Source organism: Urocitellus parryii, chromosome 4 (assembly GCF_045843805.1).
Source record: "Urocitellus parryii isolate mUroPar1 chromosome 4, mUroPar1.hap1, whole genome shotgun sequence".
NCBI classification, from domain to species: domain Eukaryota; kingdom Metazoa; phylum Chordata; class Mammalia; order Rodentia; family Sciuridae; genus Urocitellus; species Urocitellus parryii.
Window position 1 is genome coordinate 109,477,734 of NC_135534.1, and position 144,179 is coordinate 109,621,912.

Here is a 144,179-nt window from a genome sequence, read left to right on the forward strand (position 1 = left end):
TGCTTTCTATTATTGAGGTGGCAAATGTATTAAAGCATCCTTGCCTCTTTGAAGACTGTTCCTCAAATCTACTTGTGATTTTAGTGCTATTTTAATAAGAATATAATTTCCTACATTCCTTTACTTTTCTTTGAAACCTTTTTTGATATAGTGAAAAATTCTGCACCTATACAAATGTCCATCTTAATGAAGTGTTATAAAATGAACATCTATGTAACCACCATCAAGGTCAGGAAATACAATCATTTTTTTAAAAAATTCATTTTTTAGTTGTACACAGTGCCTTTATTTTATTTATTTTTACGTGGTGCTGAGGATAGAACCCAGGGCCTCACACTGCTAGGTGACTGCTGTACCACTGAGCCACAACTCCAACCCAGGAAATACCATCTTGAAAGTACTCTTTCCTGTGGTCCTCACCTTACCTGCCACAATCCTAATTTTATGGGAATCCCTACTTGGCTTTTTTCCTCCCATAGTTTTCTCCACTGAGTGGGATCTATAAACATAGTACAGTTTGATTTAGCCTGCCTTTAATTTTCATATAAAAATAATCAGAACATATTTTTTCTGAGTTTTAATTATTGCTCAATATTCAACTTTTAAGATACCTCCATGTTGTTACACATTTCAATCTTCGTTCTTTGTTGTTATATTTCATTCCTTTTCACTACTACATTGTATGCCTGTGAATGGAATATTACAATTCAATGAACCATTCTGTTGTTAAGGATTGCTTCAGTTTTCTCCAGTTTGGATGCATATCCCAAGACACACTTCTTCAGAGTAAATGCCTGAAAGTGAAATTGCTGGATCCTAAGGTATACATACCCCAGTTAAGGCCAAACTATTTTCCAAAGCGGTTGTGCCAGTTCATATTTCCCCCAGCAATAAATGGGGGTTCTGTGTCTTACGCCGACCTTAATTAACACCTGGCACTCAAACTTTTTAACTTATGTCTGTCTGGTGAGTTCTGTCTCCGGTATAATTTTAAATTTGCCTCTTCAGATTATTAATGAATTAAGCACCCTTTCCAATAAACAGCAGGTATTTATTGGTTGTCTGTTTCTTTTTTTCTTCTTTTCTTTAAATATCCATTGCTGTCACTGACTCATTCATTAATGGGGGTCCTTTTCTTCCCGGTGGTCGGAGCTCTTCGGGTGTCCCCAAGGTTTCATTTGCAACACTGCCTCCTTTCCTTTGCCCTGCAGTATGGGAAGGTCAGGGTGGCGGGACCACAGCTCGGCAACCCGTAGCCCGGGTCGCCGTTTGCAGCCGCCCCCGCCCGGGGCAGGGCTGCAGCTGCGTTCGGGAGCGCGCGGCGCGGGCGGGGGCTGTGTTGGCCGCGGTCTCCAGGCAGCGCGGCGGGCGGGGGCCAGAGCCCCGCGGGAGCCGCCAGCGGCGGCGCGGAAGATGCGGGGCCGAGGTCGCGGCCACCGAGGAGCGCCCGGCCAGCGACGGGCGGCTGCCTCCTGGAGCGAGGTGGGCGGCGCGCCGGGGAGGGGAGGGACAGGCTGGCGGGGGAGGGCTGCAGGAAGGCACCAAGCGACCCGGGTGCGGGCGGGCGAACCCAGGCCGGCGCGAGGAGCCTCGGGGCCTGGGGACCAGGAACCAAAGACCAGGGGGTCACAACACCGAGAGGCTCCCCGCAGCCTGTCCTCGGCCAGTGGAGGCCGGCCAGGGCACCTGACCTTCAAACGCCCCCTGTGGCGTTTTTGGTCCTGTTCCCCAGAAACAGACACAGGGAGAAAATCCAAACTTCCCTTCTGGGCTGCTTCCAGGCCTGCCCCAGACTGGGCAACTTTTTCTTTGTCATTCATCTGTAGAAGGAAATTAGTGTGTCCCAGAACTAGTGGACTAGACCCAGGCCGTGAAGGAACCCTTAGACAGCTGGCATTTCTTAGTCCCTAGATACCAGGGCATATGTCCCCCTATTTCTGGTTTACTTAGAGGAATTTTGACTGGCCAGTCACCCTCTCTTGGTCAGAAATTTTAGTGGCACAACGTTTTTCATTTCGTGGTATTAGAGAGCCACATTCAGTTAAATGTCAAACGCCCACTTATTGATTTGTTCAAGTTGTGAGCTTTTCCTTTTGTATAATCCCGTGCTTTTGTAAGATCAGGTCTCCAGAACACCCAGCTTTTGTTAGTTTATTACTGTTAATGACAGGAAATCCTGGCCTCTCACTTAAGAATAGAAAGAACTGAATTATTTTATGAAAGCACAATTTAAAATTGAACTATAATGATTATTTTAAGCTTGTTCTTTGAGGTCCCAATACTGTGATCTTAACTCCTACAGTAAAACCAATGTTTTTAAAACAAACTTTTAAATACATTAGTATCTGCTGGATTTGCTGCTTTTTACAAACACCCTACAAAGTAACGATCTGCTTATCATTATTAAAATAATATGGCAGAATTAACTATATTTTTTAAAGTAAGAGACTATATAGCAAACTAGTTTATACAATTAGGCAATGATGTTAGTCTACCAACAGGGGGAACTTTGAGTTAAACAGAAAATTACTTCACGCGTATTTAAATATGAACATTATCTTTTGTCTGTTATGTTTGTTAAGACACTTTCCTCCAAGGAGTTGCTGTTCCATGGAAGTCTTAGCAACAAAGTCAACATAATAAGTAACCCTAGAATAGGAATAAGGTGGATAAGGTTATGTTATTTAATTAAAATTAGGATTTGCCAGAAGAACATAAGCAAGCCAATAAAATAAATTTTACAGTAATCTCTAGTGGTGAAGATTTTTATTATGTGACTTACAGGAAAAAAAATGGCATAAAGGCAGTAAGATACAAGATCAACCAAAATAGAAATGCTAGATAAAGATGAAAGGAAGCACAATCCAAAAACATCATCTCCTTTCAATCCTATATGAACTCAAAGCACCCTTTCCATAAACCATCTCATGGGTCACATAAGAGCCCTTTGAGACAGTGAGGGTTCACTTGGAATCACACTCTAGGCAAGCTGGATGGGACTCCAACTAATTCCTAGCAGTCATTCAGTTCAGTCTCCTACCCACCCAACTGTCATCCCCAGGATAGCATCCCTTTCATATCGGTGACTTCCAGCCTCTGCTTGTTGGCTCAGTGGAAGGATCAGAAAGGCTCCCAAATATTTTGTCAAATAGTTTTTATTATTATTATTATTATTATTATTATTATTATATTGTTTAATACTGAGCTGAGTTTGATTTCCTTATAAGCACCTAAATTATATATTTCTCTCTAGTGGCAGCCAGGATATCAAATGGTCTTTTCCAAATGATATAGCTGGCCAAAATAGATCTAGGAACAAAACCATCCCTCCAACTATGGAAACCATACTTTTCTTTCTCCTTTCTGTATTTTCCAAAAGGTAGACTCTGAACCTGTTTTACTCTACCCATGAATACTGCTGAACAGGATAAGTTGATGCCTGGGCCATTTGAAAGAAGGTACTGTCCATAATGAAATAAAGTACCATCAAGGTACTGTCCATAATTAACTATTGGCTTTGTGCTGGCTTGTCTGTAGCAAGCCCTTGGAAGCTGGAAAAGGGAATCTGCTTTTAAGCAACCATTTGATTTCCTCAGTGAAACAGCATTCGATTACTTGGGCTGTTTATGAGCTCTAAATCAGATGTTTTTGTAAGAGAGGAAACACAATTGTTTTTCCAATAGCTATTGCTACATACAAAAGCCTGCAGATAATATAACAAGGTTCTCTTACTTGTTGAAATTTTTTATAAATATTGACATTAAGGAGTTTTCAGTAGTCATAAAGTAACATAAATATAAATTTTTTAGGTAATGATTTTGCAAACCAGAACTTACCAGCCAACTGTTCCTATCAAGACTATCTCCTGTTGATTTCTTAATTTTTCAAAATGAATAAGAATAAACTAATTCCCAAGCTTTCCATTCAATCTCCTGTCGGTCATACCAACTTAAATGTCCAGTCCTCAAACCCACTCCGTAAGAAAGAAGACTTAAATCTGATTTCAGAAGACTCCTTGGAATCAGATTCAGAAAGCCTCACTCAAGAGTTCGAGTCCCAGTCTGAACTTGAGGACCAAATCCAGGATGTAGATGTGGAGCCTGACAGCCTAGAGGGCAGTCCTCAGAGGGAAAGCTTGAGTGAAACAGAAGAGGAAGCAAGCAGAAAAGTAGCTCAGATGGCCATCCAAGGAGACCTCCCGGTCCAGGATAATGACATGAATAACAGGTAAGGAGTTGGCTTGTATATAGTCATAAATAATCCTGTACCAGTAAGGACAGGCTCACCTGGCACACACCTTGTAATGTATGTGAGACAGGTCTCTAAGCAGCTAAGGACAGCATGGCTCCTTGGGTTTTGTCACATTGATTTGTTTTTTAAATTAAAATAATGGGTATTTTAAAAGGGCATTTGCATTTGTTATATTCCTTATTTTTTATCCATATTCCAAGTGTCTCCACTGCTATGACCTCACCTTAGAGAAATCTTGGTATAAAAAAAAAGTATGTATGTGAAGTCTAATGGTCTTAATTTGGTCTAAGTGTGCTGTTTAGTGTCACATTTGAAGTAAGCTTACTTAATTTCTACAACCTGCTTGTTCTCATCTGTTAATTGATCTAGACTGCTTGTCTCACAGGATTGCTATGAATGTCAATAAAATACAAATAATTGGTGGTAGAATCCTATCTGGCCCCTTTTTTCATAGCTAATAGAGGCTGATCTCCTGGGGCCTGAATGATCACATACAGATTTCATCTAATAATCAGTACTTATGGGTTTTAACTATGTGCTATGAGCTACTAAAAAAAATGTAAGGGAATAAAAATAATCCATTTTAATGAAGCTGTAAATTATATGATTACAGCTTCATTATAGAAGAAGTTATTAAGAAGGGAGTTTTACCCATTTGATTCAAATGTATGATATGTCAAGATCATTGTATTGTCATGTGCAACTAATTAAAAAAATTTTAAAAAATAAGGAGTTTTAGTGTAGTGGACAAGTTCATAGAATATAAAGCAGACCACTTAGGTTCAAATACTGGTTCTGCCACTTACTAGCTATACAGTGTTGGTCAAGTCCATTTAATGTTTTTGTGCCTCAGTTTCCTCATCAGTAAAAAGGGCATAATAACAATAGTTGCAGAGTTATGAAGCTAAAATAATATATGCAAAGTGTTGATAACAGTGAATAGCTCTTTGTAAATCATATTACATTGATTTTTAAAAAAATTTTTTAGTTATCAATGGACCATTATTTTAAATATGTGGTGTTGAGAATTGAACCCAGTGCCTCACAATGCTAGGCAAGCACTCTACTACTGAACCACAACTCCAGGCCTATATTGATTTTGTTTTTAAATGAGGTGTCAAATATGTTAAGTAAAGTTGATTAAAAGGCCTAGAACTTGGGCATCATTTTGAAATCAAGATTTGGATAGAAGTTCACAATTAGAATGACATATTTGTGGCACATTAGGGAGTCTATGGGCGTTACACCTAATTTGCATGGGAAAATTGTTTGAGTAGGAATCTGAAAATAGGGGCTTTAAAAAGCACCTCTAACTGCAAGACAAATTTACAGGTCATTGAGTGTAACTACTCCACACCAGAGAACTCAAAGGATTTGTCCTAGGGGTATAGTCATGGTAAGGACTCCAGTGGGAGCCAAAATTGGATGCCAGTCCTAAGTCATTTTCTTCCTTTTTTACTTCCCCTCCTCTTCTTTTTACTGGGGATATCAAGTTAAATGAATCTCATATGCATCTTAGGGGATCTCCAGATACACAGGAAGGGAAAAATGATGCCACAGAGGTGTTCCAGGATGATTTTAGTGAGACAGAACGCTTGATTGGGACTGGATTGGGTCAGCCAGGAGAAAAGAGGACAGGTTCTTAGGGAGGGCAGTGAGATGAAGCAGTGGTCAAGGAAGTTATTCTACATGCTGCTGCATCTTAAATTAAAGAATAAAGACTCAATGGGCAGAGAGGCTATCAGAGGGTAATGAGACTGTCACAATAATGATGCCACCTTTTGAAGGCCCATCTGTAGTTTCACTCAGCTCTTCACTGTGACCTTGCAGGGAAGGTGCTGAGAGCGTCATTTTCCAGAGAGGAAAAGTGAGGCCAACGGAGATGAAATAGCTGGTCTAAGGGCATAGTGCTCTAATGGAGGACTTGTTTTGTTACTAATATCAATTTTTGTAATTATGAGAAACTTTTAGCCTACAGAAAAGTACAGGGAAAAAGATGACGTAACCCTGATTGCCATATTTGTTTAAATTCTTCAAGTCATAAAACATTGCAGATAGTTTCCTTTACCCCTTCTCAAATCCATTCCCCTATCATCCTCCTCAGAGATAACCCAAAATGCATTTATGTGGGTTTGCACTGTTCTTTCAATATTCTATTCATTTCTTTCGTAGACAATCTATAATCAATAGATATATTTGTATTGTATTGTATTTTTCTCCCTGTTTGTTCAGTCAGCATCGTTGTCTTAACATTTTATCATTATCTTTTTTAGCTGAGGACTTTGGTCATTCATTTTGAAACTTCTGAATAAGTTTTGCTGTGTGCACATACAACTGACCCTTACCCGTTGAAGAGAATTTAGGTTGTTTTCAGTTTTCTTATTTAACATAATATTCTGTACACATCCTTGTGTCTCTTTGGGTAGATGTGCAAGAATTTCCTCACAGTATCTGCAAGTCTTCAGTCCTCACAGTTACCTAGTCTTTCTAACTTTTGCCACTCTGACAGGTTATAAAATTCTTTTTATAGATTTCAGCTACTTTTCCTGATGACTTGTCAGCATGTTTTTAGCCACAAGAGATCAATTCAGACACTCTTTGGCATCGGTTTATTTCATTCAACTAAATGTTATAAGTATTGAGTATTTTCCTATATTTTTAGATGTAATTTATATGTAATTTTTTCATGCTACTCAGTATTTCAGTATCTAGAGGTGCCATGGTATAATTATCTGATCACACATGGGACATGAGATGTTCTCAGGTTTTTTTTGTTTGTTTGTTTGTTTTTGTACCAGGGATTGAACTCAGGGGCACCAACCACTGAGTCACATCCCCAATCCTATTTTATATTTTATTTAGAGACAGGGTCTCACTGAGGTGCTAAGTGCCTTGCCATTGCTGAGGCTGGCTTTGAACTATCTCAGTCTCCCAAGACACTGGGATTACAAGTGTGTGCCACCGTGCCCAGCTCAGGGTTTTGGTATTTTTTAAACAATATTTTAATTGAAAGGTATATGAATAATTGATAGAGCTTGGTTCAGCTTAGATATGGATATTAGGAACAAGAAAAGTCAGAGTAAATTTAATAACAATAGCTGGCATTTCAGAATGCTAAACATAAGCCCATCACTGTGCAAAACTCGTTTTACATGTATTACCTCATTTAAATCCTATGGCAGCCCTGATAGGTAGATACTGTAATGATCACACTTTGAGGTTGTAAATGAGTGTCAAGAAGTTATATTATTACCCATTCATGCATTTAGTGAGTATTGGAGCAGAAAGCTGAGGCATTCTCACTCGGTCCTAAGCCATGTTTTTATCATGGCTCTAAACTAAGACATTCAGAGTCTCTTAGATAGTAAATGGTATAGTTTTATTTACAGAAATGAGGGCATCAGAAAGGAAAAATCTTTTCCCTTGTACAAAGTGTCCTTGTCTGTACTTTTAAGATAAAAAACAAACAAACAAACAAAAAGGCAAGAATCCATTAAGTGACCTTCTTCTCTCCCAATTTTTCAGTTTTTCCTTCTTTTTTTCTGATGCTGAGGGACCTGACTTTAACCCTGTTTTCTTTTTTAACCAAAAGGCAATTTAAATACTACTTAATATATTTTAAGTAATAAAGAATAATGCTTACAAAAAATCAAAATTATGGTTAGATTTTTAGTATTTTGATTCAGAGTTCCTTAAACAAAATGCTGTTTTGCTCAGATTGACTTGCCTTGGAAATGGTGAGTGATAGACTATAACCTTGGGGCATAATTAGAAATGGGTTATAACTCTGTAATTGTCAGAACATAGTTCATTCATTGAACATATGAGGACCAGTTTCACAATGTAAAGGAAAACAGACCTGAGGCAGTTGAGTAAATAGTACTTCAAAAATGTTACTCAGGGACACTTTAGTTATTGATTCCTCTCTCTGCCTCACATTAGTCTTAGAAATCTTTCCTAGATGTATTTTTGCTCATATTTGAGTTCATAACATACACAATTTGAAATTCAAGTAGACTTCATTTCTATAAGGTAGGTAGCATTCTGGGAATTGTAGTTCAAAAAATTAGTCAAACCCTGCCTTAAACCAAAGCAAATCTCTTTTTTCTTCTTGCTTTTATAATGAATAATTTTGAAAGCTGCCTGGCAAATCACTTAGCCCTACCCTTGTGTTTTGATGTTACTAGAATCTTCTCAAAGCAATTACTCTCTTGTATCTCACCAATGTCAAGCATAGTTCAGTGTATATGGATTAGAGAAAACCTTTTACTTAATAGAAATTGGAGCAATATTGACTGTAGTGAATGAATCAAGACTGGAGAGAGGATCTTCATGTGACAGTCCTTAAACCCCACTCCAGAACAAGCCTTATGACACTCAGCACTCATGAAGAAAGAGATCAATGTAATGCCTAGAGCATTAGAAATAACCTCTTAAGTCAGGGAGCTTTCTGAAGTCTTATATTTTTAAAAAAATCAGAAAACAGCAAGTACCCAGTATATGTATAAAATAAGGTCTTGCTTACAGTAATACTTTTATAATTACAACTATTTATGGAACTATTTAATTTGTATATACTATCTAATTATCTTTTAAAGATCCCCTTACATAGGCTTTATTTATTTATTTGGTGCTGGGGATTGAACCCAGGGCCTTGTCATGTAAGGTGCATACTCTACCACTGAGCAACCCCCACAACCCATAAGCATTATCTTTCTCGTTTTGTAGATAAGGCTCTAAGACTTTTTTGTAGGTGTATATAGTTGATAAGTGGCATAACTAGACATTGAATTAAACTCTCTCCTAACTCCAAAGCCTAAGCCTTTAATTATGAATATCTGACTAGATAATAATGGATTGAGCTGATGAAGGATTCTGCCTTAATATCTAGCAAAAATTAAAGAGAGAACAATTCCAGTACAGAATAAACTGAGGCCAGAGTTAATATGAATGTAAAATTTAAATGTTAGTAAAGTAATAAAACTTTTTAAAGAATGCTGTGCCCTCAGAATAAATAAACATTAATTGTATTTTACCTTGGGCAGTGTGTCACAGTAGCCTTATACTTCATCATCTTCTCTGGGAAACAGACTGCTTCTATTCGTTGAGCTCTGCATTTTCCTCTCTCATTACCTGGGAACCACAGCATCCACAAAGGGCTATATCCTGTCTAATAAACCACTTGTGTTAGAAATTAACAGGAGGCAAATAGGCACAATGAAGAATTACTAGTTAAACTGAATATTCTGAATTGTCTGCAAGTTAAAAAGGACCGTTAACTTGCAGTCTGCATCTTCATTGTGTTGTGGTATATAATTTTTCCTCTCCATTGTTTTAATATGTGATGTTTCTGGCTAATAATGTGAGAATCATGAGAAGTACTAAGTGATGAGTTCTGCAGCCTGAAGACCAAAACAGATACTGGTGGATAAAGGAAGACCTGGTGAAAACCAAAACAGTATTCTCATTTTGTCCCAGATTTCTCAAGCTGTTCTGTCGAACTCTTTGGAAATATTTAAGCTGAGGCTGGAATACTGTCTATTACTGTTTTAATAGATGTTTTGCAATGATTGGGAGTGTAAAGCAGACATTTAAGGCTGGTTCTAGTATTCTAGGACTATAGAGAACATTCCAGAAGCCTCCAGGACTCACTTTCATTCCTGTTGATACCTAGCAACATCCATCATGTTGATTTCTATTGTCTTTAATTCGGTAGATTTTCAACTTAAGGCATTGGTTGGCCAACCTCCTTCAATACATTACACTGCGTACCAGTGTAATGTTCCAGGGGTTTCCACACGGTATTTGAGGAATAGCTACTTGCATTTTAGTTTTTATTTCAGATGACGTGGAAATAGATTTATCAGAGAAGTGAGGTTATAGGTATTATTGTCATAGGTATTAGTTATTTCTATTTTAGTTTTATTCATTTACTCACAAACCATGCTTTAGTTAAGCCCTGATGTGCTTCTCAGAGCAGGCACCGTGCCACCGTGACAGCTGAGCAGTCACAGAAGGAAGTAAAGTGTGTGCTTGGGCATGAATCCTGTCTATTAAAGACAGAGTCCCCGCCAGAAATGCTAAAGCCATGGTGACTCCTGGGGTTTGTTGCCCTCAGAGACAGCCACGAGTTTCTTTCTTGTTTATTTCAAAACTAGAATGCATTGTCGTGTTAAAATAAGCAAATAGGTCGAAACCTCACAACATGCATTTAAATTTATGTTACCTACAATCCTGCAAGTCTTTTGAGAGATTCAAAGAGATTGTAACCAAGTTACTAAAGGGATAGTTTAATTTATGACCTTTTCTATCTGCATTACTTTTCCCTTCCTGATAAGTTCCCAAATATAGAAAAGTTTGCTTAGTATATTTTAATGTATATAATTTGATTAGTATGGATATCTATGGAACTTCGATTAGTATATTTTACTGTATGGAATGTAAACTAATTTTTCCCCCAGTATTTATAACATCATAGAGTTATTTGCATGACAGGCCCAATCCAACTAATAAAAGGGTGGATTCTTAGAGCATATAGGGCCCATAAAGGTCAGCCTGTTCCCTGTTGTACAAAGGAGAAACCTGAGACCTAGAGGGGTAAGGAGATGCCCTCAAGTTCATATTGCTGGTCACTAACAAAGCAGCACAAGAACTCAGGTCCATTGCTTTTCCCATGATATCACAGTAAAATTCCAGTGCTCTCAGTCTGACATTTAAAATATAAGAAACTCTATCTAAAGGACATATAAGCACCTAGAAATTTTATAAATCTAGGTCTCTACCCTCTTAGCCATTGCTTTGGAGAATGAAAGGAACACCGGAGCCTCCATGGAAAATGTCTGCCACTAGCATTGTGGACTCACTGACTTAGAGGAATTGTGTCTCTAAATACTGTGTCATACAGCATTTCCCTTGTGAAGATGCAGCCTTGGCTTCACGTAACTTAATAGAAAGAGGCACTAGAATTTTACATTGCTATTACTAAAATGTCCTCTTTAGATCATTTTTTTAAATTCATAGACTGTCCTCGAATAAAAATTGGTACTAATAAGAACTTGGGATAAATATTTGGTTGATTTTTAGCCACAAATATTTTGTTGAAGAAAAAGGGGGACTTTGGTTGGAATTACAAATTATATAATTACTGTAAACAGAATTCACTAACAATTCAGCCCCTTCACTTTAGTGTGTTTCTGTAGACAGTCTTTGGTCTTTATTTCATAAAACCATCTTTTTTTTTTTAAGTCAAAAAGTGCCTTCATTCAGTGAAATTTTTTAGATTGCAAATAACCTGCACAAAAACATTTCAGTATATTTGTGGAACCATTTTATTTCCTACTTGGATGTAGCTCAGTAGTAGAGAATTTAGCTGGCCTACTCATACTCATGGCCCTCCGGTTGATCCCCAGCACCACAAAAAGGAAAAAAAAAAAAAAACTTACAGACTTGCAAAAGTGAATTTTTAATCTTTTGGATTTATTTCATTCTATTTACTTCAAAGCCATTGATGAGAAGATTAAGATGAGCATAGAATTCGGAAATCCTTGGAAACAATTGTTATTTTTATAGTTCCTTAAAGAAGCATTAAAAACTTTACACTTAAACAAAAATTGAATTTACTGCTCATATGCATAAAAGATTTAATGGCATATAAATTGGGAATAATTGTTCTGTTTAAAAGGATTAAATTAAAACTAAATCAATAATAACATGTGCAGTTTCAATTTAACTGCCTACTTAAAATAAAGTGGCAAATAAATAACAGCTAAATGATTAATAGCAATGCTTTTATTCACCTCCTCAACAGGCAAAATGGCCAGTTATTGAATATTTTATTGTGAGTGCAAAGGATGTTAATTGTACTAGAAACATGCTCTAATTTTAGTAATTTTTTGATTGAATACAAAACTGAATATGAAGCTCTTCATTAAATGGAGTCTTGATTTTATTTTGTTTGAAGTTATCGCAGCGAGTACTCAAATATGGTCCATTAAAGCCAGCAAATATCCTGGCGCATACATGTGAGCCCGCCCCCGCCCCCTTCTCTGCATCCATTTCTAACCAGGCCTCTGAAGTGGAGACCCGGCATCTGTTGTCTGAGCCATAACAAAAGAGTTGTGTACTCATTGTCTGTGTAACCTTTCTACCAAATGAGGAGGAAAGGGGTGCATGTTTTGTGCGTGGATGATTACTGATGAAAGGGTACTTCACACTCATTTTGTCCCAGTGTGTTGACCTGGACCACAAAACACAATGGGACTTCTCAGCACACAAGCTCAGTACAATGGGGTTCTTTAGTATCATGTTCTGTTTCAACCATTACATTTGTTTCTGTGAAGCATTACAGCTTTCTGTGCTTATAATTTTGTAAAACATTACCTCCTGTTGTTTCAACATATGTTTTCCATCTAGAAAGGGAGAAGAAGAGGTTTAAGATAGTCATTGCAGGTGTAAACAATGTGGCTAAAGCTTTCATATAAGTCACATGTTCCAGTGCTATCCTTGCTTGTACATGTTTTTAGAGTTTCTTTTCCAAAACACTTGTTCAAAAACATGTATCTCAACCAGGTTTGTTTCCAAACCCTCTGTATTTTCCATGTTCTGCTTAAAACATTAGTCTTCTATAGCATGTGATATTGCTTCTATAGCCACTTGAGAAAGGAAATCTATTGAGGTTAGAGACTACAACTTTTTTGAAAATTCTAAAATAATTTAATTCTCCCAGTTTCATCTTCATCACCTTTCAGCAGCTGTCAAAATGTTTTGCCTCTTGGAAACACTGACATTTCTCAATCCCAAGTCCTAAATTATGATTCAGACATTCTCCACAGTGCCTAAGTCACAACTAAAAAAATGGATTTTTAAAGATGGGTGTTAATTTTTTCAGGCTACTAGTGTGACACTTATAGCATCACAAGATAGCTTTGTTCCCTGGAAATACCTGAAGCCTTGGGGAGAGAAGGATCCCTGGAGATCCATCAGCAGGAAGCACAGTACACAACAACAAAGCCATGCTATGGTGTCTGAATGTCACCCAGCAAGCAGAGACAAGTAACAGCTCACTGACAGGTGCTTTCATAGCTAGCCCTTACTGACTGTGACTCAGTGCAAACACAGAAGTTAATTAAATAACTTTCTCATGTTCACATAGCAACTGGTGACACCAGGAATTCAGTGTAGGCAGCTGATTCTAGGACGATTGTCCTTTGACACTCTGCTGAACCATTTCTCAGAACCACAATATTCCATGTCATCATTCATAGAAACAAGGCACCATGATCATTGCATGTGATTGAGGAAAGTCTTTAGCCATGTCTGTAGACATAATGCCATTTTCTGCTGATACTGGTAAAATATAATAACTAGTCTCAGTATATTAATTTTGGTGTAACTGCAGATGAGAAAATCAGAAATCCATTTCCTTCAACTGTTGAAAGTTACTGTTAGTCAGCTTTCTATCACTGTGACAAAATACCTGACATAAACAACTTATAAGAAGGAAAGATTTATTGTGATTCATACTTTTAGAGGCTTCAGTTCAGTCATTTGGCCCTGTTGCTTTGGCTCTGTGGAGGGACAGTGCCTCATGGCAGGAGCACGCAGTGGAGGATCCCTGTTCATATCATGACAGCCAGGAAGCAGAGAGAGAGACGAAGGAGCAGGGTCCCAATATCCCCTTCTAGAGCACACACCCAGTGACCTAACTTCCTTCCTCTAGGCCACACCTCTTAGAGGTTCCACCGCCTTCCAATAATGTCACAGGCTGGCAACCAAGCCTTCACCCTGTGGGCCTTTGAGAGACACTTTAAATTCACACTATGGCAATTACTTATTGAAAAAATAGTGGGCATTACTCAGTTATTGATTATCTTGTCAGTCTATCATAGAATTATAGAACAATGGATTTGGAATGGACTTGAGATATCATCTAGCAATTGAATCTAGAAATAGGAGGTTAACATTTTCAGTGACAAACAAGGTTATTTCCTCCTATTTTATTTTTATTTATTATTATTGTTGTTGTTATAGTGCTACAGATGGAACCCAAGCCCTCATGCATACTAAGCAAATGTTCTACCAGTGAGCTCTGTAGCCAGCCTTGTCTTCCTATTGGAAATACTTACAGCATCCTGTTTAAATCTTTCCTCATTCATTACAGTTGGTGCATAAACCCTGTCCTCCTCACTGAAGGGGAGGATCCATCAGCCTGCTTCTCTTTTATGTACTGCTTTATCTTTTGTGCCTAACATTCTTCCTATACACAGGGAGGTCCTCCACAGATATATATTACTGGCCTACTGAGCAATTCTCTGACTCACCCAAGGCAGACACTGCACCAAGTTTGCTTCACGCCCACCTATGGGAAATGCTGTGGCATCCATTGCTACTTAATGGACAAGAGCCAGGAACCAGAGCAGACTGACAGGGTCTGTATCCTGGCTCTACCACTCCTTTGCTCTGTGGCCTTGGGAGACTTAGGAAAGCTCTATCAGCCTTAGTTTCTTCATCAATTAAATGAGGATAATAATAATAGTACTATACTTCCCTCAAGTTGTTCTAAGGCAAAAATTAGAGATTTACTGCAAGCATTCCTTGAGATCAACATACAATGTAATGTACTGTCTTTCTACATCCCACTACCTACTGAGTGGCAGAACAGTGATGCCCAGGGTTGTCACCTTGAGAGGTAGACATCTTTGTTCTAAGCAGTGAAAACTAGAGGACTGGTATATACCAGAAACTCAATGCTTTGGTTGTCCAGAAATGTTTTCTAAAATCTCTTCTCTCCAACTAAACTTACAAATCAATTTATGGAGCCCAGATGCTTTCATAGAGTTTGCAAAGTCATTCAATACCCAACCTCTGCTTGACCTTGAGCTGTGATCTTCGGCCGTCCTTCCCAATACCCTCCACTTTATTCATTTAGAAATTGTTCTTGGAAAACACCAGATTCTCTCTCCCCTCCATTCCTTTTTACATTTGTTCCCCTCAGCTTAGCACATGCTTCTTTAGCCTTAGGTCTCAGCAGTGCCATCGCTTCCTCCTGAAAGTTCTCCCCAATTTCCTGAGACCTGATGGCCCCATGCCTCTCATCAGAGCAGACATCCCTCCACATTGTAAGCTGCTTGATAGCTTGTCTCTACCCACTCCGGTCTGTGAATCCAGCACTGTGCCATTTACCTCCATATCCCCTGGCTTAGCAAGTGCTTAGTAAGTAAGTATTTACTGAATTCATGAGTTTCCTAATGAATAAAGAGTAGAGTCAAATTCAGTTTTTCCTTTCATTATAGTATGGACATGGGCAAACAGCACATTTCTTTATTAAAATTTTTTTATTCACCTGAAGATAATAATTGAGCTTTCTTCTGTACCTAAATGACCACAGTTGAGAGCCTCTTTGGAGGTTCTAGCAGGGTTCATATATCCCTGACAAAAGAACTGGCCTCCTCTAGTGGGAAGGTCATCCTCTTCAGTGGAGCACATGCATTGGAAGGGCTATACCTGGAGTGGTGAGAAAGGAAGGGGACACCTACTTGGCCAGCCAGTTTGGCCGAATCAACCTTGCCAATCAGTGGAGTGTCAGGTGTTACAGCCAGATCACCCTCACATCTGCTAAACAGCCACAGACGAACTTTGTGTTTTGCTCAGTGCAAGATAAGTTCTAAAGTCATTCACTAATTTGGCCCAATGCAAGAAGCTCCTGCATGTTTAGATTCTAATTTATTACTATTGGTTTTAAAAAATAAATATGTAATGCTTATTTGTGCTGACTAGAGTATTTTTAGAGATGCAATTATTTATTCTAGAATTCTTATGTCTGTGGCATGGTGCAACATACTGGGGCAGAAACAAGAAAAGGAAAATAACCAATAGGCCTTGCTGCCCTGATCTTCCCCTAGGTGAGGAGACAAGTTTATCAGAAATAAGAACCAACACAGAGCCCTGTAAAAGACACTGTTGATCCTTATGCATTCTTAAGAAATAAACAAAACAAAATGAATATAACTTCTCAGAGACTGGCTCCAAGATGACATGAATTGGCAACTGACACATAAGAGGTAGGGGCACATCCAGAACTTGAGCCACCAGTGTCTGGTACAAGTCCAGTTTGGGCTCTGCTGGACCATTCCATTGTCCGTGTGCCTGTGCCAACTCTTAAATATCCAGGTGACAGGCCAGGCCATTTAGAAACACTACGAGTTCATAGGGATGGCACCCAGGAAAAACCACCCCTTCAAAGCCTGGGGGCAGGTTATCCTGTAATGCTCAGGACATAGTGGGACACAGTTTGACATCCCATTTCCTGATGAATGGATCATTCCCTCTCAAACATTTTGCTAGAGGACTATTTCAAAAAGTTTTCCATCCTAATATGCAAACCAAAAAATTCAAAGTGACAATTTAGCAAGACATGGGAATTTTGGCTTTTCCTTCAATTTTTGCTTTCCACCAAATCAAAGTTCACATTAAGAAGAGTAAATTAGTATTAGGGGGACCATTAGTTTGTTTACCCAGCATAAAATTACATCCTCTGTAAACGGGAATATCAAATAGCATAAAAAGCTGGAGTGATTTACATTTTCTTTTTGATTACAGGATTGCATCCACTGTACTCAAGGAAGGAAAATCTCTCCCATTTAGCTTTTGAAGATCAAAGAGGCCATTAAATATGCCATATTACCAGCATTTTTTTTTCTTTTTTGGTTAAGACTAGAGGATACTTTACAAATTGAGATTGTCATGGAGAAAAGGGAGGACTTTATTTGGGGTCATCTACACGCATTAAGAACTAGTTCTTCCCACTGGCAGGACCTTATGCTTAACCTTTCATTCAGATAGGGCCATCCTATAGCATCAAGTACACACTGACATGTCTGTTGAGTTTTGTGGGCACAGACCTGACAAGCAAGAGACTATGAACCTTTCAGTGAGTCGCATTCTGATTCTAAGCTATGGTGATCTTTCTATAATACATTTGATAAAATCCACAATATGATATGGAAAGCAAAATTACTGAGAAGAAGGATAAACCTACATAGATATTAAATTGAGATAAATTCTGGCTTTCCTCCCAAAGGGAGGAGGCTAAGACAAATGATGTCTAGGCTACAATCCATATTTCCCTTCCTAGATGAATAGCCAAATGTGTGCATTACCAGCTAAATTATGATTTTATCTTTACTAGCTGAAATACTGAATCATCTTTGTGTATATAAGTGAGTGTTCTCTGAACAATAGTGATTCATTGCTTAATGTGGAAGACATTTTGTTTTCAGGCATTTAGAATTGTCTTCCATTTTTATTCCATATTTCAATGAAATTGAGTAATTAAGACCTTTTTGTGCTTATGTGTAGTGCATGGTTCTAATCTGAGCCTGAGGTACATCTTTAGCATATACACAGTAAGAAGGAAATTAGAGGAGAAAGATTGAGATTAATTTCAAATGAAATGATCAACTGAATACAGTGAGTGAATTATCTGGACTAAGGACTTGCCATTTCTTTTCTGCTTTGGGCAGCCAACAACCTATAAAAGACAAATACTCAGACCTCCGCTATGACCCAAATTGGAAGAACAAGAAGGAAGAAGGGCAGTTGTTGAGGGTGGAAGCATTGCCAGAGTCTGCAGCCAGTTCTTCAGAAAATCTGCCCTTGGATCCACTCTACCCTTCCAAGGAGACTTCAATGGAACTCTCAGAGGGAAAAGGCAAACAGAGAAAGAGCTCTCAGAGCGAAACTTCCTTACTTGGAAGTGAATTTTTAAGCCCAAACTATGAGAGTGGTGCCCAACACAAAGAGCCATTTTCAGAGCTAAGCAGTAGTGATATGGAGGAGAAGTCAAGCAAACTCTCTCAGTACCTGAAGAGTTCAAGTTCACATAGCGAGGTTTTCCTGCCAGGATCACATGGCCCTCGGAGAAGGAAGTCCAAGCAATATTTTGTGGAAAAAAACAAGCTGACTTTGGGATTACCCTCTCCTAAAACAGACTCGTATCTTCAACTTCACAACAGAAAAAGGGGGGAAACTCACCCAGAGCAGGTACGTAGTAGCTACTTAAGCTTCTCTTCTGGAAACACTAAACTGGAATTTGCATTTGTTTTCAGTGGCTGGCTATACCTGCTTTGGGGATGATGAGGTCATTGTACCAACTTGGGGGTTAACAAACCTTCCATACTACATTCTGTATGCTGCCCATGCTCCTAGAGTGAGGGGACTTATTCTGCAGATTCTTAAAAACAAAACAAAGCCCTCAGTGGTTTATAGACTAGGGGAGTGGTTCTCAGCTTTGGCTTCACATAGGAATCACCTGGAGTACTTTCAAAATACTGAGTCCTAGGCTAACAACTGAAATCCTAATGAAATTCACCTGGACAGTACTGCTCTAGCACTCCCTATGTTTAGCCAAGACTGAGAATCGCTAGTCTAAGAGCAGTGGCTTCCAAATACTAGCATATATCAGAGTCATCTGGGAGACTTGATAAAGCAGATTGCTGCTGTGTCACATAGGATAACCAATGTTGACAACAATTAAGTAAATATTTCAAAATAGATAGTAGAGAGGATTTTGAATGTCCCTGCTATAGTTTGGATCAGAAATGTCCTTCAAAGGCCCCAAATGCTTAGTCTCCAGCTTAGCTTTATTGGGAGAGAGTGGAAACTAGGCGGGGTCTAGTGGGAGGTATCCTAGTAACAAGGGGACATATCCTTTAAAAGAACAGTCCCTGCCCTTTTCTCTTTGTCTCTGTTGCCTCCTGTCTACCATGAGAAGAGCAACTTTGTTCTATCATATGCCCTATGTCATGCTGTGCTTCTCAAAAGCAACAGGGTTGATCAATCATGGACTGAAACCTCAGAAACTGTGAGCCAAAATAAGTTTGTCTTCATTATAAGTTGATTATCTCAGGTATTTTGTTACAGCAACAGAAAACTGACTAACACTGTTTCCAATATAAAGAAATGATAAATATCAGAGCGATACCAGTTACCCTTAACTGAATATTACACATCATACCTGTACAAGATCATTAACTTCAGCTTTATTTGTTTTGTTTTGTTTTTACATTTATTTTATTTGTATATTTTTATGTGGTGCCAGGGATCGAACTCAGTGCCTCATGCATGCTAAGCAAGTGCTCTGCCCACTGAGCCAGGCCACAACCCTCAGCTTTATTTGTAACAGCAAAAGATTGGAAGTCATCCAAAGTATCTGTCAATTGGAAAGTAGTTAAGTAACTTATGGTATATCCACACAAAAAAAGTATACTCTAGCTGTCAAAAAAAATGAGATTATCTTCCATCAACTCTTATAAGTAATTTAACAAGATTTGTTATTAAGAAAAATTCAAGGTGTAGAACAGTGTGTGCAGTATTTTTCCCACATTTTTTGTTAGTGCAACATAGTTGTACATATTGATGAGATTTGTTTTACATATTTATACATGCACACAGTATAACAATATAATTTGGCCAATACCACTCTCCAGCATATGTACAATATTTTAAAATTAGAGAAGAAAAATATATGTCTATTTGCTTGACATTTATAACAACTTGTTGAAGACTATATAAGTAGATGGTTAAGTGCAATGAGTCGAGTGGGACTGCCTGGGAACACAGCTTTTCAATATATAACTTTCAAATCACTTATTTTTCAACCATATCTATGTGCAAACTTTTAAAAATTAAATAGAAAAATAACAGTAAAAATGAGGAAAGAAGCTTTTACAATACACACTTTTGTAGTAACCCAAATAGCATCACATCCCCTGACTGCATTGGGTCGACCCATCTTGCATTTTTGATTATACACCAGGGCTCCAAACACAACTGCTGACGTTTAAATTCAGTTGTTCAAGTCTTTTTGCTCTTTTTATAGATCTCTTGATTATACACTAAAATGCACTTTGATGCTAATAACTATAATAAAAATGAATAAATAAAATGCACTTTGAATACACGATAAGATCTCCAGCACACAATGTGTGAGGCAAGGAACTGAGATGAAAAGCTACACACACTAGAGGGCACCTGAGCATCATGGTCAGGCAATAACTGCTGGTGAATATTCAGTGCTTGCTTTTATTCATGATTTGTTCAGTAGCCAAAAGTTATTTGTCTGAAACTCATTAGTATCTGAGTCAATTTGTGACCTACCATTAAAGGAAATTGTGTTTTGAAAAATGAACTACCCTTCTATCTTGATTCTAATATGACTTTGAAGATGAAGGTGAAATTTAGTATGGGTTTAGAAGAGATGTAAGTGCTTTATGCATGTTATTTGGCTCTTTCCTAGTAATTTCTTGGAAATTACAGATATTTTACAAATGTTAATATAGAAAGGTTATTCAATCACCTATAGTCTTCAAGACAATATAAAGCCATAAATAGAATTCGTTATCCAGATCCACTATCCATTCTGCAGATCAACACACCTTTGTGGCTGTTACTAAGACAGCAGGTCAGTCAGTCATCAAATATTTTCTGAGCACAAGCTACGTGCTAGGTTCTCTTCTCAGTGCTAGGGATGTTACAGAAAATATAGCATGCAGCCGTCCTGACAGGAACTTACATTTCAGTCATGTGACATAAGAAACGTGTAATCAAATAATTTCAGTTATCGCTCACACCTCCAAGGAGCCTGAGTAAACGTTATTTAATAAGCAATGTGTGGAGTATAACCTGGGATAATTAGCTAGGTGCTTGGGGAGGGTTTTTCTGTGGACACCTCATTCAAGTTGAGATGTGGAAGGAGGAGAAATGGAAAAGCATGCAAGGTCTGAGAAGAGCTGTGCTTTGCCCCACTGAGGCCATAGGGAGCATTCTCACATAGCGAGCAACCCAACTATGTGGGAGTAAAAGTAAAACCAAAACAAAAGTACTGGTTGGCAGGGCTGGGGTTGTGGCTCAGTGGTAAAGTGGTTGCCTAGCATACATGAGGCACTGGGTTTGATTCTCAGCACCATATACAAATATTAAAAAATGAAGATCCATCAACAACTAAAAAATATCTTTTAAAAAAAGTTCTGGTTGGGGTATCAGAAATCAAGGATTAAATTCTAGGTTCTCAGACTGTCCCTTACTAGATATTTGAACAAGAAACTCTATAAACCTGACCTTCCTCATTTATTGCAAGGCGTCAGTTTCTTCCTTGGATGACCATTTGAAGAATCTATACACAGCAGACCCTCACTGAATGGAATCTACCTCTACCACTAGGCATTCCTTAGGCATGAGAAAGAAAAAGAACCTATCTAGTGCATAGGACCTTCTAAAAGAAAAAGAACCTACCCAGTGCACAGGTCCTTCTAAACAGCTTTTTCTTTTTTCAGGCTACAGAACCTCAAAATAAGAGTTATATATCTTCAAATAGAACAAAGACAAAATGTGCCTTTTGTCCAAAAAAAAAAAAAGTGGGGGGGGAGAGATAACATCTGTATTTTCCAGTAGCCCATCCAATGGTGTGACTCCTCAAAAACTGTCCTCAAAGGGGATCTGTCTGGGCACACCTCCCACTTGCTGTGCTATCTCCTGAGGGTCCCCAATCAATCAAACGCTGTCTCATAGATTACAGAACTCTATGATCTCATAGCCAACTAATTGGCATATTTCTTTGCTGATTCCTCAGGTACAGTTTCATATATTGATCCTTCATGATAAATTACTTCTGAATAACTTCTATTTATCTAGTGTCTAGTACATTGGTTTGAAGTATGGTTTTCTATCTTAATTCTTTCAACACTTGCCCCTCCCTTCTGGATTCTCCTCTGCCTTCCCAGAGCTCATCTTGGGTACGAATCTGATGGTATCTATATACTGCTTAATGTGACTTGCTGTTATCTTCAAGATAAAATTTAAACTCTCAGAGTGGTAAAAAGGCACTTTATGACCCAGCCACACCTACCTTTTTTCTTTTCTCTCTCTCTCTCTCTCTTTCTCTCTCTCTCTCTCTCTCTTTTGGTAGCTTCATGGTTTATTTTTTAAAATCACCCTGTAACTCTTAAGTCATAGTGCTGACTTAACACGTACTTTTTTTTTTTAACACGTACTTATTGAATCAGTTTTTAGGAAAATAGGATAGAAGCATTATATTCAGGGAATTCTTTTCTTTCCGTTCTGTCTAGGAAAGATATTATATAGTTACTTCAATGTTGATTTTTAAAAATAATTCTTGGCTCTTATGAAAGATAACTATGGTTTAGCGAGGAAAATTCACTGGATTCAGAATTCAAGAAACTAGATGTGAGTGCTGGTTAGCCTCATCCTTTGTCCCTCCCTCCCTTGCATCCTGTGATCCAGCCATTCTCTGGTAGCTCACAGTTCCCTGCCTTGTTTGCTTGGGAAAACCTTACATTCCTTTTGAGATTAATCTCAAATGTCTCTGCCTTTATGGAGACTTTGAATATACCCTCCCTTGCAACTGAGCATCAACCACAGAACCCACAACACCACACTGCACAGTTTCCTGTGGGTGTTTGTATATCTTTATATGAGCTCCCTAAAGTCATGGCCCAATTGATCTCTGACTCCCCAGAGGTTGACATATAGTAGTCACTATTTAAATAGTTAATGAAGAAATGTAATTTTTAAATACCTCTTCCTTGATTCAAAATTTTTAATGTTTTTAAAATGAAAAAAAAAAAAAGACTAACATGTGCTTGTGTTGTTGAAATCAAAAGACCCGATTCAAACCCCATTATTGTTGGAGCCATTTGTTACCTTTGGCAAATCACAAAATCTTGCTAAGCCTTATTTTTCTTCATTGACATGAACTTACAAATGTTTGCTTTCTACTACAGATTCAGAATTATTGGGATGATCAAATGAGAAACTGTATATGGAAGCTTTTTACAATCACATAGCCCTACATAAATATAAGTTGCATTTATTATTGAACATTTGGTTTGAATTTACAGTCTCTTACTGGATAAGATTACTACTTAAGTGATATATTGCACTTCTTTCCCAATTCATTCTGAATTTAGTAGAACCTTGGGTTGTCCACAAGGCCTTACCTTTATTTAAATTGGGATCATTTTGGTGATTGTATTTGGTTAGAAACATAAAGCTCCTTTTTTATAGAAATCTTATTTTGGTAGTGCATTTGAGTTCCACCTCTCCTGTTACACTTGTAAAAAATGATTCTTCTCCAGAGCAGGAACTCTGTAGATGTTTGCAGATTGATAGATTTTCTTATTTTGCCCTGTGTGGCACCACAAGAGCACTTACTTAGGGAAGTATAATTTCAATTGAACTTTATGGTTTTTTTCAATAAAGACATTTCTTAAGGCATCTTTCTTGTGTGTGCTATTCAGCACTTAGTTGCTTAAACTACCAATTTGTATGATCTATAGAGTGACACTTCATTAATTCCACATTACTGAGGAGGGATCCATAAAAAGAAAACTTCCCATGTAACTAAAGCATGCCCTTTTGAAAATTGGAAATTTAACATAATTATTCATTTTTAAGGTTTAATCATTTTTAAGCTTCCAAAGTGTACCTGGTATACCTAATAATTCCGAGCTGTCTTACACAGGGCATATTGCACTGTCCTGTAGTGAAGTCAGAAGCTGTGGTGATGCAAATGATTCTTTGCTTCTTAAATAACCCAGCCTGCCATGAGTCCATGGCCACTTTATGGTGTTGTCAGTGTATCTGTTCTTAAGGAGCTTTTGACCCTGTGGGGAGCAAACATGTAAACAGTCAGTACCAAGTGAAAACTGCTATACAGGTTGAGAACCCCTAGTCCAAAAATTCAAAGTCTGAAATGCTCCAAAATCCAAAACTTTTTGAGCACTGACAAGATGCTGCAGGTAGAAAATTCCATATTTCATGTGATGTGTCAGAGTCAAAATGCAGGTGCACTAAAAAGGTTGCATAAAATTACCTTTAGGCCATGTGTATAACGATATGGAAAACATAAATAAATTTATGAAAAACGTAAGGAACTCAGAAAACAAAGTGCCCATCTCTGTCCAGGGAAATCAGAGGACTTCCCAGAAGAGACAATCATGGAACTGATTCTTTGAAAAGAAGTAAATGTTAATAATGGAGGTAGCAGGGCTGGGGTTATGGCTCAGTGGTAGAGCGCCTGCCTGGCATGTGTGAGTCACTAGGTTTGATCCTCAGCACCACACAAAAATAAATAAATAAAGCTATTGTGTCCATCTACAATTACAAATAATAATAATAATAATAATAATAGAGGTAGCAGTAGAGGAACTACAGGTAAAGGGACCACGTGTAGTGGTATAAAGTTGTGAAAGAGCACTATTTAATTGGAAAACTGCCAGTACCTCAGGAAACTCTGTACTGCTATTCTGAAACTAGTAGCTGCTTAATTAAATCAAATAAATTGGTCAGAGAAGACATGGGGAATGTTAACAATATACCTTAACTATTGCATTTTCACATAAACTATATAAGAACACATTGAATTCCTTTTTTTTTTTTTTTTTTTTTTTTTGGTACCAGGGATTCAACCCAGGTACCAGGTACCAGGTACTTAATCACTAAGCCACCTCCCAAGTCCTTTTGCTTTTTGAGACAGGGTCTCACTAAGTTGCTTAGGGCTTCACTAAATTGCTAAGACTGGCTTTGAACTTGCCATCCTCCTGCCTCAGCCTCCTAAGCCACTGGGATTACAGGTGTATGCCACTGTGCCTGATGAGTTCCCATTTTCTTTGTATCAGTTTGAGAACATCTATGTCTTCCAGATTTGATTTCTCAAAAGCAAAGAACAAATTTAGGAAGCCTTTAGAAACAATGCAAAAGCATAGTCTCTTTGGATTTTTATGAATATTTCCCCTAATCTTTTACTTGTTTTCCTTCCTACATTTTATTTTGCCATTTATTTTTATTGGGTCATTCTAGATCATTTAACTTATTTTTCACGAAAATCACACCTCTGTGTTCACATTCAGATTTCTCCAGATTACCTAATTTTTACATACAGCAAGCATAATAGGAACACATAGGTTGGGAACAAATGTAAGACTCCTGGCAAATGGACGACTCAACTAGTGGAAGCAGAAGTTCCAAGGTAACCTTAAGGAGCCCACGACCATGAGCATCTAGCCATGGGTACTGGTTGGGATAGTACCAAGAAAGATGGAAAAGTCCCTAATTCAATGAGTTAGTTAAGGAGAAAGTAGATACTGCTGAGGCTGATTGCGAGAATGGGGATGCAGGTATTTAGGGTAGAGAAATTGGTGCCTTTCACATAGATCCTTGTATGTCATTTAAAGGAAAAGCTTTCAAAATGAGATCCCAAGGCCAACAGCACCAATGCCACCTGGGAATTTATTAGCAGCACAAATTCTTGGCCCCATTCCAGACATCCTGAATCAGAAACTCAGGGTGAGGCCCAGCGATGTGTGTTTTAACAAGTTTTCCAAGTGATTCTAATAAAAACTTAAGCTTTAGAACCACCATACTCAAGAGTTAATCCTTGCCTCTGATGATATGGAATCATTGAAGGATTTTAGTAAGGGAGAAATTTGAATACAGTGGGTAAGCTGTGCAGTAAATGATTTTTTTCTTTAAGTCTGTACCTTGACCATCATACTACATATTCTTCAGGAGGGTTCAAATTAATAGTTATCAACCTTGCTAAAAGTTACATGGGATATTTCTAAAAATCTGTTTGGCATTCTTGAAATGGCCGATTATTTCATTCTCTTAATATGTATTTATTGAAAGCTTATTTTATATATATCTCAAGCATTGACATGGTGCCTGGGGTCTATTACTGAATAAAACAGACCAAAGTCTTAGCCCTTGTGAAGCTAACTTCTGTTGGGAGGAGATGGGCAATAGATGAAATAGATAAATTGTGTATTAGTAGGAAGTAAGGAGAAAATGAAACAGAACTGGTAAGGATTACTGAAGTGGGGGAAAATTACAATTTAAATAAGTTATGAGGCAAGGTGTCCCTGAGAGGGTATAAAGGAGGTGAGAGAATATTCCATCAAGTAGGTAAAGCAGTTCCTGAAAGAGGAGACCAAAAATGCAGAGTAGAGAAGCTGAAAGACTAATGCGCCTGGGGTTCAATGAGCAAGGGGAAGAAGAACGGAAGACCAGGTCTCTATTGCCACCTTATTTTATTGACAGTTCACTGCCAGGATTTAATATAAATCACAAATCTAACAAGATAAAAATAAGTAGCTATACAGTTGTCTGGAGTATCTGTGGAGAACTGGTTCCAGAACCTCTCACAGATAGCAAAATTTGAAAACGTTAAAATCCCATAAATAAAATAGTGTGTATTTGCATACAACCTTCACTTATTCTCACATATACTTCAAATCATCTTTACATTAATTATGATACTTAATGGAATGTAAATAGTTTAGACTGTTATTCAGGGAATAATAACAAGAAAAAAAATCTGTACATGTTCAATATGGACCTAATTTCTGCCCCCCAATATTTTAAGTCCCCGGTTGATTGGATCCTGGGCTGTGGAATCTGTGTATGTGCACAGCCAATTATATGAATTCTGATGAAGGTGGAAAGTTCAGTGAGCAATGTGTGTTGAACTTGTCTTCCAGTCCTATTTATCAAGCATCTAATGACCAGGAATATCCAGAGCCACCAGGTGGCACGGGTAAGCAGCTCCCTTGGAGCTGTACAGCGTGGCCGTCCTGCCTTCATGGAATTTCAAGTCCAGAAAGGAAATCCAACATGGATACCAGGGTGACACTTGTTACAAAGGGAAAAGTGTAGGGCTCAAGGCCACATGCTTGGTGCACCTATGCAGCTTCCTCTGGGATCAGGGAAGACTCCCTAGAAGAATCTACATTTCAGCCAGAGAAAGAATGGTGAATAGGGTGGTTCAGAATAAGTGAAGTAAAGGAAATTTCCAAACGAAGAATGGTGTGTGTGTAGACCCAGAGATGGTGGTGCGTGTGGCCCTTGGGCACAACTGAGAGGCAGCGGAGCAGGAGAGAGAAGAGGGTAGATGGGAGCCCGAGGCCACCTGGCCTTGTACACCAGTAAAGATTCGGGACATGAGAAAGAATTGGAGTGTTTTTAAGCAGGTGACTGACAATTAATTTAGGGGTTTTAAAACTCAAATATCTTACACTGAAAACAAATGTAAAAAATAATATAACCAATGATTTTAGTGTCATCAAATTCTTGTTGAGTATGCACAGGCTAAACACATCAGGAATATTCTATAGGAATGGAGAAAGGGGCCAAAGCAGAGCCCAAATATTTCATGTGTGTTGTCAGTAAATAACTAAATAATCCTAATCCCTCAAGAATTAAAGCATCCGTGCTAAAATCAGAGAGGCAGCCTGATAAATGGGAGAGTGCTTGTGTCACGGTGCTTCTGCCTGTTTTACGGATCACATATAAATACAGGTGGCAGCAGTGCCGACATTGGCAGGCATAAACTGAAAAGTAGCAAAATATTTTAGAAATAGGGCAGAGAAATAAATACTTGAGGTCACTCATTAGCCAGGTTAATAAAGAAATGCTCCCCGAATCTGATGATAGTGCCCAAAGAGAAGAATTACATAACGGATGTGTTGGAATGATGGTAAGCAAATACCACACTAAAAAATCAGACACCTGGGCGTATTTAATTTGGACACATGCTAACTGTCAATACAGTGCCTTCAAGGAATGAGCATAACAAAGAACCTAATAAATTAATGTGGGGCTCCTCGCTTTATGTAAATGTAAGATCAATAGTAAAAAACAGAATATAAAGGGGAAGAAGGGGCAAAACCTCCAGTGACAGCAGAACTTAATGTGGTTACTGATGCTTGTTTCAGTGTGTGTCTATGCAGATCACTAATTCACATACAGCTCCTGGTAAAGCATTAAATTTGTTTTCTGTGGCATGGTCTGATTCTCTAAGAACCTGAAGAGTTTCTTTGAGAGAGAAGTAGCAGCCCAGTCTAGCTCAGCTGTACTCAATCTCAGTTGCTTCCCTACCTACAAACCCTCACTTCAAAGCAAGGAACATAATGTACAATTTTTTAATGGCTCTAGACCCAGGCACTCAGACTCTCTGCTCTGCGCCTTACCTCAGTGTAAACACCTAATCAAGATTGCCTGCGCTTCAACAATAGCAGCCAAATGCAATTCGAGAACCACAAGCCTTTGAAGTCCTCCCTGCAAAGGCCGGTTTTCTAGTCTGGGATAATGACATGCCATGATTGCTGTCTTTGTTGTATCTTTTCAGTAGAGAAGCAATTATAGGCCCCAATTTAACAGAATAGACATTACACAGCTTATGATGCTCAAAATGCAATTTCATTTGATCATTTTCTCGATTTGATTGGTATTAATAGAATGGTTCACAAAAAAAAAAAAAAAATAGCTGGCAGAGGTTGTGTCCCATTCCACTTTCAAAGAGATAATGTAGAAGTATTCTTTACTTGCCCGGTGAGTCTCGCTGGGGTGATTCAGCCACTGAGTTCCACCAAAAGAGCCTGTGGAAGGGAATATTGCACATCCTTCCTTCTCTGGGAAAGGAAGCAGCAGACTCTGTGTTTTTAACATGTAAACTTTTCATCAGAACCACATCAGAGAGCCCATCATTGTCTATAGAGCAATTAAATATCCCAGTGATAGGCTGAAAGAACTAAACCCAAGTCCCCTTTATTTCTTAGGCATTTACACAAATCGGTGAATTGGCATCCTAGTGACAGATCTGTGGAACTGTTCAGCTTCTTGCTCACAGCCTCCAGAGATAGTTCGCAGACTGCCACTTGAGGTTGGAGAAGGATTACTTTCTCACCTACTTAGTCAGCCTGCTTAGATTTTTTTTTACTCTCTTGACCTTCATTTCTCTCCAGGACACAGTTGATTTTTCTTTCTTAAATGAGTGAGCTTTCTATTTAACATTGTGGTAACTAATGGATCAAAACCTTTGTAAAAGCACCAGCAAATGTTGTAAAAACTAACCTTTTCCTGTCATTGGGTATTTCTGAACTAGCACTGTGAGAAGGACCAAGATGGAAACTTAAGAAATGGTACCTGACCTTGAGAGGCAGCATTTATTGTCCTAAACTTTTTGTTTCAGTGCAAATTAAACTTTTTCTTGATGTGAGGTTTCCCATTTGCAGAGGAAGTTAATCACTGAAACCAATACTTACATATAAATGGTAAATAGATAAAGGATGGTGATGGTGTAGATTTTTAAATACCGAAAGGTTGATAAAAAGTGGGAAGAATAAGAAGAAAACATTTTACTTTCACTTTTAATCAGAATTTCATGACCAAATAGTACATTTTTGTGGCCTATTTTAGGAATGAAAATTCAAGGAAAAACTATTTTTTCCCCACTTTCAGATCTACCGTTAAGCTTCTAAGCATCCACAGCGCCGAGTCACCTTACCTATTTACAGCGTGTATGTAAGTACAGTAATTGTGATAGCTATTTAATAGTAGAGAGAGTTTAAGGACAGATAAGGTGACACTCCGAAGAAATAAGATGTCCCTTGTGCCACAGAGGCCACATAGAGTGGTCAGGAATGAGATTATCTTCATTGACAAATATTTACTTTGATTTAATATTTAACAAATATTTTTTACCTCTTTCTTTATTGATTGCTGTACTCTGTAAGCATGAGGTGAAAGTAAGCTGTAGGGAGGAAATTTGAACACAAGGCTGACAGACTCCACACCCCATGCTCTTTCCAGTCTCACTGCTGGCCACTTGTCACGCTAGGCAGTCCAGCAGAGGAAATGTAACAGAAAAGCGTCAAAGCATGGAGCCAAACTTAAGGATTAATTAATTACCTCAGTCCAGAAAAGCAGAGACTTGACAGCATTTACAGGCAAAGAACCAGAAAATGGCCACTCTGTGCTTCTCCAAAGAACAGAGGGACAGAAAATACGGGAAGATGTGTTTCTGCTTGTGTAAGGAAGAGCCGGCGTTTGGGTTGCTCAGTGATGGGTTTGGGTTGCACAGTGAATACTGTGTTCATCTTGAATGAAGCAGAGGTCCCTTTCTCTTCCTCAACCCATGGTTGGTTGATCTTTAAACATGTCCTAGTCATGAAAAGTGGGTAATGCCCTCCAGGAGATAAGGCATGTATTGAGGCAGAAAGTGGATGACATCTACCAGGGTTGGTGCGGTGGCCTGTGTCTATAGTCCCAGCTATTCAGGCAGCTGAAGCGGAAGGATCATTTTGAGCCCATGAGTTCAAGACCAGCCTGGGCAACACAGAAAGGCCTCATCTCAAAAAAAGAAAGAAAAGGAAAAAGTTTGCTTTCTGAACTATATTCTTGATGGCTAGAATTTATAAACACAAAGCCTTTTTTCTTATTTTAAAATAAGTAGCCAATGGAGGCAACAAAGGGCCCATCATTGAATAATTTGGGATCCGAAACCCCATGTGTCTGTTATTCCTAAGTCTGACTGCAAATTAGACAAATTTTCAGACCACTTCTTACTTTTTAAAATAACACATAGGGAACTTTAGAAATACACTGCTAACTGGAGCAACCCCCCAAAACTTCCAGGTTAACTGGCTTGTGGGGGGACTAGGGCATTAGTAATTTTTAAACACTCCCTTGGTTTTCCTAATATCTAACTAAAGTTGACTTTAGAGACCACTGATCCACATCATTCAAATTCACTAAGTGGCAGAAGTACAAATTCTGCAGGTCTGGGAGGATATCTCTAATGAGTAAGTTAGCAAGTAATGCAAGTAAATGCAAGCTCTGGAATTAGGTAACCTGGCTGTTCTCCTTACTAGTTGTTGGTCCTGGGCTATTTATTCAATCTCTCTGTACCTTAGTTTACTAATTTTCAAAAATTAGAGTAATAATAGTACATACCTGCCAGGGATGATGGTACACACCTGTAATCCTAGCAACTCAGGAGGCTGAGTCAGGAGGGTCTCAAGTAATAGGCTAGCCTGGGCAAACTAGCAAGTCCCCATCTCAAAATAAACAATAAAAATTAGTGGGTATGCATGGCACTTGCTGTTGAGAGCCACAGCCAAAGGGGCCCCAGCAAACTTCCAGCTGCCAGCAAACTTCCAGCTGCCGGCTGATGATTGGCTCACAGTGGACCCAGCAACATCTAGCTGATTGGCTCCTCTGCAGTGATGTTCATTGGGCTGTTTCCCCGCCCTTCAGACTGCAAAGCTGATGATTGGCTCACAGCGGCCCCAGCAACATCTAGCTGATTGGCTCCTCTGCAGTGATGTTCATTGGGCTGTTTCCCTGCCCTTTCAGACCACGGAGCTGCTCATTGGGGGACTTCTTTGGCTCCGCCCATGCGACCCAGCCAATCGGCCTCAAGAGCAGGAGGATTGTGGGAGGTGGTGAGGCTTGTGTGGGTGAGAGGCTTGTGGGCAGCGGGTGGTGGCAGTTGGGCTCTGAGGGTTTTTCCTGAGGAGCTGTTTTGTTTTGCGTGTGTGTGTGTGTGTGTGTGTGTGTGTGTGTGTGTGTGGTTCAAAAAATAAAGTTCGTTTCTTTTGACAAATGGCTCCTGAATCGTGCCCAGCCAGACTGCGGCACTTGCCTAGCATGTATAGAGCCCCCTGGGTTCAATCCCCAGTACCACAAAAATAATAATTATAGTACTTGTCTGATAAGGTTGTTAACAAGGATTAAATACATCCTATGTTAAAGGCTTAGGACAACTGCTGCCATACCATGAGCATTCTGTTGTTATGTTAGATATTGTTATTTCTATTGCTGTTGTCATCATTTTGGGAGTACAGATGTCCTGACAAAATTTTTGATAGTGCAAAAGTATAAGCTTACAGCTATTCTGTATTTTACTTTCAGTACAGTATTCCAAAAATTAGAAGAGATATACCAAAAATTACATGAGATGTTCAACCCTTTATTGTAACATGGGCTTTGTTAGGTGATTTCACTCATCTGTAGGCTAATGTAAGTGTTCTGAGCATACTTAGAGGTAGATGAAACTGAACTCTGATGTTCAGTAGGTGAGGTACATTAAATGCATTTTCAATTTATGACAGCTTTTCAGAACACAACCCCATTGTAAGTCAAGGAGCATCTGTGTAGTATTATTTCATCACAGTTCTGTTGATATGATCAAATGTTCCTTGCCAGTACCCTCTTCATGTATCTAGTCTAAAATTGGGTTTCCTGAGTATGCATGGCGTTTAAAGTAAAGGAGTAGTTTGACCTCAGAATACCAGTTTTCCCTCAATGCCTGCAAGAGAAAACATTTCCCTCAATGCCTGCAAGATTATTCCCATTTTTCTTGGGAATTATCCAGGTCCCTGAAAACTACAGAGGAATCATTGAAATTAACTGAAAATAAAAAATCCAGCCCTGTCAGACCCTTCTAGAATGCACAGACGTGCGTCTCTTGACTCTAGACTAAAATGAACCCAGTTAACATGCTATGTATGTTTTACCCTCTCAGATCTACTACCCCATCAGAGTAACTGGCAAGACATCTGTTCAGAATGCCAAAGAGATGGAAAATGCTGCCATCGATCCTGAGGACAAGTGGCATCAAAGAGCACAACAGTTAAAGGTTACTAACTAGGTTGCATGTTAAGTGTGTTTCATGTGATACTGCTGAATATAAGTCATGCTTGTCACTGAGTTCTTGGGGGGATTTATTTTTTGCCTGAGAATAGTTAGTTCACCACCATCCTTTATGGGGGAGACTGATGAGCCATTGGTTGGTCAGGCAGCCACCCCTACCTGTTTTACCAAAGGTTCTTTTTCTGAGATGATCATCCTATCACTCTTTAAACAGAGCTAAAGCTCTCACAGAAGGAAGTGCAGGGGGAAATGCAGAAAAATCAGGAAATCATAGTTCCAAAGTGTTGTCCAGTTCTGTGCTACCCCTTTATCTGGTTCCTTTGGGAGTTGGAAGTCACCCATTATCCCTAGGTGACTGGGTGCATGGGAGTCTTCAGAGCCTTATAAACCCTCTTTCGAAGAATGTGAAAGCTTACCAGCTGGTAATTTATCATGTGGACAACTTTTTAGGCCATGGGTTTTGTTGTCAGTGTGCTATGTCACTAACAGACCAAATATGTTTGTGACTGTCCACAATGTCAGAATTCATTGAATAACAATTCACAGGCTGCACCACTCTCATCAGTGGCAGTTCACTGAATATTTGTGGGTCACCTGGTAGTCATAAGCCAGTCAATCACAGATTCTTTTTTTCCAGCCAATTCCAATTATAGATAATTTCTAATATCTATAACAACCAAGTCATATATATATATATATATATATATATATATATATATATATATATATATATATGTTATGAAAAGGACTAGAAAGGATTAAGGCAGACACAGGCATTTAGAAGGCTGAACTAAGGGCAAAGAAAACATTGTTTATTCCCAAAGAGTCACTGTAGGTGGTCAGATAAGATTACAAACCAGCCAGAGAACTTGTTCAGGGTGCAGAGCTGTCAAAACACAGAAGCCTACTCAGATGGACAGCAGTTTCACAGTGTCAGCTTGGGATGTCAGCTTCTAGTGGGACTTGCATGGTCATCCCAAGCAGGAGAAACCACACTGTGCTAAAGTCCAAGGACAGAGATTCAGAGGTTGTTGCTGTGGCAGTTTTCTTGGGCAAGGCTCATGACAAGCGACTAGGTGAAGGGATCAGGGTGCACCATTCTCAGGGTGCTCCTCCTTTTATGGGTGTCAAGGGAGGGCATTGCATCATCTAGTGATCTGGTGTGTCCAATAGGCTTGTTTTTCCAATGAGTTTTATATGCCCATGCATCCATGTGCTGCTGACTAATTTGATAAGATCACAGGTGGTCATTCTCATTAGCATGAATTTATCAGTTTATGCCTTATCAGTTTATGCTAGGCAGGTGGTGGCTATTCACTTTTGCAAACAAGGTATAGAATCATTCCACCTCAGCACTTAAACTCAAAATGGAGTAGCTTTTATGGCAAACTATTGCTTTACAAAACAGAGTAGCAAAGGTTTTGGCACAGCCTGAAAACTGCTCCTGTACATCATGGAGTAACTCAGAGCAGGGCACACCTCTGCTTTGAATCCATAAATGTGATTTGGGGGAAGATTTTTTTTTGCAGTTTTCCACACTGACTATTTCTTTAGAATAAACAGAAAAAGCAGTAGCAGCTGTTTTTTTTTTTTTTTTCCTGAGCCAGCTTATGGAATTATGTGGAGTCACTGTTGGATCAGGTTTTATCCCCAATTAAGAAGGGATGAGCCCTTTGAAATCATGAAGCCTATAAAGCATATCAACATCATCAGATAAAACTATGTATGTAGTAATGGTAATAATAAAGATAATAAAGTTCATCCCAGCCTCAAAGAAGTTAGAAAAGAGGAGCAGCCTAAGTCATGTCTTTTTCTCCCTGTGGTCTCCAAGCTGTTCTTAAAGATGTGAATCAACCCATCAAATAGTCAGTCAAACAATAGGTTTCCTAGAGCTTTCTGAAAACTGATGCCAGGGGGCCATACCCAGAAGTTGAGAGCTTGGGGACTGACTGTCTCCTGCAGTGAAATGGGGGTCTGTGGATCTACCCAACAGCCTGATAGAGAGCCAGCCAAGGGAGCATGACCAGCAGGATCCAGGAAACCAAGGCAGCACAAAAGGCATGTCCTGCATTATTGGCAGTGGACTAGGTCAGAGATTTCTGGTCCTTGACCTGTCATTTACTGGATGTATAATTTGGGGGCAAAACTCAACTTTCACTGGAAGCCTTGTTTTTTTCATTGTGAAATGAAGAGTTGGAATAAATGACCTTTATGGTCCATTCCAGCTACAAAATGCTATGATTCTGAGACCACTGATTTCTAGTTATTTAAATTATTATAGAAAACATTTTTGAAGTATTGAAGAATATTACAACACATAGCTTTCATAATTGTCACTAGGGAAAATGGTAGGATTCTCTGCCAACAATCAAATCATTTAGGTAAAATGAGAGTGCTTGAATCATGGTACAACTCTAGACAGAGGCAGGAAAAAGCTTTGTGTGGAAGCCTGTCGGAAGAAAGCCAGACAACGCTTTCTGTTCTCGGTGTACACTATGATTAATATGTTCACGACCTACTCTTGGACGAAGACAAAGTAGAGCAAAATGTCGAAAGATTGTTAGAAATAAAATGACGGTGACACAGAGTGGCCCAAGGGAAGTTGCCCTTTCTGCATTTAGAAAGGTCTGTTACAGCACTCTGCATCTTGCATGCTGGCTGGCCTTTCTCTTTCCTCTTCGACTATCCAAGTTCAGTGCCTTCGTTTTTGTCCTCCCTCAAATGTCCTTCAAGGCCTCCCAGCTCCCCTACCCACTCCTCAGCCCACCTTGGCTCCTCTGGAGCTTGTTGTCTATACTGCTTACTCAGGGTGTTCATGCTTGCCATGTCTTGTACCTGTTGCCTGCTTTCTTTTACCTACCATACTAGAAGCTTCTTATTTTCTGAGTTTATTTTGTCTTTTTTCAGGGGAACGGAGTGGGGGGAGGGACTGCAGATCAAACCCAGGGTTTGGGGCATGCAAGGCAAGTAATTTACCACTGAGCTACATCCCAGCCCTAGAAGCTCCTTAAAGGTTAGGATTATATATCTTCCTTTGTGTCCCCTATGACAAGGCTTCCTCCAAAGCTGTACTCAATAAAAATTTACTAATTGATTAGTTAAAAAAATTGATTAGTAAAAAACTAAAAGACACATTTAAAGGTCACTAAGTGCATCTCCAAGTGAAAATGGGCCTCTTTAAATGTTTTTATTAAAAGATGGCTTTCAGAGAATCTACAGATCCTTCAGTAAACTCCCCCTAACAATGAATGACTACTAAGAATATATCAAAATATTTCACACAGGTATCTATTGAGTACCTGTTATATTCTAGGCACTATGGAATAAGTAGATTTTTTAAATTTTTATTTTTAGTTATACATGACAGTAGAATGTATTTTGACAGAATATTCATACATAAAGTATAGCTTATTTAGGTTCCCACTCTTATGGTCATACACGATGTGGAGTTACCCTGGTGGTTTATATAAATACAAGGCTAGGAAAGCTATGTCCAATTAATCTGTCTTTCCTATTCTCATCCCCCTCCTTTCTCTTCATTTCCCTTTCTCTACTCCAGTGGATTTCTATTATTCCCATCCCCAACTTCCCTTGTTTTGGGTTAGCATTCACAAATCAGACAGAATGTTTAGCCTTTGTTTTTTGTGAATTGGCTTATTTCACTTAGCATGATATTCTTCATTCCCATCTATTCACTGGCAAATCCACAATTTCATTCTTCTTTATGGCTGAGTAATATTCTATTGTGTATATATACCACATTTTTTTTTATTCATTCATCCATTGAAGGACACTTAGGATGTTTCTGTAGTTTGGCTATTGTGAATTGAGCTGCTGTAAACATGGATGTGGTTGTATCACTGTAGTACACCAATTTTAAGATCTTTGGGTATAGACCGAGGGAGTGAGATAACTGGGTCAAATAGTGGTTCTATTCCAAGTTTCCTAAGGAGTCTCAATACTGCTTTCCATAGTGGTTGTACCAATTTGCAGTTCCACCAGCAGTGTATAAGAGTACCTTTTGCCCCACATCATTGCCCACATTTACTGTTATTTGTTTTCTTTATAACTGCCATTTCGGCTGGAATGAGATGGAATCTCAGTGTAGTTTTAATTTGCATTTCTCAAATTATTAGAGATGTTGAACGTTTTTTATATTCTTTTGACCATATTTCTTCTACTGTGAAATATTTGTTCAGTTCCTTTGCCCATTTATTGATTGGGTTATTTATTTTTCTGGTGTTAGGTTTTTTTGAGTTCTTTGTATATCCTGGAAATTAATGCCTTATCTGAGTTACTGGTGGCGAAGATTTTCTCCCACTCTGTAGGATCTCTATACATGTTCTTGATTGTTTCCTTTGCTGTGAAGAAGCTTTTCAGTTTGATACCATCCCATTTATTGATTCTTGATTTTATTTCTTGTGCTTTAGGATTCTTGTTGAGAAATTTGGTTCCCAAGCTGACATGTTGGAGAGTTGGACCTACTTTTTATTCTAGTAAGTGCAGGGTCTCTGGTCTAATACTTAGGTCTTTGATCAAGTTACAGTTAAGTTTGTGCAGGGTGAGATATAGGGGTTCAGTGTCACTTTATTACATACAGATTTCCAGTTTTCCCAGCACCATTTATTGAAGAGGCTATCTTTTCTCCACTGTATGTTTATGGTGCCTTTGTCTAGGAAGGGATAACTGTATTTGTGTGGGTGTGTCTCTGTGTCTTCTATTCTGTTTCATTGGTCTTCATGTCTGTTTTCACACTAAGGATTGCTTTGGTTATTCTGAGGGTATTTTTCCAAATGAATTTCATGATTGCTTTTTTTATTTCCATGAATAACATCATTGGGATCTTTATAGGAATTACATTAAATCTTTATAGCGCTTTGGTAGTATGGCCATTTTGATAATATTGGTTCTGCCTGAGATAGGTGGTTTTAAAACCAACCAAATAACAAATTTAAAAACAAAAAAACTCTTCAAAAAAATAAATAATTAAAACATAAGGAAAGATACTTTTTCTAAATATCTCCTCCCCTCTAGGCATCCAGAACTTTAGTGGGCATCCTGTCATGTAATCATCAGAGTACTAATATATAATAGTAATAATATGCAAGTAAATACAAAAATGCAGTGAAACTAAAAGAGCACCTAATTTTGCCCTAAAAGGACTGAGGAACCTCCCCAGAAATGACAGCATCTGAGCTGTCCCAGAAGGATGCAGCGCAGGGCACCAGGTGTGAAGGTGAAGAGGTGGGAGAGAAGATAGTAAGATATGTGCTAAGAATTCCAGACACTTCAGTCACTAAAGGAGAGAGGACAAGGGAGGAGAGTTGTGTGAGGTGGGGCTGGACAGGTTAGCAGGAGCCAGATTGTAAATGGCTTTTATGTCCACCAAAACTGTCAGATTTTTATTGGGTGGACAGGAGGTAGCCATTGGCAAATTTTGAGCAGGCTAATGACAAAATCAGGCTTGTGTGTTAGAAAAATCACTTTGTTGTCTGAGGAACAGATTGAAAGGGGATAAGACTAGAGAGAGAGCAAAGCCAGGAAGATGGCTTTTGCTGTGTTTTCTGCAAGATGTGGAATGGTGGTCACACTTGCTCTGTGTTTGTCATCCACTCCACGCGCAGTTAGTTAGCTTTCTGTGTGGTGGTGGGATCCTACTCTACCCACTCGACTGAACTTCTTTGGAGGTCAGGGTGGCACCTAATTCCTCAGCCCCTGCACAGAAGTGGTGAGGAAGTAGAATCCATTGCTTAAACAGAAGGTAAGAGCGTCATCAGGGGGTGTCTGTATGTGTGATCTGTGGTACCAGAACCACTGAGGAGGAGAGGAGGGATTGGGGCACTGGAGACAAAGGGGGGGGGGGCATGAGGACAGGATGGTGGCTAGTGTTGAATTTGGTGATGCTGACAGGAAAAAGGACATGTGATCTGGTTGTAGAAGTCAGGAGGACATCTGAGTTAGCCATGTCCACTTGCATCAGGAGCTTTTTCTGATGGATTGAAGCTATAGGGATTGCTGAGATGACCCAGAAATTGTGTGGAGTCAGAGAAGAGTGTGGAGAACAAGAAGGGGCCCCATAGTAAAATGTTAAGGGCAGGCAGTGGTAGAGGAAGAAGATAGGAGGTCAGAGTCTCAGAAGGGTTTGCCATAGAGGAGGAAAGCTAAGTAGATAAAACAGAATCAGGGAACCTGAGACATGAAATTCAAAAAAGAGGAATCAGTGAACAGAATTCAACACTGCAAAGACAAGTTTAAAAAGTGTCATGGAAGGTGCATCGTATGTGTAATTCATGCAAGGCTCAGATGATTCAGGGGAAAAAAAACAGCAGTTATGCAAACAACAATAATGTAAGTTGTATGTCTGTGTGTTTTCTAAATTTGGAGTGACACATAGAATGATTAACTGCAGCAAAATATTAAAATTCATGAATCTGGGTAAGGATCTTTGAGTTTTCTGTGCTTTCCTGGCAATCTTTCTGTAGGTTTCAAATAACTTCATAGTAGAAGGGTAATGCCAAAGGGCTCAGCCACTAAGAGGGCAGTGGCAGCCTATGCAGAGCTGTTTCTGTGAGTGGTATGAACATAGAGATTGAATGCTCTGCTGTGGGGTGCAGAGGTCCCCAGTGACAGTTGGTCTGGAGACCAGCACAGCCTACGCTGTCAAGACGCTTGGCTCTGAGTTCAAGAATAGTTTAATCAGAGAATGGGTCTCTGTGAGCTTCCTTTTACTTTTTCAGAGGAAAGATTAAACACATTTATATGCTGAAAAGAATAAGAAACTAGAGATAGGGTGAGGAAAGACAGAAGACATGCCTGAGACTTAAGTCCATGTGTTTTCTCTTTTAAAATACTGCAAGTAGGGCTGGGGTTGCAGCTCAGTGGTAGAGCACTTAGCACGCTCAACATCCTGGGATCAATCAGCAGTTCTGAAAAAAAAAAAAAGGAAAAATATTTTTTCTAAATATCTCCTTCTCTCTAGGCATTCAGAACTTTAGTGGTCATACAGTCATGTAATCATCATAGTATAATAATATGCAAGTAAATACAAAAATAAAGTGAAACTAAAAGAGCACCTAATTTTGCCCTAAGAGGACTGAGGAGTCTCCCCAGAAATGACAGCATCTGGGCTGTCCCAGAAGAGGCAGCACAGGGCACAAAAATTTATCTGCATATATTGCAAAAGAACAATCATCATTTTTTATGTGAGATTCTTGTACATGCCTGAAATCTTTACTTCAAGCCAAGTAATCCCTTATCATTTCACTTTTACACCTAGGTCTTATTGTCCCAGAATCATTCTGTTCTTTCCTGGGAATCCTTTTTTTTTTTTTTTTTCAGTACTGGGAAATGAACTAGGGTTGCTCTAACCATGTTCTGTACATCCCCAGCCCAGTTTTATTTTTTTTTTTGAGGAAGGGTCTCACTCAGTCACCAAAGCCGACCTAAAACTTGCAATCCTCCTGCCTCAGCCTCCCTGAGGCTGGGATTACAGGCATGTGCCACTGCACCCGGTTTCTCCTGTGAGTCGTCATGGGATTTGCAAGCCCCATTTCAGTGGTGTGCCCAGACTGAACGTGGCACTTAGCTCATGACCCATGCCAGGTAATAAAAGGAAGCACTCTCCCACTGGCAGAAGATACTTTCCAGCTGTCTTAGTTTGGTCTACTATTTAAAAACCATAGACAGCATTTTATAAACAACAGAAATTTATTTCTTGCAGTTTGGGAGGCTAGAAAGTCCAAGGTCAAGAGCCATCAGGTTCGTCTGGTAAGGGCTTCCTGGTTCATCTATGGGTCCCTTTTTGCAGTGTTCATATTTGGCAGAAAAGGTTGAAAGAACTCCCTTGGGCCTCTTTCACAAGGGCTCTGATCCCATCAGGAAGGCACTGCCCTCAAAACACAGTAAACTTCCAAAAGGCCCCATTTTTAATGCCATCACTTTGGCAGTTAAGATTTAACATGAATTTTGGGGGAGACACAGACATTCAAACCATAATACCAGGTGATAAATATGTTGTCAGGAGAAAGAACAGAAAGTTTCCCAACTAGGTAAAGCATTCACAAGGCTGAAATAGGATGTTTTATTTCTTGCCATTCTAAAATAACTCAGCTGCAAATAAGGAAAAGTATGAAAGGCCAGGCGCAGTGGCGCATGCCTGTAATCCCAGCAGCACAGGAGGCTGAGGCAGGAGCATCTCAAGTTCAAAGCCAGACTAAGCAATTTAGTGAGGCCCTAAGCAACTTAGCAAAGACCCTGTCTTAAAATAAAAAATAAAAAGATCTGGGTACGCGTGGCTCAGTGGTGAAGCACCCCTGAGTTAAATCCCCAGTACCAGGAAAAAAAAAAAAGCCTGTAGGACCATTCAAAGAGCTGTGATTTCAGTTTTGCCTCCAGCACTTCCAACAGATCTTTGTCAGGGGACCTGGGTAGGGTGGTAAACACCTATAATTCCAGTAACTCGTGAGGCATAGGGAGAAGGATTGAAAGTTTGAGGCCAGCCCAGACAATTTCGAACGTGTCTCAAAATAAAATTTAAAAGGTCTAGGGATACAGTTCAGTGGTAGAGCCCTTGCCTAGCATGCATGAGGTCCTAGTTTAATCGCATCCTAATTATAGGAGGGAAAAAAGTAAAGTTGGAATAGAACAAACTAAAAGGGACATGTTAACAGAGCTGCACTGAAAAAATAGCAGATCATTCTTCAGAAAGAAGAAAAATAATGTGAGGTGGAAACACTAATATAGGAGGAATAAAGTGCAGGAAGCATAAGTATATTGATAAATAAAACAAAAGATTGTGTTGCAAACCAATAGAAGCAAAACCATGGAGATTTAAAATATATGAACTGTTAACATGCACTACAAAAATAAGACAAAAAGTGAGATAGAATAAGAGGAAATAACAGTATTCTTGGGGAATTGGTTAAAGTAACAATTTGTATTAAATTATAATGAGCAAATGGAAAAAATAGTTCTATGCTTCTTCCATGCATCTGAACAGAGTTCCTTCTTACTGACAATGAAAATTAGAGCCAATTAATATCTGTGCTCATAATTTTCTTAATATTATCAGATGGAATTTTTAACTCAAGCTTCAGGGATTTGAGTCTTATTGTTAATGAACACAGCAGAAAAACAGAACACTGTGGGGGTTTCTGTACCCCGAGCTGATCTAGGAGCTCAGGTACAACTCTCAGGACTCTAGGGCTGAGACAAGGTGACCCAGAGCTGGAGTGGCTTTTGTGTTAAAGCAGATAGACTTTCTGGTCAGGATAAGAGCATACATTCTCCTTTCTACTTTGGACGGACATGGCTTTCACAGGATTGGGGGCAAACTTCCCTCAGATGGTGCAGTATGAACAAACACTAATGACTAAGGATGGGTCTTACCAAGAAATTATCCTCCCAGCATTAGGCATCAAGATTTCCCAGTGCTAACCCTCTGTGTGTGCTGTGAAAACCCACTGCCATTAAGCAGTTATTCTGAGTGCATATAGGATGTACCGATTGCAAATGTTGGTAACAAAAGAACCCCAGTGAGAGTAGGATGAAATAGGGGATCTCAGTGCTGATGGAGATTAAATAGCCTGAGAATGGCTTTGTGTATTAACGTCAGGGAGCTCAGGTCCTGCCACCTAAAGAGTGACACCTGATGCCTCAATTGTAGGGTAATAAATCTTGAGTAAACTGCAGATCTCAAGTAGGCTGTTTGCAAGGTGAGAGAAATCATATCAATCCCATAAATGTCTTCATTTCTGGAGACTGAAATACCATCTCTGAGCACTTATATTTACTTGAACAGAGGATTTAACACTTGAGACAACTGAAGTTTCATAAAATGAGGAGTCCTTGGCCTTGTTGACAAAGCACCCTGTGAAGAGTGTGATTGTGATCCAAGTCATTAGCAGCAAAGGTAACGACATGATTAAAGTCAAAGTCAAGTGACAGTCCAGGATTCGGGACCTCGTAGCCCAGAAATGAAATATCTGATAGGTTTTTTCCTTGGTGGGGATGGGGAGGGAAGACTGGGAGATTTACAGTCAGATGGTAACAGAAAAAGAGTTCCTAGTCACTTATTTCTCTAGTGAGCTAAAGGCTGAACAAACATTGAAAAGAATGACATTATCAACATCAATTAGTATTTAGAGATCATAGCAGAGCGAGGGCTGTCCTGACCTTCATAAACTGCAATGACAGCAATGAAAAGAGCAGTGTGTTTCACAAATACACCCATAAGACTGTAAAACAGCAGTTTTCTTCTGGAGCCAGGGCAAGGAAGGACGCTCTTGGGTTGTGTATTCAGAGCCTTTTTGCCCATATTTCCCCATGCAGCTTAATATGCTTCATGGAAGAAAGAATGCTTACTTACCCAAACATAGGAGCAAGTTTTTTTTCTTTTTATGGAACACCATGGGTAAAAATTAAAAGCTTATAGTAACTAATCAGCATATAACCAATTCCCCCAGAAAGCTCAAATTCCAAAGAGAATATTCTAAATTTTTAATTGGAAGTCATTCTTACTTAAAAATCAGTATAACAATAGTACATATTACTGTTTTAAATTTATCTTAATCTTATCATTATACTGTGATTTCATTAGAAATTAAACACTACTTAATATTATAAAGGAACAGGATGAGTCTTAGGGGCCGTATCAGAAAGGTGAAATAAGAAAAGAACCCTTAGCACAATAATATTTTCATTCTTCTGTAGTAAACTGAAACAGTTTGAACAAAAAGCATGCTTTACTCATTTCAGTATGTTTTCTTCTTCAGTGATCTAATTAATTATTTCATTTTTCAATTAATATTGTATAGATCTAGGACACAGAGTTTTTTTTTAAATATGTGTATTTAGAAAGGGAGAAATAAGTTGCAATTGTATGACACATTGATGCATATGGTCATCTTATTGTTTTCAGTAAGCATTTAATCATTCCTTCCAAAGACCTCTTAACTCAGCCAATTTTTCACAAAGTAATGAGTGCTCTATTCCTTGGGAAATATTCCTAAATGGATGTAGCACAGTATAGTTGCATAGTGTATCTATTATACTGGGAGTACATTTTGTTGTTACCAGGCTTTGAAAAGCATAAAGACTATTCTGAAATTGAAATCTTTCCCCCCAGATGTTTGATTGCCTAAGTACAGGCTATATTAAGGAACAGAAGCAAAACAACCCTTGTGGTTTCACAGATGCCCTATCACAGCTCAGACTCTTTTATAATCTTCTGAATAAAATCTAATTTGTTTCATCTGGTGAAGAGGTCATTTCTAGCTTCTGACCTGTTTGAGAAAGAAAAGCTGATAATCCAGTGTTTCGCATTAAACTTGAATTTGGTTAATAAAACATATCACTCATGTTTTTCCAGTTAGGATTTCTGAAATATTCATTTAGTTAAAATAAGCTTGCCTATTTTGATGTAGATTTCTATTCTTTTCCTGCATAACTCTTTAGCAGTAAAGCTTCTTCCCACCCCACACCTGATTTTGGTAACACTTCCCATTTGTCTTTAATACAAAGCCCATTCTAAGTTCTTGATCTCTTTCTAGGCTCATAATCTAATTTTTTTTTTCTGAAAGAATCACTCCGGTTTATCTCTAGTTGCCTGAAGTTAGGAAAGGACCCTCTGTACTCTTTTATCTGTTTTCAATTTCATGGTCACCTTCTCAGAAGTCTCAATTTCTATTGGGCATGGTGGCATACACCTGTAATCCCAGCAGCTCAGAAGGCTGAGGCAGGAGGATAACAGTTTCAAAGCCAGGTTCAGCAACTTAGCAAGACCTTAAGCAACTTAGCAAGACCCTGTCTCAAAATAAAAAAATAAAAAGGTCTGGGATTGTGGATCAGTGGTTAAGCAACCCTGAGTTCAATCCCTGGTACAAAAAAATAAATCGAAGTCTCAATTCCCAGTTAAAAACACTAATTTAAAATGTGTAAAGAGTGCCAATCTTATAATTTTACATTAATTGACAACATCTTTTTAGATTTACCAGGAGCACTGGTCTCAATATGAAGGTACAAAATCAAGCAATCTACCAAGAAGTCAATCCTCTGAAATAGCCAGCAGCCAGCAACCATCCAAAAGACCAGCCAAGCCCAAAGCTCGGAGACAGCATAAACGCCAGATTGGCCTCAAGTCTTTCATGGTCAGTCAAGGAAACCAGAATGACATTCCAAGACAGCAACAAAACCAAAATCAGCCTATAGATGCTTCAGTAAAGCATGGATCAACTGTGCTCACAAACGCCTCTAACAATGATTTACAAGACTCGAGAGCATTTAGGAACCAGGATCCCAAAGTGACCTCCAATATATTTGCTCCACCAAAGCAGGCTTTTGACAGGGTATTATATAAAAACTCTACTGGATATCACTCAATGCTGAATATCAATAAAGAAAGGGGACAATGCAGAGATGAAGAGGAGAGAAGATTTCCATATCAGCAGCTACCCATCTACACTCTTTCTGATTCAGATTTGAACAACCTTAACGAACTTTCTAAGAGACAAGTGTTCCTGAGCCAGAAAGAGTCTCAGTCTGTTTATGACATGAATGTTCAAAGATCGACTGAAAAGAGGAAGCAACCAAAACAGCCTTTTACAGAGACAAAATATAGGAACTTAGAAATGTTATGGTAAGAATTCTCTATTCTTGAGTGGTTTCCTAGAGGAGATATAAGAGGCTTCTGGAGAAAGACAGGAGAGGGAGAGGGAGATGGATGGGGGAGTCCCTGGGAATAGTCAGGTGAGAAAGGAAAATTCACATAACAGCTTCCCTGACACTAATTCCTGCCCAGTGCTGTCCACTTTTGATCTATTTCTTTTCCTCTTCCTTATCTCCTCTACTTTTTTCACTCTACTTAAACTAGAATTTGGAAGGAGGGGAAAAAGACACAGGGTCTCAGTCGAAACAAATCAGTATGTTTTAAAGGATATAAATAATATTTGGAGAAAACCAAATTATCTCCAGAACTCTAATGGCCTTTCCTAAGAAAAAAATCTAGGGCTGGGGATGTGGCTCAAGTGGTATCGCGCTCGCCTGGCATGTGTGCGGCCCGGGTTCGATCCTCAGCACCACATACCAACAAAAATGTTGTGTCCGCCGAGAACTAAAAAAAATAAATATTAAAAATTCTCTCTCTCTCTCTCTCTCTCTCTCTCTCTCTCTCTCTCTCTCTCTCCCCCCTCTCTCACTCTCTCTTAAAAAAAAAAAAAGAAAAAAAGAAAAAAATCTAAAACAGAAAAGGGAGCTGGGGATGTGGCTCAAGCGGTAGCGCGCTCACCTGGCATGCATGCGGCCCGGGTTCAATCCTCAGCACCACATACAAATAAAGATGTTGTGTCCAGATGTTGTGTCCGCCAAAAACTAAAAAATAAATATTAAAAAATAAATAAATAAAATAAAACAGAAAAGGTATGCACAAAAATACCACCGTTTATAGAAAACAACCTAAAAGTACAATAGTGGGGAAATGTTTAGGTAAATTTGATATTTAATATCATAATTTAAAATTTTGGTTAAGAGGCAATGTTCCTATAAAAAGAAATTAATAAGGTATAAAATTATGCCTAAGGAGTAAAAGCTCTATTGGGTTAAAATGTTCACAGAAGAAAAATGTTCCAAAATGTCAATAGTGGTCATCTCTGGCAAGAAAGATTGCGGTTGTTTTAATTTCTCCTTTATATTTTGTGAAATTGTACAAGTACCCTACAATGTAGATGAATTACTTCTATAGGCAGGAAAAGGAAGGTTTTTTTTTAAGACACTCTAGGAGCCCTTTCTTGATATTCTTTAATCAAATATGTTTTCTGTATACCTGACATGGACTGAATATAAAGCTAAAATGCTGTAGAAAGTACAAAAGAAGTTTTATGCATGAGGCACTCTCAAGGAGCTTACTTTCAAAATAAGGGGACAATTTTATATATCTGAATTAATCAGAGGACATTTAAGTGCTACACTTGATGACATGAAATGTATGTTTAATAATCCAAGTTAGCTTTCTGGAAGAGACAGCATACTTCTCATTTTTCTCTAGCTTCAGAAGGATTGCTTCTGACATTTTTTGTGTGAAAAATAATATTTAGGTTTTGGTAAATAGGAAACTAGAAAACTCCTCTCTATTCCATTCTTGATTTTCTTTGCAAAGAATTTTTATCATAAGTAGTATTCATCAGTTGAAAAATATTCTCCAATAATCCTTTAATGTAATGAAATGTATTAATAGATTTTCTAATGTTACACTATCCTTTTGTTTCTGAGGTTAACTTGACATAATGTACTTTTAATAAGTTGCTTGATTAGATTTGCTAGCACTTTGTTTGGGATTTAACATTCACTGCATGAAGTAAGATTGGCTATAATTTTCCTATCTGCCATGAGCCTTGCTGTGTTATCAAGGTTATGCCAGCCTTATGAAATGAGTTAAGAACTATGCCCTCTTTGTACGTCTGAGTTATATATACACTTATATGCAGTTGGGATGGTCTATTACTTGAAGGTTTGATAGAACTTTCCTGTACAACTACTGGGAACATGGGTGTTTTTTTATTTGGTTTTGTTTTTGTGATTGTTGGCTGTGGGCAGATTTTAGACTCCTGATTCATTTACTAGAATGACTAAAAGTCTTTACAAGCTTTACGTTTCTTCTTTGATCATCTGATAAATATACTTTCTAAAAAAAAAAATCTACTTTTATGAAGTTTAAAATGTCCTGTCATATCCTCAGTGTGTGGTGACTTGGGGCATGCTTGGGCTGTTTTGAGCTTTTCTAGATCTCATGGTGCAATCCTGCACTTGTGGGCTCAACTGTACTTCTCCTAGTTCCTGTGTGAGACCAAGTACACCTGGAAATTCATCAGGCCTATCCTCTTCTGACAACTATGAAAGGTGGTTTTCCCCCTATTTTTATTTTTAGCCCTTTTGAAATGTATGTCCACGTATAGTGAAGCACAGTGTGTGAGTTCAGCAACAGAGCTTGGGTGCCTTACTGAATTGTTGTGCAGTTGAATACGGAAAGGAAGTGGAACATAGTCCTCAGGAGACAAAGGAGAATGCCAAAGGAGAATATTGGTGCATCTTCAACACACCCAGGGGCAGGAGAGGGGGTATTGTTTTACTTCATTAACTTTTAAATTCAAACATTATATCAGAATACATTTTAAGGCATTTAAAAATTAAAAACCAGTCAAATAAAAAATGTACTGGCATAAAGCTCTTTATAGTATTTACATAACTTTCATATTATTCAACCTTTTAAATCTTTAATCATGTCTTTTTATTTCCAGTACTACTCCTTTCTTGTTTTTTTTTTTAATTTATTTTTAAGTTTTCGGTGGACCCAACATCTTTATTTTATTTTTATATGGTGCTGAGGATCAAACCCAGCGCCCCACACATGCCAGGCGAGCGCGCTATTACTTGAGCCACATCCCCAGCCCTGTTTTTTACATTAACTTTTCAACCAAGATGGTGCATGCACATATACTAAAAAGTCAGGTGGCACTTAGTCAGTTGGCAATCTACTGCTTTCGCTCCCTAGTGATCCCCTCCACAGTGCTTGGCTATGAATAATATTTATATTGGTATAATAATGAAAATCCTCAATATTAGTAACCCCTTTTGACTTTTATTGTTTCCTCTAGTATTTGCCACTATTCTCAGTTATATTTATTTATTGTTATATTTTTCTACTTCAATTTCAGCTATTTTGATTGATTTTATTGATTTCTATTCTGATAGATGAGGACTGAGCTTCCTGACATCACCTTCATTATGTGCTTCCCTTCAACCATTCTGCAGTAATGGGAGTTACACTGCAATTTTTGGTTAGATCAATATTCAGTGTTTTGTTATTATGCCAATGCATCTATAATGCATGATCTGGTGTTGGTCTATGACTATGTCTCATTTTAAAATTTTTTTCCAAAAAGTTCATAATTGCCTTGACTTGTTTGTTTGCTTTGGCTTACTTTCATTTGTACATGTGGCTCATTGTTCCCACACTTTCCTAGTCTCTCAATACAAATGTTCACAGATGCAAATACATTAGATTCTTTCTTCTATCTTGGACATAGCCTTTTATAACACACCTTTAAATTCTTCATCTTGCTAGACTTGCTACAAAACTGTTTGAAGAATTCCCTTTGACTTTCCTTTTGGTCAGAATCCCTTTTTCAAGATTGCAGATTTTCCTCGTTTTGCTTGAGTACATCCTCTGATATTTTCTTCCTATTAGAAACATGGTGTGATGACAACATGGTGTGATGACAACATGGTGTGATGACAATAGGGTGACAAGCGGTTCTCAGCATGCCAGTGTCCTGCGCGGCACTTCCTTTCCCCATGGCCATCCTCTGCCCGTGTTGTCCTTGCAGAACCTCTCTTCACTTCATCATGGGGATGCCCTTTATTTTTCTCCACTGTTGACCCTCCTATTTTCTCCATCTACTCTCTTTCCCTTTCTTAGCTTCCTCTCTCATTCTGGTAGAGAACATCCTCTACTGCTTAGGAGGTATGATTGATATTGACTGTGTTCTGCCCTTGCTCCTAATAGCTGGCAGGGTGTTGTAGAATTCTAGATTGAAAATCATTTCCCCCTTACAATCGTCTTCTTGCTTCCGGTGTTGTTATATATGACCTGTCTATTTTTTCTTTGGAAGCTGTAGGATCTTCTCTCTTTCTCCATAAAATGAGAATTCATAATAACATGCCTTGGTTTAGGTCTATTTTCATAGATTGTTCTGGGCCTTTCAGCCTGGATACATGTGTCTTTTCAGTCTGGAAAATGTCTTGAATCCTCTTGTGGGTCACTCCTTCCAGCTCTCTTCTTTCCTGTTATTCACAGGTGTTTTTCCAGGACTGTTCATATGATATTCTTGACTCTCTTGTTCATTTCTTATTTATTTTGCTCTACTTTCTGTGAAAGTTCCTCAATTCTTGCTTCCAGCCTTCCTATGCTCTTGTTACTGGAGGAAGGATCTTTTGGCATAGAAACAGTAGAGAAGAGACCAAGCTGAATATTGCAAACACACACAAGCAGAGTTTTTTAATGTGGCTTCACCTGAAAGGAAACAGCACTGATAGACAGGGAACCAAGCTGCTCTATGAATAAAGGGAGATGAAAGCTTCTTATTGATTTTCTGGGGTGGGCCAAAGACCAGTAATTTTCCACTAGCCAGGGACATAGTTTCTCTTTGCATGAGATTTGGACCACATGGTAACGGTCAACTTGTCCCAGGAACTTCTGAGTTATTCTTGGAGCTGGTGTCATCATCCTATGTGCAAACATCCTGGTACTGTGGTTCAATCTTGGCCTTATGACAAGTTGAAGGACTTTAGGTCCTTTGGATGCTGCAGCTGGTGAAAGGGTGGGGCAGAAGAAAAATCATACCAGCTCCAGTGAGCAATGTTTGCATGCAGAGGTGAGTAGAATCTGACCAAAGGGTTAAGATAGCAAAGAGGACAAACACAATACAAAGACAGAGATGCCAAGCCATTTCATCAGATTCCACTCATCCATGCAACATCTATAGGCCCAAGTGAAGGGTGAGTATTTTCAGCAAAAGTGGTCTTTAGGTCCTGGAAAGTAACCAGGGCCACCATTACCATCATAACCCACATGTCCAAGGTGTTACCTTCAACAAAGCTAGAGGGAAGCTAATAATGTATTATCCATTTGTGTGACCTCCAAAAGTACTGACTTTTAAGTTGAAAAAGAAAAGTGAAGTGGGAGGGTTTGTTTAGGTTTATCCCCATTTCTCAGTGTGCTGTGCAGATTGAGAAGGGTAGTTGCTTCACTGTACAGAAAAGGGAGAAAATCTGGAGGGGTGCCTGCTTCTTAAACAGACTTTCAACCAATTCCTATTTAAATAACTCTCACATAGACTTTCACCATCAATGGCACTCGTAGTTTATGAGTCTTTCAAAGATTCTTTGATATTTTCAATACTTGCTTTTTGGCCAAAGTTTCTCCTTTGTTTGAAAAGAAGATATTTTCTGCAGTTCTATGGCACATCGTTCTGTATACATTCATTTACCACTTAACAGTGGGGATATGTTCTGAGAAATCTTTTTATTCTATCTTTTCACAGACATTGAAGTGTCCTGACACAAACTAAAATGACTATGCTGTCACTAGGTGACATAATCTTCTGGGACTACCTCTTTACATGTAGTTTGTTGTTGATCAATACCTTGTTATGCAGCACATGACTGTAATTTAAATTAGGGAAAGCTTGTTACATATGTTATTAAAATCTTCTGAAGCCTGATTAGGTTTCCATGATTGATATATTAGTTTCTGACCCTGGTAAATTGGCATTTCCCTATATTTGGCTGTAGAGGCACATGCCTACGATCCCAACAACTTGGGATGTTCCTTTCAGGAGGAGCACAAGTCTGGGCAACTTAAAGAGCCCCTGTCCCTAAACAACAACAACCAAAGGACTGGAGACACAGATCAATAGTAGAGTGCTTACTTAGAATGTGTGAGAGCTTGGGGGTTCAATCCCCAGTGCTTAAAAAAAAAAGAATTGTTAATGTCACCTCATAATTCTATTAGTTTCATTTTATATATTTTGAAGTTTTATGATCAGGTACATGCAGGTTAATAATTATATATTTTCCTGGTGAATTCTTCTTTTAATCATGATGTAATGAATATTTTTATTTCCAATAATTCTATTTGATTAAAGTTTATGTTGGCTGATATTAATATAGCTTCATTCACTTTCTTATGATTAGTATTGAATCTAGTACATTTTTTCTATCATATTTAAAATTTTCAGTATGGTTCTATCTTAAGCCTTTCTTTTAAAAAACAGTGTGTTGTTGTAATTTGTTTCTTTTTTTTTTTTAAAGAGAGAGTGAGAGGGAGGGAGAGAGAGAGAGAGAGAATTTTTAATATTTTATTTTTTAATTCCTGGTGGACACAACATCTTTGTTTGTATGTGGTGCTGAGGATCGAACCCGGGCCGCACGCATGCCAGGCGAGCGCGCTACCACTTGAGCCACATCCCCAGCCCCATGTAATTTGTTTCTTTATTTAATCATAAACTCACTTGTATCTAGTGACTTTAAACTGCTTACATTTATCGTGGTACTCATACAGGTGGATCTGTTTCTACCACCTTAATTTGACCACTCTAGTTACCCTACATTCGCCATGCTTCTTTTTACTTTTTTTCTTTTATTAAACTTAGAGAGTTCTCTTTGTTACTTTTTTCTTCTACTTATTTGCAGATACTCTTGTGGCAGGTGAGGGTGGGTATTGGGGGTGGCTACTGGGGATGGAAACCGGGAGTACTCTACCACTGAGTTATATCCCCCAGGCCTTTTTATTTTATTTCAAGACAGGATCTCACTAGGTTGCCCAGACTGGTCTCTAGCTCACTATCCTCCTGCCTAGGCCTCCAGAGTCACTGGGATTACAGGCATGTACCACCGCACCCAACACTCTATTCTATTAACACACACACACACAACTTACATATTTAACTAGCCTCATGTTAAATCAATATTTATGCTCTTTTCTAGACATGTTCAGGGTTATTACATTAAAAATACAATCTCCTTTCTTGTCTACATACTGCTTAGTCTAGCAACTTGTCCAGTTCTTTATATCTCAAAAATTAGTCATTGTTTTTATTATTGTAGAGAGTAAATGGTATTTTAGAGTTAACGAAATTGTTTATTAATTTCTTTGCCTCACATTCTTTCATTTTATTCTATTTTCTTTCTCAGAAGTTGTTTCAGCAAGTGTATGTCACTGAGATTTACCTGAAATTCCTTTCTCTTACAATCTTGAATTATAGTTTAACCTGATAAAGAATTCAACTTTTTAAAAGCATTATTTTTTTGTCTATTGGTTTCTGTGTTGCCTTGAAAAGTCTTTTGTCAATGTAATTATCATTCTTTTTGTTTTTTACTTTCTCTTGTTGGCTTTTATTTTTTTATTTTTTTAATAAGTGGGTTTAGAACTTTATTTTTTTTAAGAGAGAGAGAATTTTTTAATATTTATTTTTTAGTTTTTCGGCAGATACAACATCTTTGTATGTGGTGCTAAGGATCGAACCCGGGCCGCACGCATGCCAGGCAAGCGCGCTATCACTTGAGCCACATCCCCAGCCCTCTTGTTGGCTTTTAAACCTCTTCTTTGTTTTTAGTGTTTAGAAGTTTCACTATGATGTACATAGGAATGAAATTTTTAGTTCTACTTGAATCCCTTCTGTGATTCCTAAATCTGAGGATCATCTCTTTTCATAAATTTTGAAAAAATGATTACCCATTTTCCTATCAATACTGTGTCTCCCAAATTGGCTCTGCTTCCTTTTCCAGGAACACCAGGTAGATATGTATTAAATTCTTTGATTCTAGGCTTTGTGTGTTTTAACTCTGTTTCTTATTTTACCTGTTGTGTTTCTGCTTCTTTCTGAGAAATTTCCTCAGGTAGGTTTTCCAGTGCAATAATTTCCTTTTCAACTATGTCCAGTATGCTTTCTTAATTTTTCTGTTGGATTTTAAAATTAAATAATGGTATTTTTCATGTCTGGAATTTCTACTTGGTTATGAGTAAAACCTCCCTGTTCTTTGTTCAAAATAAGTTTTTAAAAATATATTTCTCAGAATTTTGATTTCTTCTTTCATGTTTCCAATCATTTTATACATACTTTATGAATGCTATCTAACATATTCTATTATCTAAAGCTTGCAGAAGTCTACTACTACTATTTGTGTGTGTGTGTGTATGTCTGCTAACCCTCACACTTGGTAGATGATCATTTCCCTTTATGTACTAGGATTTTACATGATGAACTTATGTTCACATTGGCCCCAAATCTCACATATCCTGTACCAGTATTGAGTATTAAAACTGACGCCCTTAAACCCAAACAGCCCACAAAGAAAGCCATAGCTTTAGCTCATCCAAAATCTGCTCTGACTTTAGTTCATTTTTGGTTTTCCTCCCTGGAGATTTCCTTCCTCTCATACAAATTCAACTGTATACATAAAGGATATTGATTTCATTTAATCCAACATTTCTTGGTATTTTTGAAGTGGGAAACTCTTCGACTTCTCAAAATGATACACTTCTATTCTGAATGCACTAAGTGAAAGTTCTAAGCAGAGTTAGAATATCCTATGGAAAGGGAAGATTTTTAAGATAAGAAATTAATACATTAATGAGTGAATTAGCTCAAATTAATTCATTTGAGTTGAGGAGTGATAAATACACCAAGTTAATGGCTCATAAGAACTTTACTGTTAGCGGTCTTATGTATTCAAGTTTTAGTCACAACTGTGTATTCTTTTCCAAAGGAAATTCCATCCTTCCTCGGACAGCCAACCTGTCAGAGCTTCCCCAGATTCACGGCTCACTCAGATAATGGAGCAGCATCAGCAAGCCTTGGTGCAGCTGACCGACGTGCAGCCCAGTAAAGGGTCTACTTCTAGCATCGTGCTCCCCCCCATCTCATCAAGGGTAGAAAGCGAATCCCAGCTCAGTCCAGAGAGAAGCCAAAGAAACCAAATGAAAATTATCCGTAGCAATTCTGAAGGCTATCTGTTTCAACTGGAAAAAGGGAAAAAACACAGGAAAAGGAACAGCATTAAGGTGAGAAGGCACTGGTTATTACCCAGGAACTTTTTAATTTTGATAATACTGATGCACCTGTTTTTTTGTCCCCATGAATCATAGCCCTGGAATAGGGATGGTTATTACTGAACTGCTGCCACAACCAGGTGACCCAAGGTCCCAGGAATGTCACTCCTCTAGCCTGTGTTACTCCCTGGAATTTCCCTCCCTTCTTTCTAGAAGTTGTTGCCAGGGATGCCCATTCCCACCCCTGTTTCAGGTCATCTCAGGGAAGGGGTCTGCATTTACAGAGAGGCAATGATCTTCTTTTTATCCCCAGATTAAATACCACGTCTTCTAAAAAGCTTTCCCATCCTAACCCCTATTCTAAACTGAGTCTTCATACATTTTCATTTCTGAATAGAAGAAAAAGTAGGATTGAAGGGGTAAAAGCCCCTGTTGCCATGCATTTCCCCCACCACCGCATACTAGCTTCTTGCCCCTGATCTCACCTCACCCAGCTTCTGCAGTGAAGTACCTAGGCTGGTCAATGACTGAACTTTCCTCCAAAATGTTAAGTGCTATTTGCAGAATTCTTTGTCTACAATAAGATTTGCCATTACTAGCACCTTTGTGCACTTAAATCTTTTTATGTCCTATTTATTTCTCTACTGTTTAAAGCAATAAAAACACCTCAGGAAAGATGACCTGGTTCTAGGGTCAAATAGTGTATTAGTTTGTTATTTATTACTGTAACAAAATACCTGAGGCAGCCTACTTTATTTTACAAAAACAGGTTTATTTAGCTCACAATTCTGGAAGCTCAAGGGCATGGCACCAGTATCAGCTTGGCTGTGGTGAGGGCCTTGTGACAGAAGTCTGTGCAAAAGGGAGAAGTCATATCATAAGGCAGGAAGCCAGAGAGCGATTCAGGGGTCAGGATCACTTTTGTAACAATTCACTCTCATAAGAACTAACTCAGGCTCCCACAGAACTACCTGACTTCCTTCTGAGGGCAGACCCCACAATGACCCAACAACCTCCCTCTAGATTTCCACCTCTTAAAGATCATAACGCCTCCCAACACTTCCATACTAAGGACTGGGACTCAAAATGAGCCCTTGCTGGCACCCTCAACCCATATCTAGTCATAACAGATAGTAAAGAAACAGCTGGAAAATACATTTTGATTTACAGGTCAACTGGCAAAGGCCTGGTTGGAAATAATAGGCCTGTGAGGAGTCTGGTTTCCTGGGAGCAAACTGCATGGAGAGTTGAGTGCAGGGGATTTGTTGAGGGTGCCCTCAGGAACCACCTTGTAAGGGAGCACAGAAGCAAGACTGGGCAGAGGGAGGGAGTAGGCAGTGGCATAGCTGTGACAGAAGCCTCAGGCAAGGTTCTATAGACTCTGAAGTCAGGATGGTTGTTCAAAGGCAGGGGACCCAGACTTTCGCTCCCCTTCATCAACCAGACATTGACTAGTGTCCACCCTGAGGAAGGCTTGTGTCTTTGGGCACAGCAGCTCCATTTGGCTGCAGGCAGTGCTTAGGGAGAGACTCAACTGTGAGCCATCAGTAGACAGCATGCCCAGCAGCTGGGCCACTGAGTGCTCCAGTCCAGAAGGGTATCCACTCTAGGTCCGTTTTGGTGGGGGGGGGGGCGTTAAGAAAACAATTCCTTAATTTAATTAAATATATAATTATTAAATCCTGCTAGAAACTGTGGCAGGTGATGGAATGTAAAAGACATATGAGCCGTGGCCCTCCCCCAGAAGCAGCTTTGCATCTGGGAAAGATAGTCATGTAAATGGTAAATAAGTATCAAAAGGAGCACCAAGGGACACAAAGAGTATACATGTCCTGACCTGCAGCTCAAACCATGCTCTGGGGATAATTGCAAGCCGAGTCTTACAAGATGTCAAGAGCTGGCACAGAAGAAAGACTAAAGAGAATTTCACGGGGGAAAGACTCCACAGTGTCACAGCTCCTTGGGCTGTAACAGCATGGCGCATGTCAGGAAGGTAGAGGCACTTCACGTTGCTGTGACTGAAGCTGAGAAGCACGGGGTGTGGAGAGATGCAGGCAGAGACTTAGGGGCAAGTCTTAGAGGATTCTGTTGTTCATTCAAAGAAGGTCCTTATTCTGTAGACCAGAGTGGGACCATTGAGGAACCTTAAGCACGGTCAGATTTGTATTGTACAAAAAATCTCTCAGGTTATGGTGCATAGGGCAGCTGTAAGATGTACAGAGAAGTTACAGGATTTTGAAGTCAACAGAGCTATGAGGTGGACTTCTCCGAGAAAAAGAAAAGGAGTGGTCTCGAAGAGAAAAAGGGGATGCTGGTTGAAAGTGAACAGCAGTCATATTATTAGAGAAGAAGGGGAGGATGGCTTGGTACTGGGGGATGACCCAGCTCACACCTGCAGCTCCTGCCTTGCAGCCTCTCTGTTCTCCATCCAGGTCTTCAGCTCACTCACAGCACTAGGGTGCTCAGCCCAGCTCCTTCACACACCCACACTCGGAGGTTCTTCAAACGCCCTGTCTTAGCTCTATCTCCCCACATCCTCTGCTTTCTGGGGTCCACAGTCCCTGCCCAGGCACGGAGCTGGAGAATCCCCAGTTTGAAGCTAGTTTGAAGTTAGGAGAATCCCCAGTTACACTATAAATAAGGAGACATGTGTTTTTGGCACTGCAGTCACTCTTTTCCCACAGAAATGTCATTGCTCAGTAGTTAGGTTCAAAGGTACAATTAGTACTGTGTTCAGTTATTCCTATGGTTTTTTAGACCAGACTAGGAAGCTGGACATCATCTATGGGGAAAAGCATTTAGAGGGTTGGAACCAAAACACAGTGAAGGTGAAGGTAGCCTGTTTCCTCCAGAGCCATAGATTACCAGGGCCTAAAGTGCAGCTCAAACACTCTACCTCAGCAGACTGCTTTCCCTGTCCGTTCAAAGTCCAGCTTCAGGCTGTTGTTGAAGATGCATTTTTAAACTCAGTTCTCAGTGAGAGAACTTAGTGGCAGTCATAGACTTAGTCATTGCCAAATTCTGTCTCAGCCCTGTTACCTAATATCCCTGGGATTCAGGCAAGTGACTCATTTACTTGAACCCCCAATTCCTCATATACATATCAGAATTACTTTTTCTTTTAGTAGATTTGGAGGGGTTAAGTAAAATAGTATATTAAAATTTATTTCCTAGCAAAGAATAGATATCAGCCAAATGTTAGTTTCTTTTTTCTTCCTCCTTCTCTAATTTGAATTCATGTTTTACTGAGAAAAGGTAGAAGTACCACCTTGGTGACAGTGTGCATCATCAGAAATCTAAGAGCATGGTAAGGTAGGAAAGAGGAAGGAGGATTTCCAGTTATTGCTTCCCAAACACTCTTTCCAACTGGGAAAATCCCTCCCTTCCTACTTTCTGTCCAGAATTTTACAGACCCTATGTATCCATTTTTTTCAGTCAACACCTTCAGCCTGCATCTGACAAATACACAGAAGCTCTCTTTGTGCTTTAAGCTATCCCAGAAACTAAAATGACTTAGAACTGAGCTGTTTGTATAGGACAGCAGGTAGCCAGGGCACCAGACAGGAGGAATCATTATCCAGGTCATGCCCATTTATTAGTCACATCAAATCTCGTGGTTTCCAAGGGAATCACCCTGAATCATATTAAAAATTTGAGGATTTGTAAAGATAATAGGCCCAAGCCCCCTCCTTCTTCTGGCAGATCGGTTGTGGCTGACTTGTGCATACCAGCCATTGTCCCCACCATTCAACACAGACCTCAGCCACCAAGAGATTAACATTGTGCAAAGGATGACAAACAGTATAAAAATATACGTGCGGTGTTACAGCCCACCACAAAATAACTGCTTACAGCGGTCTCCGGCAGCTGACTGTTGAGCTGCAGTAATTAACTCATGAGTTTGTTGTCACAGACAATCTGGGCATTGCTGCTTAACTGCTTCAAAGAAGAGGTTTATTTGGATTAAGTTTAGCAACCACAGAGCAAATTTCCTTCACTTGCTGTTACCGAGTATTTGAGGCATTGTCTTTTGTCCTGTTTTTCAGTAACTTTCTCACACTTACACATCCAAGGAATTTTCTGAAGAATAACCCTGCAGTGTCCCTCACAGCAGGTATCTTTCAGAGTTAAAACAAGTCCTCATGGAACAGTCAATGTCATTCTCAATTCAGGCTCAGTGTATTCTGAGTTTTCAGTAAAAAAAAAAAAAAAAAAAAAAAAAAAAAAAAAAAAACTCTGGTCTGGCTTGAGAAGTATTACAATTAATTACTGGTAGAAACCTTCCATCAGAAAAGCCCTTTGCCACTATCTGCTGAAGCCACACAGTTCGAGGGATAGGGCAGGAGTGGGCCCAAGTCAGCTGTGTGTCTTATGCAAAGACTAGCTGCAGTCAAGGGTTTGTTGAGAGCATGCCTGTATTTTCTAATTTGTCCCCCTATGTTCAGAGACTTAATGGGGTTATCAGTGCTGGATGATGATGATGATGATGATGTTGATTATTTTGGCATTGTGCTACTATGACCTTTTAGTCTTGTAAAAGCCAAGGAGAGGTAAATCAAAGTGAATTCTGGGGATTATTTTCTATAACAGACTTTTGAAGAGACAGAAAGTAGATTAGTGGTTGCCTAGGAGTAGAGGGGGAGGGGATAGGGAGTGAGTGCTGTTGGGTACAAGAGTTTCTCTTTAAGGTGATGAAACTGTTCTAAAATTGGATTGTGGTGATGTTTCACACATCTTGGTGAACAAACTAAAAACCATTGAATTGTACAACTTCAAATGGGTGAATTTTGTGGTATGTGAATTATTTCTCAATAAAGCTGTTAAAAAAGACTTAGATGAAGAGAGATCAAACAGAATCACAGTGCTGAGAACCAGTTCAAGATTACTTGCGCCAAACTGAAGCAAATCCAGGATTTTCATTGCCAGTCACCCAGAACAAGCTTCGCTAGGAGGAGCCACCGTGGTCCCTTGAGAATTGTTCCTTTGCTAAGGGCACTTGGTCCTGTAAAGGGATCCACGGCACTGGGGGATGACCCGTTTGGGCCACACGCTCTCCCTCCATGTGATATGTATGTGCAGTGCTGGGCACTGGTTTTCTCTGCTAACTAAGATGTTATTTGAGGTGATGGTTAGAACTGTGGCTGGAGGTCAGTGAGCAATTATTCATGCTTCACAATGTGTCTTTTGTGAGTCAGTGGAATGATTAAAAGTTAAGCTGCTTCAGACTAAGGATGAGATTTCTGGGCACTGATCATTTCTTTCTCATCATCTTTGGACAAATTGGATTTATGACTTGGAGATGAGTGGGATTTTTTCCTCTTCCTTTTCATTATTGGTTGACTCTGGCAAATAGTGATTTAGTGATTACAAAACAATGATGCAGAGGGCATATGTGAGAAGAACAAATTCACAGATGCAAGTATATTAATTTTCTGAGTTCACTCACCTATTAAAAAATTACCAAAAGTTTTTAAGTGTAATAATACCCATTATAATCAAGGTTTTGACAAAAACAGCTATCTTACTACTCCATTGCTAATGGAAATGCTACCCATGGCCTTAAACATGTTCATTTTATCTTAATAATTACAATTATATTAATTTACTCAAAGAAATAGAGTATCCCACAAACCTCAGGGCACTATAAATGTTCAGTGTCTAGAGAAATAGTTAACCAATTAACTATAACTAGACTGTAGAATATTATGCCTAAAAGTCACATTTTTGAAGACCATTTAGTGGAAAATACAGTGTATTGCTGAAATGCTTAAAGAAAAAGTAACAATTTTATTTTACTTTATTTTGGTACTAGGGATTGAGCCTAGAAGCACTTTACCATTGAGATACATCCCCAGCCCTTTTTTAAATATTTTTTTCCAGACAGGGTCTCCCTACGTTGTGAAGGCTGGTCCTGAACTTGCAATCCTCCTGCCTCAGCCTCCTGAGTCACTGGGATTATTGAACACCACCACACCCAGCACGTGTGGACAATTTCATAAAAGTACAGAAGGATAAAATGGACAGGAAGCAGCCATAGTGGTTTTGCTTGGGAGTGGCTTCTCTTAAAGAAGATTTATGATTTTGAAATGTCCTTTCAACACTGGTTGAAAATATCTTTTTAAAAATTGCATCTCTACTGCACATATACAGACTTTGTTTTCTTGTCATTCCCTAAACCATACATATAACAGGTCTATACCTAGCATTTACATTGTGTTAGGTATTATAAGCAAACTTAGAAATGAAAGTACACAAGAGGACATATATAGGTTATATCCAAACACTCTACCACCTCATATAAGATACTTGAGTATCCTTGGATTTTCTTATCTGTGAAATGTTCTGGAACTGTCCCCACTTGGATAATGAAGCACAACCATATTTGGTGTTTGAGTCTCTAAAATGGGAGGTGGTGATGAAGAAGCTAATCAAAATGCTGCCTGGGGTGAACACTAGATCACTGTGAGTAGGACACCTTTTTATAATGGTTGGTACCACAAGTTTACATCAGTTTCTTCTTAAGATTGTCGACTTTTATGGAGAAATTATATCTCATATGGTGAAATGTTTTTCTGGCATTTTAACTATCTTTTCCAAATTCTATTTTAGAAAAGGGCTCACTAGATAAATTGTCTATCGTAGGATTTCATGTCATAATCAATAGAAACATCCAAGTTTTGTGAAGATGCTGTGCCTGATACTGACATCATGCCCAGTCAGCACAGAACATGTCCTCTTTGAGATGGTTATTTTTTTCTCCATTCCAAGCACAAATTTATATGAACCTAAAATCATCCCTGTCATACAAACCATCTCTTTGGTATTGTTTTTCCTGCCCCTCCCAGAAAGGAAACCAAATTAATTAATGAACTGAAAAATAAAAGGATTTGGTTTCCCCCACAAGGGGAAGTAGCAAATCTAAACTTCAGTGTTGAAAGCTGCAGTTTGGGAGAATATCTTCATCTGCCCTGTGGTCCAGAGAACACTGGGGCTTTTCCTGCCTACCATTGTGCTCAGAATCTAATAATTGCCCGACTCTGTTGCTCAGTCCTCTCGGGTGTGTAATACTAATAGGAGTTACAATGTAAAATTCTGTGTGTCCTTCAAAATATCCAAAATCATACTGACTGAACAGAATGAATTTCTAAGTGGTCCTCGACAAGACTCTTAAATGCTAACTTTCTTTTGAGTATTATGAATTGATTATAGTTGGTTTTTTCCTTAAAACTATCTTTTTTTCCCCAACAATCAATAGTAAAATTTTAAAGTTTCTACTTTCTTTGCTTCTCTTCTACCTTATCCATAACATGCAGTACTGTAAATTCATTGAACAGGTTCCCTCTTTTTTGAAGCGATGTGCTCATCTGATGTGCTTAGATTGCCTCGTCCAGGGAAGTCATTTGGCTTAGCAAACTGCCCAAGACTTGACAGCATAGGAACAGCAGCAGTGGCAAAGCAGTAAAGTATATGTTGTCTTAAAAACATTAATAGCAAACAACAACCAGACACAGTGGCACACACCTGTTATCGCAGCAACTCAGGAGGCTGAGACAGGAGGACTGCAGGCTTGAGGCCAGCCTCAGCAACTTTGTAAGACCCTATCTCAAAATCAAAAGCAAAAAGGGGTATAGTAAAGTGCCAGATGTGAAGTGCTCCTGGGTCTATCCCCAGTATCAAAATAATAACAACAAGCTTGAAATATTTATTTATGATTTTCAGAATTTTAGTTTTCTTTATTATAAAAGTGGATAAGTCATAACATGTTAGCTAACCAGCTACAAATTCCCTAAGAGACTATTACCAACTTACTACCATTAAAATGGAAAAAGTTACCAAGAAATGTTCCCATCCACACAGGCGTCTATTCTTCCCTTTCCTTCTTCCCTTATGTGCCTATCATTGCTGAGAAGAGCCCAGGTTCTTAAAAGAAACTGTTTCTGTGTTGTTTTTAGAGTTCCAAGCTGAAAGGTTATCAAAAAAGAGATGTGAAGCTTGGAGGCCTGGGACCTGACTTGGAATCTGTCAGAGAAAAAGTGAGTGAGTTGTACTTAAGTTTTTTTCAGGCCTGACTCCACCCATCTGTCTTTTCACCAAACTGCATCGAGATGATCCCCAGAATCGAGCCCCTATGCAATGCCTGACATTGAATACAGACCCTTCAGAAACAGCCCGGGTAATGAAAGAGAAGCCCAGACACACTTTTTACTATCATATGAAAACACTACTCACCCAGCATTGTTTTATGCACCCCTGCCCTTCAGTTTGTTTGGAAGGTCTGCACAGAGAAGCAGGACACATGCATGTATGGGAAAGGGAATGTTTGTGTTATATGGTTGTTGGTCTTTCCAGAAAGAGTTATCTGGATAATTTTGAAAAGTGGCTACAGAGAAGACACTTAGGTACAACTTCCCTGGCCCCTGAGAAGTGCATCCATTTTATTCTCTTTTCTCTAGTGAAAGGAGATCTTCATTTAATGTGCTTTAACTGCAGTTGCACTCAGGCATAAAAAGAGAGTATAGTTCAAAGTTGGAAGCAAAAATGAAAATAAATTGGGTAAATGCAACAAAGAAGGGACTGAATGTGATTTAGCCTCTGTTAAGGGAACACTGAGTGAGCTATCGCAGTGATGTTCCTCATCACAGAGGCTCTCTAGGAGAAACATTAGCTTAACCAGGTCACTGCCATCACCTTGCATGTGGCAATCCCATGTCTCCTGTGCTGCCAATTGAATATGCCCAGCTCACTTAAACTAGTGTCACTCTAAATAGAGAGCATAGAGGGTCATCAGGATCTGTGATTCATCACAACCCTGTCTCTCTGAACAGATGCAAAAATTAATACAGCAAAAAGAATATGCAAAACAAGTACAGGAATACAACATGAAGACACTGTCTGTTCTGTCCAAACCACAAACAGCAAAAACTGAAAATAAATCAGCCATTCCTCGGCAGAAGGTAAGAAATTCTCATCAAGACATTTATTTTTTTCAATCCAAATTAAAAGGAAGCTTTTGTTACTTTTTTTAAAACAATATTTATTTTTCAGTTATAGTTGAACACAATACCTTCATTTTATTTAATCGAACCCAGGGCCTTGCACGTGCAAGTCAAGTGCTCTACCACTGAGCCACAACCCCAGCCCATGTAATTTGGCGCACAAGATGCATTTTAGCAGCTGCCATTCCTGCAACTGCCCATCATCTGTAGATATTGATGTGATAGCAATAAAGTCTATGCATGTGTACACACGCGCGCACGCACACACACACACAAATGTGTATGCACTCACACTCAGTGCTGTAAAGTTAACCTTTTTATTTTCCTAAAGTTCATTGTCTCCACATCTTTCCTTCCAAGTATAGTATTTGAAGTTTGTCACACATAAAAATTAATAAGGTGATTTCTTAGAAGAAACTTGGAATCCTAATTGTTAGTTTCATTCTCTATTATTAAAATAAGCTCCAAAGGAATTAGTGTCTCTTAATTCTCATGTGTCAAAGAAAAATCCTTCATTGTTTTTTTCACGTTCATTTTCCTACACTCTTCTATATGGATTGTAATATACAGGTTCCTCTAAGGAGAAAAAATGATTTCAAGAAATACAGAATGTTCTCCCTCTCAGATGTCATCCAACCAGGAATCGTGGTTTGAGTAAATTGTGCTGTGGAGTCACAGAGCTCCCCAGGACAGGTCTGTACCTCAGTTGATGGGCCCCTTCCCAGGAAGGACAGGCACCCTTTGCAAGAGAGCCAAGTGATCTTGTGCAGCCTCCAGGAATGTGGACTTCCTGTTCTCTTTCACAGACCAGGGTATTTTCTATTTTTGCCTTCTTCCTCAGACCTTGAAGACCTCAGTCCTCTCGACTGAGTTTCCATGGTGCCACTTCTTTTTTCTCCAATCTGTCATATTTTCATGAAGAGCTTCAAGGCAACAAATCTATAATTAGAAATTCCTGTATATTTCACCCACATACATGAGAAGTATGAACTTTTTTCTGTGTTTTAGAATGTTTTCCCCCCTCATAGGACCTATTCTTTCACATTTCAGCATGAACTCTAATTAAAATACAAAAGTGATACAAAGTCAGATTTACAAATCATATTTAGTAGTCTCATTTTTATCATAACACTGGTCAGAACTGACAGCACTGAAAAAAAAGACTGCATTTTTCCCAGCATCTAGATTTCTATAGATATAGTAAAGAAAAAAAAATCATTCTCTAATGCTTTTCAGAGTTCTAAGAATCTAGGAATAAGAATAATGGGTCTAACAAAGGAGGCTCAGTTTTACATCAGCTATAGTGATATCTTTAGTCTCAAGCTATAACTAGTCCTCCTTAGGTACAAAATTCTGATAATATATCCCTACCAGAAGCTAGATTTTAATAAGATTGCCAGAGACTAAGTAGATCCAACACATGAGAGACCTATTTTCAAACCCTTGACACTCAGTTTTGTGAAGAAAACTTCCAGAAGACACAATAGCTGTATGCATCATTATCCAACTTTTCCCCCACACTATAATGTTTTATTGATTGATTCATTGATTCTAATTTGTTATATATGACAGCAGAATGCATTTCAATTCATAGTACACAACAGAGTACAATTTTTCATGTTTCTGGTTGTACACAAAGTAGAGTCATACCATGCACGACTTCATACAGTACTAGAGAAAGCAATCAAGAAATGCATCTGGAAAAATAAGAGATCCAGAATAGCCAAAGCAATCCTTAGCAAGAAGAGTGAAGCAGGTGGCATCACTATACCAGATCTTAAACTATACTACAGAGCAATAGTAACAAAAACAGCATGGTATCGGCACCAAAAGAGACTTATAGACCAATGGTGCAGAATACAGGACACAGAAACAAACCCACATAAATACATTTATCTCATACTAGACAAAAGGCGCCAAAAACATATATTGGAAAAAAAGATAGCCTCTTCAACAAATGGGAGAACTGGAAATCCATATGCAACAAAATGAAATTAAACCCCTATCTCTCACCTGCCGTAGTCTGGCTGGGCAAAATAACGGGGGGGGGGGGGGGGGGGCGCAGGGAGAATGACAAGGAACTTGTGAAGGTTGATACAGCAGGAGCTGCTTTATTACGGGACAGAGAAGTATATATACCCAACTAATTACACACAGCTTAACTTAATTAACATAAACTAGATACAGCAGTCAACCAATAAGGAATTCTCATCATCTTAATGATTACACATAGCTTAACTTAATTAACATAAACTAGATACAGCAGTCAGTCATTAAGGAATCTCCACATCTCAAGGGCTCCCTGGCGTTACTTCACAAACCACTCCCTCTGGCAAAGTGCCAGGCGCCATCTTGACTTGTCTGTGACCCTCAACACTCACCATGCACAAAACTCAAAGTGTAAAGTGGATCAAGGACCTAGGAATTAGAATAGAGACCCTGCACCTAATAGAAGAAAAAGTAGGCCCAAATCTCTATCGTGTCAGATTAGGCCCTGACTTCCTTAACTCATAGCTTAAGAAATAAAATCAAGAATCAATAAATGGGATGGATTCAAACTAAAAAAGCTTCTTCTCAGCAAAAGAAACAATCAGTGAGGTGAATAGAGAGCCTACATTTGGGGAATCAATATCCTAGAGATTAGTGTTCTATCTGACTTGCATGAGGCAAAAAAATGATTTTTTTTGCCACATGCAAATCAGAACACTAATCTCTAGGATATATAAAGAACTCAAAAATCTTTAACACCAAAAAATCCAATCAATAAATGGGCTAAGGAAATGAACAGACACTTCATAAAAGAAGAGATACACCTGATCAACAAATACATGAAAAAATGGTCAACATCTCTAGCAATTAGAGAAATGCAAATCAAAACTACTCTTAAGATTTCATGTCACTCCAGTCAGAATGGCAGCTGTTACAAACAATAATAAGTGTTGGTGAGGATGTGGGGAAAAAGGCACACTCATACATTGTTGGTGGGACTGCAAACTGGTGCAACCAACCTGGAAAGCAGTATGGAGATTCCTTGAAAAACTTGGAATAGAACCACCACTTGACCCAGCTATCCCACTCCTCGGTTTATGCCCATACCATAATGATTTGTGGCTAATTTATTTTGTTTAAACTGGGTGTTTAAACTTGCCTTGTTTGTGTTTTCCATTTGATTTCGATTTCCACCCATATTGTGGCAATCATCTCTACTTATGTTATAAATAAACATTTCATAAAACTGCCTTCAATTTAAGAAATCTAGGACTTATTTATTTCTCATTTTAAGTAAAATTTTATCTTTATGCTTTTAGGCTTTGGAATATGCTAAGACCATCCCCAAACCCAAATCATCAAATCTGACTGATCAATCATCAAAGGAAAGCAAAAATCCAACATATGAGCGAAGAAAAGAAAGTTTACCTGAAATTTCACTGCTGGAAATACTGCAGAGTAGACACGAAAGGGAAAAACAGGCTGTGGCTGCTTTCAAAGTCCTTCACATTGTATAGACAACATTTGGTAGAAGCCAAAAACAATCGGAGAAAAGATGTGAAGGAGAGAAACTCTAACTTAATTGTAACAGAAATTGAGCACAGTAACCTAACACGTACCTGCAGTCCATATCTGCTTTATACAGATTTAGTAGGGCCCCAGTCAGATTATGGTGCCATGTTTTAATTATTTATTTTCAAATCAATTAGAATTTGGACTGATAAATAGAAAATAAAGCTTTTGGTTTACATTGGATCTTTTGATTTTGTAAACTACACCTGCTCTTACTTAGAATAATGAAAACCTTGTTGTTACCCAGAAATAAATACATCCATTTGTGTATCTCTTACCTACCTGATAGGAAAAGCATAAACACTTCAATTTCTCCTAAAATGAACTCAATTGGACCAATCACTAGTAAATTTTGAGGTAACATTTCAAAAATATTACTCAAATCTCCAAGTTTAGCAAAGGAGAGCATATAAAATTGAAAAAAATAAAATGAGGGTACATCTGGATGTGCCTACTAAAATAGAACAAATTCAATGTCATTCTAACAGAGCATCAAGATATTAGTTACAAATCCTCCACTGAATCCAGAAATGCCAATTCAGACACACTTTGTCAAAGCCACTTGCTCCGAGTACATAAATTTGATGGACATCTTGCCATCAAAAATATCTTAAAATATTATCAAATGTATATTTTCACATAGTTAATAATATTAGATAAGACAAAAGCATTCCATAGTTTACTACTGAATATAAATATGAATAAATATTTTAACTTATTTTATCTTTGGAAGCATTATAAAAATTCCCAGTCTTAGTTAATAGCAGTTTTAATTTTTTTTTTTTTTAAGAGAGAGTGAGAGAGGAGAGAGAGAGATAGAGAGAATTTTTAACATTTATTTTTTAGTTCTCGGCAGACACAACATCTTTGTTGGTATGTGGTACTGAGGATCGAACCCGGGCCGCACGCATGCCAGGCGAGCGCGCCACCGCTTGAGCCACATCCCCAGCCCAGCAGTTTTAATTTTTTACCTTCTTTTTCATATTAGATGGGCATTGCATATTCATAAATGGATAATTTTAACACAAATTTAGGTCAAACATCTTTACATAAGAACTGGCTTTGGAAATTCACTTCCTTGTTGTATTCAATATATATATATATATATAAATCATGATGTGTCTATATGTAACTTTTTCTTCAGACTGGAAGCAGTTAGAGTTGAGAGTCTGTAATGATAACAAGTATATAAAGAGAAAATTCATGAGTCATCTTTCAGTGGTATTTGGAAAATATCAACATATATGAGGAATTAGTTCAGGAAAATCATAGCCCAAACTTCTGCTAAGATTTATTTGTAAAGAGGCCCCTTCAAGGTACATGGTGAAGACTAGAAACATTTTTTTCCTAAATGGCTTTAAATTTAAACTTACTTTGGAAGATAAAAGGATGCATATAGAGACAGTTTCCTATTTTCATAATTGAAGGGACAGGGTAAGATTTTTAAATATTTCATTATCTATTCAAATAACTTGAAAGAACCTGGATCCTGAAAAGAGTCTGTCTTGTTCAACTGCCACTTTTTCAGAAGAGGAAATGTGGAGATCAGAAAAGGTTCAGCACCTCTGAAATCCATCAGTCATAATGAAGGTATTAAGAGAGTAGCCAGGTCTCAATGCCCTGTCTTACAGCACCACAAATGGCGCTGTTTGACTGTTCATCTGTGGAAAGATGTTCTTGTTTCTCTGTGTGGTCAAGGAGCATGGAGTTGGTATGAATTTCAGTTTGGGGTCTGAATTTCCATTGAGTTCAGTTGTTGAACTATTCATTACTGTGTATCTGATTATTTTTATAATTTTTTTTAGTTGTAGATGAACACAATACCCTTTTTCTATTTATTTTTTTATGTGGTGCTGAGGATTGCCTCACAAGTACTAAGCAAGTGCTCTACTACGGAGCCACAACCCCAAATCCCAATAATTTTTTAATATGTACAGTCTGGCAGTTTCCTTACCACATTGATAAAGTTATAACAGACATAAAGAGCAACTCACATTTGGGTGTTGACCAGTAAGAGAGACACTGTTTCATTTTCTTTCTAAAACTTTTCAAAAATTGCCCATCACCATATTTCTGTTAATAGACTTATGGTTAAATCCTTCCAACACTTTCACACATACTGTCAAAACCCAGTACTTTGCCGGAGCAGGTGAAGTGATTTAGTTGATGTCAAAACATTTCACAGGATCCTTGCCCCCAAGGTCAGTCATTACCGTCCAGTACATAAGACTCTAGAAAATCAGAATTCTTTATACAGTGCCAAGTGGAATTTAAAATGACTTTGCTAAAGAAATAAAACATATTTGCTGTACGTTTCAGGTTGAAATGAAAGAGCCATCAAATGGCCCTTTGTTTGGCCCCAAGTCATCTCACAATAGTAAGACCCAGCAGAATGTTGCTAAGCTACCAAGATCCTAAGGCTAGGATAGAGATTTTCCACAAACAGTGAATGACGAATACTTTTTTGCTCCTTTTAAAAATCGTACTGATGACAACAATATCCATCTATTATAAACACAAGTGGACCCATGATCAATTTTACAGCCTATCTGTTTCAGATACTCAAGAAAATAAGAACAATATGCCTATTAGAAAGCAAGGAACTTCAAACTTGAGTGACATAATGAGGGAGGGCCTGTATTTGACCAGATGTTATATATGCCATTGAAAGACATGGTATAATTATGCCTAATCTCTATGAGCTGGTAGAAATAAAGGCCCTGTAAGCCATGTATTCTCTCTTATTACAGTCTCCTTTTTTTATGGTGTTTTTCCATCTTGAGTTTCCAACAAGAGCATCCTCTTAAAGAGAGCTTTTTTTTTTACAAGTAGCTGAATTTAATGACAGCTGTCTTCTTGATATTGTTTTGTATCATAAGGAGTCTCTTGGGAGTTATCCAGAAAACAAGTCAAGAAAAGACAATATTGAGGAACAAAATAAAAGGTAAGCCTAGCAAAGGCACTGATGCCTAATGGTTCCAATTGGGGCCTTATTATTGGTTAATGAATCATTGTCAAAACATCACAGCAAGCAGGAGCGTGCACAGTCTAGTCTATAGTGAGAAAATGACTCTTCATCCCAACAGTTATTAACTGGGAGTTGTTTGAAAACACGTTCAGTAATTATAACAACACTGGAGCTAATTGAGAACTTTGAGTTGATAGCAAATGGCCTACAATAGCAGACTAGATCAACTCAGGGGGGATTCTTTTCTAATTACCTATTGAAAAATAGCAGGAAATGAATTGAATTTGGGTGATAGTCTACAGATATCAGGACAAGTTTAGCTAATTCTCTTCCAAGATGTGCTTCAAAACATATTATTCGAAGTAGCATTTGGAAAGTTCTTAAGGAAAAATCAGGGTCGCTCTCCTAAATATGTCTTTTTTAAAATATTCTTTTTTACCTAATAGAGTAAGACTTGAAAAATACATATTTCATCCAACTCTCAAGTACTCACAGAATAACTGAAGGGCTTCTGCTCCTTAATGTTAACTATATTTTCATAATTTCTTTTGTCAATAGGTAAAAACAGAGAGACAAAAAGATATACCAACACACCATTTGCCTCTTCCATTGTTTCTCCAATAAGAAAAGAATTGAAGAGAGTAGCACAAAATGAAAAATTTGAATCACTGTGGATTTTGATTATACATAGTGCTCACTCTACCTATATCAATGATTATACAAAATTGTTTATATTATCAGACAAAATAATATTTCCACACTATAAAGGTGAAATGTGCATTCTAATAAATATATTTAGATATTCCACTTTTTAAATATACTGAAGTAGGTAGGGTCTCAGAGTAGCTGAAAATCGGATATTCAGAATTGTCCCCTCACCCTCCTGCTTCTAAGACTAAGTACAGTATTTGTTTCTACTCACCTGCCAGCTTCATTAAGCAAAGTCACACCTCTTTTCTCATAAAGGAACAGAGAAAATACAAACAAAATTTCCTAAGTAAATAGATATCTGTCAATGGAAAGTTTTTTTATTTTTAAATTTTTTTTAGCAAAAGATTTTTTGATGGCATTTTTAATTCTCTAAATTACTTGCCAGTCTGAAGCATTCACATTTTTCATGTTTGGTTACTTAATTTTGGCTCAGTAAAATAACTGGGAAGCTGGACCTTCCCAAAATGTTATGAAAACAATGCCTTACAAAAGGAAGCAAGATGCTAAATGAACAGATTTTTTTTTTCCCCAGCTCTCTCTACCCTGCAATAGAGGGGCTCTTTGGAAACTATGAAGAGAGGAAAAAAAGAATTTGGTGGACAGGGTTTATCTCCCTAGCTGCCTCTCCATTCCTTTTCCATTTTCCCCTTGCAAACCTATGTAATGTAAGTAATTAATTTTCAATAAGCTGAATAAATGGTCTTCCGCTATTAAATAGCTCTAACAGGTTGAGAGGATTATGATGATGTGAGCATTCCAGGCAAATGTATTTAGTGAATCCTTGCATATTTCTGATAAGATTTTATAAATACTCTTACTGAACTGGCATCTCAGGGAGAATGACCCTAATATTGGGGCTGCTAACCTGATTTCTTGGGATAACCTCTGTCACTGAGGTCCCCAAGTTTTGCAATCGATGTTTAACATTAAGTATAACTGTGGTGTGAATGTGGCAATAGGGAAAATAACTGTCCAAAATTTAAAACCCAGAAAACATGATCAATCATCCTTTGGGAAACTGACTACACAGAAGAATGTAGAGGACATCAAATGAAATCAACAATGATCTCTGGGCTAAATAATTTGGACCCCACACATACTCTTTCCTCAGTGGCAAATTCATCTCTCAATTTAATCTTATACTCTATTTTTTGACATGCAGACATCTTTCAAAATTAGTATACTGAAGCCAAACTGGCCTTGCCTCATATCCCCACCCTGTCACCTGGCACTGGAGTCTTTTCCCATTGCCCCTGCTTCCACACAATGGTGACACTTTGAAGTAATGCACATGAGGTCCCTAAATTTGTTGTCTCTACTTAAAATTGGTAATCTCCTATGTCACAAACCTCAAGCACCTATTTTTAATGAAAGCTTTAGATGAATATCAAAGAACTATTTAGCCATGTCTAATATTTTAATTAGATTATATTCTCAATTTAACCCATTAAATCTCCTTTGATGATCCCCATATTTAGTGTTTAGCATCAGATGCATGAGGTAATGAATACTGGACCTTTTGATTTAATGAGAATTTCGGCTCTTCCAGCCTGCACCTCTTTGTATACCTTTTATTTTCCTGGCTATAGAATTCAGTTAATTGAAGGGGTCTCTTACCATCACATATTAAGGAGTATAAATTAGCATCTCCATTCTGATTGAAAAATGCAAGCAGACAGTTTTGCTTTGATCTGAGGATTGAGCTGAAGAAGGCAGCAGCCCTCTGAAAATGAGCTGATGGTCTTGTTATCAGGGCAAAATACAGATGCGTCCATGTGTCACAAAACACTTAATGTCTTAATTGGTCACCTTCCAATTCTGCCTGCCCTATTTGCTGCATTCTCTTCAGGAGCCTGTGTGTGTGTGTGTGTGTGTGTGTGTGTGTGTGTGTGTGTGTTGGGGGCGGGTGTCTGTGTGTCTGTGTGTCTGTGTGTGTCTGTGTGTCTATACATCTGTGTCTGTATTGCTTTCCATTTATCCTTTCTGTTTCTCTCCTCTTTTCAGTTAGTTAGGTATCTAGGTTTCAAATTAATCTGAGCCTAAGAAAAATTAAATATAGTCACCCTTCAGAATCCAAGGGAGATTGGTTCTAGGACCCCCCCAAGCCAATAACAAAATTCATGGATATTCAAGTCCTTATATAAAATGACATAATATTTGCATCCAAGCTGCAACACACACATCCTTCCATAAACTTTAAATCATTTTAGTTTATCTATACATATATCTCCCTAATACAATGTAAATGCTGTGTAAATGTTGTTATACCGTGTTATTTAGGGAATAGTGACAAGAAAACAAACGCTTACATGTTCTATACAGATGCAATATTTGTAGAGATCAAATATTTTCAATAAGAAATTGGTTGAGTCCACAGATATAAAATCCCCAAATATAGAAGGTTTACTATAACATAAATTCCCTCAGCTTGAAATTTCTAAGAACATTCTGCAGAACTCTTGAGGACCTTCCACAGACAAAGATATTTAAGGACAGACAATTTCCAATGCCCTCAACCCTGCTCCCAAGCCATTGGTACTGCATCACTTACCATGAGGTAGGAAAGGCTATTCTGTTCTTCCTTCCTGTAGACGGAGAAAAGTAGAGAACACACTGAATAAAACCACTGAAGATCTCTGTGCCAAGTAATTGGACCCCATATGTATTCTGTCCTTGGTGGCAAATCCTCCAAAATTAACCTGTACTTCATTTTGTGCCATCCAGACAACTATCAAAAATCACTTCCAAGAGTCTTGATAGCTCTGCCTCCTGTCCTTACCCTGTCACCAGAAGGTGAAGTCTTTTCTTATTTCCCCTGCTTTCAGTCTGTTCTGGTGATAATGAAATTCCCCTGTACCTCAATCAATTCAATTTCATAAAAGAAATATCAAAGTAAAAAATCAACATCTTCATCAGAACTATACTTCCATTGCTTACTATAAATGACAAAATAAAATAACATCAAATTCAAATCATAAGACTTCTGGGTAGATAAGGTAGACAAAATACACACACATTTCCTTTGCTTGACAAGACCCCACTGGAATTATAGTAAAGCAGTTTTTAAAGGCATAAACATATAAAAACAGGGAGAAAAGGAAGAGTGGCAATAGCAACAAAATTTTGAAAACTGGAAGGCAGGTGAATGAGTTGCTAAAAAAAAAAAAAAAAATCGACAGACTCCAAAAATACTAAACTCTAAGCAAAAGGGAGGACCAAGAATCAATGAGACACATTAAGACCAAAAATGCTGGGTTGTGGTTGTGGCTCAGTGGTAGAGCGCTTGGTTCGCAAGTGTGAGGCCCTGGTTTTGATCCTCAGCACTACATAAAAATAAACAAATAAAAATAAAAATATTGTGTCCACATACAACTAAAAAAATTTAAAAAAAAAAAAGACCTAGGAACTGATGTTGTCAATTACCTCTGGAAATAAGGGGAATGGAGGTGAGACAGGTCCAATTATATGGAGGACTGGATAAAGGTATGTTTAAGAGCAGACAGACCTTTAGATCTGTTCCCCAGTTTCCATGCAACCAATCCCCATCCATCCACTGCCCCATTGAAAGATGATTCTACCTTTTGTAGAAGGCAGAACTGTCTCTACAGTGAGGGACAACTGGCTCTGTTGAGGAGGCACAGTACTAAAGCAATAGTGAATGTATGTGCTCCAAATACAGAGACCATGGCTCCCAGAAGGTTGGGACTTTACTCCATAGGCAGGAGGTCAGAAAAATTTTCCCTGGGGACTCTGACCAGCCTAAAAGAAAAAACCTAAAACTCTTCAGAGGTTCTCCAACTAAAGAACTCATCCATATTATCCCAACAATAAGGTTCATAATCAATAAGTCCTACCCCTGAACTCCTAGTTTTCTATCAGTTTTTTTTTCTCACATAAATATAAGCAGACAACTGGAATTTCTAAACATCTGAGCATATTACCCAAGACATCTTTTAAAAGGAGGTGGGGAGAACAAGGAAAATGAAAGAGATCTTAGAAATTAGAACTATGGCAGCAGAAATTAAAAGCTCAAAAGTAAGATTAGGAAATAACAGGGAGCAACCTTCCCAGAAATCAGAGCAAAAGGGCAATCAGAACAAAAGTAGAGAAAATGAAGAGAAAAGAAGAAATTTAGAGAATAAATCCCAAATTATAATAATCTAAATAATGAAAGAGTTCCATAAAGGACAAACACAGAAAAGAAGGATATAAATTATCAAATAATTAATTCAAGAAAATTGCCCAAAACTGAAAAAAAAAAATGAGTTTTCACAATGAAAGGGCCTATTAAGTATCCAGAACCATGGGTGAAAATAGACTGAAAGCAAGGCATATAATTGTAAAATTTCAATACACTGGCTACAAAGAGAGTTCCCTATAGCTTCCAAAGAGGATAAATAAATGAATAAATAAAACAGCACACCAAGAATCAAAGTACTTTAGACCTCATGATAACAATTAGAAGCTAAAAATCAGTAGTGATACATTCAAAATTATTCAGAAGTATACATAAATGATTTCCAACTTAGAGTTCTGTACTTAGCCAAAATACTAACAACGCAAGAAACTAAAGATTTTTTCCCAGATGTGGGTGATCTGTAAATATTTACCTCCCAGGTACCGATTCTTAGGAAATGCAGTAGTCTACACTCTACTAAAAAAAAAAGTAAACCAAGAAAAAAAGGATAAAATAAGATGAAAAGAATCCCCAGGATGATGGGAAAGAGAGATGAATTGGCACAGAGGCCAGAGCAGAATAGATCAGGTTTGGGGACAGTTTTTGTTTCTTCAGGAAAATGAAATGAATACGTGAATATCTTAGAAATGGGTTCTACACAAGTAGTGAAGAGCTTGGGATTAAATTAGTCATAAGTACATTAAAAATTAAAAACAGGGGCTGGGATTGTGGCTCAGCGGTAGAGTGCTTGCCTAGCACAGGCGGGACCTGGGTTCGATCCTCAGCACCACATAAAAATAAAGGCATTGTGTTGTGTCCGTCTACACCTACAAAATAAATGTGGGGTTTTTAAAAAATAATAAAATTAAATTAAAATTAAAAACACCTAAATATCCATTCAAAAGAAAACAAAAAGTCTTGCAGTAAAGAAAAGTCATTGATTAGCTGACTTAGCTAAGAATTACTTATGCCTACCATAATAATCATCTGAAATAATGACACTGGAAGGAGAGATGGAGAGGGTCCACATGCGTAGAGGGAGCAAAGGAGAAAGAAAATGAAGTTTTTGTTTTTCATAGTATGAAGTACCAGATAATTACTAACATAGAAATCCCAGAAAGCAGCAATTCAGTGAAATCACTTAGAAATGTGCCAGTACCCACCAAAATTATCAGCCCAAAGTGGAAAGTATGGAAAGTGGTTGCCTCTGCAATAAAGAAAACAGGGAAGGAAATAGGGACTGCTCTTTTCAAAATAAAAAATAATCCTTATAAAACCATGACCTCTTTAAATAATGTGTGATAAATGATAAAACCCAAATTTTCTAAATTAAAAATAGAGGACTAGGGTGTAGCTCAATGGTAGAGCAACTTACTTAGCATGTACAGGCCCTGGGTTCAATACCCAGCACCGCAAAAAATAAATAATTAATAAAAAATAGAGAACCTTGGAGTTGAAAGGGATAAATGGAAAGAGAGCAGAACAAGACTACAGGTTTTCATTTTTTGCTTTTTAGCTTGAAATTATTCCCATTTGAAACTCACAGAGCCACCCATGTATCCCTATTCCCATTGTTGTGTGTGGCTCATTTCCCATCCCCAAACAAGCACTGTAAGGAACGAAGACTACTGGTCATTCTTAACTTCTGGCTACAATATTCACAAGTACATCCAATTACTCCACTAACTGTAGCCAGGGAAGCTAGGAGGAGAATAAAAGTTAGAAATGTTTGGCCAATCTCCAAAGATAATATAAATCAATAATTTAAAACAGTTCTTTTACTGGGGCTGGGATGTGGCCCAAAGGGTAGCAGGCTCGCCTGGCATGCATGCGGCCCGGGTTCAATCCTCAGCACCACATACAAACAAAGATGTTGTGTCCGCTGAAAACTAAAAACTAAATATTAAAAAAAAAAAACAGTTCTTTTACTTATTCTTGTCACAAGGATTTATTCATAAATTGTGAGTTTTTTAAAGCTAAAATTTTCTTTAAGAAGCTTCAGAAAGAAACCTAAATGTTTGATTTCCCATGACACATTCCAGACTGGAATCATAGGCAATTCTTTTGTCACTTAAGAGAGTCTTTGTCTTAAGAGGGTCTCTGGCCAGGTACCGTAGCACCCACCTGTAATCCTAGCTATTCAGGAGGCCAAGACAAGAGGACTGCAAATTCAAAGCCTGCCTCAGCAACTTAGCAAGGCCCTAACCAACTCATCAAGACCCTGTCTCAAAATAAAACATAAAAAGGGCTGGGGATGTTGCTCAGTGGTTAAGCACCCTTGGGTTCAATTCCTGGTACAAAAAAAAAAAAAAAAAAAAAAAGTCTCTATGAATTTGAACTCTTACTATTCCTTCCATCATAACATAATATCTGTCACAAAATGGTATAACAGAAACCTGAGACCGGAAGTAAGTAGGATAGGAACTAGGGAGATAAAGGCGTACTCCTAATGAAACATTTTTCGTGAAACCTTCCAGATTCTATTTCATTCAGGGCTTACAAATCCTCTCTTAGTCCAAGAAGTGGGACAATTGGGGCTGGGGATGTGGCTCAAGCAGTAGAGCACTCGCTTGGTATGCGTGCGGCCTGGGTTCCATCCTCAGCACCACATACAAAGATGTTGTCTCCGCCGAAAACAAAAAAATAAATATTAAAAAATTCTCTCTCTCTCTGTCTCTCAAAAAAAAATTCTCTCTCTTCTCTCTCTTTTTTTTTTTTTCAATTTTATTTTATTTTATTTTTTTTTTATTGTTGGTCGTTCAAAACATTACATAGTTCCTCATACATCATATTTCACAGTTTGATTCAAATGAGTTATGAACTCCCAATTTTATCCCGTATACAGATTGCTGTATCACATCAGTTACCCTTCCATTGATTGACATATTGCCTTTCTAGTGTCTGATGTATTCTGCTGTCTGTATTATTCTCTACTATCCCCCCTCCCCTCCCCTCCCCTCCCCTTTTCTCTCTCTACCCCTTCTACTGTAAATCACTTCTTCCATTTGAATTATCTTGTCTTACCCCTCCTTTCCTCTTATATGTCATTTTGTATAACCCTGAGGATCGCCTTCCATTTCCATGCGATTCCCCTTCTCGTTTCCTTTCCCTCCCACCTCTCAACCCTGTTAATGAAAATCTTCGTCTCAAGCTCTTCGTCCCTACCCTGTCCTTGTTTCCTCCCCTTATATCAGAGGAGTCATTTGGTATTTGTTTTTTAAAGATTGACTAGCTTCACTTAGCATAATCTGCTCTAATGCCATCCATTTCCCTCCAAATTCTATGATTTTGTCATTTTTAAATGCAGAGTAATACTCCATTGTGTATAAATGCCACATTTTTTTAATCCATTCATCTATTGAAGGGCATCTAGGCTGATTCCACAATCTTGCTATCGTGAATTGTGCTGCTATGAACATCGATGTAGCAGTGTCCCTGTAGCATGCTCTTATTAGGTCTTTAGGGAATAGACCGAGAAGGGGAATAGCTGGGTCAAATGGTGGTTCCATTCCCAGCTTTCCAAGAAATCTCCATACTGCTTTCCAAATTGGCTGCACCAATTTGCAGTCCCACCAGCAATGAACAAGAGTGCCCTTTTCCCCACATCCTCTCCAGCACTTATTGTTGTTTGACTTCCTAATGGCTGCCAATCTTACTGGAGTGAGATGGTATCTTAGGGTAGTTTTGATTTGCATTTCTCTGACTGCTAGCGATGGTGAGCATTTTTTCATGTACTTATTGATTGATTGTATGTCCTCTTCTGAGAAGTGTCTGTTCAGGTCCTTTGCCCATTTATTGATTGGGTTACTTGTTGTCTTATTGTCTAATTTTTTGAGTTCTTTATATATTCTGGTTATTAGGGCTCTATCTGAAGTGTGTGGAGTAAAGATTTGTTCCCAGGATGTAGGCTCCCTGTTTATCTCTCTTATTGTTTCTTTTGCTGAGAAAAAACTTTTTAGTTTGAGTAAGTCCCATTTGTTGATTCTAGTTGTTAACTCTTGCGCTATGGGTGTCCTATTGAGGAATTTGGAGCCTGCTCCCACAGTATGTAGATCGTAACCAACTTTTTCTTCTATCAGATGCCGTGTCTCTGATTTAATATCAAGCTCCTTGATCCATTTTGAGTTAACTTTTGTGCAAGGCGAGAGATAGGGATTCAGATTCATTTTGATGCAAATGGATTTCCAGTTTTCCCAGCACCATTTGTTGAAGATGCTATCCTTCCTCCATTGCATGCTTTTAGCCCCTTTATCAAATATAAGATAGTTGTAGTTTTGTGGATTGGTTTCTGTGTCCTCTATTCTGTACCATCTCTCTTCTCTCTCTATCTTTAAAAAAAAAGTGGGACAATGACAAAAAGAAAATAAGATGAAGCTATTAAAAAAAAATTAAGGGTCAGACATGTAACTCACTTGTAGAGCATTTGCCTAGCATGTGTGAGGCCCAGGGTTCAATCTATAGTATCACAAAAAATATTGAGACACTATAACCTCTTGGTAATGATGTGATGAGAACACAAGACTCACCTGTTCCTTAACAAATAGTAACAGCTGTAGTCCTGTGAAGTTTGACATAAAGGACTTTATCATTGATATGTTCTGATCTCTAGTGTAGTTTATTATCTCCCTTTAGCTCTTTTCATCCAAGATCTCACCATAAGTACTTTCATAGCTATCTCTCATCCCCTCACCATTCTTAACTGATTAATTGGGTACTCTCATCATTTTTCAAATGCCAAGAAAGAAAAGTAATATTATCATTGGTAAAACCAGGATTGGAATTTAGGCCTCTAAGCCAAGCCATCTCACCAATGGCCATGATGCTAAATCCAGCTGTGGCTCTTCAATATGACAAGGGGAGCAGTATGAGAAGACTCGTGAAGTTGTTATGAATGGACTCATGGAGGCAAATTGTCTGGAGGTGTGCACTAGGAATTCTGAGAAGGAAAGAATAAATAAAATGTAGGGGAGGGGGGATAGCAACCAGAAAATACAATGGAGAGAAAAAACAAAAATCATTTTGAATTTTCATCTCCATCCTAAATATTCACTGGAATTAAATTTTTGACCTCTCAAAGTATTAATTCTGTAACTCACCAAACAATAGGCAGTCTTTCTCACTTGTCTCATCTGTAATTAAGAGAGATTAAGTCAAACACTTTAGAATAAAGAAAAGTGGAAACTTGAGGTCAATTTTTTTCTTTCTTTCCTTTTTTTTTTTTTTTTTTTTTTCAGTAGATATTGAACTCAGGGCACTTAACCAATTGAGTCACATCCCCAGCCCTTTTTATTTTTTATTTTGAGAAAGGGTCTTGCTAAGTTTCTTAAGACCTTGCTAAATTGCTGAGTCTGCCCTCAAAATTGCAATCCTCCTGCCTCAGCCTGCCAAGTTGCTGGGATTATTGGCCTGCAAAACTCAAGGTCTCTTAAAAATCATCTGGTTCATCCTATTGGATCCAGGAATATCTTCTGAAACATCCCAGCAAGTAGTTATTCAGCTTAGTCTTGAATGGAATTGGTGACAGGGACTCAGTATCTCCCAGAAGAGCTGATTCAAGTTTCGGATTGCTCTTATTTCAGAAGGGTTTTCAAGAGTGGATCAAAGACTTTATTAGATAATTTTCAGCTACAATTTTTAAACACTTTATACCCAAAATCACTATGAAAAATCTTCTCCATGTGACATGATGACAGCCCTACCATAACCTATCACAACAACATGAGTTACTGATAAGTATGATAATTAAAACTGGCTTCTAGTCTTAATTCTGCCACTGACTATGTGACTTTAGCAAGGCTCACATTATATTTGAGATTTAACTTCTTGCATGTATAAAATGAAGGACTGAGACTTTGTCAAATGTCTCTTCTAATGCTAACAATTTCTCCTGACTATATCTTGGTCCTTAACCAAACAGAATATCACTTTGTTTTCACATGCTTTCTACAAGGAGGTGTTGGAAATTGTTTAATGAATGAAAAAGACTAGGGGTCATTTCTTTTCTTTCCTATTTTCTTAATCCTCATTGCTATGGATATATTCATTTAAACTAATATAAGAACTGAAATCTTATAGTAAGATAACAAATAATTTTAATAACTTGGAAATTACTGTTCTTTCCTACAAAAATAAAATAGAATACTGGGCTCCTAATGGTTAAGAAGACCCATGCAATGTAGGGTAGAGGGGGTGTGCTTAGTGGTAGAGCAGTTGCCTAGTATGTGCAAGACCCTGGGTTGATCACCAGCACTGAAAGAGAGAGAGAGAGAGAGAGAGAGAGAGAGAGAGAGAGAGAGAGAGAGAGAGAGAGAGAGAGAACACCACATAGGATATCTAGCCCAACTTTCCAATGATGGAGAAAAGTGTAATAGGGAGTCCCTTAAGTTTTGTCTTCTAACTGTGGCTTAAACATTTGTAGTGAAAAGGTGCTTAGTGTTTTGTGGATTTAGCCTGTTCTGTTGTTGTGATAGCAAAGTACCAGGACTATAGAAGTACTCAAATATTATTCCAGGTTCTTCCCTGGAAACACAATAACATCTTTAGCATGGCTGGATATACTCCTAGATAATTAATAGCCCTGCAGCCATTCAAATGTAGCTGCCATAGCTAACTTCCTCTCCCTCCCCCCCCCCGCCAAAGCCTTTTTATTTCAAGCTAAAAAGCTCATAGTCCTTTATTTGATGTTTTCCATAATCTTTACTATCCAGATTCCTGTATATTGAATGAATTTTAGCTCATCAACATCCTCTTTAAAATGTGATAAAAAAATAACAAAAATGTGAAATATAAAATATTCCAATCAACTCATTATTTTTGCCTCTATATTGAATTAAAATCAGGAAGACTAGGTAGTCACTCATTCAACTAAATGTTTATTGCACAAATTCTCTTAGCACCAGAAAGTGTTCTGCTGGCTCTGCCTCTCCACATCCCTGTATCTCTAATTATCAAATATATCCAAGAAAGTCAGCTCTCTATTTCTTGAAATGGTGACATGGATTTCATTTAAATTATTAGGGTCACTGTCAGCTAATACTGGGCAGGTTACCCATTTCTTTTGTTCTTTCTTTTTCTTTCCTTTTCCTTTTCTTTTTCTTTTCTTTTCTTTTTTTTTTTTTTTTTTTATTTCCTTGTAGTACTGGGGGATTGAACCCAGGGGCACTCTACTACTGAGCTACATGCCTGCTCTTTTTATTTCTTATTTTGAAACAGGGTCTCACTGGGTTGCTCAGGATGGCCTTGAACTTGCAATCCCTCTGCTTCAGCCTCCCAAGTCATTGAGATTACTGGCATGTGCCACCATGCTGAACTCCATTTCTTATGTTCTTATGTGTGCAGGAATATTAGCAAGAATCTCTTTCTGAGAATCTATGAAATGCAGTCTATCAGAAGCAAAGCATTAGTGACAAATATGGGGGAAAAAATACTATATTTGGGATTCAATGTGGGATGACTTGCCTATCTTAGCTATTTGAAGATGCATTTGACACTCCAAAATCAAATTTATGTGTCTTCCTGTAATATATCGTAATGAACATAGTTTTGTCAGATCTTCACCATGAAGTGAAACTGAGTTGAGGCAAGAGCCTGGGTAATTCAGACAAAATACCTTTTCAGCCTATGGAGGCTTTGATCAGCATTGAAGGCCAAAAACAAAAAGTGCTGTCATGTTACATTAAATTGAGACTAAATTGTATCTATCCTCTACCATCATCACTAACCCCTTATATTAAAAAAGAAGGGGAGATGGGACTGAGAGAAGTTTGCTATTGGATTATTTGTCACCAATCTCAGGGGCTTTTTGTTTTTGTTTTTCCTTCATGAGAGAACCATGCCTTGGTTAGCAAGGCCAGTGTTGCAATTTGTACTCTTCCCTTCCCATTCATTCCAGCCAGGAACAGCCATCCACAAAGAGACCAGGATGAGGGGACCAACCATCTTCCCATTCTTAGTTCTCAAGAATCAAACCTGGGCTCCAGGACTCATTCTGCCTCCAATCAGGCAGAGCTGTGTTTATGCTAACAGTGTTTCCCATTTGCCTGCTTTTTTTTTTCAAAACAAAAGGTTATGAAATACATTTATGTGATAACCATTATTATCCAAAGTTCAGGTATGAAGACATGAATTGGTGTGAATATACTGTGTATACAACCAGAGATATGAAAAATTGTGCTCTATATGTGTAATAAGAATTGTAATGCATTCTGCTGTCATATATCAATTTTTAAAAAATTTTTAAAAAGAAATACATTTGTTCTGCTCTGTATGGACCCAGAAAAAGCCCTGGTCTCTTGTGAAGGCCAGAGAAGGAAAAAATTAGTGCCTGGTACTTTTGAGTCTGTATTCATCATCTAATTTAAACACACACACACACACACACACACACACACACACACACTACATCCTTCCCCAAATATACAACAGTACTACTCACTTTAAAGATTCTTCTTAAATCCCATTAGTGGTTGTTCTTCCTGGGATTAGAAGAATTTGGTATTTTTCCCTAGGCTCCACGTTCTTGTATATTTACTTTCCCTTCCAGGTTACCCTGACATTCTTATTCATGAAACACTTATTTCCTCTCAAACCAAGTATTTTGTTTTGTTGTAAAGCATTTGCTATAAGTAAATCCTCCTTTAAATGGTACTGTCAGGCTGAGGATATGGCTCAGTGGTAGAGCACCTGGCTAGCAGGCAGGAGGCCCTGTTTGTCCCCAGCAAAACACACACACACACACACACACACACACACACACACACACACAGGGTGGGGGAGAAAGGGTCCTGTCATTATCTGAACAGAGATGGAGAGAAGATATCTAAGCCTGAATTTGCTTTTAATAGCCACATCTACAGGATCTAAAGAAATGAGAGTAGTGTTCTTATGAAGTGAGGCAAAATGCCAACTGATTCATTGTTACCAGAAGACAATGAAGTGCATGAGAAAAGAAGGGAAGGAGGGGGTTAGAGGAGATATTTTTCCCTTTTTGGCTCTTAGCTAGCCCACATTTCGTGGATAAATTCTTCAATCTTGTCAAACCTCAATTTCCTCATCTGTGAAAGGGGAAAATAATGCTGATCATATGTAACTTACAAGTTTGTGGATTGATTCCAGAACACTATATGGCGTTTATATTTTAGAAATAGTAATTTAATTTTGCCTCCTAAATGATACAGATTGGGTAAATCTCTCACTCTGGCACTCATCTTTGCCTTATATAATGTTTTCTCAATAACACTGTTGTTGTTTGTATTCAAGCCTATTGCCACATTCATAGGATCATAGAACTTAGACCCAAAAGGATCTTTAGGATTAAAAGTAACCCAAGCTCACCCCACTGTCGTCTATATACTTGTTATTCGTCATTGGAACCCGACCAGCCACAGTCACTCTTTTCCAGTCTTCCTGGGCTCACATGCGTAAAGATACAACCAGAAGCCAAAGGAAAATCGAAAGCCGAGGTCGCCTCCAGCACGGCTGCTGTATTTGATAAGTGTACTTAGTATGACAGTGTTGTCACACAATTCATTAGTAAAATCTCATATTCCAAACATCAAGAGATTCCTTTCCCTCCAGCGGTTCGGAGCGATAAAATGGCATTTGCGGTGAACTTTTCCATGTAGGTGGGACTCAATACCATTAATCAAACGATTGAAAACAGAAAAACCGGGGTGGGGAGAAGAAATCTGTTAACGAAAGGTCTCTAGCCCAGTTCACTTCTACGGGGAATAGGAAATGGCCTAGGGCGGAGGGGAGAAGGCGTGCGCGTTGGAGGACAAGAGAACAAACGGTTCCCGGAAACGCGTGGTCGTTCCCAGTTTCGCCCGGCGAGCCCTTTATTATCGAAAGAGACTGCAAACCCAGTAACAGGATAGGAGACCTTGCAGGGGGAAAAGAGGAATAACGCCCAAGGCGATCAGATCTTCACCCCACCTCAATAGTCCCCAAACAGGTGCACGCCCAGAACCCCTTTAACCTCAGTCATAAATCTATTAACATATAACTAAGGCCATTGTCCTTAACCTTCCTAAAATTCTGCATAACCCAAAATGCACTGAGAATGAGCATTTCCACACACAACCCGAGGACACTCACTTTTAAAATATCAGTAGCCCGTGGGGTATGGAAGAGTTGCAGGACAGAAGCGCAACAAGTTCGGGAAGCAGAAATTGCTGCACGAATTTTTCTCTGCCCAAGTTTCTCGCGGCGCGCAAGCGCGGCTCTATATGGGGCAGGGAGAGCTTAAAAAGCATCCACGCCCGGGAACCACAAGCTCAAGAAGAGTGCCAGGACGCAGATCCGCTAGCTCTTGGCGAGAACTGGGACCGGAGAGGATGGAAGCGCCGTCCAAGAAGGAGGGAGTCACTTAGGTATTTGAATTAGAGACGAGCTGTGAGGGGTAGGATGTGAGCGGAAGGTTAGTGAGGAAAAGCCCGCGAGTCTGTCCTGGCACTGAACCTTTTAAGGATCAGGTTGTGATTCTGCCTGAATCCCTGCGGAGCAGAAGGCCCCAGACACCTGGTCCCTTACCGCTGCCAGCTGAATTGCTTAAGGAAGGGCAAAGAGTCCCGGTGGGGAGACCACGAAACCCGGAAACAGATCTGGGGGCAGATGGCTAAGAAATGAGAGAGAAGGGGTTGTGCGTTTGCGGCGGAGAAAAACCTTCCCCCATCGAATTAGAGAGCCGAAAGCCCAAGTTCAGAGAGACGGCCACGCTGTGGGGGGATCCCCGCAGCTGAAGACGTGGGGCGCGGGAATGAACCAACCCAGGCGCTCACTCGCTCGCGGCAATTTACAGGGCTGGGGCGGGGAGGGGCGTGAGGTCCAGTCCCGGGCCGCGCTGGCTCCGCACCCGCTGAGGGGTTGACAGGTGGGTTTTGTTGGTCTTCCAGGAGCTGATCTCCACCGCCCGCTGCAAGATCGGAGTCCCAGCCTTCCGGTTCGCGAGAAAAGAGCGTCTGGCGGGGCCGTGTCCTCTCCCGCCTCCCCTTCCCAGCTAGACGATTCAGAGCACTTGCGGCCCGGAATTGAGCTCCCCCTCGTCCCCAATGTCCACCTCGTCCTCTGGCTCGGTCAGCACGAAAGGGCCGGCGGGCAGGCTCAGCCGAGCGTCGGCGGCTGCAGCTTCTGGACCATGGGGACTACCCTCAGGGCTCTCAGGCCCGTCTGGAGCTTTGGGCTCGTCTTGACTTTTCCTCAGCTGCTTTTTATGCTTCATCCGCCGATTCTGGAACCACGTTTTCACCTGATTTCGGAGCGACAGAAACAAAATCGTGTCATTCTTCCAAACCCATACTAATCTGAGCGACTGCTGGGGGTTTAGGAAAACGGACAGCAATCCATTGACGAATTACCAAGAACTGTGGCCGCCTCACTAGGGTTAACTACTAAATAAAGTGCTCACAAATTATGGTTTTAGGTTGAATGAGAATCAAACATCCTATGGCTCCCAGAACTTATTGTCCGAAAATAATGATGAGGATTAAAATGTTGTGGTTAGTGATTATCAATACTGTTATTAATCAGAATTACTAATAGTAAGTGCTGTGTAGACGATTCTCTTTTAAATTCAATTTGTGTTCCTTTGATTGAGATATCTAAATACCTGGTCCAGCACAACACCTGGACAGAAAGATGAGAACTGAACTTGCTAGTTTTCATCGGAAAGAAATCATACCCAGACCTGACAGATCTAATGATTTCACAGCAAGTTCCATTTCCGGATGCATATGAGAGAGGAGGACTAGAGGAAAGAGTTTGGGGCCTGCAGGTGAAAATCCCCTGGAGCTAAATGAAAACAATTATTCCACCCAGGACGAGGGAATAGAAAGAAAGGGCTTAAACTACAGTGTGTGTTGGGGCTTGGGTGGGGCTGCGTGTGAAGACTGGCTGCTGCGATACAGATAGAAATAAGAAGGGGGGGGGGGAATCTCCTTGTATGAGTTTCTCCAGACAAGAAACTACCTAGTTTATCACCCGAGGAGATTTTTCTTCACGTAGAGACGCACTGGAGTAACTTTGTTTCGGAAAGTCTAGAGTGAAGTTGGGGTATCTGTGCTTTTAGTAATGATCTTGGAAAAATGAAAGCCTAGAAAAATGGGGAACGGGCTCATTATCACTCGAAGAGTTCCTCAATGGGTCCTGAAGAGTTAAGAGTTAAGGGGAGAGAGTAGTGAAGCAGAGATCAAGGACTCCCCTTCCTCCGGCCCACCTGCGTCTCCGATAGGCTGAGGGCGGTGGCCAGTTCCACCCGCTCTGGCGTGGACAGGTAGCGCTGGATCTCGAACCTCTTCTCCAAACCCGAGAGCTGTGAGTCAGAAAAAACTGTACGAGCTTTGCGGCGGCGGCAGTGTTTCCCAGGCAGCTCGGCGTGCTGGGGGTGCGGGAACAGCGCGGGAACTGGCACCCCTGCAGAGAGAAGAACAGCCAGGTAGCCAAGACCAGATCACGGGGAAGCAACCTCCGTTCTCCTCCACTCCCCACCTCTAGTGTCCAGCGCTTCCCTTGGCCTCTGGCCTCCACCAGTCCAGTCTCCTGCTTGTCCCAAAGCTCCTGGCGCCCTCTTCACAAGAATTCAAGGTGGGGGTGGGAGTGGGGAAGTACAAAATAGCGCTTAGAGATCTTTTTCTAAAAGGCCATCTAGAAATACAAATAATAAACAGCAACTAAAATGGAAAATAAAACTACAAAACCGATCTGGAAATCTTTTTTAAATGTCTCTTTGAAGTGAGACTTCTGTCGGGTCTATCTGCACCTAGTGGTCGGTTGCACCTGAAAAAGTTTTCTTGAAAACATCAGATGGTTCTGAGAGATGTCCACTTGTACCCACCCAAATCACTGATGACACTTAGTGCTGTGTAAAGAAGCTAGTATGAAGAGGAAAGGTATGATTTTGCCTCCTGAATTCAGTAAATTAAAAAAAAAAAATCTCTTTCCCAAGTGCCCCCACCCTCCTGCAACCAAAGAGAGGAAAACTCTTATCCAGAGAAGCTCAGAAACCCTCCTTTCACATTTCCTTGTCAGTTTCCTGGTTGCAACCGTCCTCTCTAATCTGGTCCTTGTTCTTTCTTTCTGACTCCAAAGTAAGCAAAGGGGAAGGACAGAGCACTTTTCCTTGCTCGCTCAGGGGAGACTTCTCCTGTCTTTTCTGACCCTCCCAGGCCTTACAGTTCGAGAAATGAACCAAGCAGACAGAAGCTGCTGCAGACACCAAATAGCTGCCAATCCAGAAGGGGTGGAGGAACTAACACACAAAGCAAACAGGTCCAGTACCACAGGCATTGGCCATTGCTACATGGGGGCAACAACAGCATAGCTGAGAGGAGACTGTTGCCACTCAGATGGCGAAACAAATAGAGGATGTGGACCTCAAGATGAATTTTAGATTCTTCTCTCCAATACAGTGTCTGAGATTCAGCTTCACACTTTTCCCTTTTGTCCTGGATACTAGTGCCCACATTTCACAGATTGTCTCCTGTCTTTTCCCAGCTCTTGCCCTGACTAGGTTGTTTCCACTGCTGTACTCAGCATCTGGACTAAACAAATTATTCTGGCTGGAATGAAAATTCTAGAGAAGAAAACCTTGGATGTGTCCTTTCAGAGAAAGACAGGGTGCAGCGGTAGATATTTCCCCAAATCTTCTTGTGCCAACCACATTTTGCTAATCCCTACCCTTACCAAGTTGCAGAAATCAAAATACTTCAGCACCCGGCTCCAACGACTCTGGCATCTGAGGCAGGGGAGGACTGCCTAGCTTAAGATCCTAAATTAAATGCTAAAACATTAAGAGTGAAGAGAGTTAAGGAAATTCATGTCTCTTCCTTTGTTTCTTATCCTTTCTGCCCTTATTCTGGACAGTGCAATGCCTTTTCCCTCAGACTATCCCAACCCTCATTCACTTCTATACCCTCTGCAGGGTCTGCCAGTGTTCCGCGCCTGGAAGAAGAAAGCTGGCCAAGTGGAAAGTTTCCGGCTTCGGAGCTGGAAAGTTGAGTTTAGTTCCATGGGAGGGGACTGACAAGGGTCTCCTGGAGTCAGGAGAGGTGAAGAATTGGAATAGAGACATGGGCCAAAGTAGCCAGGAAGATCACCAGTGGAACTGAGCACTGCCCTCCAGTAATACGTCAAACTCATTCACCTCTAGCTGCCTCTTGGCCAGATGTATCTCCATTTTAAAAAGTGCAGAGAGACCACAAATTATCCCCATGGGTTGGTATGCTTCAAGGGAGCTCTGCGTGCTCTCAGCCAAGTCCCCAACCCTCTATTGTTACTGATCTGGGAGGTAGGGGGGTGGACCAAGCCAGGCCAACCCAGAGCTGGCCTTTGCTTAGCTCTATCACAGGCTTAGGGACTGTGCTAGAAGGCCTGCTCTCTTGCTCCCCGCACATTAAGGCCCCTGCTACTTACCCGAGGTGGTAAGGAAATAAGGATGGTGGTGGTCTCCCTTATGCAGAGGGTGATGGGCGTGAGGAGCCAGGAGGGTAGGTGTGGGCATGAGGGGGTAGCCATAGTCTAGTAGAGGCACCCGGGAAGCCAAAGAGCTGGCAAAATGGTCAGGGGCCACCTCCCTCAGCGGCTTGGGCTTGTGCAGCAGGATGTCCTCTATGAAGAAGGATGTGGGCCTCTGAGAAGACGCCGGGTGTAGAGGAGAGGTGAAGTTGAGATTCATCTTGAGCGCGGAGCGCCTGCCACAGGGCGAAGGCCGGGAATAAAGTGTGTGAAGCAGGCAGCGTCTCAGCAAGCCTGGTGGAGATCCGACAACCCTTCTCCGAGACTCAGATCTCCACTGCTCTCTCCTCGGCCTGGACTATCCCGGGCACTGGAAAGGCGAGAACACAAGATCCTGGGTAGGTTGGGTCTATGTGCTGGAGAATTGGCAGCTTCGAGAGGGGAGCCGGGAGAGCCAATGGCAAGGCTGCCGGAGGCAGAGGGGAGGGTGAGGTGGGCTTGGGGCGGGGCGGGGATCTGTCCGCGGTGCTGAATACGCCTGGCCGAGCCTGGCGAGAGAGGAGCCTTCTGGGTTCGGGTTCCTAGGAGGCTTCTGGACCTCAATTTCTGCCCCAGCCCCCCGTGCACATACATCGCAAGAGCTGCTTTGTTCCCAGTCGTCTTTTAGAGAAAAACTAAAAGAAAAAAGTCTCTGTTGTCCAACAAACTCCTCCCACCTTAGAGAAGAGACATTAAAAGAACCCCATAGCAATAAAGCACTTATTCAAGGCATTTGGGCCTAGAGTTTTAAGAGATTCAATAATAGACGGCAAAAGGAAAAGGGGAGAAGTAAAGAGAAAATTGTCCACTATTTTAAGTAGCTAGATTCATCTCAAATTGATAGGAGAGATGACTGGATTATTGAGATAAGTAAAAATGATCTTAACATTCTTGACCTCACTTATAGGGAGTGGGTGAGAGAAAAATCTATGTCTAGATTATTCAAGTGATTTGGTCAGTTTAAAAATGTCCAAAGCTACCCTTTAATGCCATCCTCCCTGAAATTTCCATTACTTCCTCCTCATTTCACTCATATGGTTTGCTACTTCTGCTATTACAGTCCTTTCAACCCTAGTCCCCCAAATAATTAAACAGGTTTTTTTCCCCTCTTGTTCCTTTCCCCTCCTTCCCAATCTTTTTCCCCCTGTCTTTTTCCAATCTGTCACATTTATTTCCCAGAAGTCAATTTGCCAAAATTAAGGTGATCATCCACAACACAGCAGGGATAATTTTGGCTCGCATCTCCAAAAATTGCTCTAATTATTGATGTTAAACTCAGGGAAATTAAAAGAAGGCACTTCTCTTCCATCTCCCCATTTTTAAGCTCTAATTTATTGAAATCTAGTCATCATCACAATTCCAATCACTACTGCTAATAGCAAAAGTGTTTTAATAGAGACTGAGTCCTCACAACCCATGCTATTAGATAATTAGAGGAGGCGTTAGAAAGCCAAGTGCTAATCCTTAGGTGCATGGATAGGATTTCCATCTGATCTAGCAGGTAGAACAAATTAATTACCAGAATCAATTAGGCCCCAAACTACAGTGCTCCAGGAAGTGGAAGCATCCTATTCCATACAGATGAACTGGTAAATGGTAAATAGATAAGGAGGGTACAAGGAAGGAAGAAGCACGGTGGGGGGGACTTTAAAATAAGATCTTGACAAGAGGCATCTAAATGAATACAGAACACTGTCCTGGAGTCTGAAATGTGTGGGGTTTTGTTGTTGATTGGTTTCATTTTTTTAAAGTTTATAATGGTAAGAACTGAGGAAAGGAGAGCAGGTGACCATGGAAAGTAAGTCAGCTGACTTTTCAAAAAGTTGTTCTCTAGCCATTATTGCTGGTCCAGTCATCCTTTACTGGGCTGGAGGGAGACTAAGAAGGTGGAAACTGGTAAAAAGACCACCACCATCCAAAGCAGCTGATGAGATCCGTTTCTAGCAAGGGTATGTCTCCCCATACGCTAACGGCTGAGTAGCTTTTGAGGGCCAAACTTTGGCCTGCGCCTGCACCCTTTACTTGTTTCCCTACACAGAAAGCTCAGGTTTGCAACTAGCCTGGGGGCGGGATTACGGTTTTTTTCAGGGCGGAGTCTAACTTCTGCTACAGAAGCAGACGAAAGATTACAGACTGTCCCTTTGGGGGCAGGAGCAGTATAAACGTCTTTGGGTGCCTGTCTTCAAGCCAAGTCACTGCAAATCCCCCTTACACATCTGCCATCCCAGTGTTCAAAACATCGCAGGAGGGACAGGGAGAGGCGGACTGCCTCCACGGCCTCCATTCTCCCTTTATTTTGTATCTCTAAACTCAGCACTCCGCTCTTCCCTCAAAGCTAAGGCTATAGTCCCAGGCCCTGCTCCCTGGCTGCGAAGCCCAAAGCGGTGGCAAAAGGGGAGGCATCCTGGGTTCCCCCTTCTCTAGTGTTCCCTTGCTGGAGCTAGCCTATCCGAGGGCCGAGCTGCCGAGGGAAAAGGACTTGAGGTTTTCCCCCAGCAACGCAGCTGCCCCACGTTTGCCTAAGCCCCCAGTAGGAACCTAAGAAGTGAGAAACAGGGAGGAAACTGGTTCGCTACAGAAAGAGGCAGGACCTCGCGATCGCCGGCGTTTTCTTTCCCTTTTCCCTTTCAGCAACGCTGGGGAACAAAGCTGCGAGCCGGAGAGAGCACCACCACCGCCGCCAGGACCCAAGCAGACCCCTGCGGGGCTCGGAGGCGGAGCCCGCAACCGTAGTGCAGGCGCCGGTGGGGATTCTACCGTGGTCTCTTTATCCCTGAGCGAGAGAGACCGCTTTTGCCCATGGTGCCCTGCTAACACAGCCGGCACTTGGAGCTTGAGCGGTGCGCGCCAATGGGCGGGTATACAGAAGGTTCGTCCTCAAGATTCTAGTCCCGTCCTGACTTCACGTTCCTTTTAGAGCCAGATCCAGGGAAATTGCATGGCGGGTTCGAAACGGCAGAAACTTTCTCCGCAGTGGCGGGGCTCCAGGTCAGAACCGCCAGGTGGGGGGGCGGGGGTGTAAATGCTAGAGTTATTAAAACCAGCCCAGACTTCAGCGCACAGCTCTGGCCTGGCCTGTCCTCCTCCCGCCAAGAGGAGAAGGCGGGCGCCGGGGTCTCCAGCCTCTCTTTTTTATTCCTACGGTAGGAGGGAGAAGTCTTGCAAAGCCAGCGATTGATGTTTGGCAGCATCGCCCCCGCCCCCTCGCTCCGTGCTCTCGCCACCCCCAACCCGCGTAGGCCCCGGGACAGCTCGAGTATGGGGGATTCAGTGTTATATTTTAGATTGTCTGCAGCAGAAAAATGGAGCAGAGAAGCTATTTCCCCTTTAAAAACAGAGATGTTTCATTGCCTGGTTTGTCTCTGAAGTCTAGGCCATTGCTGGCCACTAAAGATAATATGACCCATATAGGTTATTTTAAATTTTCTGCTTATCAAATTTAAAAAGCAGTATGTCATATTTTAAAAGGCGAAAGAAACAGATGAGACATTAGTGCATTTCATTTAATCCCGATATACAAAAATATTATTATTCAACATGTAATCAATATAAATATTATTAGCATTCCTTTTTTCATATTAAATTCTCAAAATTCCAGTGTATATACTCTATTCACACTAGCCATATTTCCAGTGCTCAATAGCCACAGCGTGCTCATGGCTACTGTACTGTACAGCACATGTGTAGTTAATTGCGATAGTCTCTGTTACTCCTTTCAAATGTAGACGGACACACAGAGAAATGGAAAGCAGCTGCTGAAACCAGTCTAGCACATTCTCAATCTTACCCTCATCCATCCATTTTATTCGACTGCTCTGAGCATTCATTGAGCACCTACTGTATGTGATGCTCCTTGCCACATATCTTCCCAAGCTTTCTTCAAGACTCGGGAGGTTAGATAGACGCACCCACATTGCATTTTTCAAAATTTTCATTTGACAAAAATCACCCAAGACCAGCAGGCTCTAGTCATCTTTAAGGCGGACACATGCAGCCAGATACTGCACACTGCCCAGAGTAAAATAAATAAATAAATAAAAATAAAGATCAAATGAATTTCCTCCCCTCCCCACCTGAAAGATCTGATGGCACTCATGCTTATGGTTTCAGCTGAAGAATTATCAATTTAAAGAGAAAAAAGACATGCTTTTCAGGGAACTAATAATTAAACAGTCCCTTTTTCTTTCATGTCAGTCTCAGCTAAAACTGTCATCTAAGCTGGGACTTAGTTTCCCAAAAAGATAACCTTATTGATGATCAAAGGAAGAGACTGGTTCCATTAGCCAAGTTGCCTATACCATGGCCTTCAAAATAAAGGGGGAAGTGTATTTTAGAAGGATCTGAGTAACACACTTTACTCATAACATTTTGTATTATATTGCTTGTTGTCTGTTTCAACTTGCCTTCTATCTGAGTACTTTATTTTAAGCACTACCAAAGTGGATGACATGTCTACAAAAAGAACAGGAGTTGCTGACTGCTTCTAGCAAATGCATCTTCAAAAATAATGCTTTTGCACTGGAAATTAGGATATGAGCCCACAGGAGAACACATTCAAGGCTTGATATTCAAACCATAGTGTTACTAATGTAAAAAGGAGTAAATCCACCCAATTTTCTCATGCAGGACTGGGTCAATGTGTACAACTAAAAACTTTCATTTCATTTCTCTCTTGATGTTCTATATGCTGCCTTTGTCATCTCAATTCAAAACATGCTTCATAAAGTGATAGAAAAGACAACGTAGAATAGAAAATTAAAAGTTTAAAATATGGAAGATCCTGTCTGAAAGATATATGATAGAATGACAATGATCTTTGTTGGGTCTTTTATTAGCATTAAACTATTTTCCCCATAGGTTTCTAAAAGAGTAGCCAGATATTTTACTAGGAAAAATAAGTAAATAAGCTAACAGAATGCCTTTTAAATGTCCTTTTCTTCCACTCTAAACCATCTAAATTCTGTGATTAGACTTGACATAATAAACTTCAAATAATAATACCAAACTAATATGCATAGTTTTGAAAATAAAAGGGTTTGAATTGCCCCTTAATTTTTATTTCTATATGTTTATTTATGTTTCTGCTATATACTTATATATGTTTATTATTATATACTGTGAGTTTCTAGTGCTAGAGACTTACAATCTCTATTACGGAATACAAAGGTGAACTTCTAGGCATTCCTCAAAAGGACTTTGTGCATGGGTCTAAACGTTTGCTGGATTTTTGTTAGAAAGCTGAGTTATTTATATTTTTTGTTTGAAGATACTGTTAATAAAGCAAAATTTATTTTTAAAAATTCCCATTGTAAATGCAATGAAGCTAGAGGAGAAAAAGGGAAAAAAAGAAAAGAAAGGTGCTAATGTTGTCACTTAATGGAGATAATGTTGAATTTTTCTTACAATGACCAAGATGATAGATAACTATAAAAGAAACCAGAAGGAAGGCTGGAGTTGTGGCTCAGTGGTAGAGAGCTTGCCTAGCATGCGTGAGGCACTGGGTTTGATCCCCAGCACCACATTAAAAAAAAATGAAATAAGAAAAATAAAGGTATTGTGTCCATCTACCACTAAAAATATCTCAAAAAAAAAGAGAAGTAAAAATATTGGAAAGGTATTAATTAAATAAGATTAAAATAAGGAAAGCAATTCTATATATAATATAGAAACTTAAATGTTATGAGAAAAGAAAAGAAAGATAAAAGTGAACTAAATTAATTTTTTAAAATTCTGTTTGGCAAAAATAATCATAAGCAAAATTTAAAAGCAAACGACAAACTGGCAGACTCAACTGTTATATATAAAAAGTTCCTACAAATCATCCAGAAAAAAAGATTAAGAACAAATTTTTGTTTGTTTGTTGGGACCAGGGATTGAACCCAGAGGCACTTAACCATTGAGCCACATCCCAGCCCTTTTTATTTTTCATTTTACACTGAATTGCTTAGGGCCTCAATAAGTTGCTAAGGCTGGCTTTGAACTTGTGATCCCCCTGCCTCAGCCTCCCCAGCTGCTGGGATTTCAGGCATGTGTCACTACACTCATCAAGAGCACAATTTTTAAATGGGCAAAAGACTGGAAAAAAAAATTCACACACACAAAAAAAGACTATAAGTGACTCTTAAACATTTGTAAAGATATAAGTAATAAGCCTAACACCAATTAACTATACTAAGAAATGTCTTTCACCTGTCAAGCTAAAGAAATTTTGAAAAGCCTAATAACCTACTCTGTTGATAAATCTGTGGTAAAGAAAATACATTTATGCAAAGAGTACTCTCATATATTTATGCAAAGAATTTAAATTCCTCTATGAAGAATAATTTGATAATATATATCAAAATTAAAAGTGCACATTGAAATTTATCCAAAATGTATGATTCGCCCATTATGGCTAAATTATAGAAACTCAGAATGAAAGGAAGTCCAAGATATGTTGTTAAGTGAAAAAAAGCAAAGTACAAAATGCTAATATTTGTTTTAAATGGAGGGAAAAGGCAAAAACTACACAAATGTTACTATGTATGCTATGTATGCCTCTGGAAAGAAATATAAGAAACTTACAATATTAGTTACCTCTATCAACCAAAATCCTGTGGCCTTGGTGAGAAGGTTTTTATCCTGTACACTCTTTCTTTCTTTCTCTTTCTTTCTCTCTCTCTCTTTCTTTCTTTCTTTTTCTTTCTTTCTTTTTCTTTCTTTCTTTTCTTTTCTTTTCTTTCTTTCTCTCTTTCTTTCCTTCTTTCTTTTTCTTTTTCTTGTGGTACCAGGGGGTTGAACTCAGGGGCAGTCAACTGAACCACATCTCCAGCCCTAATTTTGTATTTTATTTAAAGAAAGGGTCTCACTGAGTTGCTTAGTGCCTCTCTTTTGTTGAGGTTGGCTTTGAACTCACAATCCTCCTGCCTCAGCCTCCTGAGCCACTGGGATTACAGACATGCATTACCATACCAGGCCTTTTTAAATTTTTTGAGATGCATCATATAAAAGTGATATTTATTAAAAAAATAAATAACATTGAATTTTCAAAAAAAAAAACACAAATGAAAAATAATTATTTTACTTTAACAAGAACATGTCCAAATAAAAATGTGCTATATTTTTATAAGGATTTTAGCTCTTCTTCATAAGTTTTTGGGCCCAAATTAGGACATAGTTATTTGTGATTAATTGATATTTGCCTTCAAGGGACATTAACCTTTTATTCCTCAGTAAAAGATATACAAACTGTTTACTTTCATATACATCATATGTGTTTTCAGAAAGTTAATTACCGCAACCCCACCCAGAAATTAGGAATAATTCTGCTAATCACCTAATGAAAGGTCTCTGAAAAATGGGGTTTTGTTTGTTTGTTTCTATTACAGTTGATGGTTCTTTGGTTAATGAAGTGGATTTCTTGCATTTATATTATACAAGATATATTTTGTTCTGCCTTCTCATTTGACTATTACAACTCTTCTTACTTTACAGGTAAAGAAATAAGGAAGTCCCCTAGGTAAAGTCATGGGCCCAAGATGACACAGCTTGATTAGTAGGATTAGAACTCAGATTTATCGGGCCCCAGAGTCCACTCTCTGTGCATTCCACAATATTGTCTTTGAAAAATAAACAAAAACAATGATAGAGTCTGCTTTTTTCTCATCATCGATGAAACTTGAAACTATTGATGTTAATTTGAGAATCCAATCCTCCCAATTCTGGTTGGAGGGTTTATAAATTCATACCTGACATATGATAGCTAGATCCTAAAATACTACAAAGGATGTTTTGATATTTTGATTTTGGAGAAAGAGAGGGAGAGAGAGAGAGAATACACATTTTCCATCTTTACTTCAAGGCCATGAGGGAAGTATATATTTCTACTGGTAAATAGTTTGGAGTCAGACCTATTTAGAGATCTGGCTCTATCACCATTATATACTACTTGTATGACTTTGGAAATTTTGTTTAACCCCTCCAAGCTCTATTGTCCTCATCTGTAAAATTCAGATTTTGCTATCTTGTAAAATAGTTTTGAGGAGTACTTCACGTAATGTACATGAAGGATTTGCTCAGTCCTTGGCACGCTGCCAATGTTTTGTAAGTCACACTGCTCTAATTTTTGTTGTTGCTACAGCTGTTGTTGCCAACGGTGAGGGTGATGGTGATGATGCTTGTTGTTATAGTTTGGTTCTGAAATGCCCCCCAAAGACCTATGTGATGAAGTTTTGGTCTCCAGCCTGTGGGACTATGGGGAAGTGGTGAAAATGTAGGAGGAAGTTAGGATACTGGAAATGTTTCTATGCCTCCTGGATGTCATGCGATGATCGGTTTCCTTCAAGTGTTCTTGTCATAAAGTGCTCCCTTGCCATAGTCTCAAAAGTGATGGAACCAACCAAGCCTGGACCAAACATGTGAACCAAAACAAACCTTTCTTATTTCAAAGTTGATCATTGGTATTGTTACACCCATGGCAAGCTGTCTAACCCTGTGGTAGTAGTAGTGATGGTAGTGGTGATAGTGGTGATGATGGTGGTGATAGAGCTGGTGGCTAGCTGATAAATTCAAGTCCAAATGATCAATCTTAAATCTCTAGAGCTACCATGGATGGGAGTAGAATAAATCTGACTCCATGTTGGTTTGTAAATTTAAGCTTATATAGTTCTAGAAAGAATTTCATTCCAAAAAGAAAAAAAGAAAGAACATAAGCAGGTGATGAGCAACAGGGGAGTGTTCTCCTGGGTAGAAGTAAAGAATCTCTATTTAGCTCCAGAAGATAGCTTAAAATTTATTTTAAACATCTTCTTATTGGATGACTATAGTTTTCATGTTCCTATTTTCCTTCAGCAAGAAGTCAAAAACATTACATTAGAAAATAAGATCAAACGGGGAGCAATGGTGCACACCTGTAATCCTAGTGGCTTGGAAGGATGAGGCCAGAGGACCACAAGTTCAAGGCCAGCTTCAGAAATTTATCAAGGCCCTAAGCAACTTAATGAGATGCTGCCTTCAAATAAAAAAACAAAAAGGACTAGGGTTATAGCTCAGTGGTTAAATGTCTCTGGGCTCAATCCCCAGTACCCAGACAATACATAAATAAGATCAAGACTGAATTTGTTTTTTTCTGGTATGGGATAAGTGGGAAAATAATAAGGCAAAGAGTTTTTATGGAGTGTTTACCATGTACTAGGCTCTGTATGAAACAGTCTAGAGAGATAAGGCAAAGAAGTAGGAAGATGAAAGTAATATAGGAAAAGAAGAAGGCTTACATGTTTTTCAAACACACACACACACACCCCTAACATCATGCAACGCAAAACTAACAAACAACAATAGCACCAAGGACTTCCTCTATCTTTTTGCTCCAAGGGTAGCATATGCTATATTTTTGGGTTTTTTTTTTAATTGTTTGCTTTTTATTTACCAACTTTGTAAAATGGATATACCATGATTCATTTAACCAGTCCCTGTTGATAAGATTTCATTACAAACAATGCTGTAATAAATAATCATATGGCTATGTCATTTTGCACAGGGGCAAATATATCTGTGAGAATTTCTACAATTCAAAATTTTTATTTTTTTTATTATTTTTTAATTATTTTTAATTTTATTTTTTTTTATTTTTTTAGTTTTCGGCGGACACAACATCTTTGTTTGTATGTGGTGCTGAGGATCGAACCCGGGCCGCACGCATGTCAGGCGAGCGCGCTACTGCTTGAGCCACATCCCCAGCCCAAGCACTTACTTTTTAAGTAGGCATTGCATTAGGGGCTTTAATATGTTCTCACTAATCCACATTGCCATGTAGATATAATCAATTTGATTTTAAATTTGAAGAAAGTAAAACTCAGAGAGGCACCTTGCAAGACCACACAGCTGGTAAGTGGCAGAAGAGATATTCAAATCCAGGCTTACCCCGGTCCAAAGACTAGGATCTTTCCACCAAACCACATTTCTATTTATAATTTTTCATAAATAAACCTCCATCATTGCTTTAATTTTTAAAACTAAGTCATCTATCAAATGTAATAATTGCAAGAAGTCTTCATGCAGCTTGTGGGACTGGAGCTGGACTTTCAAGCATCTGGAAGGTCAGTCAGGACAAGTAGGAGGGAGTTGATGAAACCACCCTAGCTAAGGTTAATAGCATGTGCAGGCGCTCTGAGAGGATAGAAGGTGATGGATTGCAGGATACTGAAGTTTGCATCTCTACAGTGGAGACCTTGGGCAGTATTTAGAAGTACGGTCAGCATCTTATCAATTAATACTTTCAAAGATACTCAGAAGACTGTTCTTAATTTTGAGAAAAATAAGGTTGGGGTAAGGGACCAATAAGGTTGGGGTAAGGGACAATGAAGGTTTTTTGAGCAGAGCTGTAACCACGAGTGGTAATATTTTAGGAATTTTTATCCCACTTCTAACTGCCCAGGAATAGAAGAAAGGTAACTGGAAAATCCAGAAATTAAGCTATTGGTGTTTCTAGATATAAATCCACTGAGTCAACAAATAACACCTCTCTGTGCCACAAACATTTATTAGTCACTTCCTATGGACATCAGCATGGCAGAAGTAGCTCAGAAGATAAAAGTATAAAAACAACATGGGCTGTGACTTTAAGGCTTTATTTATTTATTCTTATGGCAGTAAGTATTGAACTCAAGGAGTTACACCTCTAGCTGTGTTACTTTTTATTTTGAGATGTTCTTGCTAAATTGCCGAGGCTGGCCTCAAACTTTCCATCCTCCTCCCTTAGCCTCCTAAGTAACTGAGATCACAGGCGTACTTGATATAAATCTTGTAAGTTTCATGGTATTGGCATGATCTGTAATGTTAATAGTATCTTTCTCTTCTTGTTTTTGGTCATTGTTTCTAATCTCTCTCTCTCTCTCTCTCTCTCTCTCTCTCTCTCTCTCTCTCTCTCTCTCAAACCCAGAGCCTCACACAATGCTAGGCAAATGCTGTACCACTGAGCTACATCCCCAACTCATCCAATCCTTTCTTATTAGCCAAAGGGGATGATTCAAAAATACAAATCTGGGCTGGGATGTAGTTCAGTGGTAAAGTACTTGCCTAACATGCTCAAAGCCCTGGATTGGATCCCCAGCATCCAAAAAGCACAGAAAGGAGGAGGAGAAGTAATGGAAAAAGATCTGATTGTCAGTTTATGCTTAAAATCCTGTGGTTGTTTATGTAAACAATAACATAATAAATGCTTTGGTGGTTTCCCAAGGTTCTAAACTCTGTAACACGTCCTGCTCTCTCATTTTTGAGTCTAGTATATGCTACTCCCCTGCCAGGACCGTTACTGCTCTAGCCATCTTTCACGCCAACGCTTGCTCAGTCCTATACAGTTGTTACTAACACAGCACCTCCAAAAGAGAAATAATTTCCTCAGAGAAGCCTTCATTGATGTCACCAGGTGGCTTGGGGACCTTCATCTGTGCTACCACATGCTGCTGATATAATTTTTTTTTCCTACAGTATTATAGCTACCTCTGTAATTGTTTGTCTCCCTCTCTAGACTGTAAACTCTATGTAAGGAGGACCAGTCATATCCTAAGCACCCACTGTAATAACCAGCACTTGATGAGGACTTAAGAGGACAGCTTAACTGACTGAATCAATCAGTGAATAAATGCATGCCTGGATGAAATAGCAAGCCTGAAAGATACTACTTCTCTTGGGAAAAATGCAAATGTTTTCCATCATCTATAAAATGGCATGTAGACTAATTAATCCCTGGCCACATTTCTAATTCAATAGCAAATGGGGCAAAGATCCCAATCTTAGGTAGAAATAGAGTTCGGTGATGAACAGATAACAAGCTGTATGAGGGTGGCTGCTATGACAACCTTCAAGGTTACCGAATACCACTAGACTGGATTCAAGTGGGTTTAAGATCAGCAGACTCCAACTATTTGGCTTATACGGTTCTTCGCATCTTTTTGAATCCTGGAATGCCCAGACTGGTAGATCCTTGGAGATATTTTCCTTTTCTTTCTTTTTTTTTTTTTTTTTTTTGATACTTACTATTTTTTTTAATTATAGGTGGACACAATATCTTTATTTTATATTCATGTGATACCGAGGATTGAACCCAGTGCCTCATGCATATTAGGCCAGCACTCTACCTCTGAGCCACAATCCCAGCCCCGATTTTTTTCTTTTTGTATTCCTTCTTGTACAAATAAATTCCAGAGAAAATGTAAGTGATTTGTTCAAAGGCACATAGCAAATCAGTCACAAAGCTAAGAGTAGAAAACCTGAATCTCTCCACATTCAGTGAAATTTTAGCATTTCATGACTCTTGAGAGTGGTGGGCCTTTTCACAAATACATCAATTCACAACCAGGTTTGCAGCATTTCTCATTACATTAATTTTTTAAATTCCATAACTTAAAATATTATGTATATATTATTCATTCATTTACTCTAACTACTGTTTACTAAATGTTACTACATATTTTGCACCACTAGGTGCTGTAGAAATAGAAAGCTCTCTGATGCAGAATCCCTGACCCTTGTTTGATTTGGGCTGTGAAACTGGGAAAACTGAAATTTTGCATCCTGTGAAAATATCATTCTATGGATTACTTGCTCTTTCTAAAAAAGAAAATATAACCTTATATGGAGCGATCGGGCCACTACTACTTCAGTCCAGTGACCCAGCTTAGCATCTCCAACAGTGGGACAACCAGATAGTATATGTGTCCCCTATTATGATGCTAACTGAAGTACCTATACTGTATTTGGAACAAAATAATTAATCTGAATACAACCAGATTTAGACCTAACTTCAAGAACATGCAAAGGATAAAAGAACAAGATAAATTATACTGCACGGAAACTGACAAATCCAGGAGCTCCAATGTTGATGGGTCAATTCCCTATTTCCTTCAAGAAAGCAAAGTCATGAGGAAGATAAAAATAAAATGAGGACTAGAAAGGTCAGAGACAAAAACGCACACCATGTGTGCGCCTTGATTGGGTCCTGCTTTGAACAAACCAAACCTAAACAATGAGTTTAAGAAATGAGATAATTTGAATATAGACTAGGTATTAAATTATATTAAGGTATCAATGTCAATTTTGTTAGCTATGATAATGTCATTATGGTTATATAGAGGGAAATGTCTTTTAAAACAAAGAAGTGCATTCTTAAGAAATTGGGTGAAATCACTGTCTGAATTTACTTTAAATAAACCTCAGGTCGAGCGAAGATGAACTCAATAGGACAGAAGAGTAATAACTATTAAATTCTGGTGGTGGATCTACAGGGTTCCTCATACTATTTTCTTTTTTTTTTTTTTTCCCCTAGTTGTTAGAAATTTCCACTATGGGGGAAAAAAGAAATGAAAGTAATATTCAACCACAGGAAGCTGAAGAATGGTAAAAGCTAATATATGCTCAGTACCCAACCACAGAGAACAAAAACTTTCTAGAAGTCTTGAGAAAAAAAAAAAAAATGATCTCTAGGCCTGAAGTGGGAATACTTCCTTGAGGAGGTGGGACTTGGATGAATGAACTGAAATGTTCATTGGCAGAGTCAGGGCCAGGAGGTAACCATAGCAGAGTCAGACAGTTGCCATTTTAAGAACATACTCTCTTCCCAGCGGTGCTGGCCAATCTAACTCTCAAAAGATGCCAGGCCTTATGCCTAATTTGATATTAAAAGTCCACTCACTATTGGTGTATGCATGAACCCATAGCCTGACCGCCCCTGCTGTGCACAGCTATAAGCTCCCACACGAATAATCAAAGCTAATTACAAACACAAAGGGATGCTCATTTGCAAAGAAATGACCCTTAGCTACTTGTTGCACCAGTCGGAGGTCAACTCAATCCAACCCAATTAGTACTTTCCCAAGAGATTCTTGTGACCTTTGCTCCTATCACAACAGCAGGCTTGAGTTCCAGCCCCAGCAAAGCCATCCAGAAGCCTTGAAAGCCAGAGGGTCTTGTTGTCTCGCAAGCGCAATATTGACCATTTTTACCTAACCTCTAAGTACAAATTCAGCGAGTCCACATCAAACAAAACAACAGCCCGAATGGATGATGTTGCCATTTATACGCTCTGACTAATGCAGCTCCTGATTTCCCTTCCAAATTAAATGCATTTCGCTTAGTACATTTTCAACAGACGTTGCTCATCTGCTCGATTAATGAGTTTGCCGTGAAAGCGTACTTTGGTAGCAATTTGAAACAAAAGCGCCTTAACGTGACTGCGGCTTTGCTTCCCTGCTCTCCGCACCGTAGCCTCTCTTCCTCCCTCTCCCTCCCCAGGGCAAATGCATCGCCGTGGCGAGGATGGGGAAGCTGGAGTCTGCGAGGGTTCTCTTCTGTGTCACAACACTACATTAGGAATAAAACCTTCCACTTAAACACTTAAATGAAAACATCGAGAAACTAATTTACTATTTGCAATCACATGATTTAAGCCGAAGCTGCCTTAATTTCCTTCCCATTTTGCTTCATATTCAATGTGAGCGCACACTAGATTGGTCTATGAAAAGGCTGTCTTCGAATCACAACACTTAAGACCTCTTTCATTTTCTTTTTGATTAAATAATTGAAATTCCTGTCAGGGCCTGCACTTTACTGCTGCACAGATTTGGTGTGTGAAGATAAAGACCCCCTTTTTTTGCTGCCTGGATCTTAAAAGCCAGCAGGCTTTACTTCATTGAGGGGCTGGGAAAATGGACCCACTGCTATTCACCCATTTCGCAGAAATTTCCTGTGCCCATTAAGCGATTGTTTGAGATAGATTATGGAAAGCATGTCCTCTCATTTAGCCATCCTCATTCATCTAGAGGCTTCTGCCTGCTGGAAGGAATCCAGTTATGCCTATGCCAACATCTGCCATTAGGAAAACAAAACCAAAAAGCCCACACGCGCGTAGACATACAGGCTCAAAATGCACCAATACCAAAAAGAACTAATAAGTCACAGAAAACTCCAACCAGTTCATCAACTAAACAACCTGAAGTGGTTTGCACTGCTTGATGGGTCATGGTCAGGAAACCCCAGGTGAATCTCATGGCCTACTGTGACCATGGGCTGTGATGTCTTAGTGGTTGCATGTGGATCTTTAAGGAGGGAGGGATAGACCCTCACTAGAAGAGAAGCCAAGCCTCCTTTTCCCCATCATCATCAGATGAGCTGTGATTGACCACAGTGATAGTAGGTATTTATGTGGTTCTGCCCTTTGATATTGGCCTTTAGCATACATACAGTCTGTGCTTAAATAAAAATCGTATAACCTCCTTTTTGAGGATGATCATCAAACACCAGAGGTGTACATTCCTGTGCTACCTAGCTGTATGCCTTTGGGCATATCTGTGATATTTTTTAAAAATATTTGTTTATAGTAGATGGACTCAATACCTTTTTAAAAAAATTTTTATGTGGTGCTGAGGATTGAACCCAGTGCCTCCTCATGTGTGCTAAGCGAGCGCTGTACCAATTGAGCTATACCCCAGCTCCATATCTGTAATTTTTCAGAGCCTCAGTCTCCTCTGTATAATGAGGACATGAATAAATCCTCTCTCCTCAGGATGGTTGGGAGCTTAACGTAAGACAATGTACAGTAAAATGATTGGTGTGGCATTAGCCTGGGATAAGTGCTTAAACAAATTAGGTGATACTAGTATGTATTCATGTACCTTCATAAGTGCATCTACATATAACCATGTTCACACTTCCTCAAATGCTGTACTTGAAGAGAATGGTCTCCTTCACATTCTCCTTATAAAAAAACAAATTTAAAAAATCTGGGTACTGGGGCTGGGGATGTGGCTCAAGCGGTAGCGCGCTCGCCTGGCATGCGTGCGGCCCAGGTTCGATCCTCAGCACCACATACCAACAAAGATGTTGTGTCTGCCGAGAACTAAAAAATAAATATTAAAAATTCTCTCTCTCTCTCTCTCTCTCTCTCTCTCTCTCTCTCTCTCTCTCTCCTCTCTCACTTTCTCTTTAAAAAAAAAAATCTGGGTACAGAGGAAGGCCATATTCTACACACACATACACACACACACACACACACACACACACACACAATCTCATAGCAGGAAAGACCTTAAAATGTATCTGGTTCAACCACCCATCTGAAACCTCCAAGGCAGTTGAATATCTTTTTCATATGAAGCCTCAGTTTACTTTTACATAACCTCTACTAGTCATTCCTATTCTGACCTCTGGAATCATCTAGAAAAATGCTACACTGTCACAGAAAAGTCTTGCCAATATTAAAACAAAACAAAAACAAAGAGCTCTGTGTTCTTCTCAATGTTCTTATCCTCAAAATGAATATAAGAGAAACTTTCATTCTTCATCATAATCCATTATTTCTTTAGCCCACTCATTATTATGGATCTCTGAATTTAAAGAGTATCTCCCTTGAACTGAGCATAATATTCCAGCTGCGGTCCAAATAATGCAGAACTGAAATGCATACTGTATGCATTCATTGATTGATTAATTCATCCAATTCTTTTTTTTAAGTTGTTAATGAATCTTATATTTTATTTATTTATTTACATTTTAGTTGTAGATGGACACAATACCTTTATTTTGTTTATTTATTTATTTGTTAATGTGATGCTGAGGATTGAACCCAAGGCTTCACATATGCCAGGAAAGTGCTCTACCACTGAGCCACAACCCCAGGCCTTTCATCCAATTCTTATTGTCAGAAACTAAGTTTTGCATCCATACTATAGATCTTAAGCAGCATAATAAATACTACACATAAAAGAGTACATTTTTGTTTACATAATATCATCATTCTCATTCTGCCCAAAGCAGGTTTCCCTGAGAGCTCAGGATATCCCAAGCACACCTCCTAGGATTCTTCATACTGTTTTCAATTGTTATTTTCAGTTGTTTTATGTTAAAAATAAAATAACACCAATTTATTTTTAACCTTAGCCTAAAAAATAAAAGGAGATACATCTTCCTCAAAAGTGTTAGTTCACATTTCTCAGTACCAAACAGAAACATCTTGGTATTAACCACTGTTTTGCATTGTCACCTAATCACCTTTCTTGGCAGTAGCACTTCTTGGGAATGAACTGCAGAGCTAACAAAGAAAAATGAATGGGGGCTGGGGTTGTGGCTCAGTGGTAGAGTGCTCGCCTGGCATGTGTGAAGCACTGGATTTGATGCTTAGCACCACATAAAAATAAACAAATTAAAGGTATCGTGTCCATCTACAACTAAAAATATATTTTAAAAAATGAATGGGTTGTCTCAGTCAGACCTGTGCCTGCACCACACTCAGCTGGAGAAGGTAGATTGGAAAAAGCACATTCATGAGCACACCTTCAGCTTTAGGAAACAAGGGTGTATATCACTCTGGAGGAAGAAGAGCAATCTTTAATGGCAGCCACCTGGAATGATGTAGACACAGCCCTGCTTGGGGGACGGAGGAGAGACGATATCTTTTAAAGATCCTAGGCAGCCAGAAATTACTTTCTCTAAAGCAAAACTAACTGCATCCATGCAGAGTGGAGAGAACTGGGTATTTTTTTCCCAACTGTTGGGCTAGGACAAGGAGTCTGGCTTTTTTATTTCCATTCTGGATTTGGGTGGCCCTAAGGACCTCCCTCCAGAGGCCCTGCCTCTTCTGTGCTCCTACTTGCCTCTAATAGAGTTTCTTAGTGTTTGAGTCATTTTATTTCCTTTTCCAAACCTGGTTGGCAACTCTGGAAATAATAGCTATATAATATAATATAATAATAGCTATATAATATAATAATAGCTATTAGCTAAGCAAACCTGCTATCCTGCTATCCTCACCTGCTTTAGGCAGAATGAGAAGGATGATTTTGAAGAGTTACAATCCAAACAGTCAAGGGGATAAAAATGAAGGTTTGTTCTTACAGAGACCATGGAGAATATGTTTGTTGCCTTTTCTCTTCTGAACAAAAATAGCTATCTGGCTTATGAATAGATCCAAGCCTGAAAGACAGAAGAGCTGGGTTTTGGTGGTAAAGCTGTTTCTTTCTTTCCAGGTGACCTCCCTGAGGCTCAGTTTCCCTCAGTGTGCCCCAGACTTTTGCCTCCCAGGGCTGCTGATGAGCTACACTGACTGACAGATGAAAGGATGCTCCTTTGCTCTGGAGGGTTTCAGATTCACCAACAAGCTGTAGCAAAAGCAGTCAAAGCAAGGTGATGTGGAAAATATGACCTTGCTGGTTGTATCAAAGATCCAGGGGTTGCTCACACAGAAATCAGGCTCAGACTACCCCCCACCCATGCAGAAGTAGCACACTTCCTTTCCACCAGTGCATGAACCCAGATCCTGGGAAACTCCAGATTATACTTCATCTTTATTCTGATTTTCTTCCCTTTGCCATAACTTCAGTGCTCTGTCTCTGGAAGCTGACAAATGAGCTAGAACTGGAGTTCCCAGATGCTGGTCTCTGGATCAGTGAGATATGTGAAGTTTTTTATTAATTAAATGAGAATAACTAGGACAGTGTAATGAATCTTTCAGAGTTTAATTAGAACTGTCTTTTATTCTAAGGTTATTCCACTGGAATGTAAGCTCCAAGAGGGCAAAGACTTTAAATTCTCACTTTCTGTTTTATCACCAACACACAGAAGATAACTATACATAATAGATACTCAATATAAATATTTGTTAAATGAATAAGGGAACAAATTAAATCCTTTCTATTTTCCCCTAGTATTAAAACATCCTTTCTCTAATTAAATGGTATTGATAGTAAGTGGCACAGTTTTTTAAAAATAATTTTTCTTGGAAAAATCAAAATCTACAATTGTTTTTAAAAGATTTATTAATGTATAATATCTAAGTTTGAAAATCTCTGGACTTTGTCATCCATTAAAACCATTCAGTCCTATGATTCCCTCAGACACTGAGTGGGAACTTATTCAAAGAACTTTAGTCAATCACTCCAGAGGTATTTTTCCTCTGAGGTTTTGAAAGACCAGAAAGAGGTGGATGAAGATACTGGGAAATGCATATTGGCCATTTAACTTTAGGCAATAACTGAAGCCTATTTTCTCTTCTGTCAAATGGAAATAATGTATCTCAAAGGACTATGATGACTTTAAATGAGAGAGCAAGATAGGAAAGTGCAAAAGGTCTGAAACAGTTGGTATACCATATATGCTTTTGTTGTTAATTGACAAACTTGTCCCATTTGTGTTTTTCCAGTGTTGTGCAGGAAAGCCTTGGAAGTTGTGCTTGGCTGCCTGAAGATTTTCTCAGTCTCCTCAGGGAAATGTGTTCCCCTTTAAGACTGGCACCTGGATCCAAGAATCCCTTAAAGACAGCAAAAACAAAATTTGCTTTTAAATAACCAGCATAAAGGGAAAGAGGAGCAAATTCTAATGCAAATAGTTGAGAAAAATAAAAAACAAAAAACAAGCTAAACATGTTCCCTTTAAAGAAAAATTTGTTTGGGCTAGGGCTGTAGCTCAGTGGTAGAGCACTCGCCTAGCATGTGTGAGGCAATGGGTTGGATCCTTAGCACCACATAAAAATAAAAGAAAGATATTGTGTCCATATAACTAAAAAATAAATATTTAAAACAAAGAAAAATTTAAAATTTGTTCTCTGTTATATTTTTGGTATTAAAACTTTTATTCCATTATTAAATGATAGCAAATAGCAATAGTAGATTATGATTGTTTTTATTTGTATTATAGTGCTGGAGATCAAGCCCATGACCTTGAGCATGATAGGCAAATATTCTACCACTGAGCTATATCAACAGCCCCAAATGTTTTCTTTCAAATTCTGGAAATGGGTTGGGGTTGTGACTCAGTAGAAAGTGCTTGGCTAGTTTGTGTGAGGCCCGGGGTTCAATTCCAATGTTAAATTAAAAAAAAAAAAATTAAAGTCTATCAGCCAGATGTGGAGAACAGTGCATGCCTATAATCCTACCAATTCAAGAGGCTGAGACAGGAGGATTGCAAGTTTAAGGCCAACCTCAGTAATTTAGTGATACCCTGCTTCAAAATTAAAAGTATAAAGAGTTAGGTATGTAGTTCAATAATACAGTGCCCTGGGGGTTCAATCCCCAGTGCTATTGCTGCTGCTGATAATAATAATAATAATAATAATAATAATAATAATGTCTAGAACTAATAAAATTTAAAGTTCACAAAATAAAAAACTGAAAATCTACACTATCAATTTCAAATTGACCAGTGACAACTTGATTATGTACCATTATTGGATTCTTTTTTTTTTAATTTATTTTTTAGTTTTAGGTGGACACAATATCTTTATTTTTTTTTTTTATGTGGTGCTGAGGAACCCAGTGCCCCATGCATACTAGGTGAGCACTCTACTACTGAGCCACAACCCCAGCACCTATTGGATTCTTTTTGATAGATATTTATAACTTCTCCAATAGGGGACATAGAAAAAGGATCTCCACCTTCCCCCCACAGCTTCATCATCCAGTTATATATTACAATGTAAGAGGCACAGACCAATTCAGACACACACGTGAACATTAACAATCAGATGCAAAAAGAATCATGCAGCCAGTTCTGTGAATTCAACAAAGTGAAGCTTTCTGTCCTTTCCCAGGGTTCTAATCCTAAACACTGTTGGCATTTTGGGGAGGGCCATTCTTTGTTGTAGGAGCTGTCTTCTGCATTGTAGGATATTTAGCAGCATCTCTGGCTTTTACTCACTGGATGTGAGTAGCCCACGTGTGTGCACATACACCACACACACACAATTGTGTCTCCTGGAACTGTGCTGAGGATGTGTAAAATTTTCCCCTGGTAAGAACTGTTCGCTCCCACCAGCATCTTGCAAGCCATATTCACTCACAGTGAATTTAAATAATTCCTTAATCAGAATCAGGCAGCCAGCTCCTGTACAAGCTTCCTAAAACATGACCTGGCAAATTTCTAGGCTAAGGACTCTGTTCAGAAGGGTTTAGGCATGCTTAAAGCACATTCCTTGTTCATTCATGAGAGAAAGTGCCTTGTCAATATTTCTCACCAATCCCTGTCTCGAACACCATTCATTTCACCAGTAAAAAAGAAAAATCATTTCTAATACCAATTGTGCACAATATCAAAATCCTGGTCTTAATAGGAAATAAAGATCATTAAAGTGCCAATGGCTGTCACTTCAAAGGTATAGACTTTTAAGTAGGGACATTCAAATGCTAACTCACTAATCCTGAAGTGTGAAATATATTCCACACTCTTCATGCATAAATAATTTTAAATAAAGGCAATATAAAAGTTCAATAGAACAGCTATTTAGGTATCCCTGATCTTTGTTATTATTATTATTTTCGAAATGTTATTGATCCCTGAAATCCCAGAAGCTGGAAACCACTGCCCCACATTGAACTGCTTTTTTGTGAGAGGCTGTTCAGTGGGGAGCAAGTCCCTGAAAGGAAGCCCTTGCACTCAGACTGTTCCTGCATGTGATTTATAGCCCAATTTTAATGAAAACCAATGTCCCCAGCCACTTTTCCCAACTGACAGTGAAGCTGGTTTAGAACAGAAGTCAGCTCAGGGTCCATCTTGGGGGTGAATTGCATGATTGCCAACCAGAGTTTGTTTCTCAGCGAGTTTGTGTGTATAAGAATGCACAAGTTGCAATTAATTCCCAGCGAAGTCACTCCTCAAGTTAATTAGAAATGCAAAGTGTGAGTCTAAATGTTATGAGATTATAAAATGGCTTAATAATGGGAACAATGAGATTGAAGCATATGCATTCTGGCCATGTAAATATTTCATAACAGTGCCAATCTGATTTCATTTGCCTAATCATGCCATTGATATGCAGCCACCAGCCTGCAAATAGAAAAGCTGAATTGCAGCAGATCACCCTTCTAATGTCATAATTATTAATATTGGAGGGAAAGGGAGCTGCTACACTGCAATGGAAGCTACTAGGTCTTTTGAATGGAGATGGGGATGGCACTGCTGGGGCAAGAGGAGGAAGGTGATGTCCCAGCCCAACTTCCCACTCTGCTTGTTGGCCCAAAGAATTTAGGTAATGAGGAAGCTTGACAAATTAAAGTGCAGAGAACACTGGCGAGAAGAATTGCAGGGCAACACTTGCCCAGCCCCCCTGTCAAAAACCATAATGAAACACAAATGCACAACCTGAGAAAAAGAAAAAGAAGGGATTTTTGTGACATGAAGGAACTTATGCATTAGCGTTTGGACTGCAGTCGGATGGGGCTGTGATCTAAGCAGGGCAGCAGCCTCTCTCCAATTTGGCTTCCTCTATTTAGTCACAAAACTCCTTTTCTGCATAGAATCTGATTTTTTCTTTCCCATTATACTGCTTTGGAACATTCCTTCTATTGTTAACTGTTTCCCCATGTGTGTTTTGTCTCTCTACGTGTAAGTAATGCTTAGTCAGGATACCCTGCATTCTCCCGGACATTTAATGCAGCGTGATAAACATGGCGGCTTGACCAATTCCCCTGATTGTGGTGGAAACTCTTCTAGGTAGTAGAGTGAGGGGAAGGCTAGGTACAAATAAGATGTAGGTTTGTGTGCTAGCCCTGCACTTAGGTGTGTAACCTTGGGGCAAGTCACCTATCCCCATCTAGTTTCAATTTTCCCATTGGTAATATGGGGGGTCATAATGAGTATCTCACTGTTTTATTGGTAAAGAATATTCAAGAAAAACAATGTGACATCACTATTTGTTTAGTTATACAGCACCTGGTTTCAAAAAGAAGCTGGAGGTAAACCAGAAAGCACTTCATAAAATGTCAAATGCTATGCAACTGTTTAATTGTCAACTGAAGTTTCTCTGCTTCCTGTGGCTCCAAGCAGTCTTTCTCTAGTCAAAGGATTTGTTATCTGGAAACAAAGGCTAGAAGAATTTTCTTTTAACGAATACTCTTGATCTCCAGAACTTCTTGTAAGATTCATAGATACAGGCATGAAATTTATGGGCATGAATTAAACAAAGGCAGTCCATTCCTATGTGTCTTTTTTTTTTTTAATTGTACTTCCCTATTTCTCAGCATCCTCATCTATAAATTAGGGGTTATGTGAAGATAATGTATGTAATACATTGAGGAATACATTCCCCAAAAGCTTTCTACATATGTTATGCATTATTACTACTATTATTACTTTTTGTCTTTTTTTTTTTTTTTTTTTTTTGTACTGGATATTGAACCCAGGGGCACTTTTAACACTGAACCACCTTCTCAGCTTTTTTTTATTTTTGTTGAGACAAGGTCTGGCTAGGTTGCTCATATTTGCAATCCTTCTGCCTCAGGCTCCCTAGTTGCTGAAATTATAGGTATGCACCACCATGCCCACTCACAAATATATTTTTTCCTCTCTCTTTTTTTTAAATTTAATTTTTATTTTTATTTGTTTTTTATGTGGTACCAAGAATGAAACCCAGTACCTTGCCCATGCTAGGCAAGTGCTCTACCTCTGAGCTACAACCCCAGGTCCAAATATAAGTCTTGATTGTCTTCTTGCCATCAGCCAATATACAAAGTTATAGATTATTATATGTCTATAATAGCAAAAAATGTATAACATGTACTACAGAAATAATAATTGCTAACACAAATATGTGCCAGATATTATTCTAAGTACATTATATCTAACTATTTTACTTCCCAAACATCTCTAATGAAGTGGGTCCTATTATTTTCCCCATCTTGCAGCTGAAGGAACCAAGGCAGAGGGAGGTATATAATTCCAAAGCCATAGAAGCAATAAACAGCGGACTGGACACAAAATCATATAATCTGGCTTCAGAGTCCTTCCATGCTCTCTGGCTTCAGAGTCCATCCCCCCCTTTTTTGTGGGGAGTAGTATTGGCAACTAAACATAGGGGTGTTCTGTGACTGAGCTATATCTATAGGTTTTTTTCTTCCTTGTTTTTTGTTTATTTGTTTTTTGGTGTTTTTGAAATGGGCCTCACTAACTTCCTGAAGCTAGCCTTAATCTTGTGATCCTTTTGCCTTAGCCTCCCAAATAGCTGAGATTCCAGGCACATGCCACCAAGCCCATCTTCTGTGCCTCTTCTTACAATAAAGGAATTCACTGGAAAGGAAGAATTCTAGGTCCACTCCCATAGTTCCTCCTACTGAAGCTAAGAGCTTTGCAGTGATGGATCTAGAGTTTTGCCTGGTCAGCACTGTGTCATCATTTCTTTTTATTCTGTCAGCTTTAGACAAGAGGTATACTCCCCAGGCCAGGCCAGGCTGTGCTACTCACTATTGGATTATGCCTCTACTATTTGTTTATTTTACCTGACTGGCTCCATGGACACTTAAACATGCAAACCTAAACCAAGACATATGAGGATTGGAATCTGGCATTTGAACTTGAACCCAAGCAATTTTGTTTCAGTGAGGAAAGAAGAGTGTCAGGCTTTACCAGTAAGTAGAGTTAAGGTGAGTGGAAGCTGCCACATGAGAGAGGAATGTTTCCTAATTCTCATCCAAGGGAAGAATCTTGAGTCCAGGAAGATTGTAGGGGGACACAGGGTGAAAGGTTCTACTCAAAAATTTAGGTTTTGGGTTTGGGGCAGTTTGCCCCTAATGGCAGATTTGTCTTACCTTTGTGCATGTCTTTTTCATCCATTCTGAGTTAGACCAGGGCTCTCCAAAGGTGGCTTCTGTTCCTTCTGCATCTCTCCACTGAATTACAAGGACACCTGCCCCCTGGTGCACATCAAGGGCCCCTGCAAATACCCAGGAGGTCATGAAGAGGAGCCTGGAAGTTCCTTCCTCAGCAGCAGCAACTGGACTTGAGTCTTTGCTCCAGTGTAGCAGCTGACTTAGTTCTTTGAAAACAACAGCTCCAGTGAGAAGTAGTCAGTTGATTCTTGGTATTCATGAGGGATTAGTCCCAAGACCTTCTGCAAATACCAAAATCCAAGAATGCTCTGGTCCTATAAGTACATTGGTACAATATTTGCATAGAAACTAGCACATCCTCTTATATGCTTGCGGTCATCTCTAGATTACTTATAATACTTAATACAATGTAGATGCTAAATGAATAGGTAATTTACTTCATTGCTTAAGGAATAATGACAAGAAAAAAATTCTACATGTTCAGTACAGGTATAATTTTTTTTCAAATATTTTCAAGGGACTGGAGTTGTGGCTCAGTGGTAGAGAGTTTGCCTGACATGTGTGAGGCCCTGGGTTCTATCCTCGGCACCACATATAAATAAATGAATTAATTAAATAAAAGATTAATTGACAATTAAAAAACATTTTTAAAAAATAGTTTTGATCTTTAGTGGGCTGAACCTGCAGATGTGGAATCTACAGGTAACAGAGTCATCGTAGTGACTATGAGTACAGAGACAGGAGCAGGAATGTCAAGGCCTAAATCTTTACTCCCCTTCTGTTTGTGTCACCTTCGGCAAGTCCTTAACCCTTTGGTGCCTCCATTCCCTTAGTTTTTAAGTAGGAACTAATAGTAGCACCCAACTGGAAAAGTTGTGGTGATGATTAATTCTGTTGATTTAAATAAGAAGTTAGAAAAGTTCTTGGTGCATAATTAGTGTTCAAGAAAGATTCATTTTTATTGTGTTTTGTTCCATGTAAATCTGCCACTCCAGTGCCTAGATGTAGTTTCTCCAGCACTGACCTCTGATTCCTTTGGTCAATCACCCCCCTCTCCAGATTACCTTCCCCTGGGCTGGAGACAAAGGAAGGACAGAGCCCTCCCTCCCTGTGTTACTCCTCTCTTGAGGCTTTGTGAACAAATGATAACTGTACAGGTTGGACTCAATTAGCACGAGATCTCAGAGCAGATGCTGCTTGTGTGCAGAGGCTGGAGTAAAAGAATTGGTTCCAGAAGGCTTGGGACCTGCTTGTAGAAGATGCTAATTGGTTTCTTGCTGGTAATTTTTCACCCCTAAGTGAACAAGAAAGAGGGTGTCTCAGAGGCTCATCTGCTTTGCAGGTGCTCTGGCCAGTATCTGTATCCTGGGAGAAGTGAAGATTGTCTTTTTTTTCCTCTCCAAAAAGAACATAATCTCATTTGTCCCAAGCAAAGATTTAATTCCTGGCAGATTTTCAGAGTTTTAAGGGGATAAAAGTCACCCCTAAAACTACACAAGGGCCAGACATTGTAATCCCAGGGACTCAGGAGACTGAGGCAGGAGGATCACGAGTTTGTGGCCAGCCTAGGCACCTTAGCAAGTCTCTGTCTCAAAATAGAAAAGGCTTGGGGTGTAGCTCAGTGCAAAGCTCCCCTGTGTTCCAATAATAATAATAATAATAAAGACTAAACAGGTCTCTGTCTCTTGCATGATCTTGGGAAGTCCAAGGGCCATGGATACTTGGGTAGATTTAACAATCATTTAATCACTTATCACTGAGGAGTCTGGGGCAGGGACTGGGGATAAAACTCTAACCTTGGAAACAAACTCTAACCTTGGAAGGACCAAGTTGAAGAATACCAAAGGTTGCTTTAAGAATTGCTCCCCCTTAAAAGTATTTTGTCCCTTGTGTATACATCTATTATTGCTGCATCATGCTGGACCATGTAAATCTGATTGTGTCCTTGAGGAGAGGTCTTTGTCTCATACATAACATTAGTAACACTTACAAATCACTTAACTCCGTCCCAGGCACTATTTCTCTTTGGTTTTCATATGCTAGCTTAGTCAATCCTTACAGCAATCCTGTAAGACAGGTGCAATTACTATTCCCATTTTATGGTGGAAGAAGTAGAAAGGCAGAGGTCACATACAATTTGAACTCAGAAGCCTGACAGAGTCCCGCGCCTCTGTTCTCCTTGTGTCTCCAGACCCTAACACAGTGTGTGCTTAATGCATTTTATTGAACTAAGGGCAAAATAAGTGGTGATGCCGATGCTGCGAGGATAATAATACAAAGTGCTCTAGAAATATGTGTTTAAGAAATGACCAGCCAGAGGCTCTGCCAAGACGATGACTGCTTTAAAGCTGTGTTCCTGCAACAGCAGCTGCCACCCACCTGAAGGGAACTCTAGGAAGCAAGAGGAGATCAGCAGAGGAGCTGCCTGATACCTCTAGGATTTTTATTTATCTATTTTTATATGGTGCTAAGGCATGTGTCCTGGGCGAGTGCTCTACCACTGAGCCACAACCCCAGACCCCTGATCATTTTTTTAAAAAATGTTTTTATTAGTGCACTATAATTATACATAGTAGTGAGGTTTTTGTGACATATTCATACATAGATATAACATGATATTCTGCATTTCATTTCCCAGTACCTTTCCTTCCCCTCCTCTCTCCTCTCTCCAATTCTCTTTCTGCTTCTCTTCTGTTCTTCCTTCTCCTTATTTATTATTTTAATTGGTGCATTATAAATTACACAAAGTGGGATTCATTGTGATATATTCATATATACATATAGCATAATCTGGTCAATTTTATTCTCCTTCTTCTCCCCTCCTCTCTACCCGTTGATGCGCTTCCTCAACTGCCTCTTGTATTTTCATGAGGTCCCTTTTTTTATTCCTTTTTTCCCCTCTAAGTTCTGAATATGAGAAAAAATATTCAACCCTGGGCTTTCTGTCAGCCTTTCTTTCCATTCTTTTTTTTTTTTTTTAATTTTTATTCTTCTGCAATACTGGGAATTGAACCCAGGAGAGCCATACCACTGAGTTATATCCTCAGTCTTTTTTATTTTTTATTTTGAGACAGGGTCTCACCAAGTTGCTCATGCTGACCTTGAACTTGTGATCCTCCTTCCTCAGCCTCCCAAGTTGTTGGGATTACTAGTGTACACTACCATAGTGGTCTCTTCCAATCCATTCTTATTTTCACCACCTCTCTTCAATGACCAACTACCTCCCTCTCAACTATGAATTAATAACTGGACTCACCTCTTTGAACTCTAAACTCCTTTGTAGATTGCTGCTAGATTAATCTTCCTAGAACACAATTTCACATAAGCAACAATTTTTCGTTCCTCAGTGCCTTCCAAATCTAGCTAAAATCCTCAGGGTGGCATGCTCATCCTTTCACACTCAGATGCCACGCAGCCCAACCATTTCTTGGTCTCCAACACACTTGCATATTCACATTGTATCTCAGACTTCTTCAACCTAGTGTCTCTGGCTCTAGGCACCTGTGATAGGAGAGGATTACAGCAGAAGCTCATTTAAAGTCAGGCAGCTCTAGGATTTGATTCTCTGCTCAGTCACTTAGAGCAGCAAGAACTTGGGCAAGTTATTCAATCTGAGTATTAGTTTCTGAATCAACAAAAGAAAAATAATCATTGCCACTTGTGGAAGCACAGATCCATTAATCCCAGGAAATTAATCCATTAATACTCAGGAAACTGAGGCAGGAAGCTTGCAAGCTCAAGGCCAGCCTGGGCAATCTAGCAAGACTCTGTCTCAAAAAAACAAGCAACAAAAGAAAAATCATCACACTGACCTTGCAGGATTGATGAGAGGTTAGAGATAAATCATTTGATGAATTCTACAAGTGTTTGTTGAGCATCTACTACGTGACAGGCATCGTCAGGAAGCACAATGAACAAAACATGGAGCTGACCTTCCAGAGAAAGTGGAGAGGAGATATGAAACAAACAAGTAATTATAAAGAACCCAGTGCATATCTGGCACTCAGTGAATGGTAATTGATTTTCTTTTCAAATATTTCAAAAGGCCAATAATACATATACATTTTTCTATCCAAGATAGTGTTAGACAGAAATGTCAAGTTTCTTTATTTCAACTGGAAAACTTCCAGTTCCTTGAAGGAGGAGCAGTATCTTGTCTGTCAATACACAATTAATGCATCATGCAGATATCGGATGCTAAATGCTTGTTGGATAAATGATGACTAATGAATGATGATCAGGACTTTTAATCAACATTTTTATTGTCTTATCAACACTAAATGGTTTACTTAATAAATCTACTTTAGTAGGTGTGTTAGATTTCTGTTGCTCTGACAAAATACCCAAGAAAATCAATTAAAAGCAAGGAAGACTTTTTTGGCTCACAGTTTTAGAGGCTTGGATCCAGAGTCACTTGGCCCTATTGCTGTGGGCTTGTGGGTGAAGCGAAATGTCACGGCAGGGAGCATGGTGCAGCAAAGCTGCTCACTTCATAGCAGCTGAGAAGTAGGGGAGAGAGAGGAAAAGGAAGGGACAAGATACACTCTTCAGGAAACACCGCAGTGACCGACTTCCTCCAACCAGGCCCCCTGCTACAGTTTCCACCACCTCCAATTCCGAAGCATCCATGCATTAGTTATTGATGAGATGGATCCCTCATGACCCGATCACTTCCCCAAAGCCCCACCTGTGCACACTGCTGCCTTGGCGACCAAGCCTTCAACACAAGAGACTGGGAAAACATTTTACATCCAAACCACAGGCAGGATTTTTCAACTGTGTGGCCATTTCAAAAAAAAAAAAAAAAAAGTTTATGCCTGCCCCAGTCATAGCTCCTGGAAAGCCCTTCTCTACTATCTTTCTTAGCTGATGTCCTCTCCTCCTTCCAAGACCCAGCTCAGATTCCTCAGATTCCATCTGCCATGTGTGCCCTGCTCCGGGATGAACTGCCAGAGCTCACTGAACCTGACTTCCACATGTAATATAACCATCTGAGGATCGACTTTGCCTCACTGCTAGGCCACAGACCCTGGGGGCCTATATCATCTCTGTACCACCAACCAACTACTAAAATCCCTTGCTTTTAGAATATACTCTGCAATATTTCCTCCCTACCTCTTTCTTTCCCCCTTCTCCATCCTCCTCACACATGAGTGACTGGCTCACTCTTCTCTGCCTCTCAGCCCCAGGTCATGGCAATACTTCTCACCAGACTTCTCCTCTTCCAGAACCACATGGGCTAGACCAGAGATCCAGTCTTAAAAGTTCCAAAAGAGGAGACGGCTGCTTATGCCAAGGAACTGCAAAATATTTTGTGGGTCAAGATGTAGGCTCTGAGTCAGACTAAGAAGGTTCTTATTTTAACTCTATGTTCATCTTTTTTTTTTTTAATCTAAAACACTTTCTAAATTGACAAATCAAAGTTACATATATCTACGAAGGACTATGTGATGGTGTGTACATGTGTGTGTGCGTGCATATGCACACACCCTCAGAGATACATTCACCTGCTGCTGTGCTCTTGGGTGATTTATTTTACTTCTCTGGGTCCCAGTTTCTTTATCTGCAAAATGGGGAAAATAAACAACAGTGTAGGGAAGACCTATTTCATTGTATTGTTGAAAGGATTAAAGAGATTAACACATGTAAAAGTCTTCAATAAGCTACTTGGTGGTAAGTATTCAAAAATTGTTAGCTAGAACTATAATTCAAGACATCCAAAAGTCTGCAAAACCCAAATGTCATTCACCACCTGCTGGCTGGTTGAACTCTATAGTTAAGAGTGTGGGTTTCAAGAACAATGGAGTCTCCCAACCAGGGACTGAACCTCTGAAACCAGGAGCCCAAATTAAACTTACAGCCTAAATAAACAAACCAACAAATAAATAAAAGTGTGGGTTTAGCTCAAGTGCTGCTTCCTACTTACTAGCAGTGTAGCTTTGGGTAAGTCCCTTAACCTGAAGCTCTATTTCCTCATTTTAAAAATTGGGACAATGCTCCCTCTTAAGGATACTGTGAGTGAATACATAAGTGAATAATATGTATAAGCTGCTTAGGATGGTGCCTGCTACACTGCAGATGCTCAGTGTAATAATTAATAGTGTGACTACCACAGCTTCACCCCATGGTTTTATCTGTTTGTTCCCACCAGTGTAGGGAGACACTGTTCCTTATGGTCCCCCATTTACCTCACAGTGAGAATGACTCTGCAGTCCCATCCTACAGGTAAATATAACAGGGAACTGAAAACAAACATGACTCAGAGAAGATGATTCCTGTCTTCCAAGAACCTTCGACCTGGTTCATAAGGCAGTATAAGAGCACTTTCTCATTTGCCTTCTATGCAGCTCTGCGAGGTTCATGTTATCAGTCCAGTGTGTAATTAAGGAAACAGGTTTGCTTAGCCCAAGTGATTCACAAAGGTCCCACTGTCAGTGAGTGGCTGAGTCAGGATGAGAAGGTGTGTCCTCTCTGCAGACAATGCCCTAGGTCCCTAAAGAAGAGAGGTGACAGGGTCCAAGGACCCAGGAACCCTGATGGAGGGAGCAGAGAAAGCAGCTCAGAGAGTGGAGGAAGGAGACAGCAGAGTGCCAGTAACAAGTCCCTCCCATTTCACCCCTGCTAGCACGGAGGCTAGTGACTTTTCATACAAATGGCATCCAGAGAAAAGCTGGAAAAGCTTGCAGTGGAAGCCGGTGGGAGGGGTCTGGTCTCCAGGATTCCCCTTCTTTGGTTGGCCTCCTCCCTTTTCCGGCCTTCCCCCACCCCATTTTTATCAAAAGGCAATTAAACCTCTTTCTTTCAACTGTCTGAGGAGGTTGCATTTGTGATTCATGTCTTTTAATTTCAGGTCTGCATTTCCCTCCCATTTCTACAGCTAATGAGTCCTCCCCTAATTAGAGTTTTACAGTCACCTATAATTAGGCCCATTTAGTGCTTTTGAATAGGATACTTTTAACCTATTTCGCCTTGTAATTAGGGGCATCCATCCAGGTGTATGTACACAGGAAGTAGGCACAGGTGAAGGTAGAGGTCAAAGGGCTGTGTTATAGGTACTTCTGCATCTGCAAATATATACACACATACACACATATTCATACACAGAACTGCCTGCAGGTATACACAGGCAGGAAGCAGGCAGAGGGTAGAGAATAAGAGAGGGTAAAAATCACATACACAGAGCTGAGACTGTAGCTCAATGGTAGAGGGCTTGCCCTGCACATGTGAGGCACTGGGTTCAATCTTCAGCACCACATAAAAATAAATAAGTATATTTTTTTAAAAAAATAACATACACATTTATGCGCACACACACACACACACACACACACACACACACACATGGGAGTGTACACCTGGGATCCTGCATGGAGTGTCGAAGTGTGAGATGCACTGTTCCTTTGTATGCATACTGGCCTGTGTGGTTTTAAGGGAGAGCATTAGCTATATGTTTACGGTAGTTCGCCATTATCAGCAGTTTCTGTTACTAAAGTCAACATCAGTTCAAAAATATTACACTGAAAATTCTAGAAATAAACAATTCATAATTTTTAAATTCATGCCATTACCAGTATTGTGCCATCCTGCCCTATCCCACCCAAGATATGAGTCACCCCTTTATCCAGTGTATCCATGCTGTATAACCTGCCTGCCCATTAGTCATTTAATAGCTATCTAGGCTATCAGCTTGTTTGTATCACAGTGCTTCTGTTCCTGTAACCCCTATTTTAGTTGATAATAACCCAAAGAGCAAAAGTGAGGATGTTGGCAATTTTATTATAGTCTATTGTTATAATTGTTCTATGTCATTATTGGTTATTTCACTTAATCCTTTACTGTGCCTAATTTATAAGTTAAACTTTATTATAGGTGTGTATGTGTAAGAAAAATACTAGAATATGTGGTGGTTAGTACTATCCACAGGCATCTCCTGGAGATTTAGCATGTATTCCCCATGGATAAGGGGAACTGATATAATTATGAAAAGAAGGTGTTTTTGTGCAGAGTTTCATTGTATGTGAATGTGTTAAGGGAAGGGAGCAGGAAGCAGAAAATTGATGAGTTCCCCTTATTCTTTTCAAGAAATGAATTCATGTTAAAAAGGTAATGCATATACATCATTGCGAGTTCAAAAGGTAACAAAAGATATACATTAAAAAGAAGTCTCTGGCTGGGTTTGTGGCTCAGTGGTAGACTGCTTGCCTAGCATGTCTGAGGCCCTGGGTTCAATTCTCAGCACCAAATATAAATAAATATCCATCAATAACTAAAAAAAAAAAGAAGAAGAAGAAGAAGAAGAAGTCTCCCTCCCATCCCTGCCCCCAGTTCTCTCAAAAATTCCAACTGAGCACCCTGGTAGGTAGGTGGGTAGTTGGGTAGAGATTTGCCTTAATGAGAAGGAGACTGTTTACATGGTTTTTATTCTAGGATGCCAGTGATCAAAAGTGCCTGAAATTCCCCTGCTTTACTCTACAGGTGGTCCTGATGGTCCTTATGATGGTTCAACTTAATGATTTTTGACTTTTTGAGGGCAAGAGCCATATGTACTCAGTAGAAACTATACTTCAAATCTGACTTTGGCTCTGTCCACCCCCACCCCAGGTTAGATATGTGGGATGATGCTCTCTTGAGATCCACCCTGTGCATCACAAGATAATGACTGGCATGCACTAGAGGGCATAGGTTAGGAGGTCCCACAGAGTGTGTACTTTCCAATTGCTCCATGCTTTAACTAACACTTAGCATTGTCTGTTTTTCATTGTCATTATTCTGACTGGCCATTTAATGATTAATTCAGCAAACATTTGGGTCCCCAGTACTATTTGTTAAATGAAGCACCTAAAACCCTGTCTAGCACAGAGTCACACTTGATTAATATTCATTGATTGATTTTCCAGATGGTGGGGATACAAAACTCAGTGAAACATGGATTCTGCCCTCAAGGAGCTTAAAAAATATATCTGTAGGGAAAGATTAACAGTCAGCACATAAATAATGATTACATAGTAGAGAAAACAATAAGGGCCATAACCAGGGTTCATTGGAATTCAGAGGACAAGTCAGAGGACAGAGAAAATGTTTTTCATTTAGAAGGAGATGAGTCAAGGGAAACTTCCTAAAGCAGGTGGCACTCAAATGGGTTATGTAAGAAGGAATTAGGATTTAGACAGGCAGGGTGACGGAGAACAGTGGCAGTTGGTAAGGCTCCAAGCAGACAGATGACCATGAGCAAATGTCAGAGTACTTACAGCACCTCAGAGAAGAAACTTTACCTTACCAGTGAAATTTTATCTGCTAAGGACTGAAAGCTATTAGTGACTTCATGGACATATTTGATGCCCACAAATACTTTGTTTGGTCTATGCAGTTATTTTTTAAGGTTGAAGTTGAGTGCATAGGGCATGAATTTCTCCTCTTGTTTAGTCAACACAATTTTCTGTATAAATCACTCTTCATTCTCTTCCAGTTATCTGTTAGAGTCTGTAAACAATTCAGGATGGCGCCTGGCATTTTGCCAGAGAAATGTTAGACTCCGTAAACAAGTCTGGATGGCGCCTGGCAAAATGCCAGAGGGAGTGGTTTGTGAAGTAATGCGCCAGCACCAGCAGAGCCATTAAGTGTGGAGATTCCTTATTGGTTGACTGCTGTATCGAGTTTATGTTAATTAAGATAAGCTGTGTGGAATGTATAAATATCATTCCGGTCCTACAATAAAGGGCTCCCACTCCTGCTGAATCAATGTACACAAGTTGTTCGTCACCCCGGGGTTAGTTTGCTGCAGCCGGACTGTGGCAGTTATCCACCTGACAAGGGAAGGACTTGTGTTTGAGAACATGGAGCTAAATCCCTTTCTTCATTTTGCTGATAAGAAAACCAAAATTCAAGAAAGCTAAGTGAACCCCTTGAGGAAGCACTGAGAGTTAGTAGTGGAACTTCACCTAAATCCCAGCCTCCCCATGTCCTGTCCAAGCTTCCTTTGCAAAGGGGCTGACTCCCTTGGGCAGTCAGCCCCTTTGCCAAGTCTCTGATTGGGAAACAGGTAAACCCATTTTGACTTGCTTTTCTTGGAGAGAAGTTTTCATAAAGGAAAAAGGAAATAGCCCAACGTTTCCAAAGAAGTCAGAGGTTAAGGAGATCCCTTTATCATTTTGCCTAATCCTGAGTTGAGGCCCTCAGTGGCAAGAAAGTAGAGTGTCTCTTTCTTTCTCAGGTATGCAACTGCTTCTTGAAGTCAACCTGACGCAAAGCACTTTTTAAAATGGGGCCACGGTAGACTCGGGAGCGCCACCTGGTGGCCTGCATGAACTCAGGTGGAAAAGAAAAGGGATTGGAGATGTTTCAGGTGTCTAGGAAGAGAAAATGAAACAGTTCCAGAAACACGTGGTGTTTTTTCAATTAAAAAAAAATGAACCACATCCCCAGTCCCCCACCCCTTTTTTTGAGACAGGGCTTTGCTAAGTTATGAGGCTGGCTTTGAATTTGATATCCTTCTGTCTCAGCCTCCTGAATCACTGAGATTACAGGCAGGCGCCGCTGCACCTGGATCAATATATTTTTTATAAATATTCTTCACTTTAAAAAATATGTGTTGAGGGCTGGGGATGTGGCTCAAGCGGTAGCGCGCTCGCCTAGCATGAGTGCGGCCCGGGTTCGATCCTCAGCACCACATACCAACAAAGATGTTGTGTCCGCCGAGAACTAAGAAAAAATAAATAAATATTAAAATTCTCTCTCTCTCTCTGTCCCCCTCTCTCTCTCACTCTCTCTTTAAAAAAAAAATATGTGTTGACTTTATTACCAATTAATAGCCTAACTACTATAAAAGAGGTGGGGAAAGAGAATTATCTTCATCACTTTGAAAAGTTATTTCATTATACAATCTAAGGGTAATGAGTATGCAATACTGTATTTTATTTAGTAAATTTGAGTATTTCCAGGGTATAGGTTAGAAATTGTGAACCTACTGTCTTATAAACAGATGACCATGAGCAAATAAGTAAATATATTATGAACAATTTACTGTCAGAGAAGCATTCAACCAATAAATGTGGAAGGAATGATAGAAATGAAAAGTCACCCATTGCAAATATCACAGTAATAATTGTTTCAAGCAAGTATCAGCATATGCTAAATATGCATAGAAACATATTTACATAGTCTCAAAGTAACTCTCCAAAAGATGATTATAAATTGTGTGTGTGTGTGTGTGTGTTACTGGGGATTGATCCCAGGGCCTCACGCATGCTGAGAAAGCACTCTACCACTGAGCTACATTCTGTAGAGTTAAAGCATTATGTATGTGTGCAGCTGTTGGTTTTGGCAGGTCGGATCAGATAGACAATAAAGACACTCTCTTTATACAACTTTATACAAGATGGCATTTATTTTAGTAATAATATGGATACAAGAACAAAAACAAAAGTGATAGGTAAAAGAGAAAGAGAAGAAAATACATCATCAGATTAGGGAAAACACCAACATCTGAAGTCATGAGGCTGGGGAGTCCCAGGGCAGCTTTTCAGGGTCCAGACTGGGAAATCCTCATCAGAGTGTCCTCTCCACAAGTGAGACTCCAAAGTCATTCCAGTGGGCTTCCTTGAATACAAGTTAGGACACAGAAAGCTCTGTTCTAACAACCTGAGTAATCGAGTCATCCCCTCCAGGACAGTTAATCCCCCCAAGGACTGGCCAGATCTCCAACGAGAGAGAGTGATACCCTGGAGATAAAGGAATGAATCTGTGTTCTCACGAGTGAGCCAAACCCACGGATAAATCAGCCTCCTTTAGATGTTCCATCAACGATGTACAATGGTCAAAGCAGGCACATGGACAGGGGAGTTCTCTAATATTTTCCTTAGCCCCTTACATACCCAGTCCTTTTTAAAATATAGAGAGAGATATTTATTTTTTTAATTGTAGTTGGACACCATACCTTTATTTTATTTATTTATTTTTATGTGGTGCTAAGGATCGAACCCAGTGCCTCATGCATGCTAGGCAAGCTCTCTGTCACAAAGCTAAAGCCCCAGCTTACAGTTCCTTTGATTTTTGAGACAGGGTCTCACTAAATTGCCCAGTTCTGACCTAGAACATGAAATCCTCCTGCCTCAGCCTCCTGAGTCACTGGCATCATTATTGACATGCACCACTGTGCCCAGCATGAGGATTATTAATTACAGTGAGAACTGTGATAGCTTCACAATGAAGAAACCTGGCAGTTACCACAAGTGACCAAGGTTTCTGTCACCAGTAATGAAACAAACTGCATGAGCCTCCTGATATGATGCAGTGAGAAATACACGGCATCACTTATGCAGTATCCTCTCCAAAAATGCATAACCCTAACTGAATCATGAGAACACACAGCCAAGTCAAATGGAGGGATATTATGCAAAATAACTTCTAGTGTGCTTCAGAAGCATCAGCATTGGATCATGGGTTATAAAAAAGACATTACAGGTACAAGTTAAAAAAATTAAATGAGGTCTGTCAATAATTAATAGAGTAGGCATGTCAACTTCTAAGTTGTGACCTGGTATTGTGGCTATGTGACAAATTAATATTTGGGAAATTAAGATATATATATTTGGGAAATTTAGGTAAGGAGTGTATAATAATTCTTTGTATTGTTTTTGTAATTATTTTGGTAAGTCTAGCAGTAATTTGAAAAGTTAAAAAAATAAGCAAGAATTATTGATCACAAAAAAAATTATTGATCATTTACTGTATGTTACGAACTTTATCACATGAAAATTCCTCAAGAAATAAAGAGCCTTACATTGGAGAAGATATGAATGGTATCAAGTCACAAATCTGAGCATTGTCCTTTTACTAGAAACCTAACTACTCTTTTCCTTTACTTCTCACATATTTGAACCTTAACTAATTGATTTGTTCATTTATTGATTCATTGATTTTTTTTCCTTTTTTCTTTTCTTTGATACTGGAAATTGAACCCAGGGCTGTGGAGGCTGCCCTTGAACTCAAGAACCTCCTACTTTAGCCTCCAGAGTCACTGGGATTAAAGGCACATACCACTGGACTTGGCTCATTGACATTTTTAAATTAATGTAATATGGACCATGTAGTGGCATATGCCTGTAATCCCAGCAGTCTGGGAGGCTGAGGATTGCAAGTTTGATGCCAGCCTCAGCAATTTATCAAGAACTTGTCAAAGGGGTGGGGAAAGGGAGGACAGAAGGCTGGGAATTAACTATAGCTAAGACGTAGAGCATCCTGGGGTGCCAAATGTAAACAGAAAGAAAGGACTATGGGCTAGACTTCATGCTGGCACTGCAACAATGAATAAAACTGACATGATCCTCTGGGCTGGAGATGTGGCTCAAGCTGTAGCGCGCTCGCCTGGCATGCGTGCGGCCCGAGTTCGATCCTCAGCACCACATACCAACAAAGATGTTGTGTCCACCAATAACTAAAAACTAAATATTAAAAATTCTCTCTCTCCTCTCTCACTCTCTCTTTAAAAAAAAAAAAACTGACATGATCCTCATCTTCAATAAACTAAAAACCTGGGGATGTAATTAAAGGATTACAATACAATATTGCTTTGGTTTGAAAATGAGGTGTCCCCCAAAAGCTCCTGGGTTAATGCAGGAATTTTCTGAGGTGAAATGGATTGTGAGAGCAGTAACCTAATCAGCCCGTCCTGGTTTGAATGGACTGATTAGGTGGTAACTGTAGGCAGGTGGGGTATGGCTAGAGGTGGGTCACTGTGGGCATGACCTGGAAGGGAATATGGCCCCTTCACCTGTCTTTCTCTCTCTCTGCTTCTTGGCTGCCATGAATGGAACAATAGGCCCTTCTGCCGCCATGCACTGCATCACCTTGGGCCCGGAGAAATGGACTCAGCCATCTACAGACTGAGACCTCTGAAACCATGAGCCAATATAAACTTTCCCTCCTCTAGGTTGTTTTTGTAAAGTATTTTGGCCCCAGAAATGCAAAGCTAACACATGTATAATTAAGTGCTCTGGTGTGCTAAGCAATTTCAGGCAGCATAACTAGAGAGCCACACTATCTCAGTTCAAATCAAGTCCCCACCACTGGCTATGTGAGTGTGAAAAAGGATGACTTAGTCTTTCTGTGCCTCAATTTTCTCATGTGTCAATGACAATGACAATAGCAATACCTACATCATATGGTTGTGAAAATTAAATGAGTTGATTTTATGAAGTCCTGAGAACAGTGCCTGGCACCTCATTAACAGTATGAAATAAATAGGTATCCATGGGTGGTGGGGGCATCTATCCTAGATGTATGGAGAAGAGAACTAATTAGGGGGGAAAAAAGTTCCAGATTAAGTGACATATAAACTGAGACCTATAAGACAGAATGATCAGCCTTTGCAGGGACCCAGAAATGAAATAAGGCAAGAAAATTTGCAGAACTGAAAAATGTAAAATGGTCAGAGTAGGAATGGTGAGAAATGATGTTGGAGAGGTCGTTAGATGGCTTTTGTGATGATCCAAGTAGGAGATGGTGGGAGGTTGGACAAAGCAGTGCATAGATTTGAGATATTAGTAGACTGAATCAGTTTGCTTTTCACTAAGATAAGAAAGAGCACTGAGAGGAGAAATTTTTAACAGATGGATGGAGATATAATTCACAAACATGCAATTCATTCTTTGAAGATACACAATTCAGCCGGGAGCGGTTGCACACACCACGTACCTGTAATACCAGCAGCTCAGGAGGCTGAGATAGGAGGATAGCAAGTTCAAAGCCAGCAAAAGCTATATGCCCAAGAGAAATGAGAGCATATTTCCACGTAACAACTTGTACACATATGTGCTTAGCAGCATTATTTATAACAGCCAAAAAAGTATCACAACTAAATACCTACCAACTAATGAATGGATTTTAACAAATGTGGTATATCCACACAGTGTAATCTTGTTCAACCATAAAAAGGGGCAAAGTACTGAAACATGTTACCATGTACATGTGTGAGAGAAGCCAGTCACAAAAGACAGTGTTATATGATTTTATTTATATGAAATGTCCATAATAGACAAATTCGTGTAGAGAGTAGACTCGTGGTCACCTAGGATTTGGGGGGGGACGCAGTTTGGGGAGAAATATGGAGTGACATTGTTGGATATGGGATTTTGTTTTGTTGTGTTCTAAACATCTCCAGCCATTTAAAAATATATATTTATTTTTTAGTTGTAGTTGGGCACAATACATCTATTTTGTTTATTTATTTTTATGTGGTGCTGAGGATCGAACCCAGGGCCCCAACAAGAGGGGGCAAGGCGAGTGCTCTACCACTGAGCCATAACCCCAGCTCCTCCAGCCTTTTTTATGTTTTGAGACAGGGCCTCACTAAGTTGCTTAGGATCTTGCCCAGTTGTTGAGGCTGGCTTTGAACTTGTGTTCTTTCTGCCTCAGCCTCCTGAGTCTCTGGATTACAGGCCTGCACCATTGCACTGGCAATATTGAACATCTTTTCACATGCTGTTTGGCCATTTGTGGATCTTTGAAGAAATGTCTACCATCCTGAAGTTGGGTTAGTATTATTGAATTGTCAGAGCTTGTTATGTATTTTTATATAAATTCCTTACCGGATACATGATTTGCAAAACTTATCTCCCATCCTTTTCACTTTATCTATTTTTTCTTTAAATTTTATTTTTTAGATGATGCTAAATTGGACCCAGGGCCTTTTCTGCATGCCAGGCAAGTGCTCCACCACTGACCCATATCCCCAGCCTCCTTTTCATTTTCTTGATGGGTTCTTTCAACATGCAAAAGTTTTCAATTTGATGATGTCTGTGTTTTCTTTTGTTGCTTTTATTTTCAGTGTTACATCTAAGGTATCATTAATTAACTCAAGGTAACAGAGATTTACACTTGTTTTCTTCTAAGAGTTTTATATGTTTAACCCTTACACTTAGGTCTTTGATCATGTTTTTTTCTTTTCTTTTCTTTTTGTTTTGGGGGTACCTGGGATTGAACTCAGGGGCACTTGACCACTGAGGCATATCCCCAGCCCTATTTGTATTTTATTTAGAGGCAGGGCCTCACTGAGTTGCTTAGCTTCTCGCCATTGCTGAGACTGGCTTTGAACTCGTGATCCTCCTGCCTCAGCCTCTGGATCAATGTTGAATTAAGTTTTGTATATGTTATGAGGTAACAGTCTAAAGTCATTATTTTGCATATAGATATTCACTTGTCCACTCTGATGGATTTTGATAGAAATTATATTGAAATTCCTGCCAGGAAATGCAGAGAAGACAATCTAGGAAATAACCCTGAGGAGACCTATTAAGCAACAGCAGAGAAAAACTGTTACTAAGAGTTTGAGAAGTAGTCAGACAGAATAGAAAAAATCCAGGAGAGTGTGATATCAAAGAATTCAAGAAAAGTAAAACATTCTGTAGAAGATGGAGAAGTTAACAACATCAAAATTCTTCAAGGACTCAAGCAGCATTAAAAAATGAGAGTATCCCGAGTTCAGTGATAAGGCTGTCACAGCAACAGGGCAAGGGAAGAAGCAGGCTGGGGGCAGAGCCCAGTGGGAGAGCATGTGCTTAGCATCTGTGAGGCCCTGGGTTCAATCCCCAGTACCAAAAAGAAAACATGGGGGGAGGGTGTAGAGCAAAGGAGCTGGGTATAGTGGCATACACCTGTAATCCCAGCAGTTTGGGGGGCTGAGACTATAGGATCGTGACTTCAAAGCCAGCTTCAGCAATTTATCAAGGCCCTAAGCAACTCAGTGACACCCTGTCTCTAAATAAAATATAAAAAGGTCTGGGGATGTGACTCAGTGGTCAAGTACCCTTAAATTCAATCCCCAGTATGAAAAAAAAAATAGCAAAGGTATGGTAGTGTAGGCCTATAAATCAGGATGTTAAGGTAGAGGGATTGCAAATTCGGGGGACTGTAATGTCAGCAATGTAGTGAGACCCTGTCTCAAAATAGAATAAAAAGGGCTAGTAATGTGACTCAGTGGTAAAGTGCCTCTGACTCAATCCCTAGTACCAAAGGGAGGAGGGAATACAAGGCCTAGAATCTGTGTCCTACTTCCTTTGTTTCCCCCTCTCTTCCTACCCACCCCATCAGCTCAAAAAACATAAATGTCACTTTACAACCTTTGCAAAGGTTCCCCAACTTCTTCCTAACATTAAGACAGCTACACACAAAACTGAAACCAAAAGAAACTGGGTAAATGTATTCTATCACCCATGTCTTCATTTCCTGAGGCCCACTGCACAGTTTTTAAACGGGGCCAACTCAGATTACTTTTAAGGCATATGGGTCTAGAGCTGATTTTCTGAACTTGTTTTCAGCACAATAAGGCATTCTCATTTTAAACACACACACACAAAAAAACATCATGCTTTCTTCACCTGCTCAAAGATGCAGCCCCACCATCCCCATCTCCCTAAAAGCTTTCTGCAGCCCACTAAAAATATCCAATGTTGACAGATGCAAGCTATCAATACAGAGACTCAAGATCCCAGGGTGAGAAGTGGCCAGAGGCAAAGTCTTGATAAACAGCTCAAATTGGCTCTTACTCCACAGGTGACGCCTAGTTTATCTGGGTAATTGTAAAGGGCATTTTACAGCAAATCAATTAAATGAAAATCTTTTAAACCCTTTTTAAATGGGGGAGAAGGGGGAGGGTGAAGAGGGCCAACCTTTGTAAGTTAACAGGTGATTTTAATTGGAACCAGCAGTGTTATACCATGTTTTTGACCCATTCGGTAAAGGCAGAAAAAGAAATCAATAAATTTCCATCAGCATTTGCCCTCCTGGAGTCTTATAAGTAGAATGGAGACACGAACCCCAGTTAATGGCTTTATCAAGCACCTCACTGATTCTCTAACAGAATTAAATAGGTTGCAGGTCTCTCTCCCTTGTCCTCTACCATTGAGATTCAAAAATGCCCCAGGCTGCTGGGTGCTGCTTGGTAACACATCAGGTCCTACATCAGGTCCCATCCTACTCTTTACGTGCACACTCCTGTCTCTATCTTGGACCCAACCACCACAGAACCTTCTGAAACAGTCCTGGCTCAGATACGTGAATTCAGGCACTGGCCCTTTATTAAAAGAAAAACACAGATATTCCAAGTTTTACTCCTGGCAGTAGATCCATAGAGAATTCACGGGGCCTAACAGTTGGACAGCTTGATTTCAACCACATATTAGTTGTGTAATTTGGGGTAAATTACTTAACCTTTCTAATCTGCCATTTCTTCATTCATATCAGGGAGAATAATGATACCAACCCCTCAGGTTGTTGTGAGATTAAATATTATTGTGTATCAATATATTTAATGGTCCATGCAAAGATTTAAACAAGCAGTTTATAGCAGAAAAATTTTAAATGGTATCCAACATATGAGAAAATACACTATCTCACTCACAGTAAGTACAATGCAAAATACAACTATACTAGGATGCTGCTTTTCATATATCATGCTGGCAAAATCCCAAATTCAATAGTATATTCTAAGCCAGGCACAATGGCATATACCTGTAATTCCAGAAAGTTTGGAGGCTGAGGCAGAAGAATGGCAAGTTTAAAGCCAGCCTCAGCAATTTAGTGAGGCCCTAAGCAGCTCAGCAAAACCCTGTCTCTAAATAAAATATTAAAAAGGAATGAGGAGGGGCTGGGGATGTGGCTCAAGCGGTAGCGCGCTTGCCTGGCATGCGTGCGGCCCAGGTTCGATCCTCAGCACCACATACAAACAAAGATGTTGTGTCCGCCGATAACTAAAAAAATATATATATATTAAAAATTCTCTCTCTCTCTCTTTAAAAAAAAAAAATAAAAGGAATGAGGATGTGGCTCAGTGGTTAAGAACCTCTAGGTTCAATCTCTGGTACCAAAAAAAAAAAAAAAAATATATATATATATATATATATATATATATATATATATATATATATATATATATACTGGCACATGCCTATAATCCCAGTGGTTCAGGAGGCTGAGGCAGGAAGATCACATGTTTGAGGCCAGCCTCAACAATTTAGCAAGACCCTGTCTCAAAATTAAAAATACAAAGGAGCAGGGATGTAGCTCAGTGGTAGAACATACCTGAGTTCAATCCCTTGTACCATCCCCTCACACTCAAAATGAGTGTATTCTATTGATGAAGTAGTGGGGAAAGAGGTACTCATTCATTGTTTTGGATGACTTGAAACAGCATCAGCCTATTAGGATTCAATTTGAAAATATCTAGAAAAAGTACATTTACCCATTGGCCCAGAAATACCACTAATAGGAATCTATCCCAAAATGGACCATCAAAAACTCAAAATGACATATGTACAAGTATGAACAATACTTATATTGGAAGTATTATTCATAATTGCAAATTATTGGAAACAATTAAAATGTCTATCAATGACTGGTTGAATAAGATATAGTTATATTGCATGCAATAGAACACCCTGAAATTTCTGAAGTTATAAAACAGAACTATATATACTGAAGTCAAGTGACTTCCAGGATATAGCAAGTAGACAAAATAAGAAGTGGAAAAAATATTTTTTATATATAAATAATGACACCTTTTATGTAAAAAAAAAGAAGAAACACATACAAATATACATACATATTTGCTTATACTTACCAAAAGAAACAGTATAAAATAAATTTAAAACTAATCAGGCTAGGCATGGTGGCACATGCCTGTAATCCCAGCAGCTAGGGAGGCTGAGGCAGGTGGATCATGAGTTCAAAGCCAGCCTCAGCAAAAAGCGAAGCAGTAAGAAATTCAGTGAGACCCTGTATTTAAATAAAATACAAAACAGGGATGGGATGTGGCTCAATGGTCAAGTGGCCCCTGAGTTCAATCTCTGGTACCCCTCTCCAAAACTAATTAAAATAGGGAAGGACTGGCAGGAACATTATTGGAAGCAAGGTTTCTTTATATATACCTATAAGATTTTGATGTTGGAAACATAAATGTTTTATATATTCACAAATTATAATAAATAAGAGTAATCCCTAAAAACAAAAACTAAAAAGAATGAATTTAATGTATAAAACAATTAAATATACATTTTAAAATATACAATTAAAAATAAATAATTATTTCAAGTGAATTTATTTTTTATTTTATTTTTTAAAATTTTTTAGTTGTAGATGGACACAATACCTTTATTTATCATTATGTGGTGCTGAGGATCGAACCCAGGGCCTCACACATGCTAGGCAAGCGCTCTACCACTGAGCCACAACCTCAGCCCTATTTTTAATGTTTTGCATTTGTATTTTTTGATGCTGGAGATTAAATCCAGGAGCACTTCACTACTGAGCTACATCCCCAGGCTTTTTAAATTTTGAGACAGGGCCTTGCCAAGTTACTGAGGGTCTAATTGCCCAGGCAGGCCTAGAACTTGCAACCTTTCTGCCTCAATTTCCTGTGTCTCTGGGATTACAGGTATGTTTCATTATGCCTGACTTCAAGTGACTTTAGACCAGACCCCAGAAATGGAGGATTATATTCCAAAGACAAATAAAGCTGAAGAGAAATTTAAATTTAATTGGTTAGTCCAATTGCTAATTTTTTTAAATGTAATTTTTTAAATATATATATTTTATTTACTTATTTTTATGTGGTGCTGAGGATCAAACCCAGGGCCTCACACGTGCTAGGTGAGCGCTTTACCACTGAGCCACAACCCCGCCCTCTAATTGCTAATCTTCATATTCATTTTATTATTTAAAAACTATTGGGAGATAAAGAGTACAAAGTTGCAGTTAAGAGAGGAAGAATAAGCCAGGCTCCCTTGAAATCCCAGCCACTCCAAGGGCTGAGGCAGGGGGATCATAAATTCAAGACCAGCCTGGGCAATTTAGCAACCCTGTTTCAAAATAAAAATAAAATAAAATAAAAAGGACTCGGGATGTAGCTCAGTGATAAAGTGCCCCTGGGTTCAATTTCCAAGACCAGAAAAGAGAGGGGTGGAGAGAAAGAATAAATCATAAGAATTTAAGGAAGTAGATATATTAGTTAGATTGATTTAATCTTTCCACATGATCTAGACATGTCATTGAACGCTACATAATTACATACAATTATAACTTGTCACAAAATTAATTAATTCTTTTTATTTTTTGTGGTACTGGTGATTGAACTCAGGAATGCTCTACTTCTGAGCTACATCAGCAGTCCTTTTTATTTCTTATTTGGAAACAGGGTCTTGCTAAATTGCCACTTTCGATCCTCCTGCCTTTACCTCCACAGTCACTGGGATTGTAGGCTTATACCACTGCATTAAATTAAGCTTAACTGATTATTTTTTTTTTTAAATCTATCCAAGGTAGGAAGTTTTTTCTTCCTTGCTTCCTTTTAACACAGCTGAAAAAAAAAATGCTAAAACTTGGGGGACAAAAAGTTTGCCAAAATCTCACAAGGAACAAATGAATCCTAAATAAAGAAAAAGCAGAATTATAATGTAGTTTAAATATTGTGGTCTCTGTGTGCTAGGTGGGCAATGGTGACACTCCCCATGAATTCTATCAGCCCTCACCTCTTGCCACTAAGGATAATATTTTCCCTGTTACAATCCAACAGCATGTTAATATCCTGACCACACAACACACACATCTATTGGACGTGATCTGTCCTGGGAACTTCCCATTTGCAAATTACACTAGAGGAATTTTCATATGAGGAAGCAATGCTATCTAGTGTTTAATATCCTCATTTTAAAATGGGAATAAAATGTAGCTTAATTCATATGATTATGGTGGGAATTCAAAGGAAAAAGTCTGTATAATATTTAACATAGTTTGACACAAAGTAAGTGCTTGATAAATGTTACTAATAATAAACTGAGAATAACTTTAAGGACAGACAGGCAAATGGCTCATTCATCTGCATACCCTCAGAATCTATCACACTACCTAGTATCTAGTAGGAGTTCAATAAATGTTCACTGAGTGAGTCACTGTATCCAGGGGTCAGGGTGCATGGGGACATCCAGCAATAAATCATTTGCCCCAGGTCACCATGCCACATGGCTACTTCAAGGTAGAGCTTATAAATCTCTACAGTGTGGGGTGCCCTTTAAGTCTGTTGCCTCCTAAGTGTTTACATGGTGCCTGACTGGGCATAAGTCTTGGGGAGGAAGATTCAATCAAAGTTTCAAGTCTGATTCTATTCCAGCCAGAGCCGAGTGAGTGTCTGTCTTTCCTTTTCCCTGGGCCTGTCACAATCTCAACAAATAGGCTTTTAAATTAAGTAGTGATTTGGAATGTAAGTGAGTGCATTTAAGATGATAAGAGACAGAGAGATCCTAATGGCTGAAATATTTGTCATATCACAAGTAAACGGAGTGTTTCTGGGAGTCACTAATATAACTAATTTTTTCCAAATCCTCCTCTGCTCTGTGTGAGAAGATGAGGTCAGTGCAGGTTGAGCTGGCCCGGAGTGAGCAGCTGCCGGGGGACTGAAGAGAATACTGATGGATGGATGGCTGTTTTCCTTGGGAAACCAGAGCCCAGTTGTTCAAATTAAGCTGTAGCTACCCAACAACCAGCTGCCGGCTGCCACAAATGAAAAGGTAGGGAAACAAATGTGCAATCCATAGTGCCTCCCCCAGGGTGGGCGGCAGAGATGTGCCAGTGGGCTTGGCCCCTCTGCTGGGGGGTGTCCGAAGGAAAGATAGAAATAATTGACTGCAACCCCCTGTCCCTACCTCCACCTACTCGTGAATCACCTCTGCAGTAAACCCGAATCATGCCAGTAAAATCTCTTCTTGAGCAATCCAAGAGCTGGGAATCTCACTACCTCCAAAGCAGCCCATGATAATAATGCATTTTAGTAGAACCCAGAGGCAACCTCTTTTGCAGCTATATTGGCATATTGGTTAGCCATGAATAAACTGAAAAATGTAAAAATATGTGCTACTCTGCATCAAATGTCCAAAATGGACAGCCGTACTCATTTGGCTTTGTGCATTGAGCGTTTGGGCTCATTCTAATCTTGACTCCATCACCAACTGTGGTGTTAACCTCTGCCGGTAGGAACAAAAGACTCTTTCTTGGTTTGTAAAAATGGGAAAGATACCCACCCCAGGCCTTTTACAATGCCAAGGCTGGTGGAGAGAGAGAGATGGTTATTGCACCTACACCTCACTTTAAGGCAGGGCCTCACATTTCAATTTTGGTACAATCTCAAAAATAAATATGCATTCAGCCACAGAGAAATACAAGATTTAAAGATGTCCATTATTCAATTTGAAATGTGTCATTTTTCAACCACACCTTCTGTAGTACATCCAAAGGGAAATTTTAAAATAAATTTTGTCTGGTTGAAAGTATATGGCACTGCATGGGTTGGGGTTGTGGCTCAGCGGTAGATCGCTCGCCTAGCATGTAAGAGGCCCTGGGTTTGATTTTTCAACACCACATACAAATAAATAAATTAAATTAAAGTATTGTGCCCAATTGAAAAAAAATAAATATTAAAAAAACAAAGTATATGGCACTGCATTTTTTTAAAGAGAGAGAGAGAGAGAGAGAGAGAGAGAGAATTTTTTAATATTTATTTTTTAGTTTTCAGCGGACACAACATCTTTGTTTGTATGTGGTGCTGAGGATCGAACCCGGGCCGCATGCATACCAGGCGAGCACGCTACCGCTTGAGCCACATCCCCAGCCCCAAGCACTGCATTTTTTTTAAAGCATGTGTTCATTCCACGTAAGTTTTTAAATATAACATGATTTTTTGTAATCTTGATTTGGCATTTCTTAATATCTGGAGAGCCTAAAATAAAATGGTCTAGGAATCTAAAAGGCTCTGTCCTGCACACTTGTAAGGTTATTGTTGCAATCCAAGAAGATTAAGAATGATGGGCTGGGCACAGTGACACACCTATGATCCCAGCTAAGAGGCTAAGGCAGGAGGATCACAAGTTAGAGGCCAACATGGGCAATTTCATAAGACTCTGTCTCAAAACAAATCAAAACAAGGGACTGGGAATATAACACAGTGGTAGAGGGCTTGCTATAGCAGCATGAGGCACTGGATTCAATCTCCAGTAATAGAGGGGAAAAAATATATAAAATTAGTTTGTTATAAAAATAGTTTTACATATTGTTATGGTTTAGATATGAGGTATCCCCTCAAAGTTCCCATTATGCAGGAATGTTCAGAGATGAAATGATTAGGTTGTGAGAACTGTAACCAGTCCATCCTAGTTTGAATGGACACACTGGGTGGTAACTGTAGACAGGCGGGGCATGGCTGGAGGAGGAGGGTCACTAGGGTCATGCCCTGGGAAGTGTTGTTCTTCCTGTGGCCTCTCTCTTTCTGCTTACTAACTTGGCCATGAGCTGGGCAGCTTTCTTCTGCTAGGTCCTTCTCTCATGATATGCTGTCTCACTTTGGACGGAGAGCAATGGAGTTGGCAGTCTGTGGGCTGAGATCTCTGAAACAGTGAGCCCCAATTGACTTTTCCTCCTCTAAGTTGTTCTATCAGAAATGCAAAAGCTAATGAAAACATACACCATAAATTAGTCAAACCCAGAGAAACTGAAAATGCAATGGTAATTGCCAGAACTGGGGAAGGGGAAAATGGGAGTTGTTGTTAATGGGTAATTGCCAAAAAAAAGAGAAAGATTTAGAGATGGATTGCAAATGGACATGAATAAGGCTGGGGCTGAGGCTCAGTGGCAGAGCACTTGCCTCGCACGTGTGAGGCACTGGGTTTGATCCTCAGCACCACATAAAAATAAATAAAGATACTGTGTGTTCATCTACAACTAAAAAAAAAATAAAATTTAAAAATAGAGTTTAAAAAAGGACATGAATATGCTTAACACTACCGAAATATACACTTAAAAATGATTTAAATGGTAGATTTTATTTTATTTTTTATTTTTTAAAATGTTTTGAAAGGTGTACATAAATATTATGTAGCTGCTAAATTAATACTACTCAATCTTTCTTTAAATATATATTGAGTATCTACTATGTGATGGACAATGTGCCCAATAGCTTTATGCTATAGGTAGTGAATAAATATAACACAAATCATAGCATTTCTTCAGGTAGATAGCAGGAAGGTCATAAAATTATAATGGAAATTAGCATCCAAGTGTTGGAAGGTTCACCAGTATGGGAGGTTGGTCCAGAATGGCTATCTACCCCACCCTCAGAATAGTGGGGGGGGATTAGTATGGAAGTTTGTTATTGTCCTAGACCCTCATCTGGGCACTACAGCTAGTTAAAAATATCATAGAGAAAAGTTAAGAGTAGGAACACAAGCAAGGCTTTGTGGTGCACGCCTATAATCCCAGATACTTGGGAGACTGGGGCAGAAGAATTGCAAGTTTGAGGCCAATCTCAGCAACTTAGTGAGACCCTGTCTCAAAATAAAATATAAAAAAGACAGGGGATATAGCTTAGTGTAGAGTGCCCTGGGTTCCATCCCCAGTACTCTACACACACACACACACACACACACACACACACACACACACACGGAGTAGTAACACAAACCAGAAATCATTGGTCTGATCCCCAGTTCTCCAGTTTACTATCTGTGTCACCTTGGGCAAGTTACTTAACCTCAAGCATCACGTTTCCGCAATGACCCTGATAGTAGTTATTATAATTCAATGAGCTCATATTTAGCCACCTTGTTTAGAACAGTATCTAGCATTGATTAAATGCTACAGGTAAATGTTAAGTGAAATACAATACCTTTCAAGAAGTCAATTAATTGTCTGAGCCTCAGTAAAATAATGGGATACAATAAACAATGTCTAAGAATAATTTTGGATCTACAAACTCAGTGATTCCACACTTTTACAGACTAAGACTTTGTAACCTCTCAAATCATACATTAAGTTTTTAACCAGCCTAATTGGTTGCAATAACAACTTTCCAATAGGAATTATGTTAGGGTCCAGTTAAGAAACCAGAAGCCAGGCTGGGGCTGTAGCTCAGTGGTAGAGCACCTGCCTCACATATGTGAGGCACTGGGTTAAATTGTCAGCACCCCATAAAAATAAATAAATAAAGATATTATAGAAGAAAAGAAATCAGAAGCCACAACAGGGATTTCAGTGGGGGGGGGGCGTGGGGGGGTTCCTGGTTAAATAGGTACTAGAGAAATGAAAAGACTAAAAGTGAACACTAGGGACTGGGGTTGTGGCTCAGTGGTAGAGTGCTCCACTCGCACGAGTGGGACTCTGGGTTCGATCCTCGGCACCACATACAAAAATAAACAAGTGAAATAAAGGTGTTGTGTCCAACTACAACTAGAAAATAACTATTTTTAAAAAAGTGAACACTGAAGTAATATAACTTCAGAAGAAGTCTCCACCTCTAAGGCTGGGACACAAAGGTAAGATGGGGTGTCAGTGCCTGGAGACTTGGAGAAAGGACCCCCTAAGGCTGGACTCAGGCCCCTGAGGAGAAGGTACTGCTTGGTTGTTGGTGGCACCTCAGGAACTGGGACTCAGACCTCTAAGGAGGTGGTTTCACCCTATGCTGACAATCATTGTGTCCAAATGGCACGATGATGCTTGCTGTAGATGTGCTGGGGGAAAGTTGGAGACTAGAACCAATTGCCATCTTCAGGGTGGAGGGGCACTGCTGGTGATGCAATCAGTGACATCGAACCAATAGCTGGAGTCTCTCAACTGTCTTCCTCCTTTCCAGTTCCCTCTGATACCACTAACAGGGGAACCAAAGAGATTCCAGTTGGCAAGGAGAAATGTGGTTTTCAGAGTCTCAGGCCAGCATCAAAGAACAGAATATAGAAGAGGGGATTTTATATTAGAGGCCATAACTTCAGACTGGCACCAGCCAGGTGGTGGCACATGCCTGTAATCTCAGCGATTCAGGAGGCTGAGGCAGGAGGATTGCAAGTTAGAAGCCAACCTGAGCATCTTAACAAGATCCTGTCTCAAAAAAAAAAAAAAAAATATATATATATAGGCTAGGAGTGTTGCTCAGGATAATGTGCCCATGGGTTCTAGCACCAGTACTTAAAAAAAAAAATTTTAAAAAGGAGTATCGGGCTGGAGATGTGGCTCAGTGGTAGCGCGCTCGCCTGGCATGCGTGCGGCCCGGGTTCGATCCTCAGCACCACATACCAACAAAGATGTTGTGTCCGCCAAGAACTAAAAAATAAATATTAAAAAAAAAAAATTCTCTCTCTGTCTCTCCTCTCTCACTCTCTCTTAAAAAAAAAAATAAAAAAAATAAAAATAAAAAAGGAGTATCATAGCTCCGACATTGCTTGCTATTACTTCTATGGGTGCCAGTTATGACCACCAGAGTAACACTAAATATGTTTGTGCTCTTCACCTGCTTAAAAATAGCTGTCCCAGACTCCTCGTGCTCTCTTTTTTTTTCCAGCCTAAAGCAACCAACCTTTTATTGATTTCTCTACTGTGAGTTCCAAAGGAGAAGGAGTCATATGTGACTCATTTTTGAGCCCCTCTGGAGCCAGCATAATACCATGATGCTTTGTGTAATGCCAGGTGTGTTCTCAGCATTGATTCGAGTGGTCAGATTGCTCCAAGTGTTAGGAAAGTAGTCTTTGTATTGAACAAGAATCAGCCTTTCCTCTAAGCTACTGAGTAGCCTCTCCTATTCAGCTCTGTGAGCCTGGGCAAAGCAGCTCACCCACTCCCGTCCTCATTTCTCAGGAATGATAACAGCTTAGTCATCCCCACAATGAGAACTCCCAATACTCAAGGGATGTAAAGGAGCTTGGTGGTTTGGTGTGACAGCTTTATTTTTTATTTCATTATTGTTATCATTTGTAACAAATCCCTGACATATCAGCTTAGAGAGAGCAACGATTTATTTTGGGTTCAACTTTCGAAGGTTGGCCTTGTTACTTTGGGTCTGTGGTGAGGCAGCACATGGCAAAACTATTCACCTCATGGCCAGGTCATCAAAGAGAGGAAGGAATTGGCAGTGTCCCACCACCCCCTTTGAGGGAGTACTGCCAATGACTAGAAGGTGTCCCACTTGGCCCCACCTCTTAAATACCCACACATCCCAATAGTATGGAGCTGAGGACTAAGCTTTAACACATGAGTCTTTAGACATCTCAAATCCAAATTATGGCAGATGATTTATGTGCCCTAACCCCCTTTTTCTCACTTTGCTTCTGCTGCCATTTCCTCCAGGGATCTCATCAGTGTTCTGGAGGGTTAACCTGTGGGGATGCTTTGTAATGGAGATTGAGGGGGGAACTTACAGAAGGGAACAAATATTGACAAGTTACAGCGATAGCATTTTGCCTGATTCTCCTTATAACAGAGTCAGAATAGCATGGAGTTTCATTAATTGTGCTCTGGATTCAGCCTGCCTATGCTGAAATTCCTGCCATTCACTTCCCACGTGACCTTGGACAAGTAACTTGGGCTTCACTTTGTTCCACTGAAAATTAATCAATAATGGCACTAAATTCAGATGCTTGTTACTCTTCATGGCAAATTACAAATATTCAATACCTATTAGCTATTTTTGAGCTCTACATGCCTGATACTGTACTAAGTGTCATTTACTACACCATAACTTTAACCTTTACACAGCTTGTGTGCTGGGTACGGCCCTCCTCACTCTATCGGTGAAGAAACTGAAAGTCCTATGGACACAAAAAGTTGCAGAGCCAGGTTTTTCATATCTAGGGCTAACTCCAGTTTTGGGATTCGGGAGTGCTGCTGTCCCCTAGAGGACACTTAGGAAATTTGTGGGAACCCTGGATTGTTGCCATGATTGGAGGACACCCTTGACCTTTTGTGGTAAGTAAGGGAGAGGGATATTTAACATGCTGCAGTTCAAAATCAGGCCTGCACATGCCAAGTGACTTCTGAATATATTCCAGATATCCATGTAGGTGAAAAAGCTAGTTACATCTTGCAGCACTTCTCAGTACTCCCATTTCAGTGGTTTCCTTTAAGTAATGACCTGCCAATATTTGTCCCCTCCTTCATTTGTCCTTTCTTCCTCTTTGTCTCCTCTGTTGGCAGTTTTGTCTTGGATAGGTCTCCATGCTTAACAAATTTACTCAATTTGAGCATTATAACAAAACCAAATCTGTTAAAGGGCATCTCTGAAAAACCCAAAGGTCATGACACACTTAATGGTAAAATTTATTAAATAATTTCTTTTTTTTTAAGAGAGAGAGAGAATTTTTAATATTTATTTTTTAGTCATCGGTGGAAACAACATCTTTGTTTTGTATGTGGTGCTGAGGATCGAACCTGGGGCCACACACATGCCAGGCGAGCGCGCTACCACTTGAGCCACATCCCCAGCCCTAATAATTTCTTACTAAGATTGGCAACAAGGGCCTGGGGATGTGGCTCAAGCGGTAGCGCGCTCGCCTGGCATGCATGCGGCCCGGGTTCGATCCTCAGCACCACATACCAACAAAGATGTTGTGTCCGCCGAGAACTAAAAAATAAATATTAAAAATTCTCTCTCTCCTCTCTCACTCTCTCTTAAAAAAAAAAAAAAAAGATTGGCAACAAGGCAAGGATGATTCTCATCAGTGTATCCACCACTGTACTAATGGTTCTTGACAAAGCAATAAGGAAAGAAAGAGAAATAAAGGGTATAAAGAAATAAAAAATGGTATAGGAAGAGATAAACCATCTTGATTCACAAATGACTTAACAGCTTATGAAAAGAATCTTAATAAACTCTTTTTTTTAAAACAATAATTCTTAATTTATAAATTTTTTGTAGTTGTAGATGGACAGCATGCTTTTATTTTATTTGTTTCATTTTTCTGTGGTGCTAAGGATGGAACCCAGGATGAAGGATGAAAAACCTTGCCTAACACATGCTAGGCAAGTGTTCTACCACTGAGCTATAGCCCCAGCCCCTTAAGGAACTCTTAATAAGTGAATTTAGCAAGATCATACAATGCATAGTCAATATAGAAATTGGATTATATTCCAACAAGGAGTAACTAACTAGAAAATGAAATTCAAAAACAATTCCATTTATAATAGCATTGAAATCAATATAACAACACATTTAAGAAAAGATATGCAAGATTTTTTTCATTTGAAACTAAAAATTGACAGAAATTCAATAAGATCTAACTACCAGAGATATTTGCCATATTCATGGATTGGGAAAATAGTGTTATGATGTCAATTTTATTCAATTTGACCTGTAGAACCATTAAAATCCCAATTATAAGTCAAAAAGACTTTGCTTTCTTTAGAAATTGAGTTAACTTTTTCTTTCATTATTTTTTTTTCTACTAGGGATTGAACCCAGAGGTGCTTTTCATTTACAGAGGTACATCCTCAGCCCTTTTTTATTTTGAGACAACAAGTTCCTGAGGCTGGCCTCAAATTTATAATCCTCCTGCCTCAGCCT

At 39.3% G+C, this 144,179-nt stretch overlaps 2 protein-coding genes across 8 annotated transcripts; one reads left to right on the plus strand and one right to left on the minus strand.

The window, feature by feature from the left end:
* The first annotated feature begins 1,369 nt into the window (after positions 1-1,369).
* Positions 1,370-67,015, plus strand: Jhy (junctional cadherin complex regulator). Of its 7 annotated transcripts, XM_026402690.2 has the most exons (11): positions 1,370-1,482; positions 3,380-3,458; positions 3,810-4,227; positions 17,772-18,291; positions 32,630-32,743; positions 44,742-45,391; positions 54,076-54,370; positions 62,311-62,391; positions 63,184-63,312; positions 63,925-64,047; positions 66,663-66,745. In XM_026402690.2, the coding sequence occupies exons 3-10, from the start codon at positions 3,890-3,892 to the stop codon at positions 64,006-64,008; spliced, it is 2,211 nt and encodes a 736-aa protein (XP_026258475.2). In that variant the 5' UTR covers positions 1,370-1,482; positions 3,380-3,458; positions 3,810-3,889; the 3' UTR covers positions 64,009-64,047; positions 66,663-66,745. The 7 variants fall into 7 exon arrangements, with proteins under 7 accessions (XP_026258475.2, XP_026258472.2, XP_026258473.2 ...); XM_026402687.2 differs by lacking the exon at positions 63,925-64,047 and having other exon boundaries at positions 66,663-67,015; XM_026402688.2 differs by lacking the exon at positions 63,925-64,047 and having other exon boundaries at positions 3,384-3,458; positions 66,663-67,015.
* An 18,761-nt stretch (positions 67,016-85,776) lies between these two features.
* On the minus strand, positions 85,777-89,439 carry Bsx (brain specific homeobox). The gene is made up of 3 exons (XM_026402680.2): positions 89,178-89,439; positions 86,983-87,179; positions 85,777-86,016 (listed from the first exon to the last, which is right to left on the minus strand). The coding sequence occupies exons 1-3, from the start codon at positions 89,437-89,439 to the stop codon at positions 85,777-85,779; spliced, it is 699 nt and encodes a 232-aa protein (XP_026258465.1).
* Positions 89,440-144,179: the final 54,740 nt, after the last annotated feature.

What these genes read in the sequence shown, in the direction of transcription:
- Jhy (XM_026402687.2), top strand. Translation starts at nt 3,890, where the DNA reads ATGAATAAGAATAAACTAATTCCCAAGCTTTCCATTCAATCTCCTGTC. An exon ending in AAAGAGCACAACAGTTAAAG is followed by an intron (nt 32,744 to 44,741) that starts GTTACTAACTAG and finishes ACATCTTTTTAG; the next exon opens with ATTTACCAGGAGCACTGGTC. An exon ending in GGAAAAGGAACAGCATTAAG is followed by an intron (nt 54,371 to 62,310) that starts GTGAGAAGGCAC and finishes TGTTGTTTTTAG; the next exon opens with AGTTCCAAGCTGAAAGGTTA.
- Bsx (XM_026402680.2), bottom strand. Translation starts at nt 89,439, where the DNA reads ATGAATCTCAACTTCACCTCTCCTCTACACCCGGCGTCTTCTCAGAGG. An exon ending in TTATTTCCTTACCACCTCGG is followed by an intron (nt 87,180 to 89,177) that starts GTAAGTAGCAGG and finishes TTCTCTCTGCAG; the next exon opens with GGGTGCCAGTTCCCGCGCTG. An exon ending in TCAGCCTATCGGAGACGCAG is followed by an intron (nt 86,017 to 86,982) that starts GTGGGCCGGAGG and finishes CTCCGAAATCAG; the next exon opens with GTGAAAACGTGGTTCCAGAA.